Below are 107021 nucleotides of genomic sequence, written 5' to 3'. Positions count from 1 at the left end.
AATATTTTATGAATGTCAATGTCCGATAAATGGTTAATTCACAATAGAATATGTTAATCCCTTTGTTACTTTAATTCTGATTGAACTCAAAACAAGAAATATACCATCCTTGCATAGTTCAACCTCTGATTTTTCACATTAAAGTTAGACTAATTGTCAAATTATTGACTCTTAAGCATATATTTTCTCAATCTATGTTTCTTGAGGACCAATATATATAATCCTCTCGTTTTTCTTTTGTCTTTTATTAAATTGCTCCAGTACATTCTTAGATTTTTATTTTTTATAATTGAATTTGCATCTCTTCATAGAGATATGACACTTGCATCACTGCGCTAAGTCTGCAGTTATTCTTGATGTATATAAGAGAAACAAATTTTATTTTGATCATTTGTATTCCTCTCTATGATCAGGGACAGATCTAGGTAGAGTCGTACCTTTCTCCTCCTGAATTTTGAAATTTTATGAAGATCTATTGGACGGAATCAACTCCCACCCCCCTCTCCTCCCCCAATTCCGGAATTTTATTTGCTCCCTTCTGAAATTCTTAAATTCTGATTGATAACTAGGATTAGACGTTACAACATTAAAAATTAAAAATCAGATCATTTGAAATTATAATTTTGAATATTGTTTTCTTTATCTATTATTCGATTAGCTAATAAATTTGAACTCAATTAGTTATTTTTTTGTCCCTCTAATGTAAATTATGAATCCGCTTCTGTGTATGATTTATGGCATATCTAAGTGCATGCGACTTTTAGTTAAACAATGTTTGATACCATCAACGTATATATTCATCATAAATGAAACTATGAAGAACCTAGATCAAATGATCAAACATAATTATTATATGAAATCAATTAATGACATTCATGTAGCAATTCATATAGTGTTAATTTCTTGACGAGTATGCCCAATGCTATATTTATCAACATATATCCATGCAATTGTCTTAATATCTTAATTATATACACAATCTGTAAAATATAATCATCAGTCAATCCACTTGTGTCCCAACAAATAAAAAAAGATGAGAAAAGGTTCTTGTCCACTGGCTTTTGTCCACCATTTGTCCACAGCACCTTATCCAACTCCCGTTCAACTGTCGGTCTCCACCTCCACTTCGTCTTGCTATTTAAACACCCGATCTCTCTTTCCGATCTCTCTTTTCTCTCTCTTTCTCTCCGATCTCTCTTTCTGATCTCTCTTTCTCTTTCTCTCTTTCTCTCCGATCTCTCTTTCTGATCTCTCTTTCTCTCTTTCTCTCTTCTTTCTCTCTTCTTTCTGATCTCTCTTTCTCTCTTCTTTCTCTCTCTCTTCTTTCTCTCTTCATTCGTGAATCGCCTATTCAAATCTAAATGAAATTCTCGATCACGAATCTCATTTTTGTTTCGTTCGCGTGTCTCAGTCGCAGGAACCGAGGAGATATTCACTAATAGTGAGCTGGTTCGATTTGCTTCAATCAAGTATCTCCGATCAGGGTCACAAGGGCTTCGATTAACCTGGTTCGATTTGCTTCAATCGTGGAGCGCGATCGAATAGAAGTTGTTTTTGTTGAAGAGCACGGTAAAATTCAAATCTAGTAAGTTTTCTGTTGAATTTGTTGTTTTCGTTGTATGCAGTAACAGATATAGCATTTCAAATGAAATCTGGATGAAAGAGATGATAGAGAGGCGATATGGAGTATTGATCTGTTAATTTTACTGTATTGCCCCGTTAATTTTACAGTATTCATCTTGTTATTTTACAGTATTCATCTTGTGAAAATCTGGAGGAAATAGATGATAGAGAGGTGATGGAGTATTAATCTGTTAATTTTACAGTATTGCCTTGTTAATTTTACAGTATTCATCTTGTCATTTTACAGTATTCATCTTGTGGAAATCTGGAAGAAAGAGATGATTTGTTAATTTTACAGTATTTATCTTGTAATTTTACAGTATTCATCTTGTAATTTTACAGTATTCATCTTGTGAAAATCTGGAGGAAAGAGATGATAGAGAGGCTTCTTACTCATCTGAACAATGAACACATGAGGTTTTTAATGTAAAAGTTATTTGTCCATAGTTTTTTTGTTGTTGTTATGCTATTCTGAATGTTGCAGTGAATATTTTTATCTTGTGTTGAACAGATGTTGTTTGTGGTGAACGGATGTTATTTTGTGGTGAATATATTTTGTGTGTGATGATGGATGTATATATAGATTTAGCAATTTTATAGTATACATGGTATTATTTTATGGTTTATATTTTGCAATTTTACAGTATACATGATTGTTTGCAGATTGTAGTTTAAACTGAAATGTAGCATTTTTTCCATTTAGCTTACAGTATAGATGGTAATATTTTATGGTTTAGTTTTAGAAATTTACAATATACAAGATTCAATTGAAAATTTACAGTATTATGTGAAAATTTTACAGTATAGACGATTCAATTGTACATTTATAATATACAAGATTCATTTGTAAATTTTACTATGTAGAAGATTCAATTTTACAGTATACAAGATTCAATTGAAAATTTTACTGTATACAAGATTCAATTTTACAGTATACAAGATTCAACTCAGTGCCAATAACCGCTAATAACTAACTCTAACTGCCAATAACTTCCTATAACTGCAATTTCTGAAAGTACAGTTTGAAAGTACATTTATTTTGTCATGTTGTGCAAGTTGCAATCTTTTTCTAACTATTATGTGATCACTTAAAATAGTTGCTGAATGTTTTGTAGTTAACTGATATATTTTATGTGATATATTGTATAATTATACAGCATGTAGAAGTAATTTTACAGTATTCGCACAAGTCAAAGATGTGGACAAATGGTGGACAAAAGGCTGTGGACAATTAGACGCTTCCAAAAAAGATCATGAATCATGTAGAATAACTCTGCCTGTGTAGTTTCTACACAGGTTATCTCAAATTAGAAAAAAGAAGGAGGATTCGTGATAGGCTTGACGAGCCAGCAGTAAAAAAAACAGTCTCTTTATAAAAATGAAACCCTCATGAATTGGACAGAAATAGTACTAGGATGGGTGACCTCCTGAAAAGTCCCTATGTTGTTGATTCCGGTTAGGTTTCATTTCTAGCCTACCTTAACTTGTTTGAAAATAAAAACTTTGAAGAAGAAGAAGGAATCATGTAGAATGACATCACATCTAATTATAGAGTTTCACAATTAAGTTGTTGATTTATAATAAGTTATGAATGAAATATAAATATAATACGATCGTCTACATAATTAGCCTCTAAAACACATCACTTATGAAGTGAACCACTTTATTTTGGTGATTATTTTGACTCAGAGCTTAAATTGTTTAATTAATATAAAAATATCGCAAAGACGTAATTACTTAGTATTTTAATTCAGAACCTTATGTTTTATATTGTATACATATGCCCAATTAACCCCAACCATTAAAAAGAAATCAATGCGAATTCGCTTTTTGTAGAAAAGCACGTAGCTCTTCAATTCATGGAGAGCTACGCTTAAAAAGAGCAACTACGTACGAGGATTCCAAATTTTAATTAGTGTTTCTTTCGCATAATTACCTCCGCAGCTGCTAACTTTTGTGGGATACGCGGAGTAATTGGGTTATGCTTTCCCTTCTTTTTCTTTTCCTATGAAACCAGCAGCCGCGTGTATATGTGCTTAGAGCATCTACATTCTTGAAACTATTAGAGTTTCTAATCTGACGTGGCAGTTTCTAATCCAGTTTCAGAGATGTGTGAGAGTTTCTTATTTAGAAACTATGCAGGAAAATTTCTTATTATAAACTCTATGTTGACCAAATAATTGGCTCAAATTGTTTCTCCTTTTTAATTTTTGCTGACGTGGCTTAATAGAAACTCTAAAATGAGTTTCAGGAATGTGAGAATTAGAAACTTTAAAGATTATAATTTCTAAAAAGTAGTTAACAGTTATTTAGAAATGTTTTAGGGATGTAGATGCTCTTAGGCATTAAAAATCCAATTAAATTAACAATTACATACAAGTACAATGTACAAATACTTCCGAATTCTTTCCAATATCATGTTTTCCAAGGCATTTTGTTATTATTGTAATAATCCAACACAAAATATAACATGAGAAAGGTTCAAAATACCTTTATTTTATTTTATTTTATTTTGTGTTTCCATCATGTTTAGGAGCATAGCCAGATTCGAACTATGGGAGTCAAGCAAACATTGAAATCAATCATATAAAGTTTTTTTTAGTGAGAATAGGAGTCAATTTTACCTACCATAACATTTTATTCTAAATTATATAGAAAATTATATAGTGTTACAAAAAAATTAATTAAAAAAAATGAGGTCAAGTGACTTCTACATTTTCTTTTTTAAATGGAGGTTATTATAATCATGCCTCTATTTTTTAACTGTTAATAAATTAAAATTTAAAACTCAAATATCAAAATAAAACCTTATTTGATCAGTTTCAAGAGCTTGCACATATAAAATATATCGATATTTCGATCTTGTTTTGATTGGTTTCAAGAGCTTGCAAAAGTACATTGATATGGATAAATTATGGACATTGATTTTTTGAACCTATTAAGTCATATAAAAACAAAATAAAAAAGTGTTAATATTTTAATGTGCATGTAAAAAAAATATAAATCACATCTAATAGTTATGTTTTGATGTAAAAGTTTTATAATTTTTAATTAGAAAATTTAAAAATGAATACATAATGGAGCAAAAGAAATAAAGATATTTAAACGACCGGTTTTTTTTTTAGCAAATGGAAATATAAAAGATAGTAACAACCGTTTTTTTTTCCTGTAAAGAAAGAATATCAGAGAAAATAACATTATATAAAACTATCCAATCGAGATCGGACGGGCTAGACTTTAACTCTATAAGCTAAAAAAAATTCGAATCTGAACTACACAGAGGGCAAGAGATTTTTGTCCAGAGAAAAAATCACGTATTATATACCACGTGTCATCGCACCATGGTCACTGGACTTACTATAAAAATTGCGACATAATTACATAAAGGGCCTGAAGGCGGGTTGTTTTTAACACAGATTCTGCTTACGATAGGATATGATGTACGGATCGAGTAACATAAAATCTCGATATAAGAAAACAACGTTGACATTACCTACCAGTGATGTAATTTTTTGCGTTCCATTGGCGTATGACAAATCTAATTTTTTGATCTCATGTGACATTACCTATAAGTTATGTAACTAGAGCATATTCATGAATAATTTTTGTTTTTAGTGATGGTGAAGCAAACGCCGAATTATTCAGTTGACCAACTTTGATCTAATTATTCGAGAATAATTCGCAAATTTATGAATTATTTGTGAATTTTTCTCAAATTTTTCCATAACTTTTTTTTTAATTATTTTTTTTTTCATTTTTTGCTCTCGTGGGACTAAGATCTCTAATCCGGATAATTTCAAATTATTTCTTAATTATATCCAAATTATCCTCGAATCACGAACTTTTGACCCATCAAACCGAACCTGGATAATTTATTTGTCACTATAAATCAGAGTGTGGCATAATCTACTCGCCGTAGAAAAAGTTGCACAGATTGGACTGTACAAAATCTCAAGAAAAGAAGAGAACAAATATAACGATTCAGAACAAAACAAAGTTCAAACTCAAAATTTCTAAATTTATCCGAATTAAAGAGATTCTGTAAATTTCTAAATTAGAACGAATTGATCCTAATTTGAATTTTAATTGAATGGTTTGAATTTAAACTCAAAATTTGTATTTAATTCCTTATAGCATCCGGACCGGTCAGCTGAGGCGGAGCTCTGTATGGTCAAAATGGCGATTTTAACATTTATACATACATTAATAAGGAATCATAGACTTCTAGTATATAATATGTTAAAAATCTACTGATTTGTTCTCCTTCAAATCCTTAATTTTTTTAATGTAAAAATTAATTTTTAAAACTCGATGCTTATGATATCAAACACCAGTTCCTCTTTAAAATTTGTTTTAGTTCCCATTGGAGGTCAGGGGTGCAGATAGCTCCACATACAGATACCCTTCATTATTTTGCTTTATTTACAATTTCATGTTGGCGTCAGTTAAAGTTTTGATATTTGCAATGAGAACAGAAATTTCCCAATACGTACCAAAACAACTTATAAATTGAGAAATATTTCAGTGACATATATCGGACATAAACATACCCCTTAGGATAACTAGAATAGCTAAATTAGTGTTTGTCTTATTAGAATAGTTGTTCCAACTTTTTGTGAGAATAACTTGATCTAATAAGACAAACAAGTTTGATTTCCTATTATAGCTATTCTAACCCAACTAAATACCGAATAGCTTGTTCTCAAGAATAACCTATTCTCATTGTAACCAAACATACCCAAGTAGTAGTCCAAAAATCATGCTTTTCTTTAGGAGGAGGGTTCAAATGCCTCCATGTTTTTGTGCCTCCATCTCTCTCCATCGTTTTCAAAGTTCAAACAGTCGATCCGAACCGCTCAACCTAACCTCCATACTAAAATATGTTTGGAGACCAAATTTTATATTTTTAGGAAATTTTTTACTATTTTTTTAGATAGGTACAAAATCAGTAAATCTAAACCATCTAAAAACAGTATTTTTGTACCTATCTAAAAAAATAGTAAAAAAATTCCTAAAAATATAAAATTTGGTCTCCAAACATATTTTAGTATGGAGGTTAGGTTGAGCGGTTCAGATCGACTGTTTGAACTTTGAAAACGATGGAGAGAGATGGAGGCATGATGGAGGCACAAAAACATGGAGGCATTTGAACCTCATCTTTCTTTAGTATCTTTATAAATGTTTTTTCTTCAAATATCTTTGGTAAACTTCTTTCCTCTCATACATTTTTACCTTGGTTACGCAAGGACTTTTTGGTTTGCATTTCTTTTTTTCCCAATTTGTACACGAGAAAAAAACCACTTGATTTAAAAATTATGAACCATTCAGAAATAGTGGTTTTCTAACTATCTAAAAAGTTAGTAAAATAAATCTAAAATTTATAAAATTTGCCCACCACGTACATTTTCATATAAAAATTATATTGAATAATCTAAATCGGCTGTTTGCACTTTAAAAATAGAAATATTAATCCACATCACGTGTTATCCATAAATATGCATTTTACCAAAGCCTCACTCCTTCCATCTAATAGAAAAGTAAATGACTTTTCAAATTAAGAGTTCATTTAGATATTGTATTCTTCTAATGCAGTATTGATTCTTTGTTTGGCCAATGAAGGGTGCAATTCTTCTATATTTGCAATAAAGCACTAAGACCTTTATTAATTAAAGCAATACTTGTTCAACGGATCTAAGACATTTAAGCATTCATTGGTTTCTCTCAAGATTTGAGCAATGATTAATATCTTAATTTTGTACCTCTCTTTCATCCTCTTTTAAGAATTGAGCACAAGCTTTTGCTCTTTCTAGGTCATTCTGTGGCTCTTGGAGCCCATGCCAATGATAGGCTACCTAGCTAGTTAAAAGAATCTCTTTATACAAAGACAAATGATTTTAATTGCCTCAATAAAGTCGCCTAATAACGGTTTGCATTAATAAGTTGACAAAATTTTGAGGTGGATTGGATGGGATTTGACTAGAATACTAGATACAATGTTGATTAACAAATTAATGAATTGCATTATTGTAGTAATTATAGTAATAATTTCATAACTCAAAAATATTTTAGAAAATGTTAAAATTCATCATTCGGATTTAATATGAATAAAATTTAGAATAGTTCACTTTTTATAATATAAATTATATATTGAAATACTAACATATTTTAGAAAGAAAATAAAATATTCATATATTCCATGAATAATAGTACTAAATTCTTTAGAATCTAGAAATAATATGGATATCAAACAAATTAACTATATCAGTATCCATCACTTAAAATACAAAGATATCACCTTATTATCGAATATTTTAACTAAAAATAATATAGAGAAAATTTTAATTACAAATTAATTTCAGCAAGATATCATATTATTTCTATAATGATATTACTATAATAGTTACATAATAAGTGATTATTTAAAGAAAAAATCACGTCCAACAATCGCATCAAATTTTAATCAACTATATTCAAACTTTAATTATCAGATTAATCAAAATCTAATTCATACCTAACCAATTAAATGCTATATCCGTAATTTTTTTAGTCGGGTCGGTTAGTTGGACCGAATTTTTTAAGTTACCATTTCATAGGAAAAATTAAGGTTCTAAATAGCGTTTATCGCGTCATAGCGGGAAGCCTACAAAAAAAGCTATAGCGAATAGCGTCTCTATAGCGAAAGCTATGCTACATAGCGTTTTTTTATTTTTATAAAAATTATATCATATATTTGTACTAAATATCAACATTATCTAAGTCTCATAGAACAATAAATAATATCAAATTGATTAAAAAATTATAATATTCATATTGAACTAATACGAAGTCCAAATTGCGACTCAAAATATCTATAGTAATATATCATAAACTATTGATCTTTTTCTATTCAAAATATATTCGACATCATGACATAATCTATCTTTTTTCTATTTAAATTTCAAAATAACCTAGACATCATGGCATAATTAACTATCTTAATTTATTCAAAATATTCAAACTACTATATAGTAAGTATCATTTTGTTACTTCAAGAAATATCTTAATATATTCAATCTAAGCCTTTATTTAAAACCCATATAAATTGAAAAGAAAAAAAAAACTCATGTTGCACAGCGTGCTGTAGCTTCCTTATTTTGATTTTATTTGATGGATTTCTCATTAAATATTTAATAGTTTAATATAAAACTTAGTACGTCAATTGCAAAAAAAAAAAATCATGGTTAAAATCCAATCTGAGCCTTTATTTAAAGCCCATATAAATTGAAAAAAAAAAAACTCATGTTGCATAGCGGGCGCTATGCGCTATAGCGGACCGCTATTACCGCTATAGCGCCCGTAGCTCAAATAGCGCGTTATTATGCCATACCTTAGCGTTTAGGGTCCAAAAACGCTATAGCACGCTATTTAGAACACTGAGAAAAATAGACGGAGTTGACATGAATTTGAAAAAAAAAATCCGACCTGAAAAATGTTGATCCGGGTTATTTGTCGTAGTCTTTCTAATAAATCAAATTATATAATATTCCATCTATTTTCAAAAAAATATATTAAATATTTATAATATTTCAATATAAAAAATAAATAACTTATAAATTTTTCTGTTAAAAAAAAAGACAAAACTGCAAAAATTATTTGCGAAAAGGGGGTTTTGAAAAAAAAATCGCAATTTTTTTGCAGTTTGGAATTCCAAAACCACAAAAAAAATTTGTTGTTTGAGTAGATTTCGAAATAACTCGAAAAGCTGAATAGTTTTTTTAATTCTTTAGTTTTTATATTAATAAAAATTTCGGTTGCTCTGCTCCAACCCCCCCACCCATTCCACCTCGTTTTGTTATATTCGAGTGAATGACTATGTCAACGGATCTGACCTCTGTACGCCTTGTCTGTGTCAACTCTTCGAGTTCGATTGAGGGTGCTATGATTTCGTTCAAAAACCTCTTGTAGAATCTACTATAGCTATGCATGAATAAGGTACGTATTTTTATAGTTGTTGCCGATGACGATAATGCAAAGCAATGTCTCTTTCCTCTTCTCTTTCTTTTTTTTTTTCCTCATTGAGTCCTCTGAGTGGTAATTGTCCTAGTCCAGTTGATTAAGTTTCTGGTCTGATTTGATTTAGTGCCTTCTCGGCTGAGTGGTGACTGTCCTGATCCGGTTGATTCAGTTTTCAGTATGATTTGATTCAGTGCTTTCTCGACTGCGCATTCCTCTGGATGGCGTCAATTTTGGAAAGTAGGAAGATGTTTCGTCCATAAGAAAGGCCCGCCAAAATTTTTATTAATATCCAAAAAAATAAAGAATTTCAAAAACTATCCAGGTTTTCGAGTTATTTCGAAATCTACCCAAACCGCAAAAAAAATTTGCGATTTTTTTTTAAACTCCCTTTTCACAATTTTTTTTGCAGTTTTGTCTTTTTTTAACAGATAAATTTAAAATTTATTTATTTTTTATATTAAAATATTAGAAATATTTAATATATTTCTTTGAAAATAAATGAAATATTATATAATTTGATTTATTAGAAAGACTGCAACAAATAACCCGGATCAACATTTTTCAGGCCGAATTTTTCACGATTCTCAGAAAAAATTAATATATTTCTTTGTGTTATTGGAAAAGAAAATAAAAATACTTGGATTCTAAGTTATTGATCTCGGTTCATAAGTCACTTCTAGGCAAATACATAAAATATTGTGATCCTTCTAGTATATTTAATTTTTAAAAAGTTGTATCTACTTCTGAAAAATAACAAAAACTTTAAGTTATTATATGATTGTTATTCAAAAAGAATTCTCAAAATAGATGCAACTTTTTAGAAATTAAATGTACTAGAAGGATCACAATATTTTCTGTATTACCTAGAGGTGACTTTTGAATAGCCATCAATAACTCAGAATCCAAGCATTTTTTTTCCAATAACACACAAAGAAATATATTAATTTTTCTTACGGCCGTGAAAAATCCGACCTAGAAAATGTTGATCCGGGTTATTTGTCATAGTATTTCTAATAAATCAAATTATATAATATTCCATCTATTTTCAAAGAAATATATTAAATATTTCTAATATTTCAATATAAAAAAAAGGAAAAATTGTGAAAATGCCACTCCAAAACCTTCAAAATGTCAAAATGTCATTCCAAACTTCAAAACTGTAAAAATGCCACTCCAAACTTCATTAATTTGTAATTTTGTCACTCCAAATAATTAATGACTAAAATGCCCAAATCATTTTGGTGCTTATTTGGAATTTAGGGAGGTTCACTTTGAGATTCGTGCCAAATTAAAACGGACGACTCAGAGCTCATTTGATGCGGTCAGGTATTACACTGGATCTGTACTCAGGGTGGGGAGAGTAGAGGGGTGTGGCGCCATTACCAAAGGAGCTGATTGACTAAAAAAAATGGTAGAAATTTAGAGAAGGGATTTTGCACGTCAGGCGGGTGATGGGTAAAGAAGTAAAGATATTTACAGAGTAGAGTTGTTTTGATTTTATTGTTTATACGTTACATAAAGTCAAATAGTGTGTTGTCACCGATGATACCAATGAGATTGTTAAAATAGGTTTCAAAATCATGAGGAACTCCAGATCCATAATTTGGGACTGCTCAAATTGACGAGCATGACACCCTTAGGGTGTTTTAAAATTGAGAGTTGAGTTAGTGAGATTAGTATTTCATTTATTTGGAATAGTCGCTAATTAAAATTTTAATTGAAATAGCAGAACATCAGAGATTAATAGTTACAAGACCCCAAAAAATAAAAACCAACAGAAAACATAAAAATTTTGATTTTGATTGTCACCCACAATTTGAGACTCAATCACAAGCATCACATACTTTGGGCATTCCCCATTATTACAAACAAGCAAGACGCTAGATGGATTGCATGAGGCAGGAGAAGAAGAGGAAGAGGGAGAGGAGAAGAAGAAGGGAGGGCATATTAGTCATTAATTATTTGGAGTGGCAAAATTACAAATTAATGAAGTTTGGAGTGACATTTTTACAATTTTGAAGTTTGGAATGACATTTTGATATTTTGAAGGTTTTGGAGTGGCATTTTCACAATTTTTCCAAAAAATAAATAACTTATAAAATTTTCTGTTAAAAAAAGACAAAATTGCAAAAATTATTTGCGAAAAGGGAGTTTTGAAAAAAAAATGCAATTTTTTTTTTTGCGGAAAGTGAGTTTGAAAAAAAAACGCAATTTTTTTGCGGTTTGGAATTCCAAAACCGCAAAAAAAAATTTTGTTGTTCGGGTAGATTTCGAAATAACTCAAAAAGCTGGATAGTTTTTTAAATTATTTATTTTTTATATTAATAAAAATTTCGGAAAGGCCCAACTATTAGCTGTTATCCATGCAACTCGAAAAGGTTATTGTTGTGTCTATATTTCTAGAGAAGAAAATCGAAAGGTCCAACTATTAGATAATTAGATGCGAATAGACCAATTTGTATTTTTTGACTTCACATATCTATTATTTTCTGACATAGCAAATTAGACGATTTTATAAGTAGCTCAATGTATAAGTTTTCATGTGTTCTTAATTTAAACAAAGAAAAAATGTGTAACAAATATCTTTGAATCAATACAATCGCGACTTTCAACTCAAAAATAAAATACGGTTAATTGGATTGTGTTGGTTGGATAATCAAATTAGATTTTGATTTACGCATCTAATTCTATCCTCCTACAGCTAACATAAAAGTTAAACTTATTAAAATTTTAATAAAAATATGGTAGCATTAATTAAGGGCTCCGTACTCGTAGAGTATATATTTGGAGAGTCCCGTTGAAGCTTTGACTGTTTGCCATGAATGCCAGATTTTAAGGAATCTAACCAGGGGACAGCAAAATCCAGACCAGTAAGTTTAACTGTTTGCCCAAGGGCTTTGAAATAAAAATAAATAAATAAATCCAGAGTCCAGACTCCAGACCAGTAACACAAGGTAATGCCTTGAATTTTAGCTGATTCCATAGTTTCAGACGGAAATAAATCTGCTGTGAATCTGTGATTCGTAGGAATTGCAGGGAACCTGCTTCCAGGTCTAACCTTTTATTTGTTTTGAAATTTGTGCATATAAACAACTTATATTGCGATTTGTGTGTTTCAAAAAATGAAAGGTTAGATTTGGAATAGCAGGGTCCTGTAATTGCTCCGGATCACAGCAGATTTATTTCCGTTTCAAACATATATAGTTAGCAGGCCAGTAAGACATATTATCAACATTGTTTTGATTTTATGTAGGATATGAATAGCAGAGTCAAAACAAAAATATATAATTTGTATACTTCATAAAATAAAAATAACGCTGTCAATATATTTATCCCAATAAGCTCTAGTAATTCTATTTTGTCAAAATAATTAACACCCAACAAATTAACATAGATACTATTGTACCTTATCTGATCCCCAGTTCCAACAATTCAGTTTCCATCTAAAATTGGAGAAACACATATATAACTTGACTAATCTCTAACATGAGTAATGAAATAATATAAAATTTGTGGTATGTAGACCCAAAATGGATGTTGTGTTTCAACTTCTTTTAAAAAAAAATATGTTGAGTAGTTTTAATTGTGTTTTCTTTAAATTTGCATGCTAAATTCATGTGATTTTGTAAGATTATGTATGTCAATATTAATTTTTTTTTTACAAATTTGACAATTAATTCTCACCAACAAACCTTAAATAAAATAATATAGGTCTGATTTGATTGTTGTAAAACTTCACAACAAAACACCGACATATTTATATTTGAATGGGAGCTAAATAACTAAAATAGTAAAATTTAAAATCAGTAAATGAGAATAGAAAAAAAAATAATGATTTACAAATTAGTGTGAAAATAGTGCTATTTGAATTTTTTTTTTTCTAAAAGTCAACTGGCAGAGACTGTCAAGAATGTTTCATTGCAATATAAACAGGGTTCAAATACATCCTCTTACACACATATCTTCAAAGAAGACCGAAAAAAGCATAAAAAATACAACAGAATCGTGAAACTACATAAACAACTAACTAATTTCCATTTGTACCAGTGGCCCTTGTCCCAGTTACAGTATTGGTACGGGTACTGGTGCCAACCTTATTTGTTATTCGGATTAGTAAATATATTTTTTGGATTGTACATTTAGAATATTAAATAGCTGTAAGCCTCTAACCGAGAAAATAATGTTAACAATGTGCTAATTAAAAGGAAATATAAATAAGTGCAGTTTCAAACAAATTGTCACGGCGTGGAGATGACAAAAGTGACATTAACTTTGTCATTTTGAAACTGTTTGTGAAAAATCTGAGAATGAAATATTTTTTCTCTCTTCGTACTTTCGAACAATAGGTATTTCAACATTTTAAAATAGAGAATAACAATTGTTCAAGCTATTCCGAATAACAAGAATATCACTTGAATGCACATTGCTATTCCGTATAGCATATGTTTTTCGACACATCCAACTAATTAACACTTTGTTCTCTTTGATGGCATGCTTATAATTTTTTTTTTAAAAGTTAGATGCGCGATTGCCCATGCAACAATTGTATTAATAAGAAGAAAGTTTTCTTACAACCTTCAAAGGGCACAATTTATAATTGTAGAGGATCGGACCTCTAATAAGCTTTAAGCACATAGAGAGAGAGAGAGATCTAGCATATATTATGCTTTAGGTATTTATTCTCCTAGAAAGCAAGCACTAATTAAGATCGGTCGATCTTTACTTATTAAGGTACTTAGCTATAATTTAAATATATGTTTTAGAAAGGGTCAAGTCCATCAAATCCAGACATCTGGAGAATTTACAATTAAATTAGAACAAATTGCATTTATGAAATATGGGAAAACCTATATTTTATATAGGGTCTATTAACTTTTTTGAAATTTTGGCATAAGACTTTGAATAATTTTTTAGTTCACGTATATATTTTTTAATACATGATTCTATTAGAAAACATTTAAGCAAATTAGAAATGTACTAAGCAGTGTTGTAAGAACGGCTGACTATATCAATTAGTCGTAATAGTGTGTGTGTGTGCGTCCTTAATAAGTATTAAACTAATGCTAATTCAATTAATCAAGCACTAAATTTTATAAGTCAGCCATCAAATTCAAGAAAAAAAATATATACAATAAATAAATAGTTTTGTCTTTTAATTTCTTTTAGTTTTGCAAGAATTATTACTATTAATCTCTGCATAGAAAGAAATTAAAAGATACTTATTAATCCAGCTACAATCTCAATTATCTAGTCCTGTCCCTGCTTATAATTAATTAAAGAGACAACTTGATCAGTAAACAAGTTTAATAAAGAAGAAATAATGCGTGGAAGAAACACTGGTCCCTCCGTTGGTAGGTGATTAGTATAGAAGATGTATTGTATTTTATTAGTATAGAAATGAAAAAGTTTTTGAGAGTAGAATATGTATTGATTAATTAATTACTCGTTCAGACTCTATTTGAGTATTTTATCTTACAAATTAATTTATAGAATATCACATTCAAAAGATTGCACAATAATAGTTATGATATTTGTTAGAATTTTGAGAGATAGAGGCTGAAATTAGAGAGAAATAGAAAAAATATTTTTTGAAGAAAATTATATTCCACTGATTTGAATTATATGAAGTAGGGTGACTTATAACAATACATATTTTTAAAGAAAAAACTAACAAAAATATTATTAAAAAAAACCTAATATAATAAATACAGAACATTTTGTTCTTTAATTGGGTTTGAAAAATTCTAAGTGTCTTTAATTTAGCCTTACAAATTGAAAATTTTAAAATGTCAGGTACAAACCTGTTGTAAATAAATGGTGCGATGAGCGACCAGACTTTGTAGAAATTATTGTTTGGTTGAATCCCGGAAACATTTTTTTTTTAAATAATGCATGTACCTATTCAAAATACTTCTGTAGGGAGCTTGTATGACGCGGTGCGTATCAAAGAAATATCCGATTCAAATTCGGACATAAACGGTGGCCACATTAGATCCAAAGGAATCAAGGATTTATACATTCAACTTGAAATTTAATTCCATGAACAATCTTTTAGGCCAAATTAATAATTTTCTTGGTATTTGTTTTTGACCAGCAGTATTGGAATTTGCTTTGCATGGCAATTAAGCATTCAATAATTATTCTTATATAGGGACTGGGTGATATTTGCATTGGACGGCAATGTCATATTGGGTTTTGGGTTTTTAATTAAATAGCTTTTAATATTGTTTCTTAGGGATTAAGTAATGTTTGATTATAAAAAAAGGTTCGGGTATCTTGGTTGTAAGGTAGTGAAGTTATATATGAAATTGTGTTTGTTTGTGTGAGTTCTGTGTTCTTTTTTTTTATTACCAATAAACCGAGTTCTTGAGCTTATCGGGCAAGATAGTATCGGGACCATTTTGTGTCAATTGGTAAAACTCTTCTCTACTACCATTAAACCGACTACGTGAGCTTAACGGGCAAGATCGTATCGGGACCGCTTTGCGTCAATTGGTATCAGAGCGAGGTTCGACAACCACCTTTACGCTTGCGTGAAGTTGTATCACCACCAACCGCCAAATTCGACAACCACCTTCATGCTTGCCTGAAGTTATATCACCACCAACCGCCAAATTTGACAACCACCTCTATCAACAAAACCTCACGTTATTCCCACCTATCGCCAACACCATGGCTGATCCTAACCTTCTCGCTATTCTCGATCGTATGCAACAAAACCATGCCAAAACCATGCAACTAATCATTAATCTTGTTGAACGCCTTGCTCCCACCAACAATCAAAACAACCACCAACATTTCTCCTCACCACTGAGCTACAACAACATTTCTCCTCAACACCGATACAATATCTCCACTAATATTATTTCTCCTTCTCCTCACCTCCAACAGAGAGATAACTATTCCAAAATCCTCAATCATTTGCCCTATGGTTCAAAAGAAGAAAATTTTAACGGAGTAGATGAAGAGATCAACCCCTTTCACGGTAGCAAATCATTGGTCTCATGTGATGAAGACGCTCGACACCAACACCACACCCCACAGAGCACATGTTCCCAGCAGGTCACTAACCAAAGGGCAACCACTCCAGTGGAAGAGCGCCTAGAACAGTCGGATGAGCTTGTTGAAAGGCTTGTCGCGGTTGAGGAAATTCAAGAGCCCGATGATGAAGGTGAAATCAACACCTTGACAGATGAACTCAAGACAGAAACAGAGATCGTTGAGAATTTTTCAAACTCTGAAGAAGACTTTGTTGGTGACTTCCCGGTACTTACGGGTCATTTAGCAAATTCTATGTCCATGGAGGTTAGATATATTTTTTTGTTGCAAACCAAATATTTATCTTTGACCAACAACGAAGTCTTGACGACCAACTACAATGATATGTTCTTACAACCAAATTCCAAACCATTAACGATTGAAGCTAACTCTAGTTCATTGATTTCAAGAGTGGTGCAGTGGAAACATGGCAATTTAACTTCGATCTATGTTTGTGTCCCAAATCAAACAAAACACATGTGCAGAAAACCCAATTTGAAAGAGGTCAACATAGATTTAATAGTACTTCATCTGAATTTGTATTGTGTCAAAGAGTTCTACAAAAAAAATAAGGATTCAAGAAAATGCAAGTTTGGGCTATACTTTGAAAACATAAGCTTGAGGACAAGCTTCAACCAACCCGGGGAGCTTGACGCGGTGCGTATCAAAGAAATATCCGATTCAAATTCGGACATAAACGGTGGCCACATTAGATCCAAAGGAATCAAGGATTTATACATTCAACTTGAAATTTAATTCCATGAACAATCTTTTAGGCCAAATTAATAATTTTCTTGGTATTTGTTTTTGACCAGCAGTATTGGAATTTGCTTTGCATGGCAATTAAGCATTCAATAATTATTCTTATATAGGGACTGGGTGATATTTGCATTGGACGGCAATGTCATATTGGGTTTTGGGTTTTTAATTAAATAGCTTTTAATATTGTTTCTTAGGGATTAAGTAATGTTTGATTATAAAAAAAGGTTCGGGTATCTTGGTTGTAAGGTAGTGAAGTTATATATGAAATTGTGTTTGTTTGTGTGAGTTCTGTGTTCTTTTTTTTTATTACCAATAAACCGAGTTCTTGAGCTTATCGGGCAAGATAGTATCGGGACCATTTTGTGTCAATTGGTAAAACTCTTCTCTACTACCATTAAACCGACTACGTGAGCTTAACGGGCAAGATCGTATCGGGACCGCTTTGCGTCATTGTATGAACACACCTGCTTGGCTGCCTTGATTAATATAGAAATGTAACCATCTTAATTTGTTAAATTAAAATATACACTCATACTCAATCAGAAAAAATGAATCTAAGTTAACATGTGTCTGCTTAATAATTTAAATAACATTTTCCTCAAAAAAAAAATATATAACATTTTTTTTTCAGTTTGATCTAGATTTAAATTTTATTAGAAACTCACACACGATAAAAAATTCATGAGTTGACGTATCCAGATGCATATTCATCTGCGATATAATATATAATAAGAAAGCCAACAACATATTGGGATAAAAATAATTTGGTTGAAATTAATATTTTTTTTTCCCCGCCATTTTGTGAGGAATAGAGATTGTGAATGAAATTTTGCTCCAATCCCATGACCAAGAATTAGTTTTTTTTTTTTTTTTCTGAAAATAGACCAAGAATTAGTTTCAACGGATGAATTTGAAAAATAATGACCAATTAGACCCAAAATTTCACTATTTCCCATCAATTGGAAATAAACAATCAGGCCCTCAAATTTTGACTATTTCCTCATAGGGCCATTAGGCCCTCAAAATTTTGCTTGTAGTCTAATCTGGCAAGTACTATATAGTTGGTGATTTGCCAGTTGTTGGCATCTTCTTTGAATAATTAATAAATATATGCCTCAAAGACTATCAGATGATTCCCCACTAATAACAACTCCAAATTCATGTAATTAATTATAAAGCCCCCAGAGGAACAATATATATACACCAAAGTGCATGTCTCAATGAGTTATCAGTATCTATTTCTTGGCAACAACACTAAACTAGTGGAGGAGTTGTTTGCAAAGAGAAAAGGAACCCAACATATATATTTTGTTTGAGCAATGGTAAGAGGTAAGGTGCAACTTAAACGGGTAGAGAACCCGGTTTATCGGCAAATTTCCTTTTGCAAACGCCGAGCAGGGTTGCTTAAGAAGGCCAAGGAACTAGCGGTTTTATGTGAAGCTGAAATTGGTGTCATTGTTTTCTCTGCGCATGGCAAGCTTTATGAATTAGCTACAAATGGGTTAGTAAATTAACTAATTTGTCATTTAAAAGATTTAAATTACAAAAAATGTACCACAGTAAAGGAGTAACTGATAAAGATATTTAATAGTGGATGTAGTCTCTATGCCGATTTGTAATTAAGTTACTTCTGAATTGTGAAAATTAATCTCCTCACAATAGTGAAATTGGTCATGATTAATTATGTAATTATTTTTCTAAACTTGAAGGAATATGGAAAGCTTGATTGCTAGGTACAAAAATACTACACCAGGAACTCCGAAAAAAGGGATTCAATCGCAGGTACCAAAGCCTAAGTAATATGCATTATATGTACACTGTTACTTGCCCGTGATTACCGGCACATATATATTGATCCTGGTTTATTAAATTAGCTGTTTTCTCATTAAAAACACACAATTTATTGAAACTTTTCAATTTGAATGTTTATGGAAGGTGGCAGATGAACATGCAGACATGCTTAGGCAACAAACCAGTTTACTTCTAAAGGCCATAAGGTATGTTAAAAATGCACTTAATTTATTATTCTCATTCGATTTAAAAACTTTTGTATAAGACTAGCATATGCCACTATGCCAGTATACCTATTTTAATATCTGCACTGTGGCATGTGTGTGTCTGTGTGATCACAGTGAGAAACTAATTAAGGCACTCTCAAATTCAGGATACATATTGGTATTTGAGCGTGCAATTATATATTATATGACATAAACAATGTACCAAGTTTGCAAATACATCAGCAATTGACGTTACACAAAATTACTTGGAGAAAATCACACATTCTTTTCTGGCCATCAACTAAGAAATAATGGAATGTAGGTATATGCAAGGAAGAGAAGAAACATCTGATTTAACATTTGATGAATTGGAACATTTGGAAAAGACTCTTGCAGTGTGGATTTATCACATTCGTTCAACAAAGGCAAGGATTGTACAAATACACTCTCATACCTTATTTTTAGTAATAGTTATAAATTAATTTTTGTTGTCTGATTTGAACTGATGTTGTTTTGATGTGTAGATGCAACTTTTTTTCCAAGAAATTGAAAGGCTAAGAAACAAGGTAAATTATCTCCTGTCATCTATTACAATTACTGAAGTGACAATTGCAAAATAAACGAGAGAATTAAATATCAGAGAAATCTAATCTAGAACTTGCAAGGTTTGCCATATGATGGGCGTAGTTTGTGTTGATTTTTAATTTTGTATTAATTTTTGTTATATATATATATTTGTTGAGATCTGAATATATGTCTCATTAAGTTGTTTCTTGATTTCCCCTTATGCAGGAGGGCATATTGCAAGCCACCAATCAAATCCTCAAAGAAAAGGTATTCTATTTGTCCTAGTATGGTATGAAATTGAGCAATTATTTTGTTAAAAAAAAGTGAAATAGATTAGTAATGCCTCATGTAAGTACTAGATTCTCTATTTACTCAACAAGTTAAGGATTTGTATGAAATAAATAATAATGTTTTTTTCATTATGCAAATATATGATTTTATATAATTATGCAGGTAAGGGAGCAGAATTGGGAAATTATGGAACCAAACATGATGATATCATCAACTGGTTCATATCCTCTGAACATCGCCAATGACTACTGTTTATGATATTATTCATCACAAATCATATCTATTATTTATGCCGCTATATATGTATCTTTGGCAATATATAATTGTTAGTTAAATTCATGTGCTGGTACAAAAAATACAGAATCTGCCAAGCATATATGGATGTACGTTGATTATGGAGATCAATTATCCTTAATTAAAAGTAATGTTATATATGAATTTTTCTGGAATTTAAACTAGCTTGTGTTTTTGGCTGCTTGAACAAATGAAACTTCTTTGATCCATGAAATGATAGAACTTGTTTACAGCATGGAGCTGAAACATAAAATATATAATATGTGGCAGTTGGAATTTAAATCCATTTAAATCTCTCTAACCGTAAAGTGAAACTCCAACTAACTGATAAGCTACATGTACACATTTAGCATTTTATAAGAGAGTTAAATTATATAAAATTAAAAAAATCAATTAAATTTCAAAATATATAATTAAAATTCCAAAATCATGAGAATGATTAAACACCGTCTGGCTTGGATGTAGATCCATCTCTGTGTTTACGGACTTGCTCTGGAAGAAAAAGGTTCTTTCTTGCATAACAGATAACATTACTATGGAATAATGTAAACACATTTACATGGATTGTGCAGGACCCAAAGAAAACAGATCATAATTGCAGCGGTTATTAGACATGCACACCATATGTAAGTTGATGCTTAATGCACTCCAGAAAAAAAAATGTCATATTAAAATTGCTCTATGCAATCTGGATTATACTTATGAAATTACATGTCTAATAAAAATGCTCTATGCAATCTGGATTAGACATGCACACCATATGTAAGTTGATGCTTAATACACTCCAGAAAAAAAAAATGTCTTTTTAAAATTGCTCTGTGCAATCTGGATTATACTTATGAAATTACATATATATTAGTAATGAGTCTATCAGTGTTATTTCAGTTTATATAACACTAACTCTAAAACCTATTGAATCGACTTCAAACGAAGAATCCAAACCATTCAAACTGATCTACTTCATTAGTTGTGCGTATACATGCAAAATTTATAATTTTTCGAGTTTATTTAGTATCAAGTCAAGCTGTCAAATGTGAGAGTTTTTAAGTTAATTTTAATGCGTTCATTTTTCAATATTTTTAAAATTGACATGTAAACGCATCACTCATATAGTAAATTGGTTGGAACAGTTTGAATTTCTCGTTTGAAATATCCGATAAATTTTGAAGTTGGTGTCATATGTTTATTCAATACATTGTTTGTTATAGTCTATGTTTATTGGATTTATCGTATGAAATCTAATAAACATAGACTACAGATGTATCAAAATTTATATTAGCCGGACTCATTAGTAATAGTCTATGTTTCTCATTTGATACATTTGTTACTACAAACAACGTCTATATATTTTATTTTTTTGGTAGTTTATTTTGAACTTCCAAAATACTTCTATTGATTCAAGTTTTCACCATTCCATATTAAAAAAAGCTGAAAAAAAAAAACATTTCGTTTTCAATATGTTTCGGCTACAGTTGAAAAAAAATAATTAAAAATGAGTACTTGTATGTATCAAGAACATAAGTTAAGAATATAACTCTTATATTCGATTATTTGAGGAGTCAAATATGAATAAATAACTTAGAACATCTCTATTTTTGAAATTGATTAGCAATTTGAAACAACTATCAATAAATAAAATTAATATTAATTTCGTAAGTGTTGCATTTCTGAAATTAAGTTTATTTTCATGTCCTCGCTATATTAGCAATAAATTTTTCTGCTTATAATTTGCGCTTGACCTCTTTATTCCGATGTCGTTTATTTTTTTCTTTCGTTATGACCTCTTTCTTTTCCTTTCTTATTTCTCTTGCGCTCCTGATCCCCTGCCAGCAACATCAAACAAGTAGCGACATCACTTTCACCCCCTTCAGCGATAACACTCTCTTCTCTATCTCACACCCATTCAACTGTATTGAGTTTTCAACACTTTATTTTAAGCAAGAAATGAGTTAAATTAAAATAATGATATCAAAAGATTCACATATTGAAAGAGTGAAAGCAGAGATGAAATCTTTCAAAAGATGAAAGAGATCTCTATTGCAAAATAAAAATGACACTTTGGATTATAAAATTGGAAATGAAAGGCGTTGGAGATTTTTGTGTTGAGCTACAAGCCGGAATATGAATGAGTTTACTCCTCGAGTTATGTTTCGAGATTCACAATTCATACTTTTAAAAAAATAATTATTATTATTAATATTAAATAATATTATATTTTTTATTATTATAATATTATTTTACTAACCTTATCATGATCACAATAATTTTTATTTTGTTGTCTCACTTCTAAATTAAATAATAATACTTCATGACAGTATAGAAAGTTACGCTCACCGAATAGAACTTACAAGTTATAACTTGCCCCTTGACCCCCAAAACAATTAATGCTTTAAAGCATTAATTAAATTTTAACTGCACCAAGACTTTGATTTAAAATGCTATTGGGTAACACCATGACAAAACCCGAAAATAATTAAATTTTGTCACAACGAAAAAACTCTCTCTTAACTACTTTGTTGTTAATTTTTAATAATTTTGAATAATTTTTGGTGCATTTTTGTTGTAAAAAAGTTGGTGTATGCGGAATTGCGGATGCGTACAGTACATATTTTTGATTTGCCAGATGAGTGAGACAGGCAACCGTCAGATAGGTTAACTGAACGGCTGAGATTTGTCGTTCCATGGGTACCTACAGGATCTGAACTCCATTTAATGTGACAATTTGCTATTTGGTCATCGACCCTCCGATCAAGATCTGACGATTCTCATTCCCGAAGCTCTATTAAAGGAAAGGCGAGCCTTAGTTCTTGTTTTTTCTTTTGGAAAATAACCCTGCACATGGAGTACGCAGTTGAAGTAATTTCAGAAAGTGGGACCCACTAATTGTGTGTACGGATCTGTGATCCTTAATATTCCTGGTGTATGTAAATTATTATTCTTTTCCCGCTTCCGACTTTTTCCCGTCTAAAGCCTAGGTCCTCGTGCAATTGACGAAACCCCAATTTGACGAGCCGAGCCTTTTCTTTCAAAACCGCCGAGCTGAAGCTGATCTCATTGAGTTCGAGCCGGCTGAGCCGAGCCGAGCCTTCTAAGAAAATTTCTCAATCGGTAGTCGAAGCCGGCTATTCGAGAATTTGATCCAGGTATGACTTCTTCTCCAATTTAATTTTGATTAATGGGATTTTTCGGGGGTTCTGGGGCTGTGAATTTTTTAATTAATTTTTCCTCAGTTTCAGGCCCCAATTTTGATCTAATTTGTGATCATGCAACTTCAGTCATGTTAATTGATCTGCAATTGGGGTTACGACCATTCTTGCGCCTAAAATGGATGGTCGATTTACTGCTTTCGTTTCTTTTTCTTCAAATCGACGATCTGTAGATGGACAACAGTGTTGACAAACCATTTTTGTCAATAATAGTTTGTACCAAAAATTTCAACTCAATGGAATAGCTTCTTCTCACAACAGAAATCAAGTTGTAGGTGTGACAAATGAACAAATATTGCATGTGGAATGTGAGAATAGTAAATCCTCCAAGGGGAAAGGACTGCTGGAGGTACCTCTGAATGTTTTCGGAGCAGGGATTAAGAGAAGGTGGTGGAATGGACTTGCTATCGAGGACAAATCTTGAAGAAGAGAGAGAAGAGGATTCAGATGCTATTATCGAGGACAATCTTGAGGAAGGAGAATCTCAGTTCCATTGGCGCCATTATTGTTGATACAACTAGGATTTTGCCTAGCCATTATGACATAGTGCTGAAATTGAACTTACCGCTAGCAATGTTTGCGGGACGGTTTCGATAGGGTCACATTTTTGGCATTGGCACTTGTTATTCTTTCTTTATAACGGCGCTTTAATTACCATGTCACCATTGGTTAAAGTTATAAATAATGGTCTCAGACAACTCATTTGGTGGGAAATATTTCTTGCTCAAGGTTTGTTTGAGGCCAGCAGTTTCCATCTTGTGTTTCCTTGTGGGAATGTTTAAGATGAACGGTGAGTGCAATGGTAAAGCGTCTAAAGTGCTAGTTATGTCAATCACTTTTGCAATTTCGGGCTTGCATGGCTATGAGGGTCATGTTGTTATAGGTTTATTCAGCTTCTTTTGGATTACTAATTTGAGATGGGCTTATTTGCAGAAGCGGATTAAATGTAACTACTCATGCATAAAAGTGGAGGCATTCATATTTATGTAATCTAAAAGCTGGTTAAAATCCAGTCATTTAAACCTTACCTAAAAAGCTCCAAATCTTCCTTTTCTTACTCTTCCAAACAGCAAAGGTAACTCTCTTGATTATTTTTGTTTTAGATGAACTTTGTATTATTTATAAAATTGCACTTTTCAGCTGAGAAGGATTCTTCGAGTGGATTGATTGACCCATTGTTGGCAAATCAACCAATTTTTTTCTGGTGTAAATCCATTGATGTTTTTCATGAACGAGAAAAGCACCTTGAAACCGCCTTCATTCTTACTCGGTTCCCATCAAGAAATGATGCCCGTCTCCAGTTTTCCCCAAAACTCGCAACCGACAACCATGGTGAGTGTTTCTGGAGATGACAATGATAAAGATGGCTCTGCTACTAAAAGTATCAAACTGTGTCCAGAAATTGTCTCCAGAAAACCCTGCTCTGATACCTCATCTCAACCACACAATAGCAAATGTTCAAAGCCAAACTATTCTGACTATGCCTTGGCCTGCTGTGCAAATGTGCTCGTCACAGCCGATAGCAAATGTTGGAGGGAATGTGGGGCCCATGTGGTGCTGGACTTTGACGAGCAGGATGGTGCAAGACTATGCGTGCAGTTTTTCAGAGAGACGAAGTTCTTCTATCGTGCAAACCAGGTCATGCAGCCAGGGTCTACAAATCGGTACAACAATGCGGTGATGTGGCAGGGTGGAAGGGACTGGTTTTTAGAATTTACCGAACAAAACCAGTGGTTTATTTTCAAGGAGATGTATGTAGAATGCTACAATCGAAACATGAGAGCTGCCTCTGTTGAAAAGATCGAAACATGAGAGCTGCCTCTGTTGAAAAGATTCCAATACCTGGTGTACTGATAGTTGAGGGTGATAACATGGTTGGTTTTAGGCGGCCATTTGTGCGTGGGTTGAATTACATCAAACAGGTTGGGTCAGATATAGATGTAGCTCTCGATCCATCTAGGGTTATTTATGAAATGGATAGTGAAGATGAGGAGTGGGTTTCGGGTTTCAATGGAGAGAGAGAGTTGACAGAGGAATTATTCGAGAAGATTATGGATAAGTGTGAGAAACTTGCGTACACGAATAACTGCACAGAGTTCAGTAAAGAACAGATTGAAGAGCTAATGGGGGATGTGGGCCCCATGGAGGTAGTGAAGGAAGTTGCAGGCCACTGGATTACCAAGAGAATGAAGAAAAGAATGCCCTTAATTCGTCATTTGCAGGTAGGGATTGTTCCTTCCTACTTTATCTTATTTTTTTTGGACTATTTGTTGAAATCGCTCTACTGCAATTTTCATGTCACTCGTTTCATTTTCTTGGCTTGCAAGATAAGGTTTGCTGTGGGAAAGTGACTATGATTAATTTATTCAAGAGTTGCATGGACATACTTATACAATAAGTGGCATAATCTTTTACATTCCTGTTATCATCACCTGTCCATCATCACAATAATAGTTATTTATGTCAGGTTTTTCTTTAGATTTGAAATATACCGGGATCCTCTTTGCAATATAGTGGGATTATTTTCTTGCTTTGCAGCCTCCACTGTGGATGCATTACCAGAAGCTGCAAGACGAATGGAAAGCTTCAGTTAGAAAAATAAAACGTGCACGGCTCAGCATGGCACCCCCAATCGAGCCACCTATGTTTGCGTTCTGCCTCATGCCTCTTGACCTTCAGCTAGAGCGCCCCCAGAAAAAGCTGCTCCCCTCTTCCCAGAGTCGTGACGGGTCCTGCAAATCTGGTAGCTTTTTTTAATTGCTATATCATTACTATTTTATCTATATATATTTTTTGGTAATTCTTTTGTTTCTTCTTTGTTCTTTTTCATTTCTTTGTTTTATTTGGGACAATTGGTAGCTAGTGTTTCCTGTTACATAATAGTCATATAATAGATCTCTTTTGTATTGAATTTTAATTTTAGGAAGGAGGCTTAGTGCGCGTGCATCCCGAGATAGAGTTGCATCTGTTTCCAGGTTGAATCATCCGAAAAGCAAAGGGGTATCAGCATCACAGTTCTCTGACAACCATCAGGCTGTAACACCCCTCTCTCATAACCAGACTATGTTAACGGGTAAGCGGAAGCGCCCTGCAAATTTTGACATGCCCGACAGGATGAATCCAACCAGTTTGCCTTCTGATGACCTAGGGTTCCTTAAAGAAGATGTGGAGGGGTTGAAGGCGAGGGATGCACGGAATGACGCACTACATGCAGTAAATATGGCCAGGGTTAAGAGGCGAAAAGCACAACTGCTTATGCAAAAGGCTGATCTGGCAAGTTTTCACATGCCCGACAGGATGAATCCAACCAGTTTGCCTTCTGACAACCTAGGGTTCCGTAAAGAAGATCTGGAGGAGTTCAAGGTGAGGGATGCACAGAATGCCGCACTGCATGCGGCAAATATGGCCAGGCTTATGAGGTTAAAAGCAGAGCTGCTTATGCAAAAGGCTGATCTAACCATGTACCAAGCGAGATATGCTCTCATGATCGCTGATGCAATAGAATCTTCCACTCCAAAGTGTAATGGAGCTGGTTGAAAGCTTCTCTGAATGTTTTTGTTTCTTTCTTTGTAAGAGGGATATAGTTTCTCGAAAGAAAAATATGTTAATTGGTTGCAAGTGGGAGTTTACTTACTGAGTTGGTGGGGTAGGGTTGAGCTATGGTATATTTGTCATTTTACCTCAGTCTTACTGTGATGGAGAATATTGCTTTAGTTTATAGAACCTCTCTCTGCCATTTTTTATTTTGTACATAATGTTTAGTTAAAGATAATGAATTGTGGTGGATGTTGATGTGTTAATTGTTGTTTTACCTTGTTAATCTGTATGGCTTGTCTGTTATCTAGTATCAGTGAAGTATCTGTTATTCTGCTGCATCCGCATTTGAGCTCAATATACTGGCACTGGATTTTTTGACTCGTTTTGTTAGTTTGCTTTTACAAAGCGGCAGAACAAAGATATCTAGTTTAGAATGCATTGATAATCCACGTAACTCGGCAACACTGAAAATTGTGCTAAACTGAGTTTTAAATTTGAAATTCAACACTTCGGATGTAATTTATAAATAATATAATGCATCTGAAAAAACTGAGCTAATGAATGTGGGTCTTTTGGATTAATCCATTTGTGCAGTCAAGGTTTAGCAAAGGATGTAGGTAGGTCGTAGGTTCTGACAATTGCACAAGTTAAGCAAATTCAGTATTGATTAAGTGAAACAGTCAAGCTCCTTATCATGTCAGTTAACAGCAAAGGAATGGTATAGTATATTAATTACAAAATTATGTGAATAAAAAGTATAATTAGTTCCTTGTGTCCACATTTGTCCTTCCTCCTGCTCAATTGAAGACTTCATCCTCTCTCGATCTTATTTCCTTAGGCACCTTGTAATCTTTCTCAGGATATAACCAACCAAGTTTTTTGTTATACATCTATTTTTTATTCAATATAGATTTGTAATATATAAGCTAGATAAATTAATTTCATCAATATAGATTGGTTTGATGTGTATTTAACAAATTCAAAAGTTGACAACGAACACACAAAAAACTGTCACATTTCCATATATGATTTCAAAATGAAGTATGCGGATCCAAAATCCAACTCATGTATTAATTATTCATTTTGTTTTTCGAATTACAAACTCATTTTGGCGACTTAAGTAAAAGAAAAGAACAATTAACTTTCTACAAGGAAATTTTTTTATATAATTCTGTGTGGTTCCTCAAATTTTAATAAAGGCTTACCTAATAAGAAAACTGACAAAATTCAATAATAGTCTACAAAAATCAGTAAGCAACCTTAGCTGCTTGTACGCCTATCTTGTAAAAGGTAAAAGTGAGAAAAACTTAATCAAATAAAAAGGGTAAAATAAAAGGAAAATATATGGTGAATTTTGTGTTTGTTACTATGATTTCATGCATTCGGCAAGTACATGTGCAAGTTTATTGTATGTATTGCTCTTGAGGTACAATTGTTAAGTACAAGTTCCCGCCCCTTTTCTCCCATCTTCACTATCAAATTTGGATTTCTAAGTAGAAAGTTAAAGTGATTCTAAGGTGAGAAATATGTCCTACAATTTTTTTCTATGAAAATTCAACCTCAAATTAATTACAATTAGGTCAGCGTTTGACACACTCTCTGGACATGGCTGCTTTAAAGATTCTGACAAACCACATAACCCTCAGCTCATTATAATTCAAAAAGTCTATATCTTCTAAAATCAATATCTCTTTTCAATACATGTAAATCATTTTTTCCCTTATTTGATATTCACTCATTGATAAGTCAAAAATTAATATCATTTGCAAATTAAAAAAGTTTAACCCAACAGTTTGAAATTTTGAATTGAAAATAAACATAAAAATTATAGTTCCATTGTAAATGCTAAAATAATCAATTATTATGAACCAATTTATTTACTTATTTTATGCAGAGCCATTAAATCTCTTGTGAAGTGCAACTCAAGTTGCTACTCATTTTGATTTTAATTATTCATATTATGTTTGGATGGGACAAGATGTAACACACCGCTGTACCACCAGTAGAACCTTCGCTAGACAAATTCTAGTGCCCTTTAGACCTTGCCCTTTGAACCTTGCCCTTTCTAGCGACCTTTTGATCCTTGCCTTTCCCCAGAACCTTGCCCTTCACTGAACCTGTGCCTTATACCATCAATCCTCTATTCTGATGTAACTCGCCCATTAAGTGTTTGTAGAAATACCTCAAAGAGAGTACTAGATTTCTGTCATGGCCATTTAGTTGTTCTTCCTATATGAGGCTGTTATCGTGGAACTGTCGGGGTAGCGGAGGCACGACAGTATCCACGATAAACAGGTACCTCCGTTGCACGGGGTCTCAAGTGGCCTTTATCTCAGAAACCAGATGCAAAGTGGCTAGGGCTGAACTGAGAATTAAGCGCCTAACCCTGTGTAACTCGATTGTTGTCCCCTCAAACGGCAGATCTGGAGGGCTGTGGCTGTTGTGGGGGGATGAGGTAAAGGTCTCTTTGGTGGAAGCATGTAGACACTATATTGTGGCAGAAATTGTACAAAGAGGAGAGGGTAAGCCCTGGTTGCTAATTGGGATCTATGGTGACCCGGGCAGGAGTCTTAACAACTTGATTTGGGAGAATTTAGAGCAATATACGGCTGATGCAAGTAGGCATGTGTGTCTAATGGGGGATTTTAATGCGATAGCAGAAATGAATGAGAAGTGGGGGGGAAGTGCAGTATTGGGAACAGCAAACAGATCTTTCAGGGATTGGATGAATTCCCAAGGACTAATAGATCTCGGCCATCATGGTCCTGCTTACACCTGGACCAACAAGAGGCAAGGCCTTGACCACATACAACAGCGTTTGGATAGAGCAATTGCCTCTCTGCAATGGACTCTCAAATACCCAGATACTGCTGTGTTTCACCTTCCCCGCTTCCAAAGCGATCACTTGCCAATCTTGGTAAGAACAGATCCAAAGAAAATCAGTGCTAGACCCAATTTCAGAGTAGAGAACTGGTGGGCGGCAAGGGAGGATTTTCAAGAGGTACTGATTAAGGTGGAACAGCATCAGTCTGCTGACTGGTCTGAATTAACCAAGAATTTCAAGGAAGAGGTTCGGACTTGGGAAGGCTCATGCAAAACACCTGACACAGTGCTACGAGAACTTGAAGCAAAGATGTTGTCTTTGAATGCAGCAGGGCCTCAAAATTACAACAAGGAACTAGAGGATGAGATACAACAACAACACAGTAGATGCCTTCTCATGCAGGAAATTTACTGGCACCAACGATCCCGAGTTAATTGGGCGATGCTTGGTGACAGAAACTCCAAGTATTTCCATGCAATGGCTGTGACACGAAAGAGGAGAAACACAATTCGAAATCTAAGACTATCCAATGGGGAATGGGCGGTAGATGAGAGAGAAATCAGGAATGAGTTTGTCACGCACTTCAAAGGCATATACCAGAAAAGTAGTACGAGGGGATTGGAAGAAGTGTATGACCCAGACTTCATACAAAGTCTACCTAAGGTCAGGGAACTTTGGCAGGGGCAATTAACGGATCAGCCAACAGACCAAGAGATTGTAGCAGCACTGGCGACACTGGGACCTCACAAGGCACCGGGCCCAGACGGGTTCAATGCGAAGATTGTGCAAGATAACTGGGGGCTGTTTGGACCAGTAATTCTAAAAGAGGTAAATTCCTTTTTCACAACTGGAGTCATGCCATCAAAAATTGCGAGGTCAAATCTAGTGCTAATCCCAAAAACTGATGATGCGGAGCGAGTGGAACAATACAGACCAATCTCAGTGTGTAATCTTATCTACAAGATTATATCAAAGGTTCTTACACTCCGTATTAAGTCAGTACTTGGTCAGTGCATATCTGGGGCACAAGGGGCGTTTCTCAAAGGCAGAGATATATCTCAAAATGTCATTCTACTTCGTGAGGTTCTCCATTCTTTCAATCTGAAATCATACAAAAGAAGAGAGTTTTGTTTAAAAGTGGATCTCTCTAAGGCCTTTGATAGAATGGATTGGACGTTTCTCGAATCAATCTTGACCTTGTATGGGTTTCCGACGAAACTAACGGGTTGGATTATGGCGTGTGTGCGATCGGCCCAATTCACTATCATTATAAATGGGAAAGGGGATGGGTTCTTCTCACCTCAAAGTGGATTGCGTCAAGGGTGTTCATTATCACCATACCTTTTCATACTAGGAATGGATATCCTTTCTCGTAGCATGCAAGTCAAAGTAAATGATGGAAAGCTCACTGGAGTCTGCCTAGCTCCAACAGCTGTACCCCTAACTGATTGCCTATATGCTGATGATCTTTTGATCTTTGGGAAAGCTTCAAGACAAGAGGCTCGCACCATAGGTCAGACTTTATTGGACTTCATGAAGGTGTCGGGACAAAGGGTGGGACCAGCAAAGAGTTCAATCTGGTTCAGTGGTGCTTGCACTCTAAGGGATATGTGTACTGTTTCACGTATTCTAGGAGTCCCCTTGGATGCAGATCCGGGTAGATATCTGGGTGCCCCGATAAATACATCTAGGGAATCCTTTGATTTTCTGATTTCAAAGGTCTTTGGTAAGCTCAATGCATGGAAAGGCAGACTGCTCTCTCAAGCAGCTAGGGTGGTCCTCATTAAAAGTGTGTTACTATCTCTCCCTATCTACTACATGGCAACAGTAAAGATACCGAGTGGGGTAATAAAAGAGATTAATGCTCTCATTCGACGCTTTTTCTGGGGGAAGATGGATCAAAACAGATACTTATCCTATGTTGCATGGGAAAAAGTAGCTGCTCCTATCTGTTTTGGAGGTCTCAATTTGAGAGATATGGAGGTTATGAATGAGGCCATGCTGTTAAAGGCTCTGTGGAAGTTAGCTTCAGGGGTAGAAAGCCAATGGGGAGATCTAGTAAATGCAAAGTATCTACCAAGGAGTCTGCTATGGCAGTCAAGGAGAACCTACTCATGTTCAGCCTTCTGGAGGAGTATAATGCGACTGAGAGAGAAGCTTTTGCCTCATCTCTCTTGGGAAATTGGAGATGGGAAGACCTGCACTCTCTTTGGGCAGCCGTGGTGCCAGGGCATGCTGGAATTCAAGCCAACCAGTGTGTCTTTACAAAAAGCAACAATTAGCGAATTTGTAGAGGAAGAATCAGGGTGTTGGAAGGTTGAGCAGTTAGTAGATCTCATTGGCCATACTCAAACCATGTCAGTTGTAACTTTGGTCAGACCACCTCAACCAACTCAATCTGCTGACAGGCTAATCTTTCTCCTTGCATCAGATGGAAGGTATTCTGTCAAAAAAGGTTACAGGTGTTTGAAGGAGACCCCACTATCGGGTTCTACAAATGAGGATCCGATATGGTTGTCAGTTTGGAACAAGGGATCTCTGCTGCCTCGAATCAGGATTTTTATTTGGAAGCTGCTTAATAAGGCTCTTCCTCTGGCAACAATTCTGGTAAGAAGGAACTGCTCAAACAACCCCCTTTGTTGTGTATGTGCTGAAGATGAAGAGGATGTCTCACACCTCCTTTTCCGATGCCCTTTCTCTAGAGCCTGTTGGTTCTCATCAAACTACCCTCTAAGAACTGATTACTTGCCTCAAGACCCAAAGGAAGCACTGGCACTACTGATGGGTATTACAAGTGATGAGGAGTGGACCCTATGTGCAAATACGATGTGGGCGCTATGGAGATGTCGAAATGATCAAACATACAGTAGCCTAAAGCCAACACAGATGCAATTCAAAAAGTATCTCAAGGCTATTCAAAATGAGACTTTACTGGCATCTTGTGCACCTATATCGGGTGTAGGAGGGGTACAAGTGGATCAGCAACAAGGGGAAAAGGAATACACATGCAGAGTGGATGGTTCATGGCTAAGTGACTGGAAGGGAGGGGCTGGAATGCTACTGTTCAAGGGAGAAGAACTAGTCAAGTTCAGATCAGTCAAAGCTGTTGTATGTTGTCCCCTCCAGTCAGAGGCTTGGGCACTCAAGGAGGCTATAACCTGGACCAAGAATGCAGGTATTAGCTCCTGCACCTTCATATCAGACTCTAAGATGCTGGTGCAAGCATGCAAATCATACCAGCCTCCTGTAGAAGTGGACTGGAGAGCACAACAACAAATCATGGACTGCTGGATGGAGATTAAAGAGCATAGAGGATTTGATTGTGAGCATACCTCAAGAGAACTAAATGTGGAAGCGGACCTATTGGCAAAATATGGCAGGGACTGGGAATGGGATGTGCAAGGGTGTACATTTCCCCTGTTTAGATTTTTGTAATAGGATGATAATTGGGTTGGAATAGTAAACAATGGAGGGCTTTATTGCCTCCAGATCATGTGAAACCTTGTGTATGAAACTGTCTTAATGAGAGCCTACGGGCATTTTTCCTCAAAAAAAAAAAAAAAAATGTTTGGATGGGACATAATAACTCGAGATCCTCAAATATTAAAAGGTTGAATTGAACCTTTATCGTACCTGTTAATTGGATCAGCCCATTTCATCAATACTGGAGGCTAAGCCAGGCCCAAATAGATAATGGGCCGAGACACCTGGCCCGGGTTTGATTTATAAAATAAAACAAAGAAATTTAAACTTTTTGTTCTTTTATTACCCTTCTTTCCTTTCGTCACTTGCGTTTGCTAGTGGCCTCACAAGTCACAAGCGCTGTAAAAAAACCAATTAATTTTCTGAAAGAAAAACAAAAAGGAAAAAGAACATCGAATCTAGAGAAAGAGAGAGATGGCGAGGAGAGGGATTGGAGAAGAGGAGTACGATTATTTGTTCAAGGTTGTTTTGATCGGCGATTCGGGGGTTGGGAAATCGAATCTCTTATCTCGATTCACGCGAAATGAGTTCTTGCTAGACTCCAAATCCACTATTGGGGTTGAATTCGCTACGCGCACGCTTCAGGTCTCTATCCATCTCCAAAGATTATTCCAATTTTCTTATTCTACTGATCAAATTGGATTCCGGTTTAGTACGAAATATTTACAAAAAAAAAAAAAAACACATCTGAGTTCAGTAATTCATTTAGTAGAGTGATTGCTTTTTATTTTTTTCGTTCTTTTTCTAATTAAGGATATTATGCTTTGATTTGATCTGGAAGGTATACATAATCAATGATTTGGTAAATTCTCTGCATCTTGAACATTTCAAGTCTGTCTCTTATTTGCCATTGGAAAACAAAGAAAAGGAAAACCATTTTTATTTTATTATAATAGTGGTGTCAAGTGAAGGCGCAACCAAATGCAATATTAATTCAATTGTTACTTTTATATTTTTTCCTTTCTATAATTGCGTTGAATTAAGCTGGCTTTATAATATAGTAATTACATAAAAAATATATACTCTATTGAAATTAGGGATCTGGATCTTACCTGTTGGCATACTAGTTCAGTGAAACTTTATTTTATACTGCACATCAGCACATGTGATTGTAGTGTTTGTATTAGTGTTGACTAATTTCAAATTTCAAATGTCTTTTAGTTACAATTTTCAAAATATTTATTATATTTGTTTTTAGAACTACCATAAGGTTGCTGTCACATTAACTGCATAGTCTGGTCTATTTTTCTAGCTGGTCATTTTCTGGAAAAATTCCTGTGCCTCTACAAGATCTCAAATTCCCTTGTACAGAACTAGAAGTTTCTTATATTTGCCTTGTCACTTACCCCACCTCTTTCTTTTTCTTTTCCTTTTTCTTTTTTAAATGCCAAAACACACATGTTCCTCATTTTGTTGAGATTAACCAGGTATTTTTTTAAATTAGCTTTTGTGTGTCTTTGATCGGGGTTTATGTTTCAAGAAATTATATTTTAGATATGTGGATTTTGCAACGCACATAAAGTTTCTCCTCTTTCCTTTTTTTTCCCATCAATATGCCTTGGTGGTTCTAAAAAGACTTTTAAAGTCATCTTTCCTGAACTGATATCATTCCTTTGCAAAATTTCTGAAGGTGGAGGGAAAAACAATTAAAGTGCAGATATGGGACACGGCTGGTCAGGAGAGGTACAGAGCTATAACAAGTGCATACTACCGTGGGGCCCTTGGTGCGCTTCTGGTCTATGATGTCACCAAAGCAAGCTCATTTGAGAACGTCAGTCGGTGGCTCAAGGAGCTCAGAGACCATGCAGACTCCAACATTGTCATCATGCTAATAGGTATGGCTTGTACCATCTGATCCCAATGCCTACAGTTGAACAGTAACTAAGAATAAATATAATTGCTTATAAAAGAGGTTAAGATAAACTTTAAATTTAAGAGTTAACAAGCATCATGAGCTGATATTCCTACTGGTAGTAGACCTCCACAAGCACCAACGAAGCATTACACATATAAAATTTAAAATCAAGTTGGCACTTGGTTTGCGACCAATGTGAGTCTGGTATCAGGATCTTGCTGTATGGTACCAATTTGGACCCTATATGATCCTTTATCCTGCTATATTTCTCGAGATATACTCTCCTTGAAAAGAAATCTTATTACCGTCTTGTATATAATATGCATGTATTAGGGGTAACAAGATCAACCCAAAGCACGTCCAGTTAAGGGATAAACTTTAAAATTCTCAAATACACCTTAACACCACTCTAATCAAGAAGTGGGATTTAATTGCAAATTTTCAAACCAAAAAAACGAAGAAGAAACAGAAAAGACCCTTGTCTCCTCTTAGCGGATATTGAATTTTTCATTACAGGCAACAAGACTGACTTGAAGCACCTCCGAACAGTGTCGACAGAAGACGCTCAGGGATTTGCTGAGAGTGAAGGCTTGTCTTTTATCGAAACATCAGCTCTTGAGGCCACAAATGTGGAGAAATCATTTCAGCTAATTCTGGCCGAGATATATAGGATCGTAAGCAAGAAGAATGTTTCTACTGAAGAAGGTGCAAGTTCATCGACTGGTGTTAGAGAGGGGAAAACCATCAATGTCACGGCTGATAATGGTGGCAAAAAGCAGTGTTGTTCAACATAGATTTTGGATGTTATTAAAGAAATGTTCTGAATTAGTGATGTGTCAGACATTTTAGATGGCAAAGCGCGTCAGGGGCCAAAATGCAGTTCCCTGTTATTACATTCTTTGTCCTAGTGTATCTTATGGATTTTGGGTGTTAAGAGATTGCTTGTTTTTTGCAATCTTTTAGTATAATATTGGTTTTTCTGTAGAATAAATTATCCTAGTTTTTCCTCAAAGCTAAAGTGTCAGTTTCCATTACTTATAACCTGCGTGTAGTGCGTACTGTGCGTTTTAACGTGTGTGGAAAGCATATTGGAGTGTTTAAAAGGTGAAGTCTCAGAAGATACTGGCTTGTGAAAGAAATGATAGCAACTATCTTGCAGTTTTTTTTTTTTAAATTGAGTTCTTTTGTATGAGATGAACAGAATATTTTATTTTGTTTCGGAATAAAAATAAAAAGTCATAATTCAATCACTTTAAACTTAAAGCTTGTATTACGTCAATTACTTATCTTCAATTATCTCAAAATATTGCAGTCGGTTTTGACTCTCATATAGACTACAACTCCTCAAATAAACTAATACACCAAGTTGTTTTGTTTATATTATCTTAACTAAAATGATAATACTGCACTTGCAATTTTTTTTACTATTCAAAAGTAAATGAAGACTCTATCCCCTTATTTTAGAACTGCTTTGTAGAAAATGATAGATTTTGCTTTAGCAGGCAGTACGCAAGAGAGAAAAATAGTATTTATACTGAAAAAGAAAAATCAATATGGAAAAAACCGTGGACGGCAGGATTCGAACCTGCGCGGGCAAAGCCCACATGATTTCTAGTCATGCCCGATAACCACTCCGGCACGTCCACCTTATTTGTTCATTTTCGTTGGATATAATAATATATAACTTATTTCAATATGCTCTGATATATTAGAGATCGTTTCATATGAAACGGCGGCGATCTACATTTCATAAACGGGTCAGCTCAATACTCAGCACCTAATTGATTAGGTGCGATTTCCATCTCAACTGCTTCAAGCTTCTAAGACTGCGAAAGGTCGGACCTATGGCGCAAGAAAACTCCAAAGGTCTGTTCATTTCCTCCACGTACTGATTTTATCTGTTCTGCATATTTTTGCTAAAATTAAATTTTCTATGTATGTTTATCCTCAAATTGATGTCAACATCGCGTAACTTACTAATTCCAAATGGATATTTAGATGCTCTTATCTGCAATTATTAAGATTGGTCTTCGATTGTTGATTTCAGATTGTACCGCTGAATCAATCCAAATTCAAAAACCAAATACTTCGGTAGAGCCAGAGGAAGTTAGAATCAAAATTTTGTTCTTCGCAAGGGCCAGAGATATTACAGGAACCGCTAGTTTAACCATTGAAATTCCATCTGGTAGCACAGCTGGAGATTGTATGAATTACTTGTTGAATCGGTTCCCTAAATTGGAGGAAATTTACAACTCCATGGTCTTGGCACTAAACGAGGAATATGCACCTGAAACAACTGTTTTGAAGAGTGGAGATGAATTGGCAGTAATTCCTCCAATAAGTGGGGGTTAAAAAACTTATTAGGAAAAAAAATATATTCTTTTTCCGGGTGGGGGTTTAGTTATATTAAGTTATAATAATTATGTACAAGATATTGGAATGATATCAGACAATTATGATCAACATGATATTTTTCTCATTTAAGATGTTTCCTTTGTGAGATATTCTACTTGTGCTTTTGACTGAAAAAGTCTATATTTTGGACTTCCTTTACCTGAACCGACGCGTGCTTTTAGATATATAATTTTGCTTCTTGATTTTTACTGAAGTACGCCGCATGGAAAATGATTTTTGTAAAACTTCGATCAAAATCATAGAACTCTTGGCTTGAAATTGAAACAATAAGGATGGGAAATTGTTTTTATTTCTTTTCTTCTGTTGGACTAACTTTCTAATGGGACCATAGTTGTTTTGATGCCAAGTCAAATATTAATACTTTCAAACACTAAATTTGTGCCATTCACTTGCAACTGAATGTTTTGTTTGCAATAGAAAATTCACGCCAATATTCCTTTTTAAATAGAAAGTTCATCAAGTCGAAGCTTATCAGTAGGAATATCAATTTTGTGGAAGGGCCTAGCTGAAAGTGTTAGCACTTAGCAGTGTGAATTTCTTGGTACTTGATAAACAATTAGTCTTTAAACTGTTAGCAGTATGAAGCTGCTAAAAGAACTCTTTTGTAGACAAATATTTTAGGTTTTTTTGGGTTTATTTGGTTATTGGGATTTAATTACTGGTTTCAAGATTTATACTGGTACTGGTCTGAATGGTAATCTTATGAACTGACTGGTGCGTACTTGCCTAGAAAAAAATATAGAGAACATATTAAGAGGGATACAGAAGTTACAGCTGTTATTGTAACATTTAATATTTAAATGCAAAATCTATTAAAACTGTTCAAATAAGAAAAAAAAGAAAAAAGAACCACGAAAATTGTTCTACAATGCATACAAGCACATAACTTGCTCCATAGTTCATAAATGGCAATTAGCATGCCACTACTTTACTTTACTGTTACAATAGCCCATGGATTCGCATTGCCCCCAGGCGGTAAAATTTTGATCACTGGTATGTGTCGTACCTCTGACAATGTTTGATGGAGTTGTACAGCAATAGCAACAAATTGGGCCTCTTTCTGCATAAATATGCAAGCAAGGTTTAGGAGAAAGAAAATGTGGGTTGATATATATATATCCAAGTTTAATTCATTGTATAAACTTAGTGACAATCTATTGCCAAGTTCCTTACCAGAAATCTAGGCTAGTATTGCCAGACTGAAAAGTTGAAAAAAGCAAGGAGAAAATGGACAACATCTATTGAGATACAAGACCAAATGCTAAAGAAGGGTTTTACATTAGTAAAAAATTGTTCACCTAAGTGGAAACAAATTTCTTGATCAATTTTTTATTTTCTACAGAATAACAATTTCAAATTACAACATCTTTACTTATCCTTGCAGTTAATTTTAAGTAACTAATAAAGCACCTTAGATCAATGATCACATTTGATCACAGAGTATAGCTGTAGTGCATTGCAACCAAAAACAAAGATGAATGAATTGAGTACAGGTCAGGATTACTGTACCAACTGGAATATCTCAATGTGGATCAGCACATGACAGTACCAGTACACGTCAGTGTGTTCAAACTTGTGCCCAAAAAACTTGGCACCTAAATTAAATGCCCATTTTAGTCCATCTATCACTGTATGAACTGAATATTACTACAGTTACACGAATGAAGTGCTATTGCTAGTTGCTACTCTCAATTTGGTCTAAAAACAAATGTTGCCAACTGTCGGTATATAAAACTCACACATACCTTTCCACTGGTGGTAACAGATCTTCCCTTGTCTTTAATTCCGAAGACCCTCTTTCTCAGTACCACAAAACCGACCATGGTCGCAACTACCGACATGCACCAAAACAGCTTAGAACCCATGCCAACAACACCAAAGTACTTGAACAAGTTATCTAACCGAGACTTCCACCAAACAACAGGCCATGGTTTTCTTCTACCCGTTGCCTCCTCACTGGCCGAGTTCCTCTCCTGATCAGAGACAAACACATCTCCTTCGGTTTCAGATGAGTCATGTTCACTGTTGAGTAGTAATAGATGGTTCTGCCTCAGTTGCTCTGGCTCTCTGTAATGATTTAGTTGCTCTTCTCCAAGGGATGTATCATTGGTGGGGTCAAGAGAGAAGTAGTCTCTGTCGATGTCGGCTTGGATGATTTCCCACTCTTCAAGTGCATCCATGCTATGTGCCATGAGAGACCTAGAGAGAGGAAGAGATTTTTTTGTATGAAGGAGATTAAATGGTAAGTGGGAGTGATGCTGGATTGCAAGAGATATTATTTGATGGGGACTGTTGAAGTCTCTAATTTCTTCCGCTTAGGTGTACTTTTTATGCACTTTAACTGGAGATTTTTTAATTATAGAAAATATTATAAAATAATAGAGAAAAAGAGAAAGAGTGTCTTGATATTTTGATATATAGAATGATCGGTGGAATTTTTAGATGTAAATTTTAGATCAGTAAAAATTATACCAATCCAAAGATTTTTTATTTTATAGCTTCTCAGGATTCGCTGAAGATATGCATGAATAAAAAAACTTTCCAAAGTTCGGATCAGTATAATTTTTACCATCCAAAATTTAGATTCAGACAATATTTTTTTATGCATCGAAATATTAAGATATTATTTTTCTTCCCCTTTCTCTTTATTATTTTTATAATCTTTTTTTGTAAATAAATATTCTCCTTTCACTGCTTCGTAAAAGTATGCTATGGAGAATGGAAATCTACATAAGTTTGTAAGATATTTTTTAATTTGGCTAATTTTGATGCAGTTTAACTTCGTAAAAGCAATTATTTTATTAGTTTATGTTGTCTCTCATTGAATAATTCAATTCGAATTTTTTTTATAAAAAATATGAACTTAATGATATTCTAGATAATATAATTTTATTCTTTACTAGATGTCTAAAATAATTCTATGATTTTTCAGCAATACATCTGCTTCATAAAAGCTGACCTTGCTGAGTAGCTACTGCTACTTAGGTAATTTTTTTTTGTTTTCTTATTGGATAATGAATTTTGAAAGTTTTCATTCTGGCAAGTATTTGGACAAAATAAATTTTTTTTGGCAGTATAACTTTTTGCTTCGTTACATACCTAGAGATTTTTCTTATTATTTATGAATGATGATTAACTTTTTGCACTATAATCAGGAGCACAACCAGAATTTGAGTATAGGAGGGCTAAACAACATCTTTTTATTTTTTTAAATATTGTTTCGGACAATCGTAGTGAAAAATGAAAGGAGATAGCAAAATTGGGGATTCTTTGAAATCTAATGGTGTTTTTCGTAGCTCAATATCCTACCTACCTAGCTTCTAGATCCGCTTGCTAGAAAACTTGGTTGTTATGCTTAGTTGTATCAAGGTCTCTTCTCTGAGAAAAACATGGTGCTTCTAAAGTAGGAACTTGTTACGTTACGGAATTTTAACAATTAATTTCTTAATGTTTTAAAGGCAAGAATTGAAAATCATGCTAACGAAATAGAAATTTAAATCTTAAATTATGCTTCTCTAAATAAGTACGACAAGTGTGAATCGAAACTGCGTCGAAATTTTGAGATTTTGACACTTTATAGGCTCAGTGCGTCTGCACTGGTGGTGAGTACGGGTGACTGACCTGCACTGGCTTCTGTTTTCCTTAAATTGTTTTCTAAATTTCTGTGAGTGCGAATGGGTTGACCCGCACTGGATATCAGTGCGTCCGCACCCATGAATTTTCTGTGTTGATTTGAAATTCCTGAAAATTGACTAAGTGCTGGGTGCGGATAGGCTGACCCGCACTGGAGTCTCAGTGCATCCGCACTGGGCTCGGACTTTTCCAAATTTTTTTGAAAATGACACTAAGTACTGAGTGCGTCCGCACTGATGGTGAGTGCGGGTGGATGACCCGCACCGACACCAGTTCTTTTCCCTGCGAAGCGCTGAAAATATCAACTAAGTACTGAGTGCATCCTCACTCAGATCCAGTGCGGGTGAGCGACCCGCACTGGACGATTCTGAGGACGATTCTGAGGGTTTATTTGCATAATTCCTGTGTTCTTTCTCTCCCACTTCATTCCTTTCCCCATTTTCTGTGAATTTCACCCAAGAGAAAAGAAAAAGAGAGAGAGAGAGCTCCTTCTTCCTCTCGAACCACCGATTGTTGCGAGAAATCGAAGTTGGAACCGAACAAGTGGCCGTAGAACTCTCCTAGCCCTCCTATTCGGTATTCCTTTCTCTTCCCGTTTCTCTCTAAAATCTCGAATTTCTCGATTGCTCGGGTTTTCATTTTAAACCCGAGATTTGTGTTTGAATTGCTTGTAGACTAGCTCCTTGAGCTTCTTTGATTGTTTATTTTCTGATTCTTTCCCGATTTCATCTCGATTTTGGATTTTGACTTTTAGGGTTTTCGTACCAAATCCGAAATTTGGAAAGGTTGATTGATTTATTAGGCTAATCCGACCAAACAGACTGGTAATCGGTAGGGCTACCTCTTGATCTTGAAATGCTAGAACGTGTATCGGTTAATTCGAATTTTGACAAAATTAGGGTTAACCAATCGGTAAATCGAATTGTTACGGGAACCGAATTTGTGAACTAGTAAATGAATTATTACCAAATTGAGATCGTGTATGGTTTAGAAGACCCAAATAAAAATTCTGAGAAGTTAGAGATTCTTAAGCGAGAAAGAGGAATATGAAAGTATAAGCCCTAATATAACTCGAGTGAACATCTCGATCGTGAACCAAGGTTAAATCAAGTTTATGCGTAATATAGGCGTAGGCTCGGTCGAGCAAGACTTTGCGGGACACTTCAAAACGTCTGATCCATAAGTACGCGATACGCTCGTCGTAAACAGGTGCGGGATTCTTGGACTTGTTTGATATTTCATTTTCAGGAATTAAATTGTTTATTCATTTGTCATGTTGAATGTCTGATTGTTGCATCATTGAATTGCATAAATCATTTGCATAGCCCAATCAAATTAAACTCGAATTATGATGAATGAAATGATTTGCATGCTTGTATGGTTGCCATTTGTGTCGATATATTATGATCTGATTTTGGTTGAAAGTCACCACGAACTATGTATGTGAACGGATTTATGAAGTTGAGCTGTATAGCTGACTTGGATCCGACGAATTGTGTGTGTGAGCGGATTTACGAAGTTGAGCCGTATGGCTGACTTGGATCCGACGAATTTGCAAGGTTGAGCTGTATAGCTGACTTTGAGCCCTAGATCCTTCTAGCACTTTAGGTGAACGGCCCTCAGTTTTCCCAGTACCGGTTGGGACGAGGGGTGAGTGATTGTATTGATATTTGGATTGAAATCGTGGGTGACAAGTGTTACGTGTTACGTTACGAAATTTTAATAATTTATTTCTGAATATCTTAAAAGTATGAATCAAAAAATTATGCTAACAAAATGGAAGTTTAAACCTTAATTAAGGTTCCTCTAAATAAGTAAGTTAAGTGTGAATCGAAACCGCGTTGAAATTTTGAGAATTTGGGACTTTATAGGCTCAGTGCGTCCGCACTGGTGGTGAGTGCGGGTGGTTGACCCGCACTGGCCTCTATTTGCCTTGGTTTGTTGTCTGAATTTCTCCTCAGTGCTTCCGCACTGGTGTGAGTGCAGATGGGTGACCCGCACTGATTCCAATTTCTCTTTTCCTCCAATTCTGACCAAGTCCTGAGTGCGGATGACCGACCCGCACTGAAATTGAGTGCGTCCGCATTACGCTCAGACATTTTCCTTGTTTAGTGCCGTTTTCATGAAAATTTGACTAAGTACTGAGTGCGTCCGCACTGGGGTATTGTTTTATGTGTTTTCCAAGCTACCGAAATTCTGCCAAGTGTTGAGTGCGGGTGATTGACCCGCACTGAAAATGAGTGCGTCCACATTCGGGTATATTTCTGTGTATTTTCAACTGCTGAAAATCTGTTCTAAGTGCTGAGTACGGGTGGCCGACCTGCACTGAATTGAGTGCATCTGCACTCAGGGTATCTTGTCATAAAAGCCCAAAATTTCTTTCTTTCTCTCTCTTCCCCTCCGCCCCTTTCCCCATTATTTTGTGATTTTCGCCAAGAGAGAAGAAAAAGAGTGAGAGAGCTTCCCTTCTCTCTCTAACCCCCGATTGTTGCGAGAAATTGAAGCTGGAACCGAGTAAGCACTCGTGGATCTCTCCTAGCTCTCCTATTCGGTATTCTTTTCTCTTCCCGTTTCTCTCTAAATCTCAAATTTTCTCGATTTCTCGGGTTTTCGTTTTAAACCCGAGATTTGTATTCGAATTGCTTGTAGACTAGCTCCTTGAGCTTCTTTGACCGTTTATTTGCCGATTCCTTCTCGATTTCAGCTCGATTTCGGATTTCAATTTTTAGGGTTTTTGTGCCAAAACTGAAATTGGGCATAATCGTGAATTGATTAGTTTAATCCAATTGATTAGACTTGTAATCGGTAGGGTTCCCTCTTGATCTTGAATTGCTAGAACTTTTAACGGCTAATTTGAGGTTTTGACCAAATTAGGGTTAACCACTTGGTGAATTGAATTGTTACGGGAATCGAAACTGTGAACTAGTAAATGAATTGTTACCAAATTGAGATCGTTTATGGTCTAGAAGACCCAAATGGAAATTGTGAGAAGTTAGAGATTTTAAAGCAAGAAAGAGGAATAGGAAAGTATAAACCCTAATATAACTCGAGTGAATACCTCGATCATGAACCACGGTTAAACCTAGTATACGTGTAATATAGGTGTAGGCTCGGTCGAGCAAGACTTTGCGGGGCAAATCGAGACGCCCGATCCTTAATTAAGCGGTACGCTCGTCGTAATCAGGTGCGGGATTATTGGACTTGTTTGATACTTTATTTTCAGGAATTAAACTGTGTATTCGTTTGTCATGTTGAATATCATTGATTGCATCATTGAATTGTGTAAAGCATTTGCATAGCCCAATCAAATTAAACTCGAATTGGTGTGACTTGAGTGATTTGCATGCTGGTATGGTTGTTGGTTGTGTCGATCTATTATGATCTGATATTTGATTGAAAGTCACCACGAACTATGTTTGTGAATGGATTTACGAAGTTAAGCACTTGGATCCAATGAATTTGCAAAGTCGGGCTGTATGCTGACTTTGATTCCCAGGATCCTAATGGCCTTAGGTGAACGGCCCTCAATGTTTCCCAGTACCGGTTGGGACGAGGGAGGGTGATTATGTTATGAGGTGTGAATTTGAATCGTGGGTGACATGTGTAACGTCTGTGGCTCGGTGGCATTCTCCTACGTGTTAATGCATTTGGAAGGTCAATTGAATATTGCGAATATTGGAAACGATTCTAAAGAGAATTTTCTTTATATGATTTGAACCAGACCTTAATAAACGGTTAAGCCAAGCGATTACAGATGGGTGTCAGATAAAGGGTCCAGCTCGGTGGGCCATCTGTAGGTGTCAGTAACCCTACAGATGTGGGTTTGATAAAGGGTCCAGCTCGAAAGAACATCTGTAGTTGCTACAAGCCCTAATGAGTCGAGTTAAGCCAAATATGTGTTGTGTTTGAAATTCATCTTGGAAATTCCGTAAACTGTGATTCAGTTCGATTTATTTGTTGTCGAGTATTGGCATTCTGTTATTTATGAATATATATACATCTGTTTGAATTGCTATTGCATGGGTTTCATTTTTGAATATGGAGTTTGATTGCAAGTCCAATAGTCTAACTGTGGCAAATTCGCACTGAGAATTTATTCTCACCCCCACCCTTCGGGTTACTTTACAGGTACTGGTGCGACTGATTCCGGAGAGGCACGAAAGTAGTAGGCCTTAGTAGCTTACCATTACATGACCCTATTTATGTTTTGTTGTATAGATTTAGGGTAGGCCTCATGGTTGGTATCCAGATGAGATACTTTTGTTATATTATTTTCTGTCCAGACTGTGTACTCTTATTATATATTAGAAACTTGTTTTATATTGCTTGTTGTTTGGATTAAATTGTTAATTGCCTTGTAAGCATACACGGCGTTGTATGCTTACGGCGGGGGACTGTTACAACCCGTGACCGCGGGGTGTGACATTACGTCTATGGCTCGGTGGCATTCTCCTACGTGTTAATGCGTTTGGACGGTCAATTGAATATTACGAACATTGGAATGATTCCAAAGAGGATTTTCTTTATATGACTTGAATCAGACCTTAATAAACAGTTAAGCCAAGCGATTACAGATGGGTGTCAGATAAAGGGTCCAGCTCGGTGGAACGTCTGTAGGTGTCAGTAACCCTACAGACAAGGGTCAGATAAAGGGTCCAACTCGAATGAACATCTGTAGTTGCTACAAGCCCTAATGAGTCGAGTTAAGCCAAATATGTGTTGTGTTTGAAATTCATCTTGGAAATTCCGTTAATTGTGATTCAGCTGGTTGAATTGTAGTCGAGCATATGCATTCTTTTATTTATGAATATGTATCTGTTTGAATTGCTATTGTATGGATTTCATTTCTGAATATGGAATTTGATTGCAAGTCCAATAATCTAACTGTGGCACATTCGCACTAAGAATTTATTCTCACCCCCACCCTTCGGGTTATTTTACAGGTTTTGGTGTGACTGATTTCGGGGAGGCACGCGAGTAGTAGGCCTTTGGTAGTCTACCCTTCTATGACCCTAGACATATTTTGTTATATAGATCTAGGTTAGGCCTTACAGTTAGTATTCGGGGGAGATACTTTTGATGTATTATACTCTGACCAGACTGTGTACTCTGATTTATATTTAGAAACTTGTTTTATATAATTTATTGTCTTGATTTCCTGATTGAAATGTTAATTTCTTTGTAAGCATACACAGTATTGTATGCTTACGGCGGGGTACTGTCGCGACCCGTGGTCGCGGGATGTGACAAAACTCATCCTTCGTTATAGTGCTTCTAGCCAGAATTTAACTTATGGCTGAATGCTTGCTTCCAGAAAAATGGATTGTGTTAAGCTTAATGTATTTGACTTGCCTATCTGGACTAAATAATTCATTGACTTGAAGCTTAAGCATACAGATTACATAAAGTATATGTTAGTCTTAGCAAAGATCTTAATCTGTTATTGTACTGATATGTTCTAATGCTTTGTCTCATTGAAGTTTAGTGCTCATCTCTAGTTGGGACTTTTTTTCGTTTTCATTGGATTAGTCACTATTTTATTCTTTATTGTTGATCTCCGAAGACACAGTAGCATCTTTGCTTGACCATTCATATTCTTAGCATCCCTTGTTTCTAGTGTTATTCCTTGAATACTTTTATCTGGTGCATACCTACCTTTTTAAACCCTCTGGTACGATCTTTTTTGAAAAAAAAAAACATTTTCTTTTTTCACTGTGCACACACAGAAATCGAAGCACCCAAATAGACATGGAAGCCCAATCCGTGATTTTGAGTTTTAAAGTTTACATTCAAGTCCCTTTAAATTTATTAAATTATTAGGGGTGCTAATACATATATAAGAAAAAGAGTAAAGCTAGCGTGTGACATGCTCACCAAGAAAGTTTGGTGAGCATAACTCTAAAAGCATATCGGATCAACGTCAAATGCCAAATCCAAACCGTTGAAATCCATGTACTTCATGAGTGATGCATATATATGCAAAATTTTGAAAGTTTCGAGTTTATTTGCTACACGGTCAAGTGGTCAAAGAAATGAACATTTTATTATAAGTTATTTTATATATTCAATTTTTATTATTTCTTTGACCACTTGACCGTGTAGCAAATAAACTCGAAACTTTCAAAATTTTGCATGTATATGCATCACTCATGAAGTACATGGATTTCAACGGTTTGGATTTGGCATTTAACGTCGATCCGATATACTTTTGAAGTTATGCTCACCAAACTTTCTTGGTGAGCATGTCACACGCTAACTTTACTCTAAGAAAAATATCAATAAGAGTTTCTATAAATTTGGTAGTAAATTTTGAAAATTTTGAGGTGGCTTAGCACCCTTCAGACTATGACTATAATTATATTTTTGGCCGTTCAATGTAGTTTTTCCTTTCACGCCCTTTTGGTTGAATCTTAGATTAGGTCTTCCAAAACAACAAGATCGCCCTTGAGAAATCATTTCCAAGTTTCTAATGGATTTCTCCTCTCAATTCTTTGATGGTGGAAGAAGGGAGAAGGCTCTGAGAATTCTGTCTAAGAATAACCTCTTTTAAGAATTCTGAGTTGAGTTGGTTCATCTTGTGCCTTGGGGACCCATCTATATATAGTTATACACTTTTGGTGACACGAGTGCGGGTGGTTCACCCGCACTAGATTCAGTGCGTCCGCACTGGGTCAAAACGTGTCTAAGTAACCGCTTTAAAATTCTGCCCAAAAATAGTCTGTATCCTGAGTGCGTCCGCACTGCGCTCGGACTTTTTTCTGCATTGAACTTCCAGAAAATCGACTAAGTTCTCAGTGCGGGTGGTTCACCCGCACTGGAGACTTTTTCCTCTGTTGTTCTGAAGTTCCCAAAAAATTGGCTAAGTACTGAGTGCGTCCGCACTCAGATCCAGTGCGGGTGAGCCACCCACACTGGGCTCCCAAAAGCTCCCCAAAATTTGGTTAAGTCCTGAGTGCGTCCGCACTCAGATCCAGTGCGGGTGAGCCACCCACACTGGACTTCCAAAAGGCAGTTTTCTCAATTGCAAATTTCAGAATCAGTCCATCAATGATTTGATCTTTGCCCAAATTGTTCTACACACTTATGGACCACATCCTATTGAATACATTGATTGTCTAATATCTTAAATCCATATTATATCACTTTAATTGTGACAACCATATATGACAATAAACAATTCATAATTATATTATATATATGCTCAACGTTCGATTAAGATCCAACATTGAAATCTTACGTAGTCATATAGGTTCGGTAATTCAGATGAAAACTAATCGATAACTTCTTTTATAACTTTGATAAATACTAGAAACAATCCTGCTTAAATCTCTAGATTTTTCTAAAGTTTGGCTACATGTCATGATTTAATTTTTTGGCTGCTTAAATAAAAAGAAAATCGTAAATTTTAGTATCGTTCGTCACGCAATTTTCCTTGCAACTTTTCCCTACCCGCGTCCCACTGTCAGCGTCCGTGTAATGAGTGCCCGACCCCACCATTACGATCATGGCTTCTCCCATTAATTATCACCATGTCAACTCCATTAAAACAAATCGCAATAATCCCACCATTGGGTTATCAAGGATAACTCCGGCTGTTTAAAATTGAGGGATCCAACTAATCCGTTTCCCATCAAGACCCTCCCAGCTTCGTGTCTTTTTACCAAAACCTCTCTTCATCGTTGCGAACTGCCATTATTTCGCGCAAAAACAAAGAAAGAAGCTAAAAGAGAACGAGAAAGAAAAATGGATTCTTCGAACCTCGCCTCTTTACAAGAAGAGGGATCGGAAGAGCTTCTAGAATCTTCTTCAGCGTTCTCCCCTTCCAATGTCCCGCCTCGTCCCGCAACTCAGTATACAAATTTCCTTTTTGTTTTCCTGATCTGCTTCTACTTGTCGTCACAAATTTATTTGGCCAATTTGAGATTTGTTTATATATTTTGCAGCTTCTTTTCTGTATTATTACTGATTTAGAGGTTGTAATTGGAAATTGCCCCTTTTTTGTTGTCTGAGTGGAAATGTGCTTGAATTTTCTGTGTTAGGGTTTTTGAATCGTTGGAGTATCGTTTTTTGGATTGATTACCGTGTATGCTTCTATGTTATTAAAGGAAAAATTATAAGCTGGTGATCTATCTCAAATTTCAGTGATTTTAGTTAAAGAAAAGGACTTTCCTCTTGATTAAAAAAATTCTCTCAAAATACGTGCTGTACTTGAACTATACTGGTATGGCTGGTCGACATATACTTGAATAGTGGATACAGGATACCTGACCAGCATGATACTGAAACATGATTGTAGTTATCTGAAATTAAGATATAGTGCAGTATAACATTCTATTTCACTTTGATCATTCTATTTTTCTTTCCTTATTTCCTTCACAGCCATTCGCTTCAAAAGTACTCACCATTAGACTGGCAAGGATTTTTTGATAAAGAAGAAGACATTACAATTCCAGGAACAAATGATGTAAGTCTAAAATGTATTAATTGTGGCCTAACATTTTCAATGATAATTTAATTAATTTAATATATACTAAACCTAATATAATTAAAAATGACTCCTATTTTTATCTTATTTATTGCTTTAGGTTTTCCACATTTATACAGCTGGATCAGAAGGGCCAGTAGTTTTATGCCTTCATGGAGGTGGTTATTCTGGGTATGACTATCATTTCTGCTTCTAGAACCTAAACTAAAAGCATCTAACATTTAAAAAAAAAAAAACTAAGTTCTTTTTTTTAATTTTGGACCAGACTTTCTTTTGGTTTAGCAGCAAGTAAAATAAAAGAAAAGGCGCGTGTTGTTGCAATGGATTTGCGAGGCCATGGCAAAAGCTCCAGTGACAATGATCTTGACCTGTCTATTGAAGTAAAAATTGTATTTCTTAGAAGTTAAACCTCGGCAATTCTGTATTTTCACGAGTTAATAAATATGTTTTTTCTGACTTGTTTTTGGTTAATAATGTGAATATCTTTGCACATTTTAGACATTATGCAATGATGTGATAGCTCTTATCAAGGCAATGTATGGAGATTCTCCGCCTGCAATAATACTTGTCGGCCACAGGTCTTTGTCGTATTTTGTCTTTCAGATTTGTGCTATATAACCTGATATTATTTCTTTATTTTAGATTCGCAAGTTTATATGATATATGAGTTTTTATGTCTTTTTTCAGCATGGGTGGCTCAGTGGCTGTGCATGTTGCGGCAAAGAAAGCAATTTCTAGTATTCACGGTCTTGTAGTTGTTGATGTAGTTGAGGTCTCTCTCTCTCTCTCTCTCTCTCTCTCCCTCCCACCTTTGCGTACTAAGGGCCTAAGGGGTAATTTTTGAACAGGGAACAGCAATGGCATCATTGATCCATATGCAAAAGATCCTATCTAGTAGAGCGCAACATTTTCCTTCTATTGAAAAAGCGGTACAAAATTTTGTAAACTTATTTATTTGCTTAATATTGTTAAAACTAAATAACTCTGGCTGCAATTTCATAGATAGTTTATGTTACAATTTTAGTTTCTCAACAATTCCCCACCTAATCCAATTTGGAGAATTATTTTTCTGCCAGAATCTGCTAATCTAATTTTATTTTTTGTATTATTTGTCTAAGTCGACTGGTAATCAGTTGCAGTTTTCTCATCTATATCTTGACATTCATAATGTTACTCTTGATTTCATAATGTTACTCTTGATTTGGTTTAAAAGATTGAATGGAGTGTGAAAGGAGGCCCATTAAGAAATGTTGAATCAGCCCGCTTGTCAGTTCCATCTACAGTAAAGTATGAAGAGTCAAGAAATTGGTGAGCATTATTAGTTCTCCAAACTCTTTTTATTGGGCAAATGCACAATTGTGTAATAACTTGACATGTCAACTCACATAATGCAGTTATACATACCGAACTCCTCTTGAAAAATCAGAGAGATATTGGAAAGGCTGGTGAGTCTATCATGTCTTTAATAGTGTAATTCTTTAACAATTCATAAGTTCCTTGTGAAAATTTGATATTTTTTTCATCATATTGTGCATTGTTAAGATTTTTTTCTTTTTCCCCTTATTGTGTTAGGTATGAAGGCCTTTCAGACAAGTTCTTATCTTGTCCTGTACCAAAAATCCTGCTCCTAGCTGGTACTGACAGACTAGACAGGTTCCCTTCAATATTACCCTTTATCACATATAAGTTATCAATTAAAACTACATTTTTACCTTTCTGGTTTGTTTTCTTAAAAAATTTAATGCCGTCTCTTGTTGTGTGGCAGATCTCTGACAATCGGTCAAATGCAAGGGAAGTTTCAGATGGTGGTTGTGCGCCACACTGGCCATGCTATCCAGGTTTTTTTTTTTTTAAGTTGTATCATCACCAATGAGAATGTTCATTAAAAGTATTTAGTAATTCAGAAAATCTGAACTCCTCAAATGTTGTTTTTTTTTAACAGGAAGATGTCCCAGAGGAATTTACTTCGCTTATATTGAACTTCATTTCGCGCAACAAAATAGGCCCTCATGGCGTTGAGGTTTGTGAATTATTCCATTATGTTAGACTTTTTTAAAACTTGTATTACGATATACCACCACCATCCCCCCCCCCCCCCCCCCCCCCCCCCGACCCACACACACACAAAATAAAAAGAGGAGAGAACTGCACTGATAAATGTTACATACTGGACTTGATCAGCTCATAAAATCAGCCAGCATGAATTTCCTTGTGGGTTGAAGAACCTTAACTCACGTTTGTCCATGGATTAAACATTTATAACTGGTAGAAGTTGATTTTTGACTTATTGGATTCCTTTTCATTTTTCAGATACCTGGAATTCGGAGCTGGAAGCACTAAATTAACTATTTGGTACCTGTAAAATTTTGATGATGGGATGCTGATTTAATCCTTGTTCTTTCTATTTTGTTTAGTTTGTATGGAGTATTGACGTTTTGTCTTTCACACTTTTGTGTTTTATGTTATGTGTAATGAATGCTGCCGTCAAGTAAATAGAAAAAGGTGCAAAAACTTTGTTGTTCTGCTTCAATCCGTACTGAAGACTTCTTGAAATTGGGATTTAGTTCTTTCAGAGCTGAAACTTTAAATGTTAGGCAGAGTGTAATGGTTGTTTAATTGCGCTTCTTTGTATCAACGTGTAGCTTGACCTAACAGGAAAACCCGAGTCCTGTAATACGACCTGGAGGTATTAGAGCACTACCGATTCTCTCTATATTGCATGGAGACGCGTTTATCTATCTTCGATAGATCAAAGAGGAGGGCAAGAGACGTAAAGGGACAAATTTCATCGGTACCACAAACTGTAATATCTATCTCAAATCAGAATATTCCAAGCAAAGTCTGGTCACTTGCTATTAGATGGCGGTACAAGACCCGTCATCCCAGACTTTTCTATTCATTCAAAACCAATTTGACCCGTCATACCTATAACAGACCGCAAATGAGTTCTCCAGAAATTTAAGTAGAGGGAAGGGGAGGGGTAGAGGTGCTACTTTTATCCTATTATCTGGATCCGATCCGGAACCGAACCGGATCCGACCCGGATCTAATTAATTTGGATAGGGTATGGTTCAAGAAAATATAACCGGTTAAATTATGGGTACAATTACAAAATTAATAATTTAATATCCGACCCGGATTCGATACTGTAATGGGTAGGATATGGGTATCATTTAATTATCCGACCCATAATCGAACCCGACCCAATACCCGTATAAAATACCCGATAAAATATATATTAATAACTCTGCATCAAGTTTTTGTGTTAGATAATATATTTCAGCTGTGCTATAGCTTGTTAAAATTTAACCAGGTTTATGCTGCTGTTTTACACTAGCTTTTTAATTACGGTCTTAACAAGCTCGGTTCTTATGTGCTATATTTTACTAATAAAAAAAAATTATGCTCATATGACTAATCTAATATATGATATTTCCAATTCAATTTGCTATGTTTATACACACATGAGCTTTAGAATCTGCTTTTAGCACAGGTAATAGAGTAATTGATGACAAACGAGCAAGTTTGGAGGCATCAACAATTGAAGCTCTCATTTGTTACAGCGATTGGTAAAATAGTAATTGAGATAATCTACTTCCAAATATTGAATCAATAGGATAGTATTTTTTAATTTAGATAGATAACTAATAATTTAGAGTTATTATTTTTATTTTGCTATGTAGCATGTTATATTTTATTATTTATGAACAAGATCAATAGTGTAATTTTTATTTTGCAGCAGTTTTTAATTTATATTGTAATAATTTATTATATGAGATGTTTAAGAAATTTTAATTATATTTAAATGTAAATAATTTCTCAAATGCTTTGGAGTTGTGACCTATACCCGCTCTGGATCTGGAACCGCCCCGTATCCGAACCGGACCCGATAATCCACAAATAACTCATGGGTATCTATCTATCCGGAACCGAAAGACTGGACCCGAAATATCTACGGGTAGATAGGTATCCGGATCCGGACCCGACCCGGTTTGAAACAAATAAGTGTATGGATCGAAGTTCAGACCTGAACACTTTTAGAGTACGGGTCCAAATATAATATTACCCGGATCCAACCCGACCCGATAGCACCTCTAGGGAGGGGATGATGACCCAAAATCACTTTCCAATAAATTCCTTGGACGGTGAGGAATCCATCCCCGCCAAAAGGGCAGTCAACCAAATAATGAACATTGAAACTTTACCCTCTGATCGGAAAGGTGAAAAGAGCGTTAAACGCGAAATTGAATCGAAATTGAATTAGAATTCCATGTCGCACGGTTGATCGGAAGTGAAGGAGACGTAATAGAAGAGTTCAATCCATGCGACTTTTGGACTCCCAAATCGCGTCAGGAAATCCCACCCAAAACGAAGGTATTTGATGAGAATTTACTGTTCACTGATGAGAAGGCACATCTACCCTCTTCATTTCTTTCTTCCTTTGTCAGTTGTACGGAGGTGAAATTAATCTCTTTTCTTTACACCAGGAGCTCCGATGAGGTATTGTTGCTTTCTCGGAACTTCTATTGTTCTTTAGTATATATTTTTTTTCTTCTTCTATGCAACCCTAACAATAGTAATTTCTGTAAATTCAATGAATATAATAGGTGATTCTTCTCTTGAAAATAAATTCTTCTAACTTGTAAATGACTTCCAATCAGAAAATTTCAAATCAAAATCATCTCTATTCATCTCTTTTCTAATGAAATGAACTCATTTAATTCATCTCTTTTCTAATGAAATGAACTCATTTGAGTGCTGCATTGTTTCCGATCACAGTGTTATACTGTGTACAAATTCCAGAGAACAAGCTCGCGTGGCCTCTTAGTTCCCAAGTTGTATATTACATTCACAAAAATAAATAAATAAAAATAAATAAATAGTGACAGCATTTTTCACACAATAGTGCAAATGGATTAAAATATTTATAAGCACTGCATTCACCAAGCAGATCTACTTTAGTTTTGTCACTACAGGAATCGTAATTGAAATTTTCAGCCAATATACCCTTGAGTTTTAAAAGGTATAATCCGCAATTAAAAAAACAACAACTACAAGATTGAAATGAGCCTCACGAATATTGCCCTAAAAGCAACAAAATTGTTCTCACCAAACTGAGACAAAAATTGACTCTAGTCTCTGCTTAGTAACAAGCATTCAAATAAATTTATTTTCCAAAACAAAATTTTCCACCAAAAGGCATTTTTTTAAATATAAGATTTCACTGTAATTAGAAGGACCATAGCTCATGCAGTAGACTCTTTGAGGTAAGCAATCAAATCAGCTCGTTCCTGTGGTTTCTTCAGACCAGGGAACACCATCTTGGTTCCAGGAATATACTGCACGAAGAAAAAAAGAAAAAAAAATGTAATGTCTGCTTTAGCGTTTCAGTCCTTGTGGAGAACTTTCTTATATGCCCCTACAAAGTTTCCTCTACTTATATGACTCCTCACCTCCGTTCACAACATATATTCTAAAATAAACCTTGTTCCTCCAAAATAGCTAGACAAAAAAAGGTACATGACAATTTTGAAGTCGAGGGACTGGCATGAACTATATATATAAGATTCCCTACCCTTCTGATATTATAAGATTCCATATCAGCATGCATAAAATGAACCGAATATAAAAATCCTACCCAGTTTATCCACATACACACATACCCACGCATTAGATTTCCCCCTCAAACAAAATCAGCCTCAATTAACCATCAGTTATGCAATTGAAGTCCAAAAAAGCCAATGAAAACAATTTTAACAAGAGGTCATAATCTTGTCAAGTTACTTTATACAATATGGTACATGGTTGAATCAGTATAACATTATAGATACCAAAATTTAGTCTCAAGAGGTAATAACAAACCTTTTTGGGATTGAGGAGGTAGTCATACAAGGTCTTTTCCTCCCATATTACAGCCATGTTTTTGTTTGCTGTCGAGTACGAGTACCCAGGCGTGGTACCAGAGCACCTTCCAAATAACCCATTCAAATTTGGACCTACATTTAAAAAATACCAAAACATTGAAATTATGTATCCTAAAAAGGAATTAAAAGGAAAATAAATAGGAAGTATTTTGCAAGGCACAACAAACTTATAGATCTTTTGGGTTACAGTCCAGAAATTGGAATCTTACAAAATAAACTACCAGGCCTATTTATATTAGCTGTGTACTCATTTCTTGTGGCGTATTTATTTTCATTGACCATGTGCATTTATCTTCGCAAAAAGACATTTATAATGGTCCTAATTAAAACTTAGCCCCAACTAGAATGTAAAAATGAAACATCAATAACTGATTCAATTAGATATTCCACCTATCAAGAAACTCCATAGATCAAATTCACTACATCTAAAACAACTCGAAATTCTGGCAATAACGAATAATCAATCATTGCTCAAATTTCGGATGAATCTCGATTACGATAGATAGATCTTAGCACCCAAAGAAAATAAACAATGATTACAGAAATCAGATCCAAACCTTGCTTGTGGCCAGCCCCTTTATCGACGGTGTGGCACTGTGCGCACTTAGTCTTGAAGATCTTCTCTCCGGCTTTGGCATTGCCTGGAGGAGCTTCAGCGAACGATGCCATCGATCAATTATCTGAATCTAGGGTTAGGGTTAGGGTTAGCGTTTGCGTTTGATTGGCCTTTTACAATCTCCTCAAAGAAGCAGAGCGTGGCTTGTTCCCCAAGACTAATAGTCTAATACTAAAAGCAGAGAAAGTACAACATTACATTATTCTCCTCGCTAAATAAGTACAATATTGTGCTTTACCGGAGAATTGAGGGTAGTTTCGGTATTTCAATGGAAGAGCATTAATGAGCGCCGCGTTTGGTTAACGATTTTTGGGCCGTTTCGGGTCTGGTCTTTATCGGCCCTATTAGTTAGTCTTAGTCACACTTACTCTTAGAAAATTTATGCCCTTATAGGCCTATCAGTTAAACTTAACATCATCTTCCTTTATTGATAATGTTAACTGTTTACTAAAGGTTATTCAAAATAACTTTGTCGGTTCTTTTGCAACACCTAGGATTCTAGGAATATTCTTTATCAATGTGCACGGATTCCTCCTTGATCTACGGGAGTTTCAGTGTTTATAAATTTGTTTCTATACTTTTCAGTTTCAATCTGTGGAGAACAATAACATATAAATGAAAATAACGGAAAACACCGAAATAGTACACATTGGAAAGTTGGAGCACACCAAGTTGGCAATTTGAGAAATTTTAAATTTTTAATAGAAGACTATAAGTTGGAAATTTGAGAAACTTTTAATTTTTAATAGAAGACTGGGCTATAGTCTTAAGGACATGTATAATTTATCAATTTTTGTAACCATGCACGCACTACCGAACATTTGAAGTTCTCAACTAAACTTAGTGCAATGCATTTCTTTTTTAACACTGCACAGACCAAGTCAAAGTCAAACTATGAAAAACCAAAATGCAGAGGAAGAGAAGATCACAGTTAACAAAACTAACTATTATTATTAAAAAATAATGTACAAACTACTCTTCAAACATTTACATCCAAGTACAGATTTCAATGTTTAAAATACAACATACAAACAAAGGTGTGTATCATTGTATACCTCTTTGCGGAGCACAGAGCCGCAAACCGAGATTGAAAAATAAAAGAAAGAAGGTCGATACAAGACGGGCAGTATCTTTCTCATTATAGATTGATATCATCTGACTGCATCCGCATCAACTCTATGTGCTCCGGGTCCCGCAACGCCAGCATATCAGCCACTGGGAAATACACTAGAATTACAATCCCAACCCCAATACAACACAAAACCAGGAAAAAAGAAAGAAAAACAACCACTTCGTATGCCAGAAGCTCTGGCTTTAGCAAAACCAAAGTTCCTAATAATGTAACCCTAACTGGAAGCAGCGTCACAACCGAAAAAACTAAAATAAAAATCCTTCGCCTCAACCCCTTGTTTATCACCAAAACGAGAACTCGTGTCGCAAGATATGTCATATATATCATCAGAATTAAATAAAATGCCGCTAGAAAAATTGTACTTAGCAAAGGGTATGTGCATGTGACACCAGAATCAACCATGGTACCAGTAATGTTACCACCATAGGACGATTCAATAAAATATTTTTTTTGTGCCAGCAAATCATTTTGGGGTGCAATGAAAACTACCGCAACATCCCAAACAACAGCTGGAAGGCAACACAAGATCACACAGCCAATTGTGTTACGATTCCACTGCGGACTGAGCGAACCAACTTCGCTTCTTTGCAATGCAGCATGAAGCAAAAACGCGAGCATGAGAAACATGCCAGGCTCCGCAAAGCCGAGATTGGAGATCACATAAAATTTGCAGATTTTTCCGCGCCATGATTTGTCAGACAAGAGCCCGTATTGTGACTTGTTTAGAAAAGAAAGCCTTAAAATTTCGCCAAGACCCCAATAGATGGCGAAAAGGAGGAGAGTTAGGCGGCAGAGGCTGGGGCCGGTGAAGTAGGAGTAGAGGTGGAGGAAACCGTCGCGCCGACGGCGGTGGAGAATCCAGAAGTGGAAGCAGATAGAGCGGTAAATGCAAAAGAGGCCAAGGACAGAGAGGAGGCACACAAGGGAAATGGTCGCAACACCGATCCCGTCGGTGGCGATCTCTTTCAAGGGCATTTACATCAAGGAGTTGAAAAGCATTATAATTAGTGCTGTCGTGCCAGGCATGGTTTTTGTGGGCCTGCTTGTTGAGAGATTTCAGTTTGTATAATCATGTGGCTATTTTATTTATCGATTGTTTTTTGGTTGCCAAATTTGAGAATATCTGTAGAAAGACAAAGATAAGTAATTGTCAATGGGTTATAAAGAAAGGGAGGCCTTTTTTGTGAAACAAAGTTTTGAATTTATGCTGGAAAGGAAAGTGCCAACCAACAATTATCAATCAAATAAGAGAAAACGTCTTTCTTGGCTTAATTATATACACACCCTTTTTTTTATATAAGACTTTTATTCTTATTGTAATAAAAACATTGTTGGTTGGCAATTCGCCTTCAAAACTTAAAAAATAATAATTAACAAAACATATTTCCTCAAGGAAAATCTGTAAAAAAAATTATGATTTTTTTTAAAATTGATACTATGTCTTGAATTGTAAATTATCTATGGAAAAACTGAAATGGATTGCCTCCTACTGCATTTTGGATTTTTCACGGTAATTTATACAAAATGGGCCACAAAATTAAGAGAAATAAAAAAAGGCACCACCATATAAAATCGGGGCATATTAGTTGTCTAGTTCTTATCTGATGAGCAATGAATTCGTATCCTCTGAGATATCTCAACCGTTTAAATACGTTCTGCACGAATCTCAAAGCACACATAATACTGACCCCTACGTCACCCCCGAATAGGCACCGGACACGTCGGTCACGCAAAAGTTGAGATATCTCAGAGGATACGCACTCATGAGCAATCCCTCAAAGTTCCTTTCGTTGTGTTCTTTTTTGAAACGAAACCCTTCCAAGCTCTTCCTACAGCATGATCAGTAATGAGGAAAAAAAAGAGGAAATTAGAGAAGAACCTTTCTAGTCGGTATCAATGGCCGAGGTGATCAGCTCTTAATCCAGAGAAGCAAGATTTAATGGCCGAGGTACAGAGGTTGCCTGAAACTCTCTTCTCGGTTGGTGAGAGAGAGAGAGAAAGAGAGAGAGCTTGTGTTGAGTCGGAAACTCGGAAATGGAGAAAGACACCCGATCGCTAGCTGTCTCTCTATTTCGGTCTCGGCTACTTTTAGCGGTCTTTTTCCTCTGTAGTAATATTAAAATAGGTGCGTTTCCGTTTAAATATAAACCGTTAGATCCTGATCTGAGTGCTCAAATTCATAACACGAAATGTTCGGTATAATTTAACTGGAGATGATTTTCGAGCGCTTGGACCTGGTTCGTACATACTTTTCAATCAGATTTATTCTCACGATCTTTTTTTACGGTCAAATTTACAGATAAGCTGGCAATAACATTTCGCACGCTGGTTGGGGTTTATTCGTTACAACTGTCACTTATTGGCGGGTTAAGGAGAAGTTCTCAATTTGATTGTGCTTCTTCTTTATACGAAATTCAAGAGGTTGACCAATGTATTTTGGAAGGGTTGACTTGTTCAGTGGAAGATCAAGGTGAGAATTATGAACAGGTCCTCTGATTTTATGAATTTATTTCTTTAGTCCCAACTAAACGGTCATTTTCCCCTCCCATTAATGGACAAGGATTTTTCATTTTTTTATTAAATGTTGAAAGCTCATGAATTCCAAATAGATAATTAACGTTAAAAGAAGGTTCTTCCACACCAATTTAACCTAAAAATTTAAAATAGTTATTTACTCATACTCAAAGAGTGTCTAAATAGTTCGATTTGTTTGGTATTTAATCGAATAAAGGTTATTTCGGACAAAAGTAGCTAGTTTGTTTTCTCTCTTCATATCTAATTTATTCTTTCAAATATTATTCTATTATAGTAGAAACTTAACAAAAACTCACATCAAATATGTAAAATGAAAGTATTAAATATTAGTAAAAAATTTACATCAAATCATTGAAATTCTTTTACCTTACGAGTGATGCACCTATATATATAACTTTTTAAATTTTAAATTAATTTTGTATAGCGTCAAGTAGTCAAAAGGTGTCCGAAAAATAAATGTATTAAAATTAATTTATAAATCTTCTAATTTTAACCACTTAACTTTATACTAAATTAATTTGAAACTATAAAATTTTCACATGTAGATGAATCACTTATAAAGTAGAAGAATTTTAACAGTTTGAATTTGTCAATTAGTTTAATCCAGTTTGATATGTTTTAAGAACACCCTAGTTCTACTCTTTAGGATAACGCTGTTATCTTGAGAGCTAAATGAGTCATTCAAAATAAATTTTATATTTCTTTTTATCAAGTAAAACCTCAAATAAACTCGACAAAATCCGATGCAACTGAAATAACTTGCTCAATCAATCTGAGGTGCGAACGACCCACTAATTTTTTTATAAAAAAAAATTCGAATAAATTTTCAAATACAAAATTATCTTAACCCGAATAATCCGTGTCTATAAAAGAAAAAAAAAATCTGAATCTAGGACGACTTGAAACTACACGATACAAAAATTGACAATTATCTGAATTTGAAATGAACCGAAACCAAATATAAGATTATTTAATATGAGGATAGTTCATTTTTGTACTCCTATATTTGAAATCTGAGAGCATCTACATCCCTAAAACTCAACAAGATTTCTAAATAACTATTAACTACTTTTTAAAAATTATAGTCTCTAAAGTTTCTAACTCTCACATCCCTTAAACTCATTTTAGAGTTTCTATTAAGCCACGTCAGCAACAAATTAAAAAGGAGAAATAATTTGAGCCAATCATTTGACCAACATAGAGTTTATAAACAGTTTCTTAATAAGAAACTTTCCTGCATAGTTTCTAAATAAGAAACTCTCTCACATCCCTGAAACTAGATTAGAAACTGTCACGTCAGATTAGAAACTCTGAAACTACCAGAGATGTAGATGCTCTGATAAGATCCGAACCAAAACTACCCGACTTATTATGATTATTCAAACTAAACAAAAAATACACAGGAAATTTTTTTTTAAGAAAAACAGCGTGAGTTTGATACTTGTTTAAACCTGAAAGTAATCTAAATCCAATATAATAAATTCAAACTCAACCTAAATTGTCTATAACTGTAATCTATTGTCTTAGATTTGAACTTTATTTACAATTTTTAAAGTACTATTAACAAGTTTTTAATCTATATCTACAAACTTTTAAAATATAAAATCTGAATATTTTAACTTCTAACTACTTTGTCTTCAAACAAAAAAATAAGCTTTCTCCAACTTTTTTTTCCTCTGATTATTCTCGTTCATTTTCCTGACAATCTATGACGAAATTTGTGAATCTAAAAATTTGAACGTTCTCAACTCTGTTTTTATTTTCAAATGAGATTAATGAAGACATACTTTGAATTATATTCGTGTTGCTATTTCTTTTAGATATGTTACATATAAAAACTTGAATTGTTAAATTTAAAGGATTCATATGCTAGGTTTAAATGATTGCACTCATAGGTTTAAAGGCTTCATATGCTATGTATATAGATTGCACTTTGATAAGTTGTGTAAGATTAAAAGACTTGACACAAGCACTTTAAAGAGTTGACAAATGTTTAAAGACTTAAAAAAAAAAAAAAATTAATAGTAAGTTACATGTAAGTTTCAAGGCTTGACACGAGTACTTTAAAAGATTGTAAACAAATGTTTAAAGACTTGATAAGCAATATAAAATAAAATAAAAAATAATAAGTTACATGTGAGGTCTAAAGAATTGGCAGAATACTTTAAAGAATTGTAGACAATGGTTGGTTTGAGAAGCTAAATATTTTTTTTAAAATGATAAATTACATGTGATTGAAAGTGTCTGCGAACTTTTACTTTGTTTAAAATAATTATACAATTATTCTCTACCTTGAAAATTTTATCTTATCCGCCGCTGTCACTATCTATCCAAATTCAACCTAATTAGACTCCAATTCTACCTCCAAGTAGTTTTTATAGCTATTCAAAAGCCCAATTAAATAACAAGGTTCGCCGCTGATTAATTAATTAATAGTAAGGGGCCAGTGGTTGAATAGCTTGTAGTATAGTATTCAAAAAATAAATCATCGTCTCAACAATTTAAGATAAGGTTGAAATTTTATCTTTCGTGCTGGAGAACATGGCTGCCTTAATTGAGCAACAACATTTTGTCATGCAAGCCTCAACAAAAGATATTATCATAAAACTAGATTATTGGCAAATAAAAATAGAAGAAGTGGATCATAAAGTACGGTCAGGAAACTTGTATGGAGTTCATAATGTAAAACTCATGTGGTGTGTGCACGGGAAAGATTGTACTTGTCTGGGTTAGGTTTCAATTTAGGGCCTGTTCGGATGTCAAGGAATTATATGGGATGAGATTTGATGGGGATGGGAATCCATTTTTGAAAAAGCGGGAACACATGGGTGCGGAAACGCATAGGATTAATTATGGGAATGTGTTGAAATTGGTGTTCGGTTGTACCATAGAATTAATTATGGGAAGTCTTATGTTATTTCTAAAATGTTTGATATTTTACAATTATTTTTGTTAATAGCATTATTAGTAATGTAATTAAATAATATAGATTAAAAATTAACATAACACTACTTATTACTTATTATTTTATAAAATATAAATATTTTTATAATTAAATAAAATAAGAATATAAGAGGACGAGTACAAATAAATTATAAAATATTTATAAACAAATAAAAATTAAGATATTAATAATTTTTAAATTAATATTTATAACACTACACTCTACGGACAAATCAAGAAGCACTAAAATTTGAATCTATTAGTTAAATCTAGTTTAATATTATTAATAATTATAATAAAATAACTTAATCACATTAAGTAGCAGTTAAGTCAATTGGGAAAAAAAAAATGAGCTTCAACTCAATTTGCTTTTTTCCATGAAAACAGTGTTCTTAGAAGGCAAAAAGCAAACCAATCAAAAACCCATATGGGAACCCATACAGTGCAATCCTGAGATGCCGAACACATATAGGAACACATACAGAAATTTTGCCTTTTCCCACCTAAACCCTCACTAACGAACAGGCCCTTATTGTAAATTCTTTCACTTATGCCATATTATTGATGATTTTCATGTGCCATTTCTGTATTCAATCGAGATATAATTCTGCAAACTGATTCGTAGAAAAAGACGGTTCTAGGAAGCCAGTATAATTCTGTTGGTATTTTGCAAAGTAGTCCCTTTAAAATTAAGTTATTAACTACACTCGAGTCAGCGCAGAGTTGCTCAAAAATTTATGTGCGAAATTGAAGAAAGAGGGACAATTTCCTAATGTCAACACCAAAACTAGAGTATCAAGATTTCATGCAATGCACAATAAAATTTCAAAAATTTAAGTGCCTCTAAACTATTTTTATCTATAATTGAACCACTATCATTTCAGAGCATGCATCAACTCTTAGATACATATAGAGAATGCTCTACCTCTCTAAAAATCATTTTCTAGAACACTCCTCAGGAGCCAGGCCAATTAGCTGCCTCTGAAATTTCTCTGGTCTGCTATTTCCAAAAAATAATCCCTGATTCCACTAATTTTAAGCCGCTAGATTTGGTGCTAAGAGACGTGATATCATGACATGACTTGTATATGTACATGAAAAATTTAACTTCAGACTAAATTTGAACTATGTTTTTTCTCTGATACATGTTCGAAAAGTTTACTCTCCTTCTATCTCCAGGGGGGCTTCTCATGCCTGCATTAGCACCAAAAGATTTCAATCAGAAAATAAAATAGTGTGAAAGACAACTATCCAAGTAATGTCTTGCTTAATTTAGATGAACATTGATAGTATGATGGAGGACCCGTCAAATTAGGTCCCATACGACTCGAGTACCAAACAATATCAGTTGGGTACTAATAAGATCTCATTTTTCCATTTTCTTCAAAGTTTCTAATATTTTTTTTCCGTAAAATCTATCCCTAAACATTAACCAGCTCTCTTACTGACTTCATGGTGCAGGATCGGCTGCGGCCCACTGTGTCGCATTGAGTTGCTGATCTGCAGGCCCCACACTATTTTTTTTTTTGTGTGTTATTTTTTTTTTTTTTTTTGTGTGTGGGTGGGTGAGTAGGGGGGAGGGGGGTATTAGGGTTCATCTGTCAGGAACCCAATGACATCACCCAACTAAGGCAACAGATGTAAATCTGTGCAGGATGAGCTAGTTTTTCTACTGGTATTGTGATCCTTTGGGTACTAGTAAAATGTAAATTTGTTCATAGAGGATAAGGCACCTTTGGTTTTTCTTAAGTGGCGAGTTTTCATTCGGTTTTGTTCTCTTGTAAGTCGGTGAGGCCTCCTTCCGTGGCACAACTAACTGATATAAAGAGAACAAAAAAATTTAACAATTACTATGAGAACATTATTTTTTTTTTAAATAAGGGAAATAGCGAAGAAAAAAAGTCTAACCTTTTTTGATCTTCTATTCAAATCTAAAGCCTTCTTAGGTTCAATTTGTTTCTTACTTGATAATACAGCTTTTACCTGCACAAGTGGACAATTATTTTAGTCCAACCTGAAGTGTTATTTTCGTTTGTGAAGTGTTTTTTTCGTTTTACCCAGTCTGTTAACATATTTGAAAATGAGCCAAATTCTTGCAAATGCAATTAATGCGCAGCTATGAAAATTGATTCAATTTTCTTTATAATTCCAGATTAACTTGATCAGATTTTTTAGGTACTTTACAACAGCAAACAATAGTATAATTGGCCTGGCTTCATTTGTTTTCAACTGGGCTTATGGATTTAGATTCATTGAATCTGTTGGAGGTAAATTTGACCATAATTTGAAGGATGCATTTTTGTGATAACACTGTTACAACCACGTGTACAGATGAAATTTGTAACCTAGAAATGGAAACCTTATTGTATGTGCATTATTCCATGGGATTCTTATTGGACGAGCATTCTTCCATGTGATTATATCTACTTATATTATTTTAACTAAATTTTACCTGTCTTGGTTTCGTTCCATGCAAAGTGGTCTTTGATGCCATGTCAGATCTGGTTCTTGACTTGTCTTGTGCAAGTACATTAGAAGACCTACTAATCCATTAAAAAGGAAAACATCCAGTGTTTATTAGAGCCTCAAGCAATTTTAATGAAGTTTTAGTACAAATACACTGGTACTGTACCTACCTTCGCTTTGGAAGACCAGAATGTGAAGTATCTCTCTTAAGAAATTTTGGTACACGAGATGGGAGCGGCTTCTTCACTACCCCACTATTTCTAAAACTAACAAAAGGAAAAATCATGTGAATTATATATACAACTAAGTAAAATGTAAAGCATAATGCAAAGAAACAACTGACCTGTTAACCTCTGATTTGATGCTTCTTGCATTACTTGATGCAGTAGGCTTCATTAAACTATCCTGTTCCACACCAACGGATTAATAAGCTGTTTAACTACAGAGTTTAGTTTCACCTTTTTATTGGTTTTTTTATGCTTACTTGCATGGTAGGGATACACCAAGTTTCATGCAGAAGTAATAATTGGCATACAGTCCAATATTTGTGATTCATTATTAAATTAGAATTCTGGATTAAAATTGAGGTTGACTTGAAGAAGTGAAGCTAAATTCAGGTTTAATAAGTGATAAAATGGAACTCATTAAAGCAGATAATATAATTTTGGGGAATGATTTATTGAGGTATAAAATACACTTACCAGTGATCTCCTGGTACTCGTTCCTTTACTTAAGCTTGGATTTGAAGCAGATTTCTCCATGGTTTTTGACTGAACTCTAGTTGCCTCATTCAGACTGGACAAAGAAGACTTTGCACGTCTAAGAGGTCTATTATGTGAAGATAATGAATTGGGTCTGGAGTTAAATGCAACTTGGCAACCAGTACTTGGCTTGTTGAGATGTGTGCTTTTTGTGTCCGCCGAATTTGCTTTTTGAGTTGGTTGATTTGGCTCCTTGAATGACTTGACTTGAGGAATGTGTACTTTATGCCTAAGTACATTCCCTCGAGAAATGGTCATATCCTGATGAAGGAAGATATAAGTCCCTAGGCACTTGTAATTAAAAAAGGGTAATGTGAAAGTAAAATAACCACTCGTGTAAAAATAAATAAGAAATCACCATAAAACCCTCCTATATGGTTTTATTTCTGAAAACTCCTCACTTGAAAATTGAGCTTTATGTAACTAAGCCTCCAAACCATTTTCTTTAATGAAACCATTTTCTTTATGTAACTAAGTCCCTAGGCACTTGTAATTAAAAAAGGGTAATGTGAAAGTAAAATAACCACTCGTGTAAAAATAAATAAGAAATCACCATAAAACCCTCCTATATGGTTTTCTTTCTGAAAACTCCTCACTTGAAAATTGAGCTTTATGTAACTAAGCCTCCAAACCATTTTCTTTAATGAAAGCGCGCTCGAAAATTGGGATTTTCCCAGTAGTTTACACCCAGTAACACATGACATGTTTCCTTATTTTGTTTTTTTCTTGTGAGTACTTCAATAAGGTACAACTTACCTAGTAGCCCTCCAAGCTTTTTTTCTTTGTGAGCAGTACTTTAATACCATCTGCTCTTTTATATACCTAGTTTAAAGAAAAAGGTAAATATGCCAAATGCTAAATACCTTATCTGCCCCAAATGATTTGGTAACAGCCGATGCCACATTGCCATTTTTATTGTCAATCGTAGATTCTCCACTTTCCTTTCTCCCAATTGAAGCCAAACCTTTTTTAAATTTAACCCAGTCTTTGCTCAAACTATCAAAATCTTGCATCAGTTTCATCTCATGCTCAACTTTGTCCACTGTCTTTCTTCTTACCAGTTGTGAAGAATTTACTATACCACTTTCTGTTTGATTCACATCATTTCCCATGGTAACTTCAGTTACACAAGATGTGCTCAAACTATCAGAACCCAGCATTGATTTCACATCATTTCCCATGGCAACTTCAGTTACACAAGATGTGCTCAAACTATCATAATCCAGCACTGATTTCATCTCATGCTCAACTATGTTTGTGGTGTTTCTTAGAACAAATTGCAAAGGAATTTCCTTGTCAATACTCTCATTTCCGCGCAACAACTCATTTTGCACAACGACTTCAGGGACGGAAAATTTGCTTGCATCCACCTCACATTCTGTTGTTTTATCTACTTTTGGGTCAATTTCAATATGTTCTGTCAAAGTTTCACATGTGTTCTCAATGTCGGTTGGTTTTTCCTCTTCCAATGCCTTCAGAGCTCTAATCTTTTTGTAATATTCTTCAAAATATGCCTTCTTTTGTGCAACCAAGCCGGGATAGGTGAGTTTTCCTAACTCCTCTTGGCACGTATCATGGTTAAATACTGAATATTTTTCCCACGAAAGAGGTTCAATTGCATACTGGCCAAAGGAAATCGAGCCATGGTCAAGCATTTCTTGTACTAGACCATTACCACCTTCCTAAAAACAAAGGCAAAAGGTTAAAAGTGTAGAAATAATTTGCCACTATGACAACACAGAAAGAATCTGATGACAATTTCAGCTGGTATTATATTAATGGGCCATACCAGTAACTGTACCAGCTGCTTTACCAATCTGGTTGAAAACAGTTCTGAGGTCGTATGTGATAAAGACTAGTTCTTTCCAAAAGTAATTAAGGGGAAAAAAAAACTAAAGAGGAAAAGGCAAAGTAGCTTCTAAGATCAGTTTTGTTTTGCTTTCTTATTAAGAAAGACAAAACAAGAAAAGTATACTCTAAGTTTTCAACTAAAGACAGTAACTAGTAAACAATATTAAATATAAAAATTATACTGGTACCTTCGATTGATCCTGTCCAGAAAGCGACCATCCTTGAAAATGTATATCAACTTGGGTTGCCATTTATTTCATTATTTTCTGCAAAATAAAATAAAAAAACACTGATTAATTAAGGAAGTGATAATATTAAATAAAATAAATCGATCGCAAAAGTCTTTCTGGAAAAAAAATCGAATTTTTTTCAGTACTAAAAATAAACACAAACCAGAGAAGGAATTATATTCAGAAGTCACTTATTGTGTCGATATGACGAAATACATAATTTACCGAGTAATGCGGACTTAAGGACTTAAAACGGAAATGTACGAGCCAAATGTAAATTGGATATAAAAATATGCAAATATTTTGCTGATTTACAACAGATAATTTTTTTTCCGTAACTCAACAAAAATGCGTGTATATTCCTTGAGCTGCATTTAGTTAAATCTACCGAATTAACCAGAAAAAAGAAAAAGAAAACAAATATAACAAAATTGAGATGAAAAGGCGAATTTCGGATTATACAACTGAAAATCGAAAATGAATGCAGCTAATCCAGATCTACATACCTAGTATACAGTTCTTGCAGACCTCCACCTCTAGAAAACCTAATCCCAGAGAAAAGAGGGATTTTAGCAAATGCTTCCTTTGTCGTTTGCTGGTACAAGGGAAGCTCCTCGCATCTATTATTTAGATCTATGCGAAAACCGAATGGAAGATTATCCAACGGTTAGAACGGGAGATTTCAAATTTAAGACAATTGGGACCCACAGAAGCACTGAGAGGAGCGGAAATGCGCATGGAATACTGGGAAGAAATGGGGAGGAAAGGAAATGTCTCTTTTAAAAATATTGGGGGATTTTATTTCCATTTTGAGAACAATTTTTCTCGTTTCAAATTATGGCGTAATGCCGTAATGGCGTTTAGAGGAATTCGACAACTTCCAGTTTGGAAATTTACTACATCTGTACTGGGACAATTTGTGATTAGAAGTTGTGTGTGGGGACCGCTCAATAAATTCCATGTTTCGTGCCACGTGTAATGTTGTAATAAATTGTACAATGTATGTGCACCTGATCCCGTTCCATGCCTTTCTATTATTTAGCGGGATCACATTACCGTTTGTCTTTCTGTTTCGTCCGATTCGCAGCTAAACTTACTTTACAACGTCTTCTACGATTATTGACGGAGCCACTTTTCATTGGTATTTCTGATGATTGTGGAAGATTGTTCCTATATACTGTCAATAGAAAACCGCCACGTCATTAATAGTACAAAAAAGTAAAATGTGTTTTGTGTGAAGGTTATTTCCTTATTAAGAGAAGTATTATTGAGTGCACAGGGTAAGCAGATTTTAGAAAGGAAGGTACATTTAGTTGCTTCCGAGATTTCGGTTATGTTTTGGTTCATAAGTAGGCAAGTAGCGGCAATTAAAATTCACATTACTCTGTGTGAATTATTATTGCTACACGGGATCGTTTGTTATTAGCATGTAGAGTTAGTAAGTAACTAATAGCGGAATAGAAAAACATAATTTACACGGGATAAATTCACTCGGACTGAACAATTCAGACGTAGATAACAGTTTACTTACTAACTTTTCTGCCGAACATGCCCACGTGATAACAAACGATCGTTTTTTTCCCACAGATCGCGTTTTCCCACAGATCATTTTTTCTGTTAGCAATAATAACTTTTACTGTTAGCAATAATAATTCACACAGAGTAATGTGAATTTAAATTTAGTTGCTAATAGCAATAATAACTTTTCCACGTAAACAGTAACCTTCACTTTTCTACCGAACATGCCCTTAATTTGTAGAATATAAGTTTTTTGGGAGAACAACAGTTTAAATTTAGTTGAAATTAGTGCAGTTTTAAATCACCTCATACGAAGATCAACATGGATTGAACAATTCAGACTGGATATCGGATATATTTCGATGTGAAGCTCGTAATGCTCGTTAGAATTTTAACTACTAGGTTATAACTAAATATTTATTATTTATTGATGGAGACTGCACAATATAAAAAATTAAAAAATCAATTAAATTTCTATATACATAATTAAAATTATAAAATTATAAAAGTGATTTTGAGTTAGTCACCTTTTAGCTATGTCTTAGATTCACCCCTGCAAATGTCCTTATCATTTTATTTTCCTCTTTTTTCCTTCACATCATGCTATCCTTTTGCTCTTATAATAACTTTTTTTTATTATAGTAAAATTAAGAGAAAACAAAAGAAAAATAACATTTTTTGTGCCTCTTATTCTATTCGGTCTTTTTAAACCTGTCTTGTATTATAGTGTCAATGAGAAATAATTTGCATATTCTTAATACACTAATATTTTATAAATATTTGGTGTACGAATTATTATTCACGTTTAGCTAATATGGAGTATGAAATTATGGAATGTAAGGAAAACTCCTAATCCTAACCATCTTTGACTTTTGGTAAAAGTGTTTTCATGACGAACTCATAATCACCGCTCAAATTAAAGCGGTCCCTAAGATACATCTGTAACGCTGAAACTTTTATTTCTAGCATTAAAAAAAAAAGGCAAAGTCTTCTATGGACATAAGGACCTATTTGTAAAATGAACATATTTTTATTTTCAAAGATCAAACAATCGATCCGAACCGTTCATCTTGTTCTCCATATTAATATGTGCTTGGAGACCAAATTTTATATTTTTCTGAATTTTTTTACTATTTATTAAGATGGGTACAAAATTCAATAGTCTGAATTTGATATTTTTTGTACCCATCTTAATAAATAGTAAAAAAATTCAGAAAAATGTAAAATTTGGTCTCCAAGCACATATTAATATGGAGAACAAGATGAATGGTTCGGATCGACTGTTTGAACTTTGAAAATAAAAATATGTTCATTTTACAAATAGGTTCTTATGTCCATAGAAGCATCACTCAAAAAAAAAACCACCTTGGCCCTGGGAGAATTCGAGTATACTTAGACTGCATAGGTGTTTTGTGGCCTCAAATACTAGAGTCTGCACATGCGTTCTGTATTTTTCTTTTTTTAATTTTTTTAACAGAAAAATTATTAACTAAAAAAAAATCTTGAATTCTGTGTCTTTGTTTAGAGCGAAGTTAGCGGAAAGATTTTGTTGATTTCTTAGTTTCTTTAACTTGATTTTTTTTAAATCATCAAAATAGAAGTGATAACAAAATAATTTGATTTCTTGGTTTCTGTATCTTTCTTGATTTATGTGCCTTTTTAGTTAATAATTTTGCTGAAAAGAAAAAAAAAAAAAAATAGGGCCACAGAACTATTCTGCGGACTCTATTTTGGAACTACAGAACGTCTGTGCGACCTGAATATTTTTTGAATTTTGATCAAACAAAGGTGTTTTGATTTTTTTTTCTATATAACGCTCATTTGTCAATAAGTGCTTGCATAAATGGGACGAATATAATAATGGTTATCAAAGCGAGAAAATTAATATTTTTGTCCTAGGAAAAGTTAGGATATAATTTTTTTTTCAAAAATATAAAGTATAAAATAAAGTATAATACAGTATATAGCTAAAAAAATTGACATTTGATATAGTGATAACTCTAGTTGTAACTCGAAATATGATAAATGATGATACAGAGAACAGCACACCGTGTACTAAAAGTGCTTCAAAACGCCCGCAAGGGTTCGAAAGGTGCACAATGACACAACAAGATTCAGATAATTAACACAACAAGATTCAAATACAAACTTTATTTTAATGCAATAGAATGTTAGGGAACATTTGGATGAAACAAGAAATAGTGCAAGAATGAATTTAATTTCAAGTTTGAGAATAACAGCTAACTTAATTTTTTATTAGGTTAGTAAAATAGTGATCAAACTCATATAAGACAAACAAAAAATAGGGGTTAATGCTATTCTTGTTCCATTCAAATATCGAATAGCTCAAAAAAATAGTGTTATTTTTGAATCAGTGCTATTCTTGCTCTATTCAAATGCACCCACATAGACTGATACGAGTATCCTCTCAAATATATGAGAAAATGAGATTGTCTAAAATTAAATCTGATTTAATCAAAATTTACGGAACAAAATAATAAAGAGGTGACAATTTTATAATTAATGTTTAAATCATATAATTTTGATGATTTGATATGAACCGGAGCGTAGAAGTTCGAGGCTTCAAGCAATATCGGTGCTAAACTAGGCATCCGCACGACCGCACACGAGTGCGTATCCTATGAGATATCTCATATTTTGTGGTCGACGTGTCCGGTGTCTATTCGGAAATAGCAGGGGCAGTATTATTTGAGCTTTGAAATTTGTGCAGAATGTATTTGAACAGTTGAGAACTTGGAGATTTTTCAAAAATCACGAACATATCATGCCGATTTTTTTAAAAATACCTATTTAATAAATAAATTAAATTAAAATATCCAAGTTTCAACAAAATTTATAAAAATATCCAAACCGCGGATTTTTTCCGCGGCCCGGAATTTTTATTCCGGGGCGCGGAAAAAATTCGCGCCCGGAAGAAAAAAAAAAAAAAAAAAAAAAAAAAAATTTGGTCCCAACCGCGGATAATATCCGCGGGCCGAATTTAAAAATAATTTTTTTTTTTTTTTTTTCTTTTTTAAGTCTGGAGAAAAAAAATTATTTTTTTTGTCAAACTTTGTACCTCTAGTTAGCATAGCAAAACACCTTCAAATATCATGAAAATTTACCGACATTCATTCTTGACTTCATAGAATAAGACTGTAAAGTTTCATACAAAATCTCAAAACAGATCGTGAGATATCGGCTCTCAAAAATTGCCCGAACTGCTGAAGGAGTGCTTCTGACCCCAACTTTGCACCCCTGATTAACATACCAAAACACCTTCAAAAATCATGAAAATTTACCGACATGTATTCTTGACTTCATAAAATAACACTGTGAAGTTTCATACAAAAGTTCAAAACAGATCGTGAGATATCGACTCTCAAAAATTGCCCGAACTGCTGAAGAAGTGCTTCTGACCCCAACTTTGCACCCCTGATTAACATATCAAAGCACCTTCAAAAATCATGAAAATTTACCAACATGTATTCTTGATTTCATAGAACAAGACTGTGAAATTTCATACAAAATCTCAAAACAGATCGTGAGATAATGAAACATAACAAAACTGAAAACTGAAACATAATAAAACATATACTAAGAAAATAATAAAACTGAACATAACAAATCAAAACTCAAACATAACAAAACTGAACTCTCTCTGAAGGAGTGCTTCTAAACCCAAATTTGCATCTCTGATTAACATATCAAAACACATTCAATCATGAAGCACTCCTTCAGCAATTCGGGCAATTTTTGAGAGCCGATATCTCACGGTCTGTTTTGAGATTTTGTATGAAACTTCACAATATTGTTCTATGAAATCAAGAATACATGTCGATAAATTTTCATGATTTTTGAAGGTGCTTTGATATGTTAATCAGGGGTGCAAAGTTGGGGTCAGAAGCACTCCTTCAGCAGTTCGGGCAATTTTTGAGAGCCGATATCTCACAATCTGTTTTGAGATTTTGTATGAAACTTTACATTCTTATTCTATGAAGTCAAGAATGCATGTCGGTAAATTTTCATGATTTTTGAAGGTGTTTTGGTATGTTAATCAGAGGTGCAAAGTTGGGGTCAGAAGCACTCCTTCAGCAGTTCGGGCAATTTTTGAGAGCCGATATCTCACGATCTGTTTTGAGATTTTGTATGAAACTTTACAGTCTTATTCTATGAAGTCAAGAATGCATGTCGGTAAATTTTCATGATATTTGAAGGTGTTTTGCTATGTTAACCAGAGGTACAAAGTTTGACAAAAAAAAAAAAAAAATTTCTCCAGACTTAAAAAAAAAAAAAAAAAAAAAATATATATATATTTTTAAATTCGGCCCGCGGATATTATCCGCGGTCGGGACCAAAAATTTTTTTTTTTTTTTTTTTTTTTTTTTCCGGGCGCGAATTTTTTCCGCGCCCCGGAATAAAAATTCCGGGCCGCGGAAAAAATCTGCGGTTTGGGTATTTTTATAAATTTTGTTGAAACTTGGATATTTTAATTTAATTTATTTATTAAATGGGTATTTTTAAAAAAATCGGTATAAGATATCTCAGAGGATGCGAATTCTCTGCACACGTTATTATAGAATAAAATTAGTTATGCTGTGATCTAGTCATGTCACGAAATATCACATTATGTGTGTCGATCATGTAATTTGATTTACGTGTTGTATGACGTGATTATTTGCGTGACGTGATCACATTTGAGCGAAAATTACATGTTACGTCACATCACAGTATGAAACATATAGTATTCAGTTTTTTTTGATACACATAGAGTATCTAATTTTTCCTAGTTAATTTTCACTTTTTTTTTGTACACGTAGAGTATCCAAGTTTTTATTTTAGTGCAAGTTCACTGATACTGGTACTCATGTACAGGGCCGGTCCTAAACATTTCAAGACTCGGAACGAGAGAAAATTTTGAGATTTTAATATAATTCTTTTTTTATTAATATGTCAATATATCATACAAAATAGGGGGGCATAAAACTAATACCCCTCAAAATAAAACACATACAATAAATCAATGATTAACATACCCACATCATACTTCTTGCTCCTAGCTTCTTGATAAATCAATTCTAAAACCTTCCTTGTATTCTTGATTTACCTCATATTCATTTTTCTCATTTTGGTTTTGGTTTCCCAAAGACTCGTTATGTGGTTTAATTTTCTTTCAAAGTTTTTAAATAGAATCTTTTTGGGGTTTTATTTTTTCTTCTCCCTCTCTTTTTTTGTTTCTTTTTTTCGCTACCTGTTGCATATTTTCTATGAAGCATTGTTTTGAATTAAAAAATAACACAAAGTAATAGAATGATAGGACCTAGGTAATTAAGTAAAGGCAATCCAATTCAGAGATCGCGGTCTGCAAAGCCCAGTCCAGTCTCTGCCGCCTTAATTTCTTTTTCCCTCGTTTATTAATTTACAGAGAAGAAGGAAGAAACTAGATTTTTAATTATTTTTTTCTTCTACGGCAGAACTACCTAGGTTTTCAAGAATTAATTTACATATATTTTTCTTCTCACAGTGGAATTATATTTCCAATATTTTGATGTCGGCTATTGTGTTGCTTTTGATTTGGTAAGTTATTCAAAATAATATTTAGGCAATAATACGAAGAAATGAAAAAAAAAAAAAAGGAAATAACGAAAATGATTGTAAAGCTTTCTTAATTTTGAACGAGATTGAAGAAACGACAAAAATATTTTGTGCTGCCTTTTTGAATTTTAACAATAATTTTGACATCTCGATTCCATAATTGCGCTACCTCTATTCGAAATGATTGTAAACCAAATACACAATATTTCCTTTCTACCTTTTACGTTTTTAACATATATATAATTTTTTTTTTTAATTTCAGGGTCCTTTAGGAATTTGGAGCCCAGGGCTAGGGCCGCCACTGCTCATGTAGCGGTTTTTATTTTCTCTAATTTAATCCACTAAATATTTATAATTTGAATCTTTAAAATAATATCAGATTCTCAACAGGCAACAACATTTCTTCTTAAAAAACAAATTTTGCAACCTTATTTACTTATTTCAAATTTTTACAAATTTTCAAAAAAAAATATATTTTTTTCAGAATTTTAAACAATTAAATTAAAATAAAATAAAAATTGACATGATTAATTTACGTCATGTCATGTCAACCACAAGCGACGTGATCATTTCTGTGACATGATCGTTCACCACTATTTTGATTACGTCACGTCATATCACATAAAAAAGTTTTGTCACGTCATGTGCTTAAGTCACAGTGTGTTTGTCACGTCATGTTGTGGCGTGTCACATATTTCATTCCCTAGACGATATAGTCACACAGGGCCGGATCCCTAAAGTAACTCAAAATTTGAGTTTAGATTCAAACTGTCATATCAAGATCCGGATCAATCTGGTACGAAGTGAAGCGTGAAATGCATGGTTACACTTCGATATTTGTGTCAAAGCAGATCGGACAGTCTGAATTTAAACTCAAATTTGGAGTTACTTTAGGATCCGAATTCACGGGGATATGGTGAAGCGCATTCAATCAGAAATAAACTAGGTTGTGAATGGGGGTGGTCAAACGGTCGGTTAGATTGAAACCGAACTAAAATAATCAAATTACTTTTTTTTCGGTTTTTAAAAATAGAATCAAACTGAACCAATTAAATTTATAAATTGATTAAGAACTGAATTGAACAAACCGAAGTAAATTTTGATTTGTTCAGTTCAAACTAAAATAAATTTATTGGTGCTATTATTAACATAAATTACACATATTCATACACAAGTTATTCAATTTCATACAAAATATATAGATGTTCTAAAATATTTAAACTAAAATGAAAGAAATGAAGCAATAATTGAACCATACAAAATGTAAACCATATGTGACCAATATAATTTGGACGGTTCGGTTTAGTCAGTTTTGAAAAATCCAAACCGAACCGATCCATTTAAACTGAAATAATTCAATAATTCAACCAAACCGATCCATTTAAACCGAAAATCCGAACCATTTAAACCGAAATTTTTCGGTTCGGTTGAAAACCAAACAAACCTCATCGTTTGAACACCCCTAGTTGTGAAATGAGCTGGACAAAGGGCCTTAAGGTTACTGGGCTTGAACATTCAAATTGTTCTAAAGGCCTTGTTCTGTTACAAAGGATAGAACATTTACGGTCGAGCCGAAATTAAGTTCAAAATACAGAGGATCTGCTTTGACATTAAAACAGAGAAATAAATCTGCTGTTATTCTGATCACAACCTTAGAAATTTTTGCATGCGCAGATCTCAACGAAGAAATTTTTGCATGCAGAATCTCAACAAAAATCAACGGTTGGAATTGGAATAAGACGTTCCAGTTATTCCTTTGAATACCAGGAGATTTATTTCCTTAAAACCGATCTCATTCGACGGTATTGTATCAAATTAACTGAAGATAATTCCTCGTTTCTTCATTCCCAATTTCCCATCACACTGACGATGGGGCCACCACATCAGTTACCCCTCTTACTCCTTTAAATTAAGGTCCACAGGCTCACCCCTTGTCTGAGATGAACCTCCGTGTGTCTTGTCTCTGACTAGGGGCAAATCCAGTATACAACCGGGGGTAACTCCTCCTGAATTTCGAGTTTTAGCAGTGATCTATCGGTACCGATTGACTTTGTCTCTTTCTGTAAATTTTTTTGCCCCCTTCTGGATATTTAATTTATAATTTGGGTTAAATTTAGTGTTAAAATCAAAATAAATTTTTTGAATTATAATTATAAGTTAAAACATCAGAAATTATAAGTCAGAGCATTAGAAAATAAAAGTCAAAGTATTTTTTTTATCGAGTACCCAATTAGTTAATGGATTTAAATCCGATAAGCTATTTTAATCCGATTTGATATTTTTTTTGTCCCCGACGAAAATACTGGATCCGCCCCTATTTCCAACAGTTATAAGAAATCACCAAAGCCACATAATGAGTCTGAAGTCTGAACCGATGGGATTATTAGGGAAGGAAGGATGCTACATTTTAATTACTATTAAGGAGATAGTAGTCAAAATGCATGATAAGTTTCCTAAGAATATGTATAAGACGGACTTAGCTTAAAATATGCAACAAAAGGAGGTTACGTTAATTCACATTTAAACCACTATAGTTCAAAACAATTAGTTGTCTCATAAAGCTGCTAGAACACCATCTTTAATTGGGCCCAGGGCCGGTCCTAAAGATTTTGGGGCCCGGGGCAAAAATTGTTTTAATTTTTCAAAGACTCATTTTGTAGTTTAATTTTCTTTCAAAGATTTTGAATATAATATTTTTGAGGTTTTATTTTTTTTTCGTCCTCTTTTTATGTTTCTTTTTTCGCTACCCGATGTATGTGTTTCTAGGAAACATTAATTTTATTTAAAAATAAAACAAAATAATAGAAGGATAAAACCTAGGTAATGAGTCCAATCTAGAGGTCGCGGTCGTCGTTACGTCTCATCCAATCCAGATACTGTGTTGATGCGTTACTGTGTCTGTCTTACCCTAATCAGACGGTGCCTCCGCTAAGATTTGTCTCGCACTCGCTGTTGCAAAACAAAATCGTGACTCGTGAAAAGAACTAAGTTTACTAATTTCCCTCAGTCCCTCGTTTGTCTGTAAATCGATTTACAGAGAATGAAGAAACGGCTGAATTTCTAAATCTAGGTTTTTTAAAAAAAAAAAAAATTTGGATATGGATGCTCACTCGGTTTTGGATTGATGGACGGACAATTGCCGATAGAATCAAGAGAATTATGGGCAGGCTTTGGTATGGGGCTTGCAGTAACCTACATATTTTAATGAGTTTAATGAGTTGACTACTTTCCCTTTTCTCTGTTTTTTCCAGATCCTTTCCTCGTTTGTCATTTCACGGAGGGAAATGCCTTTTTTGTTTGGGCTAAGACAAAAAAATAGTATTTGCACGAAGTTTAGCCGATAAATGGCTTTTTTGTTTGCATAAAGTTCGGCCCAGAACAGTTTACATATACAAGTTATTTTTTTTATTTGGGGGCCCTGTTGGATTTTGGGGCCCAGGGCCGTCGCCCTGGGTACCCTGGGTCAGGACCGGGCCTGATTGGGCCTGAATTATAGAATAAAAAATTAAATCTCAGTTATTTCGCCAAATATGATTTAATTAAGAGGTTGTGGATAATAATTATAATTTCGGTAATTTTCAATTTTTTTTATTTTTCTCATTTATCTTTTTTTCAGAAAGCAAGCTTTGTAAAGTATATTTCTAAAATTAAATAAATTTCGTATGATATTTATAATATTGCAAGTTGTTAATATCCATATATTTTTGTACCTAAGTTCTCAATTATGTAGTTTGACATTTGAATGTGTAAATATCTACTTTCATAAGCAAAATATAAATATTATACTCTTCCCAAAATAAAAATAAAAAATGATATTTTATCTCAAATTTGAAATTTATAACAATTTTTAATATGCAAATTTAATGAAGTGAGGCTATGGTACTTTAGAATGTGATTATTTGTTAGTACTGTAGATTTATATCTATAATTTTAAGGTTCAAATAATCAATTCAAACCGTTCAGCATAATTCAAGTATAAAAATATACTCGGAGACTAAAATTTTACATCTTAAAAACATACTAAACATTTCAGATCAATTGTTTGAGCTTTAAACATATAATCAATTGCACCAACGTACCTATCTGTATTGCAAATTAATATAGCCTTCCTCAATTTGAGTGAATTAATATACTTGTTCGAAGTTTTTTTTTTTGAGGTAAAAGTGGGAGGTTTTTGAAATGACTAACTTTGGACATCAGTAAAGCTAGGGTTTGATGTGCTCACTAAGAGGGTTTGGTGAATACAACTTCAAAAGTATATTGGATCGACTTTAAATGCCGAATCCAAACGGTTGAAATCCATGTACTTCATGAGTGATGCATGTATATGCAAAATTTCAAAAGTTTTGATTTTATTTACTACAAGGTCAAGCGGTTAAAGAAATGATAAAAATTGAATATGTAAAACAACTTATAAATTAACTTGTAAAATATTTATTCCTTTGACCGTTTGACCTTATAGAAAATAAACTCGAAACTTTCAAAATTTTGCATGTGCATGCATCACTCATGACATACATGAATTTCAACGGGTTGGATTCGGTGTTTAAAGTTGATCCGATATAGTTTTGGAGTTATGCTCACCGAATCCTCTTAGTGGGCATATCACACCCTAGCTTTACTCCTCTGGACATTATATTTTGTTGAAAGACATAAACAATACTTAAAAAAAATATGGAGCATTAATCTTCTGAGTAATTAAAATAGAACAAGTATGAAATTATGATGTGAGAGGAAAGGAAAATAAAAGGAGAGAACAAGAGAAGAATCAAGTTCATAATTTTATAGAGAATTAATGTTAAATAATTTAGAGATAAAATATTTTGTTTCAACTTTAAAAAATAAATATTTTGTAAATTTTTCTGTGGGACATGTATGATGTACTTAAGCATCTGGAGATTCCATTTTCTTTTATTCAGATTAGAAACGTCAATGAATCGCAACGACCCGATCCGTTTTTAAAAAAAAAAAGAATACAATATCTGATGTCATTTAGACACAGGGTAATGCAGGGAGAGTATCCTCTGTGGAGCTTTTAATCTGGTCCGTTCGTTTTGATCGGACGGACCAGATCAGAGAGGGCCCAAATTTTGAGATTTGATTTGATTCGTTCGATCAAAATAAATGGACCAGATTAAAAGCTCCGCACAGTTCCGCAGAGAATAGCGTTCCGATAATGCATTGGGTCAGTAGTGAGAAGTTTGTCTTGGATACTTGGAACGGAAAGTCCTTAGTAATGGAGTTGAAATTGTACCTTCAACCCCCACAAAACATTAAAATAATCTTAATATATTCAAAATATAAAAAAATATAAAAGGGGTCGGATTGGTTTGGGTTGACTCGATCCTAAAAAGTTAATTAGCTTTCTGTTATTGTTGGTTTTTTGTAGTTTTTTTCTTAAGCCTTTTGTAATATGGTACCACATTTGGCCAAAAAATAAAAGGTAAAATAGTACCAGTATGGTGCAAGAACAAAAGCAATCTGTAATTTCAATGAAAATCGGTGGGTATTAATTAATTCCTTATTTATATATATATGTTAATGTAGCAATTATTTTACAGTATTAGTTATCACATCAACAGTTACAATGATGTTTACAAGTAGGATGGAGTCATGGAGATGTTTTTACAGCTTTTGACACAGTTACTGATTTATTGTCAAATATATATATTATTGAATCTTGGAGGGACATCAACCGCATTGAACATTTTTAAATCCTATAAACAAGTTAATTAGATACGGTAATACTACGAAAACAATCCTATAAACAAGTTCAATGGATGTTATGCAGATGAAACCGCGTGGTCCCAGATGAAACGCGTGGTCAACGAACAAAGTACAATTGAAGTATAATCGACAGTTAAACTGGGGACCACCTTCTGTGAACATACACATATTATCCTGTGAATTACATACAAATATTATCCTGTGAACATACACATATTATCCTGTGAACATACAAATATAATTCTGTGAACATACATATTGTACTTGAAATTATGGTAGTTGAAAGCACCTAATGTGTACTAAATAGTTATTTATATGGCAATAGCAAACAAGAAACTTCTTAATAGTTTCATTAAGCACCTAATATGTACTAAATAAAAATAAATAAATTTATTCATTTCTTATACAAGAGGAGATAATAATTTATACCTAAAGAGATTGTCAAATCTCTTGATTAGAGGAAAGTCGATTTCCCTTCTAGATCTCTTGGAAACAACATCTTCGATTGAAGCGCCTCTCCACCTCTTGGTTCACCTTGAACTTAAACAACAAACTAGCACACCTCTTAGATAGATGGATGTGAAGTTTAGAGCTTAGATCCAACCACCTAGCAATAAGAGATGAGAGATGAGGGCCTCCCTTCAAAGTTTCGGCCAAAGGGAAAGGAAAAACGTGGCTGCTCAAAGGGGCTGATTTTGGCAAGTGTTATAGGCAGAAAATTAGCATATTTTTCTCCCAAATGAGCCCCCTTAAATAGGCAAGGGTTAGGGCAACCTTTTTTGTAAGGTTTGAATCAATTACACAAATGCCACTAGCCTTGTTTAGCCATCTCATGCTCTCTTTAATATCATTTTATGGTTGGTTCAATAAATTAATTTATGAACAAATAATATTATTCATATTATTCTATTAAACAATATTTATATTATTCTTATAATGTATTTAAACATTATACCAAATAATATTTGCATAACTTCATAAATTTATTTATGGTCTAAGCATGTCATATTCTGACATTTTATTTTAGCATTTCATCACATGTATTTTATCTTATACATCATTATGAAATGCAAAATACTTGTTGTTTCTCTTCAGTTGGTGTGACCGTATAGAGGATCTATGTCATCTTGGCAATAATATAAAACTTTATATTATTGACTATAAGAGGTTCTATCATTACATTATAGTTATTCAAACAACATAGTAATTATTTACTCAATCCACTAATTTTGTGTCTATCCTTGTCTCATGATATTATGAATAATATGCAAAATATGATCATGTCATTTTTGCATTATATTCGTTTTTTTGGTCTCTCAAGTGAATTATAATTATAACTACATCAGTTATATTGCATGCGATATAATTCCACTTTACCAAGGGGCTCAGTAATATCATAACTCAAATTGAGGGACAATGATAATATTAACATATATATTTCTCCCGCACAAGTTGTACACAATGAACTGCTATTTTATTCCTATCATAAGATAGTATTTAAATAACAATCACATTATATGCTTCTCATGTGAAAAACCTACACATCTCATATCTAAGATTCTAAAGACACAATGAAAACATTAATGACACAAAACACAATCCATATAATGTTCCATTCATTTAGGTCATGTTCAATATATAAAATACATATTTTATATATTCATGTAATTAAATGATAATCCTTTATCAACATTTATAGAACTTCAATGTACTTTAATCTACATGAGAATCTTCCTCGGTAATTAATGTTCCTCCTTAATTACCATGATTATGAACTTATTTAGTGATTAAATGTTTCTCATCTTAGGAGTTCTATGATTCAAGACCAAGAGCATTTTCTTGAATACTTCCAAAGATATAACATATAAATCTCAAGGAACAAGAATAATAATATTCGTAATAAAATCATGAACAACACATAAATTATTATTAAAATATAACTTTTAAAACACACATCCTTCAACCACAACCATTTTTTACATTTTTAAAGTCCAAATCGTCTATCCAAATCGTTAGATGTGATATCTACAATAAAATGTGCTTGGAGACCAAATTTTATATTTTTTGGAATTTTTTTACTATTTATTAAGATGGGTACAAAATTCAATGGTCTGAATTTGACTAGTTTTTGTACCAATCTTAATAAATAGTAAAAAAAATTCCAAAAAATATAAAATTTGATATCTAAGCACATTTTATTGTAGAGATCACATCTAACGATTTAGACTTTAAAAATATATAAAATAATTGTAGTAACTTGCTGTAACTCAAAAATTATTGTAACTTGATCCCTTCTCCTAAAATGGCATGAAATTTGATACACAATAAATTCACAAGTCCGATAATAACATGCGTATAAATATATTTCTAGTTATTTTTCTTAAAATCAGTGTAGAAATGTATTGTCAAGATTGTCAATAATCGAAGATTCCAATACTAATTGTTTTTACAATAATATTAAAAATATATTAAAAGATTAATAATTGATCTAATGCATATGATGAGTTCAATTTAAGTTCGAATAAGTCTGAGTATGATGGCTTAACTATTTTTCAACTTAAGCTTGATTTTATTTAACATGTAATTTGTCCTTTATCAAATTTGGGAACAAACCCATATTTCATTAGAAATCACAAAGCAGATTTTATTTTACTCCTGGTTTTGCAGTCCGACTTGAATTAATTTACCCGTCCTGCAAAAAAAATGCCCTTTTATTTTGTTCTAACACGCCGGAGCGGAGCGGCCTCCGTAACATCCGCTCAAATATAAAAGTTCCCGTCTGTTTGTAGGGGAGTAGGGACCGTCCGATCCGCATCAAGATCGTACATACTTGATTGGAGCAATTTTTCATGCTGATCGGACGGATATTATCTCATTTTGGACAGAATTTAGTCCGATGCCCATTGGACCTGATTTGTCACTCTGTTTGTCATGTATTAGTAGTTGGCTCATGGTTGGCACGTAATAAGTATCTCTCTCTCTCTCTCTCTGTACCGGCCACGTAAGACCCGGTAACCAGACGTGCTCGCCACTCTTCTCTCTCTCATCGTCTAACTAATGGCGAGTTCATGCGGCAGGCCGCATTTTGAGCCCCTGACAGCTCCCCCTCTCATTCTCCTGGGAATTTCCATTCGTTTTTCTTATTTTAATCTTTTTTTCTCAACTAACCGAAGCTGTAGATTATATCATTCTCTCTCCTCTAACTCTCGTCCGTTTTGGCTGTCTTTGTTATTTTTCCAACAAAATAGAAAAAGGAAAAAAAAATCAGCCCAGGAGAACCCCTTATTCATTTCCAACATATCCCCAAAAGAGAAGAACATAGATCAAGGAAATCAAGTTTCTGAAAATAAAAATAAAAATCAAATCCCGGCGTGCCCACCAAGTTGGGATTTGTATGATCGTTGGGTGATCTGTATCGAGTTTCTGAAACTGGTATTTGTGGATTCGTGGTTTTTAATTATCTTTACTTTGAGAGGATTCGTGATTTTGGTTGTAAAATTGTAGCGGGGAGAAGATTTTACAATGTTCGTTCAGTTTTTATAAGAGAGGGAAATCTTTATCTGAAGTAATTTGGCGGTGTTGATAAGGTGTTTGTATAAATGCCGCTTTAACACCACCAAGTTTTGATTTGAGAAAAAAAGAGGGGGGGATTGATTTCCTTGGTTGCAATTAATGGGGTGTATATGTTCGAAAAGCGCTGAAGAAGAAGCACCTCCGGTTGAGAGCCTACCAAAGGCCGTGCCGGTTGTCTCGGTAACTGTTCCCAACAAGACCCTGAACCATTTCGTCTCGATAAAAAAAGATGATAGTTTCAACATTGCCCCCCCTAAACAAAAGGAAAGCTCATTCAGCCAGAACAACTCCATTAGTTCCTCCTCTAGAGCCAGTTCCAGACCAAAAGAGAATGGCACGGCACAAGCCGTAGTACCGCCAATGCCACAATTCATGGAGTCAGATAGAAAAAAGTCGGGTCAGATAATCCACACTCAGTCTCTAAGAACATCGGGTCCGATAATGCACACACAGTCCCAGAAAAAGTCAGGCCAGCTTGCGCCAGCTCCATCTCATAAAAAATCAGGCCCTCTTGTGCAACCTCAGACACAGGGGAAGAGAAGTGGAGGGCATGTGCGTAGTGCAACCGTAGGTCTGTCAGGTGGGGCGGACAATGAGTTGACAATTGAGGAGGTGCATGAGGTGGACCCTAGTGGGAATGCTGTTGGGTTTTCTGGCGAGCATGTAATAGCCGGCTGGCCTGCCTGGCTGACAGAGGTGGCTGGAGAGGCGGTGCACGGGTGGCTCCCTAGGAGAGCAGACTCATTTGAAAAATTGAATAAGGTGGAATATTTAATTTGTTTTTTCTATTTTTCAACCTCTTTTAGCAGAGCTCATTTATTATTTTCATTAGCTTCTTATTTTTTTTTTAGTAGTGCTAGTTCTATGGGTCCATTTATTTGATATTTTCTGTAGGAAATCCTAAATGATACAATCCTTATCCAACAAGTAAATATATAAGTTCTTATTTGTTTCCCATCTAACATTACTATGTGATCTTAGTTTACTTATCTCATTTGTAAACTTTTGATGGTAAAAATTCAATGGCGCGAGTCTAATTCCACATTGTTTAATCTGTCATAGATCGGTCAAGGAACTTATAGCAATGTCTATAAAGCACGAGACCTCGAGACTGGAAAAATCGTCGCATTGAAAAAAGTTCGATTTGTAAACATGGATCCAGAGAGCGTGCGGTTTATGGCAAGAGAAATTCACATTTTGCGCAGGCTCGACCACCCAAATGTGATCAAGCTAGAAGGGATCGTTACCTCCCGCATGTCGCACAGTCTGTACCTTGTTTTTCAGTACATGGAGCATGACTTGGCAGGGCTAGCCGCTGTACCGGGCATCAAGTTTACTGAGTCACAGGTATATGATGCGAGTTTTGTTTTGACCTGATATGGAATTAATAATGTTTTTTTTTTCTTTTGGCGGGTCAGTTGTGCAATATTAAATGGGGTCATCATTTTTGTTTTGTTTGTTTCCTTTCACTTCTTCTATCATGTACATAGCACACTTATAATTGGTACTAATGAATCAAAGTTTTGAAGTGTCAAATTCTAACCCTCAGTTCAACCCAACGGATTACAAATCTGCCACTAGTAAGAAAATCACATTCTGCTGGAACGTAGTGTTTTGATGCCTCATTGGTACCAGGATAACCATATAGTAATTTAAAAAATTTCATCAGGTCAAGTGCTACATGCTACAAATATTGCGTGGCTTAGAGCACTGCCACAACCGAGGGGTTCTACATAGAGATATAAAAGGATCAAATCTATTACTAGATGATCATGGAAATCTCAAGTTAGCAGATTTTGGGCTAGCAACCTTTTTTGATCCAAACCAGAGACAGCCTCTGACGAGTCGGGTTGTCACCCTTTGGTACCGGCCACCTGAGCTCCTATTAGGTGCCACCGAGTATGGCGTGGCAGTTGATTTATGGAGTACTGGTTGTATTTTGGCTGAATTGTTGGCTGGAAAACCTATTATGCCTGGTAGAACAGAGGTACTTGATAAATTGGAGAAATTTCTCTTTCCCTCTTTTGAATTATTTATAATTTGGTGGATATTAATGCAAAATGAGAAACACTTATGACTTGCCCCCCCTTAGTGTGATAAGATTTCCTTAGAAAAAAAGAACGAAGATTTCCTCCCACGAAAAATGAACACTGTAATCAATAATGAAATCCACAAAATATTCATTCATCCTATGGGATTTCACCTTTTTTTTTTAATCTGACAACTGTTATTTTAACACCAAAATTCTATCTTTTCCAAACTAAGGTGGAACAGCTACACAAAATATTCAAGTTGTGTGGATCCCCATCCGATGACTATTGGAAAAAGTCGAAATTGCCCCACACAACAATATTCAAACCGCACCACCAGTACAGACGTTGCGTTTCCGAGGCATTTAAGGACTTCCCTCAATCAGCTTTATCTCTCCTTGATTCACTTCTTGCCATTGAACCCGAATCTCGAGGAAGTGCCACCGCTGCACTTCAAAGTGATGTAAGTCATCTCACTTTTTCTTGTAGTTTTAAAAGTTGTGAAAACTTATCTGCAGCCACCAGAACCTGCTATTTGAACTCAAGTATCATGTAAAAGATGAAAACATTATCATATGTGCTCTCCTCCTCCAGTTACTTTGAGAAATACCTTATCGTATCATGTGATTTTAGGGGATCACGTGATATGTATGATATTTTTCATCTTGCTGAGTTATAGATTATATTTCGAGGTTCTGCAGTGTATGTATGGACTTGTCTCATGATTGTATAGTTCATTAAAAAAAAAGAAAATCCAGATCCCAGGGCCAATTTTTCCAAATGGAAATCTAGATGTGCATACACAAAGTTGCTACCATTCAACTAACCTACAATTTTAAAATTGTAGTTCTTCAGAACAAAGCCGTTAGCATGTGACCCATCATCCTTGCCGAAATATCCACCGAGCAAAGAGTATGATGCTAAACTCCGCAATGAAGAAGCCAGAAAGTATACTTCATCTTTCACTTAATCAAATATTAAAATATAAGTTTGTACATTTTCTGCTATGCAAAGGGTTGACTTGGATTTACTTGTGTTTTAATCAGGCAAAGAGCAGCAGCTCATAAGGGCCGGTCGGGTTCAATTAAACCTGGGAAAAAAGAATCAAAGGTCGTACCAGCAGAGGAACTCCAGGTACCACTTTTTTTTTCTTTTACCCTACTGATAACTCCTATCGTACAAATATTGATGCAATGCTGCACATGATAATATGTGAAAATAAGCTAGCTGAAGGAAGCATACCAGTGGTTGTTAATACATCTGCAAAGAAGAACACTGAAAATAGTTCATAGTACCATACTGGTTAGATTAAGGGCAATAAAAAATTATTCAGAAGTGCATTAAAAGTTTGGAAATGTTAATATTGTAATGGCTGGCTGGTTGCAATGTAAAATTCGATCTTAAACCATCTTTGAGAAAGAGCTTTACAGAATTTGATTTCTTCATGTAGAAACGGAATATGCAATCAAACCCGAAGAGTGTCAGCGAGAAATACGATCCATTGGATGATGATAGCGGATCGGGTTTCCCGATAGACCCACCGGGTCCAGCTGACATGCACACTGGTGGGTTCGGTTCTACCTGGTGCAACAAGAAGGATGAGAACCGGGCTGTGCCGGGTCGCACTTACAGCTCAGTTAGGGTTGCCAATGGGCCCCAATTGAAGACTGATCGGTCAAACAGACCCCAGCCAGGAAGCACTGATTTTCACAATTTTGCAGGTGCGAGTCGGAATACAGGTCAGGTCCGGTATAATCGGCTAGATGTGGCTGACCCGGTGGAGAAAAACGGTTTTGAACGGCCCGGTTCATCTCACAAGAAAGACCTTGGGACCAGTACTAATGTGGTATGTATATTTTACATTTTTCTATGACATTATTATGTCATTAATTTTTGATACATCCTTTAACGAAGAAATTTTAACTTTTTTCTCAAAAAAGTAAATTTAAACTTAAAATTGGTAAGGTATGAGTCTGATAAATTCAGATGAAATATTTTTTATCACAAACCTGTTTTTATAATTTAGCATACCATTTGAAGTAGCATTTTACATGTTAGTAGTGATGAGAGCAAATGATCTCTTGGTAAAGTACTTCTGTTTATTTACGTAAATCTGCAATTGTTGTCAAGTACATCTTTTGTTGAGCTCGAACTATTTTTAGTATACTTTTTATCAGCTTTCCTCTTAATAACTTTTTCTTGACTATCTGTGGGGAAAAACAGGGTTATGGAATGAAGAATAAAAGGATTCACTATTCCGGGCCACTAATGCCACCCGGTGGGAATATGGATGATATGCTCAAAGAGCACGAGAGGCAGATCCAACAAGCAGTACGAAAAGCACGACTCGAGAAAGAAAAAACAAAAAAACATTTTTACTGATAAACTTTTTTGGAGAAGTACATCAGAAAATGAAAATGAAAATGCCAAGAACTGGTACTAGTCCACTTACACGTCAATGAGAAGATTTTAAAAGGAAACAAAAAAGCAGGGCCGAAATTCAAAAGTAAATGTTGGTATCAATTTCACTGAGGTGTAATTAATCGAATTTGATGACTTTGACTACTTAATACTCATCATGTAAATTAAAAATACATGTAAAAGGATGGTGGGCTTGAGCTATAAGAAGAGTCAGTTTTTCCTTCCTCTCAGGCCGGTGTGTAAATTTTTATAAGAGGGAGGAAAAAGAAAAAAAAAAAAAAACTGCCTTTTGAGAGGCAATTGTAGATGCGTGTTGGTTGTCTGGATATTTTTAGACATAATATTATATGAAAGTGATTAGTTTGGTCAGGAGTTTGAATGTGCAAGATGTATATGCAATTTTATTTGTACATTTAGCATCTCAGATGAGCTAATTTGGAGGATCATTCTAGCAGAGATTTGAACCTTTTGTTTTCCCTCTTCTTTTCCCAACCTTGTAAATATTGTGTAATAAATTGGGTTACATGCAAGAGAAGTATAGTCCAGAAATGAGATTGACGATATGATTTTTGCCTAATATATAGTGTATGCATTAAAGCCTGTTACCTGAAAGCTTCTCAATCCTTCTGATTTGTTTACAGTGATCTTTGCATGGAATTTGTGTCAAATGATGAAGAAAATTGCAAACTTAAAAAACGATTACGCATGTAGATCAAACAAGCACGTATGACACCGTCCAGATATTGTGCCCGATACTCTTTTATCCTTTAAACGTTAGGCCTCACTGTTTAGAGGCATGTCATATGAGATGCTTCAACAGACCTGAGAATATCTAGTTGCTAAAACAAAATAGAATGTTTCTAGCAGTAGCATCGAAAGAATTGCTTATTGTCGAAACTAACACTTCTTACTTATATAAATATATTTCTTAAATCTTTTGTTCTAGCTTAATTATCTGTCCAACACTGAACCTACTGACATGCCTTAGTGTATTGGCCATATATTCTTCATACGAGCTCTGATTAATGTGATTTAAAGTTCTACGGAAAGTTGAAAACATGCTCTACAACTTCATGTGAAATATTGTTGCACAACTAGAATGGAAACTGGTCAAAATAGCGTGACAATCAAATGACAAATTTTGAAAATTTATGTCATTAATTAGTTAGGTGTTAGTTTGAGTGGGTTTTTATTTTTTTTGAGAATCATGGCAGAAGCTGCCAGAAGTATATTGAGACAACAAAGATTACAAAAGTTGAGGGGCTGCTTTACCTCCTCTGTGCTTACTTAGTAAGCCTTACTACATACCACACTGCATAATCTGACAATAGTCAAAAGAAATAAAACATAACGACGAAGAAGAAGAAGGAGGAGGAGGAGGAGGAGGAGGAGGAGGAGGAGGAAGAGAAAGAAGAAGAAAAAACAGCAACTATACTACAGGCAATTGAATAAAAACCATACTCAGCGCACTCCAAAGAAAAAATTAAAACAACTCTCCCACTTAGCAATACTTGGACCACAGGCTACCTTCATGTAAAACTTTCTGTACCAGAATATTGGTAGGTCATGCTGCACTGCGGAACACTCTTTCATTTCTCTCTTTCCAAATAAACCACATTATCCATGTTATTTCAGCCCCGTTGCAGGTGTTTTTATATGCCTCTTGTTGAGATTTATGTATGTTTATCATTTATTGTATTAGAATAGTTTTGGGGGGCTATCGGTAAATAGGTCATTATGAAATAGTCTAGAGGTTATTTGTAAGAGTGCTTTGTAAGGCTCTATATAAGTCCAAATCATTAATCAATAAAGTAACTTTTGGCTGAAATCAGAGTCTAAACCCTAGCTGCTACTGTAGCAGCTGCCTCTCTCTCTCCAATCCCTCTCCTCTCTCTAGCCACTTCCTTCTCTTATCTAGGCCGGCCACCACCGTTTGATTGAGGTCGGCTGGCGTGGGGGGCCTAAACCCCACAATACCCGCATGAGGGTTGATCGGGTTTGGATCTCGATCTTTGATGAGTGGATAAATCAAGATTGGGTCAAGAAAAAGAAGCGAGGGGGAGATGAGTAAGATCTAGATCTTGTGGGTGCAAGATTGGGTCTAAGAGAGGAAGAAGAAAAAAGAGGGAGATGGTTTAGATCCGTCTTAAGGTGTAAGATCGGGTCTTTACGAAATATACGAGTGATCGGATCAAGAAAGGGAAGGAAGTCGCGTGTGATCTGTCTCGACCAATACCTTGGCACCTCATGATGATGTCATTGCTGAGATGATGCAGGAGGAGAGTCGCATGAGGATACATGCTGGGCCAAGTCGACCTCCAGGTGCGCGATCAGCTTTGATAGCCTCGATATCAAGTATGATAGGTGCCCAGGGGGAGACTCGCAGGTGTTACAACTGCGGGGAAACATGTCATCTGATCAAGGTTTGCCCTACGTCACCAAATAAGAGAGATACAGGTGGTAGGGGGCAGTCTGGGAACTGTAAACGCAGCCGTGGGGGCCAAAGAGGTGGAAGAGGAGGCAACTGGGCAAATCTGATGGTTGTAAAGAAAGAGAAAGAAGCTATTGTGGGATTATCCGATCTGATCATGGAGATAGTCAGGAGGAGGAAGAAAGGAGCAAATGAGGGGAAGAGTGTGGTCGCTGACACACTTGCTCTTGCCTCTAAACCCACTACTAGATCACCAGATTGGATAGTAGACTCTGGTGCATCTCACCATATGACTGGTGCTGCTAGGGAGTTTTCTTCCTATACTCACCTAGTAATCCCAGATAGGGGTGATTAATGAGTGAGTATGAGCGAGTTAGGGTATGCTCATGCTCGCTCATTAAGTAAATGAGCGAGTTGTTAATGAGCGAGTTTAAATGAGTGGATAAATGAGCGAGCTTTTAATGAGCTAGTTCTGAGCAGCTCACGAGTTATGACTTATGACTCAAAACAAAATTATATAGTGTGCCCACGCATAACAAAATTTGTTAAAAGTCATCATAACAAAATCCAACAAATTGTCATAATTCATTTAAATGAGTTGTTATGACTATTACTTGTTTTGGGCTTTAGGCGGAGGTTTTGGTTCTGCCGATTTACAAAAAAATATGAATATGAAACTATGAATATTAGTATATTACACAGGATTAAATGTTATATTGTGCTCACTATATTACACGTGATTAAATATGAAATTATGCTCACTATCTATCAATCTTAATGAGGCAAGGTTGATGTTACACATAATTACATAGGATTAAATGTGGCAGGGATTAGATGTGGCAAATTCTTAATGAGCGAGTTATGAGCGAGTTGGGTCATGCTCATGCTCGTTCATTAAGTAAATGAGCGAGTTTAGGTGAGCTTTTAATGAGCGAGTTATGAGCGATTTACTCACCCCTAGTCCCAGATAGCATTCAGACAGCCGATGGTACGGTCCAGCCTGTGGTTGGTAAGGGTACTATGAGATGTACCGATTCAGTGACTCTGACCAATGTGTTGCATGCTCCTTTATTTCTCGTAAACCTGGTGTCCATTAGTGCTATTATTTGTGAGCAGAAATGCATCGTGACCTTTGATATTCCCAAGATGGTCTTTCAGGAGAAGGGGATAGGTCGAATACTTGGGACTGGCACATGACATGATGAGTTGTGGTACATGGATAGAAAAGGGATGGACACAGCGCTGGCATCTGTGGTCGATAGAGTGGGGGCAGGAGGATCTGGGGTGAGTATGGAGGATAAGTTGCTTCTGATTCATCGGCGGATGGGGCACTCTTCCTTCAGCCTACTGGAACATTTGTATCCATCAAAGTATGAGAAAACTGACAAACAGAAACTTGTGTGTGATGGATGTGAGTTTGAGAAGCATACAAGGAGTTCGTATGTAAGCTCAGGAAGTAGGAGTTCTCATACATTTGATCTGGTACACTCGGATGTATGGGGGGTCTTGCTCAACAACTTCGATGAATGGATATAGATTTTTTGTGACTTTCATCGATTATTATTCTCGTGTTACATGGTTGTACTTGATGAAGAACAAGAATAATGTACTTGCTTACTTCAAGGATTTTCATAAGGCGGCTCAAACTCAGTTTGGTACTGTGATGAAGGCACTGAGATCCGATAATGAAACCGAATATACAAACAAGGCATTCGAGATAACTAGTTCATTAGAAGTTTCAGCCCTTTCAATACTCAAAGTCGTGACAGTATTTCTTGCCGCTCTTGCCGATGCGAAAGAATGAAAAAATCTAGTGTTGTTATTACCATTTTTAAGCCAATGACACTTAGCTCTTTGTTTCCATTTAATCTCTGTATCAATTGCCATGTCATAGGCCCTTTGTCTGACGTCCTTTTGTCTGAAATTAAACTCCCTTGAGTCTAAAACCCTTCTTAATTTCTTCAATAGCATCAAAAAAGGATATCATTTTTTTACAAAACTGGAGCTGTGAATCCATTTTAGCAAATCGTGCTCTATGCCAATTGCCCATAATCTCCTGTAGGGTAGCAGTTTTTTCGGAAAAAGAGGCAATTGCCTCGGACCTCAGAGCTTGCTGCCCCCATATGCGCTGTACCTCCTGTTGTATTTCAGGGTGTCGTAACCAAAAAAGCTCCATCTTAGGTTGTCTCTTGATGTGTGACCGATGCTTGAAAGTCAAGATAAGAGGGACATGGTCAGATATCATCATGTCTTGAGCATGTAGTGTGATAACAGGAAATAAAGTGCTCCATTCCGGTGACATAAAACATCTATCTATTCTCGAGAACACTGGCGTAGGCCTCTTACTACACCAAGTATACAACCGATTTTTAAGCGGCACATCTACCAGCTGAAGATCCACTATTAATCTCATTAAAAAGGTCCATTAAATTCATCTCTCTCATGTCACCTAACCTATCAATAAGCCATCGTACTAAATTGAAATCTCCAACCAACAGCCATTGAGTTTGAATTAACACAGCAACTTTGGATATATAGCTCCACCAAGAATTCCGGTTTGAAAGCAACTTCACTTGGATCATATACATTTGTAACGGTGAAGATTGTACCCGAGTTTGAGTACGTGGGTTTTTAATGTGGTCAAAAGAGTGTTTGAATTCTCTTCTATTTTGTGAGTTTCTAGTATGGCCTTTTGAGTATCTCTAGATGGTAATTAATAGTTTTTTGGGAGTAGGAAAAGTAGTTAAAGAATTATTACGGTTTATGTGACTTTTGAATAGTATTGTAAGGCTATAAAAGAAGCCAAATCGGAAATTATAAGGGTGCTTTTGAATATATACGAATTTTCTATATTTAGTTGAGTTTTATCTCCTCTTGTCCTTGTGAATCTCTGTGGCCGGACCGTGTCAACACAGATCAAACAAACATAAGCTTGAAAGTTGAAATTAAGTTACAAATACAAAACTAATCTCCAAATGAAGAAAACAAGAAAAAGGCAGGAAATAAATATGATTGTAAGAACAAATCTCTAACGCACACATAAACATAACACTTCAATACTCCAAGCTGAGTACAACTAGACCCAATTAATGGTGCACATTGTAATCTATTTAATAACCAGAAATTAAGCAAAATAGTTAATCACATATATACGAGACTCCTTGTAATATGTATTAAGCATAATTATTCTCTATTCCACTTTGTGAAGGCCGAGTGCAGCGATATCTCTCTCTCTTCATCAGGTCGGAATGGGAATGGCGGTTCTGGGTACTTTGGTGGATGTGGATGTGGATGTGGATGAGGGATAATCGTTTCGCCGCCATATCCGCAAATGCCATAGAGACAGGGATATGGGAATTGGCACTTGCGATCACAGTCACCGCAGTGAAACGGGTTGATCTGTTTTGATGAAATTCTGTTTGTTAGATATTTTGCAGTGTTGAAAAAAAAATAGCAGGTGTATTTATTTATTGATCTGTACAAGAGAAATGGTTGAAGGAAATGGCTGCTCAGAATAACATATATTTGTTTCTCTCAACCTGATACAGATGTCAATTGGTTAACAAATTATTATTATTATTTTTTTTTTTTCAAATATCTGTTATACTAATCTAAATAATAGTTAATTAATTGTAAAAAGGTATATATAACATCACCATTGTGTCAACACAAATGCCATGACAACACCTCCACCCAAATGGACACCGGATGCCACAAAAGCCGCAGTTGTCTGGGTCCAAGGCAACATTGACACATCTGTTTCGGCAACAGAACATTGGTTGGAATGGCTTGAGCTGTTTACGGCATATCCACGGCTTTAACCAGCAGTCATGTTCCTGCAACCGGGCCCGCCTCTGTCTATTTTGTGCACCTTTGAGCTTGGTGAGAAATGGAGAGATGGTTGTGTTATGGTTTTCGGTATTGTTTTGCTGTTGAAACTCAATTTCCTGCAATTTTGAATTGCTGGAGCTTAAGGTGGTAAGCAAAAGAACAACAAAGAATAATATGAGAGGTGAGAGATAGGAAGGCATTGGAAGAAAAATTATGAGTTTGTAGTTATTTTGCAAATTAATGTGGTATATATGGTAAGTTTATAGTTGTCAGGGATCAGCTTAATTGTAGTTTGTAGGGGTTATTCTGAGAAGATATGTGTGTTCTTATACCAGTAAATCCTACCGTTGTATCAAGGTTTCCTGCATAGAATTTGGTTCTACATGATCTTCATGAACAAATCATCAGTGTTACTTTGTCGGCACAAATTTCAAGGAAAAGATGATCTACAAGGGATGTGATGTTGCATATAATGAGCCACTGAGAACAATAGAGAATTCTAAATATTTTATAGTTTCTTTTCATTTTCAATATTTTTTTAGTTTCTTTTCATTCTCAATTCATAAAAAGATTGAATTGTAGAATAAAGAAATAAGGTTTTGTGGAATTAAATTGAGGAAACCTCAGTTCTGTTTCTTGGGAATAAAATCCTATCTTTAAAGAAAAATTTGACATATTTTCGTTAAACAATGATAAAACGTAAACTTTACATCTTGGTTCTGTTTATAACGTGCATGAAATTTAAAGGCAAACAAAAGAATAGTAAGTAATATATCCTTGATCGCTTGTGGTGAATATTATATGCTTAATATAAATCTGGACGAACGCCATAGATTCTAATAAAAAATTTCAGCACCTCAGAAAAATAATATAAATACAGTGAAATAAAATATATTTCATGTGAATCTCCAGTATTACTGTTACCCCTTCAACCTTGGTGTGAGCTGTGAATTTTTTTTTGCCAAGATTTAAGAAAGGCCCCATGATTTTTCCGTGATTTAACAATAAACATTTTCCATTCTTTCTTTTCTATATATCATTTATAGGCTGTATTTCTTCTGGTTTAGTTTTGTATCATACATGGCCCAATATAAGATAAAGAGGCCCGATAAAACCCATCAAGGTTTCTCATATCAGAAAAATGAAAAATTTATCTTTCGTCTCAACCAACGACTGGAGAGTGAGTGTGAGGGAGAAATTAACTGAGAAATTCTCAGAGAGAGGATGCCATCTTTAGGCGCCATTAATCTTCTTCCCATGACAAGCTCTCAGCATGGAATAATTCATAGTCACTTTCTCTTTAATACATGCAGTCAGAAATCGAAATCGGATGCACAATCGATTCGATTTGGTGTGAGGGTCCGTGCAATTTCTCCAAAACCTGAGGATGGTTCCGTAAATGTCGCTTCTCAGAGCGCAGCATCTTCTACCAGCTTTCTATCGGTTCTATGCCCTCTTTTGAAGTTCTTTGGTGTAAACTTCAAACTCTTGCCTGTTCAATTTGAAAGTTAGATTGAAAATTTGCACAAGAGCCCTTAAGTTATAAGATACCCACAGTTTGTCTCCTGATCATTATTTCCAGCATGAAGAGAAACAGACATTTATTGACTTGTGGACATTGAGAAATAATATTAGAAATTTGCCATTATTATAAACTCAACTGGATTCTATGATTTGTCAATGGTCACAATTAGTATTTCAGCCGAGCAGAAAAGTATGGATATTTTCGTACTGATTATCAAATATTGAACTCTTTTATGATCATCTCTTTTCTATAGGGAGGAGATCCATCTGAAGGGCGTAACGAACTAATTGAGGTATTGTGCAAATTTGTTATAAAGTAGAAAGTTAATCCTACAGTAGCACTGCATTTTGAACTATGACTTTTCATTTTCGTTCTGAAAGGTGGCAACTTCGTCAATTTCTAGCCTGGCCAGGTTTCCATGGGGTTCAAGATCTATTAATAGCAGCGCAAATAACCCCATGACAAATGCTCCAAATTTGCAATTGTATGAATTTGGTAATTTCATTCATCAGATTTTTATTATTTTTTGCTTGTATGAGTTTTAGCACATATAGTTCTTTGGAATGCCCTTTGCTAAATAATCATGTTTGGTACTGTTTATTTGATTCAAATACTATGAACAGAGGCATGCCCTTTTTGTAGAAGAGTTAGAGAAGCAATAACAGAACTTGATCTCTCTGCTGAGGTACCAAGACATATTTTTTTTTCCGCCTCATTTCTTTATTATAAATTGAGCAAAAGAAAGATATCAAGACATAGACTTTCCAAAATACATTTAATTTTCAAAATACTTTCAAGTGAACAGGTCTATCCTTGCCCAAAAGGATCTAGAAGACATAGAGACTTTGTTAGAAAAACCGGTGGAAAAGAACAGTATGCATTGATTCTTAATTTCTTTAGTTGATTGTGGTTTTCTCTAAGCCTTGTTTATTTAAGTGATGCTATGCATCTTATTTTTTTTGCAGGTTCCCTTTTCTTATAGACTCGAGCACTGGCATCTCATTGTATGAAAGTGGTATGATGTGGATGCAACCTTTTCCCACTTTTCATCAATTATCATATAAAATTACTAAATTGTAAGCTGTAACTGATATTGTGTAGGAGATATAGTCAAATATTTATTTAAACAATATGGCAATGGAAGAAGTGCCTCCTTTGGGCTCTTGGAAAGGTATCAGTTTGCTTTCTTCTAAGCATTTATTTTAAACATAGTTATAATTAATACGATATATCCTCTAGTTTGTAGCTTGTAGCTGCATAAGTGTATATTAGCTTGAATTTGTGTATTTGAGGTAAGTTGTGATGATTTTTTATCTTTATATTTTTGTAGCACTCTATTGACAGGATGGGTGCCTACACTACTTCGGGCCGGCCGTGGAATGACTTTATGGGATAAAGCTGGGATTGAACCTTCACAAAAGCTCCAACTCTTTTCATATGAAAACAACCCTGTGATTTTTTATCTCACTTTTTATCTGATGAAATTTATAACCATGGTGCTTAAATTAAGCTATTCTTAAGTTTTCTTTGTATTTCTTAGTATGCTAGGATTGTTCGTGAGACACTTTGCGAACTGGAGCTCCCTTATATATTACAAAATGCGGGGATTGGTTCAGCAAATTCTGATTTGCTCTTCAGTCTATCTGGTTCCAGAGAGGTACTGAGACATATTACTTTAAAATTTTAATGGAAAGTCAATACAAATCAAGATTTTGAAGTTTCTTCTTTTGGAAAAGCAAACTGATAAATTGACCTACTCCGTTTTACTGTTTCAGGTGCCTTACCTCGTGGACCCCAACACCGGATTCCAATCAGGAGATTACAAGGCGATTTTATCATACTTGTTTAAAACATATTGTACTGATACCAGTTAGGTGTCTGCATGACAAAACCCATTGAAATTAAAGAAAAAGAAAATGAAGTACAGGAAGGGCTTGATAGATGCTCTGACGAACAGAGCTATAAGCACATTTCTTAGAATAAATAGAGATTTTAATAGAAAGTTGGTACAGAGAATTTATTAGCTATTTATATTTGTTTCCTTCTTTTTAAGATAGATTACTACTTAATCTTGTCATCTGCTCTTTTCACCTAAAGTCCTAAATTATGCGATCAAGGAACAACTTTTAGGCAAATATGAAAGTGTGGTGAGATATCATTAAAAAATAAAAAGGGACCTCTTTCTTGACTCTCTCTCTAGCTTGTTTTTGTTTATAATTCGTATGGAGTTCATAGTTTGTTTTCATATTTATTGTAGTCAATTGAAGGGTAAAATTGTAAAAATAAATATAACTTATTTGTAAGCTTCGAATTTATTTAATTATTAATATTATAGTGATCTTGTAACAAATTTTAGGAAAGATGAATTTGCGCATTTGTTATATTCTCATTAAGTTTGCTTATTCTTTAGAGAAAAGGTTCTGGTCCACTGGTTTTTGTCCACGGTTTGTCCACAACTAACGAATTAATCTACTTCTAACGAATTTTATCCAATTCCTCCGACCTTTCTTTATAAGAAGTTTCCTTTTTTATTTTCCGATCTATTCTCCAGATCTCTTTGACAGCCATCGTTTCGTTAAAGAGGGAAGAGATTTCCGAATAAAGGCATTGTCTCCGACAAAAAGCCATCGTTAACTAACAAATTTTGTCTGGAAAGAGAAATGAATCTCATAAAAAGGTTCATTCGTTGAGAAATGAATCTCCAACAGCCATAGTCTCTTTTTCATTTACGAAATCAAATTTTTTTTTGATCTAGTTCGTGACTCTGATTCATTTCTCAAATCTCCTTTCTCAAAGCCACATCTTCTATAAAACCTAATAAGTTTCATTAAAAATCTCTCTCCTCTCAAAAGCAGCACAAAAAGCCTTGTTGTCGGGCTTGGATCTGATAAGTAGAAGCGGCATGGATGGAAGATCTTGACTATTTGTTTTGATCGTTGACCCTGAGGAATAAAGAGATAGTAGAAGCTCTTAGATTAAATCTCTCATACAGTTCATTTTTCAACGGCAACACTACTACTCGTCGGCGCCACTACTCATCGGCACTTTCTTCTCTCCGACGGACTTCTCCGGCATCTCTCTTAGATTCTAATGGAGAGAGACCATCTTAGAGAGACGATTTGAAGAAGCGATCTGGTGGAGAGAGATGAGAGCGAAGCGATCTGGAGAAGAGAGATAAGAGCGAGGCGATATGGAGCATAATCAGGTTATTTTACAGTATTCACTTTGTAGTTTTACAATATGCATCTTGTGATTTTACAGTATTCAAAACAACTTGTTTATTTAATAATCTATTTAAGTTTCGTTCCTTCTATTGATTTGAATTGATTATCATGATTTCCTTGCTTCTATTGAAGTTTCATTTGAATTGATGTAGTCTCAGGCGTGTATGCATTATATGAACATTGATTTGAATTTTAATTGTATCATTTACTGTTCAATAATGGATCTTGCATTATCTGATGGTTTGATTTGAAATGCATAGTTCGTTCTCTTTATGTCTTTGTTTTGAATTGTCTGATGTCCTAAATTACATGATCCTAGTTTTTGTTTTACAGTATTTGATTTCACCTTCGAAAGAATAACATGACGAGATTTTGTTGTCTCTGAAGTAGTCAATTAACATATACCACTTCAGATCTGGTGAAATATGTAGTGTATTTTTACATGATATATGAACTATTTTATAGTATATATTATTATTGATGTTTATAGGTTTATAGTATATAGTTCACAATTTTACATGATACATAGAGTGTTTTATAGGATATGTTCACAGTTTTACAGTACCTACATGTAATAAATCCAATTTGTTACATTGTTTATTTTATTTGTATGCAGGATGATATCTCGAAAGAACGTGTGGTTTTTCTGATAATGCTTCTTACTCATCCCAACAATGAATACAGGAGGTTTTTAACGTAGAAGTTTTATCTTTCCATAGTTTTTTTTATTATATTCTGGATGTTGAATGATATAATTAGGTTTGCTATTTTGTGGTGAATATTATGGTTTGTGTTGAATAGATGCTGTGTAGTGAATATTTTTTTTTGTTGAACATATGATGTATGTATGTTTAGATTTAGAAATTTTACAATATACATGGAATTGATTTATAGTTTAGATGTAGAAATTTTACAGTATTGATTGTTTGTAGGTTATATATTTTGTTTTTGTAGTTTAAGTTGAAATTTTATATTTTTTACATTTTATTTTATCCTTTTTATATGATTATTTTACATTATTGAAATTTTATAGTTTTTACATTTTATTTTCACAGTTTAAAGTCACAATTTTACAGTATTGAAAATTTATATTTTTTAAGTTGTATTTTAATCGTTTTCATCTGCTAATTTTATATTGTTTTAAATTTGTAGTTTTTACTTTTTATTTTCACAATTTAAGTTTACAATTTTACAGTATTGCAAATTGATATTTTTAAAATTTTATTTAATCTGCTAATTTTACAATTTTGTAATTTTGTTTTTACCTTTTTTATTTCACAGTTTAATTTGATAATTTTACAGTATTGAAAATTTTTTTTTTTACATTTTATTTTATCATTTTCATCTGTGAATTTTGCATGTCTGTAATTTTATAGTTTGTAAATTTTATTTTTATAGGTAAAGTGGTCAATTTTACAGGAATAAAAAAATTGTGTTTTGATGATTTATTTGTATAGTTTATAAATTTTATGTTTTGATGATTTATTTGTGTGTTCATTAAATCGAGAAAAAAAATAAAAAAAAATTAATCGGAAAATTTAATTTTGCATTTTTATCACGTTTTTTGTCAAAATAACTGCTAATAACTAACAATAACTGTCAATAACTTTCTATAACTGCAATTTCTGAAAGTACAATTTAAAAGTATAAATTTTTTGTCATGTTGTGCAAGTTGCAATCTTTTTTTAACTATCATGGGACCACTTCAAATAGTTGCTGGATGTTTTGTGATTAAGAGTTTAGGGTATTCCTGGTGGTCTTGTTGTGTCCACCATTATTACTGCTAATAAAGGACAAGAGCACCAAGAATTTTACAGTATTCACGCAAGTTAAAACTGTGACAAATGGTGGACTTGGACAATTAGATGTTTCTTTATTACATTTTATGGTTCATCAGTTTTCAATAAAACCGATCGGACGTGTAACTTGCGTTTGGTATTCTACGCCCGAACGAATTCCAGACAGCAAAGTCAGCAATTCGCAGAGGCCCGGTTTTTTGTCCAGTGCTCAGCCCGGTTGGCTGAACAGGGCTTATTCATGAGTCGGCCTAACTAATGAACGGGCTGAACAGGGCCCGTTCATTTCAGCGCGGTTCACGACATAGCTTATGGATCAAAATAAAAATTAGTCCCGGCGGGGCTCGAACCCGCGACCTTCGGCTCATAAGACCAACGCTCTAACCAACTGAGCTACGGGACTTCTGTGCTTTAATCTGTATTTAAATTTATATAAACAAATAAAAATGAATGATGACTCGCTCACAACTTCCACCCGATTAATAGGCAATACACTGCGTCATCTTACCAAATTGCATTACTTTTTACAACAGATTTAGTCTATTTGGGTAAACAAGTAACGTCAGAATAACTTCCAAAAATCAAGCCTCATCTATTCCTGAGCCGTTTATTCTGTTTTAATCTTCTCATCTTAATACAACAATAATTCTCTATTAAAAGTAATAATAAATAAGATGCTCTTGTCCTTTATAACAAATACACTTGTAATAATATAAGATTGCTCCTTTTTCTTTGTAAATTCCTGGTGCCATGGTTAATGAAAAATAGAGGATAGACCACCACTTTTTTCTCAAAAAATAATAAAAATAATAATAATATAAGATCGTATTCTCCACTTGGGAGCCACTGCCAAATTTTTCTAAAAAAGATAGATCGCTTTCTCTCCTATAAAAATTATTTGTAAAAGAAAATGCTAGTGGAACTTTTTATTAGGGGTGTTCATTGGTTTGATTCTGTCCAAAACGAATTAAAATAGGCAAACTAAAGTTCTATTTGGTTTTCAAAAATCAAACCGAATTGAATTGAAATAAAATAAGAACCGAAGTGAACAAATCTAAATTTACTTCGGATTGTTCAGTTGAACCGGAATAGGTTATTAATCATGAAAGTAAATATTTTTTTTGTTAATTTTTTTATTTTTTTAAAGATGAATTGAATTTTTTTTGTTTTGTTCGGTTTAACCGGTTTTAAACCGAACCAAATAATATACATTATGTCGCAATTTTTATTTTAAATGTTTCGGTCAGTTCGGTCTAACCGGTTTTTAAAATTTCTAAACCAAACTATTAAATCGGTTTTAGAAGATGGACCGAACCGATCCATTTAACTAGAAAAAACAAACCGTTAAAACCGAACTTTTTCGGTTCGGTTTATAACCGATTAAACCGAACCAATGAATACCCCTACGGCCCTACTTTTTATGGCACATCTGATTAAAGTTAACTTAGAGAGATGCGAGACTCCTTTTGGCATCATTAAAATTGTTTTTATTTTATCTTTTATGGACATTTTCATGCGATTTTAATTTGCATGTGACATGATGACCATTGAATGTTTGAATAACGAATATCATGTATTAATATGAACAGGTTTTGTTCCGTACTCAATCGGATCTCCATTTGGACCCGCGTTGTGGCGGATCCCGAATCCGGATCCAACAAATGGTGTTTGCATTGTCCTAACCAACCGCAAATAATGATGGGTCCGTACTCAATCGGATCTTCACTACTTCAGTTGCTTCATATTATTATACTCATTTAAAGCTACCGACAAATAATGATGGGTCCCAAATATGGCACCCTTAAACTGCATTTAATTGAGTCGCTTTGGGCATAGTTAGGGCTGGCAACGAGCCGGCTCGGTCCGAGCTAGACCAAGTTTATGGCTCGCTCGTTTTAGCAACGAGCGAGTCATGAGCGAGCCAACATTTGGATCCGAGCTGAAATAGTGGCTCATGGCTCGCTTGTTTTGACAACGAGCGAGCCGAGCCAGCTCGTGAAAGCTCGTGGGCCAAAAAGCCCAAATGTTTTAGATAATATATTATAATGTCAACTGCCATAAATTAAGTTTGTAACTAAATTCATACAAACACAGTTCACAAAATAAATTCATGCATACTAAATTCACATAAATTTATACCAATGTAATTCATACTTGGACTGAGCTGGCTCGCCAGCTCGCGAGCGAGCTAGGCCTTAGCTCAAACTTGTTAATTTTGAGTCGAGCTAGTGATGAGGTGGCTCGTTAATAGCTCGGTCCACTAACGAACAGGTTGTTAGCGAGCGAGCCAGATGCGAGTCACGATCGATCCACAAGCTACGAGTTTTTTTGCCACCCCTAGGCATAATTATGAGGGATGAAAAATTTCTTGGGGAGTACTATACTAAGAGCAACAATTCTAATTTTGAGAGTTGAGAGAATTTTTTAATTCTAAATACCCAAATTACCCTTACTTATTTAATAAATTGATTGATTACAGGATCCACTTCCTCTCTCTCAATTAATAATATAACTAATTAAAGGAAAGTTTTTTCCTTGACAGCATGAGGATTTCCCAGGAATGGAAGGGCAAACATATTTTGTCCTATAAGAAATTATTTAATATTGGAGACCCATATTAATAAAAGAGAAGGGTTCAAATGCCTTCATTTTTTGTACCTCCATCATGCCTCTATTTTTAAAAACTTTAATAACTCAAAATTTAAATCTTAAAATTCAAAATAAAACCGTTGGATATGAAATACATCATTTTATCTATGCACGTGTAAAAAATTATGACATTTCAACTTTGATTTGGTTATCATCTTGAGCTTATAAAAATGTATACTAATGTGGATAATTTTTAGACGTTGATTTTTCAAAATCTTGATTTGTATTGACTTTCCATTAAAATTTTAAAGTAATATGTCTCAGTACCTCTCTGGAACCAGATAGACTGAAGAGCAAATCAGAATTTGCTGAACCAATCCCCGCATTTTGTAATATATAAGGGAGCTCCAGTTCGCAAAGTGTCTCACGAACAATCCTAGCATACTAAGAAATACAAAGAAAACTTAAGAATAGCTTAATTTAAGCACCATGGTTATAAATTTCATCAGATAAAAAATGAGATAAAAAATCACAGGGTTGTTTTCATATGAAAAGAGTTGGAGCTTTTGTGAAGGTTCAATCCCAGCTTTATCCCATAAAGTCATTCCACGGCCGGCCCGAAGTAGTGTAGGCACTCATCCTGTCTATAGAGTGCTACAAAAATATAAAGATAAAAAATCATCACAACTTACCTCAAATACACAAAATCAAGCTAATATACACTTATGCAGGTACAAGCTACAAGCTAGAGGCATGATGGAGGTACAAAAAATGGAGGCATTTGAACCCTTCTCTTTTATTAATATGGGTCTCCAATATTAAATAATTTCTTATAGGACAAAATATGCTTGCCCTTCCATTCCTGGGAAATCCTCATGCTGTCAAGGACAAAACTTTCCTTTAATTAGTTATATTATTAATTGAGAGAGAGGAAGTGGATCCTATAATCAATCAATTTATTAAATAAGCAAGGGTAATTTGGATATTTAGAATTCAAAAATTCTCTCAGCTCTCAAAATTAGAATCGTTGCTCTTAATATAGCACTCCCCAATTTCTTTCATGTTTTCATTCATGAAAAGTACAACTCACCTATTTAGATCAGTCTAGATGTCAAATAATTTCAAAAATATATTGCTATAATTAGATACTCCTAAGAAATATTTTACTCTCAACTAAACAACTTAAGATATATCTAAGAAGATGTATAAATAATTATTGCTTCTCGAGTCATTGTATGTTTTAATATTATTAGCAATCTAATAGTAAACTATGTCATTATTAATATCTCTAACATTTTAATAAACTAACTTTTGGAAAAAAAAAAAACAATAAAAAATTGATATTTAAATTCAAAATAAAAATAAGTCATAGAGCGATGAGTAAAAGCTAAACTTCACTAGAAGTTAAATGTAAAACACATTTTGCATGTTTGGTTGTGGAGTAAAGTTAGGTAGGGTTAAATTAATTGCTAGCTTACTTCAAGTTAAAATGGATTAATTTAATCATGTTTAGTGGAGTAACTGTAAGAGAAAAAAATTGAAAGATAAATGTTACTTTGCATGCATAGATAAAATAGCTTACTCTGAATTAACTAAATTTAAGTTAAAATGTTACTTCATCTTTGAGTCGAAATGTAATTTTCAGCTAAGCAAATAAACTGTTGGACCTAGGTTTGTATTTGGATTTTGAAGATTATCAACAATTAAACTTAATTATATGATTACGTTAGATTTTTTTTTAAAGATGAATCCAATGATTATGTAAATTTTTGATAGGTTTCATTAAAATTTTTTTTAATATGTATGATAGTAGTCCAATAAAGTTCAATGAGTCAACTCGTTTTTGGCTCGTGATGATTATAAGCTGAGATTTTAGCTCGGCTCCGATATCTCAGCTCACTCGGCTCACTAAGTTGCTATGGTAAGACGATCACTGAGGCCAACTCGTGATGAGCTAAATTGTGGGGCCACCCCTAATTCCCACCATATTTTTTTATTATAGTTTCGCCCTAATTTAAACAGATAATTAATTAATAATTAAGGAGGTTTCAATATCTCATGTCTTTCATACTTTTCATATCTCATATTTTTATATCTTAGTTTTTAAAGTTTAAACTGTCAATCCGAACCACTTAGTATGATATCCATACTAAAATATGCTTGAGAATGAAAATTTTATAATTTTGGGATTTTTTTGTAATATTTTTTAAGATAGGTACAAAATCATTGTTTTCAAAAACAATGATTTTTCTACCAACCTAAAAAAATAGTAAATATTTTCCAAAAATTATAAAATTT

At 34.4% G+C, this 107021-nt stretch overlaps 11 protein-coding genes, 1 long non-coding RNA gene and 2 other non-coding genes across 19 annotated transcripts; 8 read left to right on the top strand and 6 right to left on the bottom strand.

Annotated features, from left to right (window-relative positions):
• Positions 1 to 18678: 18678 nt before the first annotated feature.
• On the top strand, positions 18679 to 20678 carry LOC144566700 (MADS-box transcription factor 26-like). Its single transcript, XM_078316725.1, has 7 exons — positions 18679 to 18919; positions 19128 to 19200; positions 19354 to 19415; positions 19738 to 19840; positions 19940 to 19981; positions 20208 to 20249; positions 20436 to 20678. The coding sequence occupies exons 1-7, from the start codon at positions 18738 to 18740 to the stop codon at positions 20529 to 20531; spliced, it is 600 nt and encodes a 199-aa protein (XP_078172851.1). The 5' UTR covers positions 18679 to 18737; the 3' UTR covers positions 20532 to 20678.
• Positions 20679 to 25554: 4876 nt separating this feature from the next.
• LOC144566810 (uncharacterized) lies at positions 25555 to 27559 on the top strand. Its single transcript, XM_078316838.1, has 3 exons — positions 25555 to 25995; positions 26312 to 26516; positions 26697 to 27559. Exons 1-3 carry the CDS (start codon positions 25582 to 25584, stop codon positions 27308 to 27310), a joined length of 1233 nt encoding a protein of 410 aa, XP_078172964.1. The 5' UTR covers positions 25555 to 25581; the 3' UTR covers positions 27311 to 27559.
• A 6332-nt stretch (positions 27560 to 33891) lies between these two features.
• On the top strand, positions 33892 to 36490 carry LOC144566339 (ras-related protein RABA2a-like). The gene is made up of 3 exons (XM_078316352.1): positions 33892 to 34202; positions 35248 to 35452; positions 35989 to 36490. The coding sequence occupies exons 1-3, from the start codon at positions 34032 to 34034 to the stop codon at positions 36264 to 36266; spliced, it is 654 nt and encodes a 217-aa protein (XP_078172478.1). The 5' UTR covers positions 33892 to 34031; the 3' UTR covers positions 36267 to 36490.
• Positions 36491 to 37036: 546 nt separating this feature from the next.
• Positions 37037 to 37118, bottom strand: TRNAS-AGA (transfer RNA serine (anticodon AGA)). Its single transcript has one exon. It is a non-coding gene; the product is annotated as a tRNA-Ser (tRNA).
• A 77-nt stretch (positions 37119 to 37195) lies between these two features.
• On the top strand, positions 37196 to 37956 carry CNX7 (co-factor for nitrate, reductase and xanthine dehydrogenase 7). Its single transcript, XM_078316803.1, has 2 exons — positions 37196 to 37338; positions 37520 to 37956. Exons 1-2 carry the CDS (start codon positions 37317 to 37319, stop codon positions 37822 to 37824), a joined length of 327 nt encoding a protein of 108 aa, XP_078172929.1. The 5' UTR covers positions 37196 to 37316; the 3' UTR covers positions 37825 to 37956.
• A 703-nt stretch (positions 37957 to 38659) lies between these two features.
• Positions 38660 to 40185, bottom strand: LOC144565904 (uncharacterized). Of its 2 annotated transcripts, none has more exons than XM_078315746.1 (2): positions 39633 to 40185; positions 38660 to 38947 (listed from the first exon to the last, which is right to left on the bottom strand). In XM_078315746.1, the coding sequence occupies exons 1-2, from the start codon at positions 40077 to 40079 to the stop codon at positions 38816 to 38818; spliced, it is 579 nt and encodes a 192-aa protein (XP_078171872.1). In that variant the 5' UTR covers positions 40080 to 40185; the 3' UTR covers positions 38660 to 38815. The 2 variants fall into 2 exon arrangements, with proteins under 2 accessions (XP_078171872.1, XP_078171871.1); XM_078315745.1 differs by having other exon boundaries at positions 39627 to 40175.
• Positions 40186 to 49136: 8951 nt separating this feature from the next.
• On the top strand, positions 49137 to 52535 carry LOC144565902 (esterase/lipase/thioesterase family protein). Of its 2 annotated transcripts, XM_078315742.1 has the most exons (13): positions 49141 to 49370; positions 49900 to 49984; positions 50106 to 50176; positions 50271 to 50385; positions 50504 to 50583; positions 50693 to 50777; positions 50854 to 50934; positions 51219 to 51313; positions 51400 to 51450; positions 51578 to 51658; positions 51771 to 51843; positions 51948 to 52025; positions 52316 to 52535. In XM_078315742.1, the coding sequence occupies exons 1-13, from the start codon at positions 49264 to 49266 to the stop codon at positions 52343 to 52345; spliced, it is 1032 nt and encodes a 343-aa protein (XP_078171868.1). In that variant the 5' UTR covers positions 49141 to 49263; the 3' UTR covers positions 52346 to 52535. The 2 variants fall into 2 exon arrangements, with proteins under 2 accessions (XP_078171869.1, XP_078171868.1); XM_078315743.1 differs by lacking the exon at positions 51400 to 51450 and having other exon boundaries at positions 49137 to 49370.
• A 2386-nt stretch (positions 52536 to 54921) lies between these two features.
• On the bottom strand, positions 54922 to 56750 carry LOC144565905 (cytochrome c). Its single transcript, XM_078315747.1, has 3 exons — positions 56487 to 56750; positions 55868 to 56001; positions 54922 to 55344 (listed from the first exon to the last, which is right to left on the bottom strand). Exons 1-3 carry the CDS (start codon positions 56596 to 56598, stop codon positions 55252 to 55254), a joined length of 339 nt encoding a protein of 112 aa, XP_078171873.1. The 5' UTR covers positions 56599 to 56750; the 3' UTR covers positions 54922 to 55251.
• Positions 56751 to 57475: 725 nt separating this feature from the next.
• Positions 57476 to 59778, bottom strand: LOC144566756 (uncharacterized). The gene is made up of 2 exons (XM_078316780.1): positions 59557 to 59778; positions 57476 to 58800 (listed from the first exon to the last, which is right to left on the bottom strand). Exon 2 carries the CDS (start codon positions 58650 to 58652, stop codon positions 57684 to 57686), a length of 969 nt encoding a protein of 322 aa, XP_078172906.1. The 5' UTR covers positions 58653 to 58800; positions 59557 to 59778; the 3' UTR covers positions 57476 to 57683.
• LOC144566758 (uncharacterized) lies at positions 58807 to 59524 on the top strand. Its single transcript, XR_013515279.1, has 2 exons — positions 58807 to 59270; positions 59430 to 59524. It is a non-coding gene; the product is annotated as an uncharacterized LOC144566758 (long non-coding RNA).
• A 4204-nt stretch (positions 59779 to 63982) lies between the features above and the next one.
• Positions 63983 to 69296, bottom strand: LOC144566874 (uncharacterized). 4 transcript variants are annotated; one of them, XM_078316912.1, is made up of 10 exons: positions 68970 to 69296; positions 68416 to 68499; positions 67246 to 68064; positions 66323 to 66643; positions 65965 to 66026; positions 65792 to 65887; positions 65608 to 65695; positions 65064 to 65138; positions 64889 to 64971; positions 63983 to 64349 (listed from the first exon to the last, which is right to left on the bottom strand). In XM_078316912.1, the coding sequence occupies exons 2-10, from the start codon at positions 68482 to 68484 to the stop codon at positions 64325 to 64327; spliced, it is 1638 nt and encodes a 545-aa protein (XP_078173038.1). In that variant the 5' UTR covers positions 68485 to 68499; positions 68970 to 69296; the 3' UTR covers positions 63983 to 64324. The 4 variants fall into 4 exon arrangements, with proteins under 4 accessions (XP_078173038.1, XP_078173039.1, XP_078173040.1 ...); XM_078316913.1 differs by having other exon boundaries at positions 65608 to 65698; positions 68422 to 68499; XM_078316914.1 differs by having other exon boundaries at positions 65608 to 65698; positions 67246 to 68060; positions 68422 to 68499.
• Positions 69297 to 84285: 14989 nt separating this feature from the next.
• LOC144566785 (Protein kinase superfamily protein) lies at positions 84286 to 89699 on the top strand. The gene is made up of 8 exons (XM_078316810.1): positions 84286 to 85638; positions 85939 to 86223; positions 86546 to 86863; positions 87142 to 87369; positions 87754 to 87854; positions 87953 to 88040; positions 88357 to 88752; positions 89130 to 89699. Exons 1-8 carry the CDS (start codon positions 84976 to 84978, stop codon positions 89286 to 89288), a joined length of 2238 nt encoding a protein of 745 aa, XP_078172936.1. The 5' UTR covers positions 84286 to 84975; the 3' UTR covers positions 89289 to 89699.
• Positions 89700 to 96746: 7047 nt separating this feature from the next.
• On the top strand, positions 96747 to 99161 carry LOC144565903 (Thioredoxin family protein). Its single transcript, XM_078315744.1, has 10 exons — positions 96747 to 97062; positions 97368 to 97406; positions 97495 to 97609; positions 97738 to 97799; positions 97920 to 97987; positions 98080 to 98129; positions 98216 to 98285; positions 98445 to 98565; positions 98655 to 98771; positions 98890 to 99161. Exons 1-10 carry the CDS (start codon positions 96814 to 96816, stop codon positions 98986 to 98988), a joined length of 990 nt encoding a protein of 329 aa, XP_078171870.1. The 5' UTR covers positions 96747 to 96813; the 3' UTR covers positions 98989 to 99161.
• A 3302-nt stretch (positions 99162 to 102463) lies between these two features.
• On the bottom strand, positions 102464 to 102537 carry TRNAI-UAU (transfer RNA isoleucine (anticodon UAU)). Its single transcript has one exon. It is a non-coding gene; the product is annotated as a tRNA-Ile (tRNA).
• Positions 102538 to 107021: the final 4484 nt, after the last annotated feature.

This window comes from Carex rostrata, chromosome 15, assembly GCF_964058835.1.
Source record: "Carex rostrata chromosome 15, lpCarRost1.2, whole genome shotgun sequence".
Taxonomy (NCBI): Eukaryota; Viridiplantae; Streptophyta; class Magnoliopsida; order Poales; family Cyperaceae; genus Carex; species Carex rostrata.
Note: the sequence above shows the minus strand (reverse complement) of the source record. Positions and strands in the feature narration are given on the sequence as shown.

Bases quoted from the DNA above. Each gene is read 5' to 3' on its own strand.
- LOC144565903 (XM_078315744.1), top strand. From the start codon at position 96,814: ATGCCATCTTTAGGCGCCATTAATCTTCTTCCCATGACAAGCTCTCAG. The intron at 97,800-97,919 runs GTACCAAGACAT...TCAAGTGAACAG, and splicing joins AACTTGATCTCTCTGCTGAG to GTCTATCCTTGCCCAAAAGG. The intron at 98,566-98,654 runs GTGATTTTTTAT...TGTATTTCTTAG, and splicing joins TTTCATATGAAAACAACCCT to TATGCTAGGATTGTTCGTGA.
- LOC144566785 (XM_078316810.1), top strand. From the start codon at position 84,976: ATGGGGTGTATATGTTCGAAAAGCGCTGAAGAAGAAGCACCTCCGGTT. The intron at 85,639-85,938 runs GTGGAATATTTA...AATCTGTCATAG, and splicing joins CATTTGAAAAATTGAATAAG to ATCGGTCAAGGAACTTATAG. The intron at 87,855-87,952 runs GTATACTTCATC...TGTTTTAATCAG, and splicing joins CGCAATGAAGAAGCCAGAAA to GCAAAGAGCAGCAGCTCATA.
- LOC144565904 (XM_078315745.1), bottom strand. From the start codon at position 40,079: ATGGCACATAGCATGGATGCACTTGAAGAGTGGGAAATCATCCAAGCC. The intron at 38,948-39,626 runs GTGAGTTTTATA...ATATTTATGCAG, and splicing joins CCACCAGTGGAAAGGTATGT to AAAGAGGCCCAATTTGTTGC.
- LOC144566810 (XM_078316838.1), top strand. From the start codon at position 25,582: ATGAGAGCTGCCTCTGTTGAAAAGATTCCAATACCTGGTGTACTGATA. The intron at 25,996-26,311 runs GTAGGGATTGTT...CTTGCTTTGCAG, and splicing joins CCTTAATTCGTCATTTGCAG to CCTCCACTGTGGATGCATTA. The intron at 26,517-26,696 runs GTAGCTTTTTTT...TTTTAATTTTAG, and splicing joins TGACGGGTCCTGCAAATCTG to GAAGGAGGCTTAGTGCGCGT.
- LOC144566874 (XM_078316912.1), bottom strand. From the start codon at position 68,484: ATGGCAACCCAAGTTGATATACATTTTCAAGGATGGTCGCTTTCTGGA. The intron at 65,888-65,964 runs GTCAGTTGTTTC...TCCTTTTGTTAG, and splicing joins ATCAAATCAGAGGTTAACAG to TTTTAGAAATAGTGGGGTAG. The intron at 64,350-64,888 runs GTGCCTTATCCT...GTGCTAATGCAG, and splicing joins CCACTTAAGAAAAACCAAAG to GCATGAGAAGCCCCCCTGGA.
- LOC144565905 (XM_078315747.1), bottom strand. From the start codon at position 56,598: ATGGCATCGTTCGCTGAAGCTCCTCCAGGCAATGCCAAAGCCGGAGAG. The intron at 56,002-56,486 runs GTTTGGATCTGA...TTTTAAATGTAG, and splicing joins AGGGGCTGGCCACAAGCAAG to GTCCAAATTTGAATGGGTTA. The intron at 55,345-55,867 runs GTTTGTTATTAC...TTCTTCGTGCAG, and splicing joins ACCTCCTCAATCCCAAAAAG to TATATTCCTGGAACCAAGAT.
- CNX7 (XM_078316803.1), top strand. From the start codon at position 37,317: ATGGCGCAAGAAAACTCCAAAG. The intron at 37,339-37,519 runs GTCTGTTCATTT...TGTTGATTTCAG, and splicing joins GGCGCAAGAAAACTCCAAAG to ATTGTACCGCTGAATCAATC.
- LOC144565902 (XM_078315742.1), top strand. From the start codon at position 49,264: ATGGATTCTTCGAACCTCGCCTCTTTACAAGAAGAGGGATCGGAAGAG. The intron at 49,985-50,105 runs GTAAGTCTAAAA...TTATTGCTTTAG, and splicing joins CAATTCCAGGAACAAATGAT to GTTTTCCACATTTATACAGC. The intron at 51,844-51,947 runs GTTTTTTTTTTT...TTTTTTTAACAG, and splicing joins ACACTGGCCATGCTATCCAG to GAAGATGTCCCAGAGGAATT.
- LOC144566700 (XM_078316725.1), top strand. From the start codon at position 18,738: ATGGTAAGAGGTAAGGTGCAACTTAAACGGGTAGAGAACCCGGTTTAT. The intron at 18,920-19,127 runs GTTAGTAAATTA...CTAAACTTGAAG, and splicing joins TATGAATTAGCTACAAATGG to GAATATGGAAAGCTTGATTG. The intron at 19,982-20,207 runs GTAAATTATCTC...CCCCTTATGCAG, and splicing joins TTGAAAGGCTAAGAAACAAG to GAGGGCATATTGCAAGCCAC.
- LOC144566756 (XM_078316780.1), bottom strand. From the start codon at position 58,652: ATGCCCTTGAAAGAGATCGCCACCGACGGGATCGGTGTTGCGACCATT.
- LOC144566339 (XM_078316352.1), top strand. From the start codon at position 34,032: ATGGCGAGGAGAGGGATTGGAGAAGAGGAGTACGATTATTTGTTCAAG. The intron at 34,203-35,247 runs GTCTCTATCCAT...AAATTTCTGAAG, and splicing joins TCGCTACGCGCACGCTTCAG to GTGGAGGGAAAAACAATTAA. The intron at 35,453-35,988 runs GTATGGCTTGTA...TTTTCATTACAG, and splicing joins CATTGTCATCATGCTAATAG to GCAACAAGACTGACTTGAAG.